Source organism: Pan troglodytes, chromosome 4, assembly GCF_028858775.2.
Source record: "Pan troglodytes isolate AG18354 chromosome 4, NHGRI_mPanTro3-v2.0_pri, whole genome shotgun sequence".
Taxonomy (NCBI): Eukaryota; Metazoa; Chordata; class Mammalia; order Primates; family Hominidae; genus Pan; species Pan troglodytes.
In genome coordinates, this window is record NC_072402.2 from 91,722,961 (window position 1) to 91,863,222 (window position 140,262).

The 140,262-nt window shown below is 35.1% G+C and overlaps 1 long non-coding RNA gene across 1 annotated transcript; it reads left to right on the top strand.

The window, feature by feature from the left end:
• Positions 1-23,985: 23,985 nt before the first annotated feature.
• On the top strand, positions 23,986-72,118 carry LOC134810087 (uncharacterized). Its single transcript, XR_010157271.1, has 4 exons — positions 23,986-24,064; positions 45,880-46,205; positions 49,800-49,914; positions 72,025-72,118. It is a non-coding gene; the product is annotated as an uncharacterized LOC134810087 (long non-coding RNA).
• The last annotated feature ends 68,144 nt before the right edge of the window (positions 72,119-140,262 follow it).

Here is a 140,262-nt window from a genome sequence, read left to right on the forward strand (position 1 = left end):
ACATGTGTTATTGAGAAGTGTGTTGTTTAATCTCCACATATTTAGGAATTTTCAAGTTATCTTTGTGTTACTGATGTCTTGCTTAATCCCATTGTATTATAGAAGCAGACATTGTATTGTTTTCATTTGTTCAAAAATTTTTAAGTTGTATTTTGTGGTTGATTTTGATAAATGTTCCATATGAGCTTAAGAAAATGTGTATTCCATTGTTGTTCGATGAAATACTTTATGGTATAAAGTATAGCCATTAGTCTGGTCTTTTGTGTGGGTGGGTATATATGTATTTTTTCTTTCTTTTTTTTTTTGGTAAGCAAATCTTGACCATATTCATCTAGTTAGAGGTTAATGATATGATATATGTATAATGTTCAGCTAAGGCAGGGGGGCTTCATAGATCTTTCTGTAGAATCAACTCAGATCCATGAAAGTCAAATGTGTAACAGAAATTTGGAGAAATTTATGCTTTCAGAATGTTTTCAGTTTCCGTTTTGTACCTGGTGCCATACTCGTAAAAACTCAGAATACAAATAATGACTTAGCCACTTGCCTGCAGTCAGTAGGATTTGGCAAATATTAAGCAAATTAAATTGGTTAAAAGAAAATATGCATTCATGCTGTGGAAAAGAATTTGTTTATTAAGTTTACACGTGATAGGCTCAATTTTCTCTGTGAGTTGGGAAAATAGAGTAATGTGCTAAAAGGAAAATAATCAATTTTAGGAAGAGTCAGAATGAGTAAAGTAATTTGAGAGCAATGTAGGAGACACAGTTGATGTATAAAACTGCACTTCTGTATTCTAGAGGAACAAATTCACTCAGGTCCCCACTTTTTCCCAGAAGAATTTGGAGATTAGAGAAATGAAAAAAGAATTTGGTTAGACTACTACTCTTTTCTTGGAAAAGGCACAAACAGAAGAGGACTTGATGCTGCTGCCCAGCATGACCCAGGTTACCCACATTGGGTTGAAAATGAAATTATGAAGGTGATGAGCAAAACAGTGACTTGCCATTCTTGAGTCAGTCAAAATACAAATTAATAGCTCTCCACTAAGTGTGGAAAGAAAGAGGAAGACAGATATACTTGTTAGATAACATATAAAAAATTTATTATGTAGAAGATGAAGAGGGTATATATTAAAACTGTAAGTATAGTGCATTCTTCAGTTGGTTGATTCATTCTAGCAAATTATCAAACATGTTGGGGTAGTGAGAACCACTGAATTTGCTGTTAATTTGTCAGATATGAGGATTTTGGGGGAATCTGTTTAAATCATAGCATCAATTAATTGAACACCTTTTATTAAATACAATTTATATGAAATTATGTAAATAAATATATATATATAATTATATAAATTCAAGCTTAATAAATAGCACTGCTCGTATGGCAAAGATTTGGATGAATCTTTTTGGAAGCTTTCTCTTCTATTCCCTTGAACTCCTGATATATTCTTGCACCAATATCACACTGCCTTTAATGCAGTAACCTAAAAATGTCTGGACGCCTATTAGGATATATTCTACTTTGATCTTTGAAACTTTCTTGGACATTCTTGCACTTTTGCTGTTAAAGTTTAGATTCAAGGTATCACGTTCCCTGAAAAAAAATATTTTGAGATTTTCTTTTAAATTACATGTATTTTGTAAAAATAAATTAGAGCTTTATAATATTGCATCAAAATTGTTGAGCTATGTCTCCATTTTTATATGTTAATAATATCTTTCAGTAAGGATTAATACTATGTTCCATAAAATCTTGCACATTTTAATATCAATTGACATATATCTTACATCTTATTTTAATTATAAATGGTACTACTAAATACATATATAATATTTCTGTTGGTGGTACATAAAGTTAATATTTGCTTTTGCTCCTTTATAACCTGTCCTTCCCTATGATGCTTGAAGGAACAATAAATATTTAATTACTACCTGGAAGGCATATCTTACTGCAGACCTCAATGGTAAGCTCTGCAAAAATTTTATCCAAGACCTTGTCATTTTCTTGAAAGTTCAAGACTCTCCAATTTTAAGCTCCTTGCTAAACACAAAATGAAAACTATATCCAAAATGTTATTACATAACTTTTTGTATAAGAGAACAATAAAGAAGTAAGCAACAATATCAATTTGCCCTAAGGACATAAGATTTTCTATCTAGTTGCTTGAAAAGTGTAAAATAGAAAAGAAAGACAAAATAAAGCCTTTGATCTTTTAACACAGAAAACTCCAGCCTTAATAAGTAAGATCCAATAAAGGAAAGGGAACTGGTCATATAGGTGGGCATTGAAAATAAGAATGGAGATATTTTGGGTGCTGCTGTACACTGAACCATAAAATACCACTCAACCTCCTTTGTCCAAAGAAGCAGCCTCTTCTTTGCATCTTATTAGGTTGTCTTCAAAATATGGTGATGACAAATCTTGAGGAAATATTTTTGTGAAAGTTTGTGGTTCTATTTATGCTCCACAATGCCACTTCTTCTCTCCTGACCCGTACACAGACTCATAAGTCAGCATACCACACCAGTGAAGTATAAAATCATATCTTGTAAATAAAGCTTAAGTATCATAATTTGCAAGGTTGTAAGGCTTTGACCAATTAATATCAGCTGAAACCCAGGGAATTTGAATAGGAATAGATTCTCAGGATCCTCGTAAGAAAGGAAGCCACCACCTAATTTTACATTAGGTCAACAATATTAATTTTCATATATTTATCAATTTTAATCAATTGATTATAATTGATAAATGTATAACATTTGATACATTTAATAATTAGCTCAAATAGATAAATTTAATTATAACTGTCCTTTATGTTGACTTACACTAATAGAAGTTGAATTTCTAGAACAGCCTTGATACAATGTAAATATAATACATAAATTAGAGTAGATTGATCCTGTGTTAAGTCAAAGATAAAACTATTTGCCCTTAGTGGGCCCAGAGGATTCTCCCAAAAGAAAATGGAGAACATAAGATGTTCATGGATCAAATATCTCAATACTGTTTTGTAGTTTTTGTGTCAATTCTGCCCAATCAATCTACACATTTATTTTGGAGTAATGTAAATGTTGATTGAAAAATTTACATCAAATGCAAAAGGGTCAAAAATAAAAACGGTAATCTCAGGGGATAAACAGTTATGGCATATTTATCACATTAAATATCAAGCATTTTATAAAGTTATAGTAATAAAAACAGTCTGAAATTGGTGCAATGATGGACAATAAACCAATGGAACAGAATAGACAATACAGAAAAAGAATCTCACACATATGGTCATTTTTATAACAGATTTGCAAATAAGTGCAGTTAGGGAGAAGCTGGCTTTTAAAAATAATTAGTGAGCATTCATATACAAAAAATATATATATTCTTACCTCACGCTATAAACCAAAATGGACGAACAATACATGTAAGTCTGGACCCGGCACAGTGGCTCACGCATGTAATCCCAGCACTTTGGGAGGCTGAGGTGGGTGGATCACCTGAGGTCAAGAGTTCGAGACTAGTCCGGCCAACATGGCGAAACCCGGTATCTACTAAAAATACAAAAATTAGCCGGGCGTAGTAGTGCCTGCCTGTAATCCCAGCTACATGGGAGGCTGATGAGCGAGAATCGCTTGAACTCGGGAGGTGGAGATTGCACTGAGCAGAGATTGCATCACTGCACTCCAACCTAGCAACAAAGCAAGACTGTCAAAACAAACAAACAAAAAAACCCATGTAAGTCTGAATGCAAAATCTAAAACCATTAAATTTAAAAAAAAATCTTTTTTTCCCTTTTCTTTTATTTTTTTGAGACAGTCTTGCTCTGTTGCCCAGGCTGGAGTGCAGTGGTGCAATCTCTGCTCACTGCAAACTCCATCTCCTGGGTTCAAACGATTCTTGCTCCTCAGCTTCCCAAGTAGCTGGGATTACAGGCAGGTGCCACTATGCCTGGCTAATTTTTGTATTTTTAGTACAGACCAGGTTTCGCCATGTTGGCCAGGCTAGTCTTGAACTCCTGACCTAATGTGATCCGCCCGCCTCAGCCTCCCAAAGTGTTGGGATTACAGACGTGAGCCACAGGGCCCTTCTGAAAAAAAGATTTCTTAAATAGGACACTGAAATCACAGTATAAATTATTAACCCTCTAAGGCAAAAGTTTCCATTGAGTCATTAGGTAAGTTGCCACAGGCTACTTACTATCACTGAGAAAAGCAAAACTAATGAAGTGAGCCCCATGACAGCCATGGCTTTTGATCTGTGACAACTTTTTGACTAATGAACTGGGACCTGGAGATCAAGTAGACCAAAGCAGCCCAACAGAAATGACACCTCTTTATTCTATTTTGTTCTAATCATTGGTTTTATATTAAATAATTGTTTTACCTGTTGGAGAATTGTTTATTTGTTCTTTTATAACACTACTCACAATTATTAATCCCTCTGTGACACCGGATTTTACTTCTGGTCTATAAATTCCTTAAGATCAAGAACCATACTAGGGAGATGGGCATGCCAAGGGCTCCTTTTGAAATACCATGACTACTGAATAGTGCCTGCAGCAACTGATTTCATGCCATGGGAATGATCATATAGTCTTTCCCTGCAACATTAGTTTGTTCCAACCCCATAATCCCTCCATATTACAAAATAACTTGTCTAGGTCATCTAAATGATCTCTTTTGATGAGAGAGGGAAAAGGAAATTAAAATACGTAGGGCATGTTTTAATCGTTTTCATTGAGAAACGTTAATGCATCTACTCTGGCTCAAAAAATGTTGCTTAAACAAAAAGTGTGAGACAATTCAAATTTTTTAATCAATCTTGGAATGACAACCAAAAATCCCTACAAAACCCTATTAAGAGTCTTTCTCTAAGTAGACAAACATTCATGGTTTTTCAGTTGTTTTAAAAGACACATACACTAATACTTTAAAGAGATAAACCTAGTTTTTACACTTCTCAATGTTTAACATTTTTAAAATATATACAGTAAAATATTTAATTTATTTAAAGAATCAATTTTTATGAATCCCAAAGTGCTGAGATTGCAGGTGTAAGACATCTGTAATTGTTGCCTGATTCACAAAGAGTAGCACATGTTTTGAGTTTATTTATTCATGCTATAAATACTTATTTGAAACCATATCACATCAGCTTTCATCATAATTTTATATTCCAAAAATGTTCTAACAGTCTTCAACTTCTGGGAGATGTTAAGTATTCTCAAAAATCTGATTTAATTTATCCTGTATGTGTAGCTACAACTTAAATATTTTGAAGTTGTGTAAAGAGTACTAATAGGTAAAACCTACACCTGTAGGACACATTTTATCTGTTTTCCATACAGTTGAAATAGCTGGCATAAATATATATTCTGGTTTTGAAGAAATAATAAAATGAGCAATTCGTTCTAGAAAGAATCCCAACTTAGTATTGCTGAGCAAACACCACGAATTACCTAAGACTTGATTAATTTTTAAAAGTTCACCTTAAAAAATAAAGTTGGTTTGAGTACTTTCTCTGTGGCAATTCTGGTGATTTTCACCTGTCCTCATTATTTCACCGCAAAGTCCAAGTCAGAAAATTAAGGACTGCACCACTGAAAATACCCAAGTCAGATACTTTTGAATAAGAAGATGAATGGAAAACTGTCAAGACTCAAAGGGCCATCACAGAGAGGTTGCTGGTTTCTCTTTTAAGTTTTGTGGGCATTTTACATAATAAGTGTACTAAGAACTTCTATATGGTGCTCAAACATCAATTGGTTAATGATAAATTAGCTCATTTTTTTGTCCTTGAACTTAATTTAGTTTAATACAACTAAATTTAAACTTTTTTTTTCATTCTCAACTAAATGCCAGGCTATTAGCTACAGACAGATGGAAAGGGAAATGGGAATTATCCATGTCCAAAATAACTCACTCTCAAGGAAGGTTTTTAAGAAAAAAACATGCCACTGTGTGAGGCACTATCTGTATTTGGTTTCATTTTCCAGACGTTATGGACAGAATGTGCATCCCCTTCAGATTGATATGCTGAAGCCCTAACACTCAGTATCCCAGAACGCAATTCTGTTTGCACACATGGCCTTCAAAGGGGGAATTAATTAAAATGAGGCTGGTAGAGAAAACCATAAACAAATCTGACTTCTGTCTAAAAGAAAAATAAAAAAAGAAGAAGAAGGAATTTGGCCCAGATGCAGTGACTTACAGTGGTAAACCCAGTTCTTTGTGAGGCTGAGGTGGGAGGATTGCTGGTGGCCAGGAGTTGAAGACTGGGCAACACAGTGAGACTACAGCTCTACAAAAAATTTTAAAAATTAGCGGGTATGGTGGCCTGTGCCTGTAGTCATAGCTACTCTGGAGGTTGAGGCAGGTGAATCATTCAAGCCCAGGAGTTTAAGGTTGCAGAGAGCTGTGATAATGCCACTCAACTACAGCCTGGGTGACACAGTGAGACCCTTTTTTTCTTTTTTTTTTTCTGAGACAGAGTCCCGCTCTGTCGCCCAGGTTGCACTGCAGTGGCTCGATCTCAGCTCACTGCAAGCTCTTCCTCTCGGGTTCACACCATTCTCCTGCCTCAGCCTCCCGAGTAGCTGGGACTACAGGTGCCCTCCACCATGCCCGGCTAATTTTTTTGTATTTTTATTAGAGACGGGGTTTCACCGTGTTAGCCAGGATGGCCTCGATCTCCTGACCTCGTGATCCGCCCACCTCAGCCTCCCAAAGTGCTGGGATTACAGGCGTGAGCCACCGCGCCCGGCCATGAGACCCTTTCTTGAAGAGGAAGAAGAAGAAAGAAGACGAAGGAAGAAGAGGAAGAAGAAGGAGAAGGAGAAAGGTATACACAAAACAAACACCTGTAGACATCACATGTAGACATATGATTTTACTCAATCATATGTCTACACTGAAGGAAAACCCATGTGAGAAGCAGGCCAAGGGTGCTTATTTGCAAGCTCAGTAGAATGCTTTAAAAGAAACAAACCTGCTGGCATCTTGATCTTGAACTTCTAGCCCTCAGAACTCAGAAAATAAATTTCTCTTGTTTAAGTCCCCCAGTCTGTGGTATCTTACTATGGCAGACCTACCAAATAGGATACCAATTGCAACTTATTTATCTAATAAAGAAATTTACTTAACATACATTTGAGAACTTACTTTTCACTGGGGTCTGTACTGCATAAGACCATGAACAAAAAAGACATTGTCTCTGAATGATAAATGCTAACATCTAACCAGAGTGGGAAAAATATTGAATAAATACAGCCATTAGAAGGAGTGTGAAAACTTTTTGGTACAATGTATTTTGAGAACAGATTATCAGAAGCCTAAATCAATTTGATCATGGGAGTTTTCCCTTACAGAGTTATTTCAAGTTTATTCAATACCTAAAGGTTGCATATCAGCTAGTTAAGCAAAGTGGCAGAGAAGGAGCAACATGTTCTTGGTGGAAGAAAACTAAGAGACGAGAAACCACTGAATCTTTATTAAGGTGGGAGAAGCTGATGCAGCAGACTGAGCAGGAAACTAACTCATGGGCGACACACTCAGAGGAGAGCAGGGGTCAAAACACGAAGGGCCGTGCCAGCCAAGTCACTCCAAAAGACATTCAAAAGTCAGAAAAATGCTTTTCAGCAGAGCAGAGTCCATTTTAGTTTAGTTTTGTTTTGTTTGCCAGTTTTGTAGAGGTAGAATTTACATACCAAGAAATCTCTCTTTAAGGTATTCAGATTGATAAGTTTTCGTGATTTTATTCAATCATGAAACTATCACCAGAATAGAGATATTGAACATAAAAGATGCTCCAAGAAATTTCCTCCAGTCCCTTTGTGTTTGAATTTATCTCCTGTTCCTGCCCGACGCAACCACTGATTTTTTTTTTAATTGCTATAGGTTTTTTCCCCTAGAATTTAATGTACAGTAATCCCCTCTTATCTGCAGTTTCCCTTTCTGAGGATTCACTTATCATCAGCCAACTTTGGCCTTAAAATATTAAATGGGAAATGCTAGAAATAAATAATTTATGTATTTTAATTGTGCATTGTTCTGAGTAGCCTCATGAAATCTCTCGCCATCCTGCCCTGTTTCTCTCAGGACATGAATTATCCCTTTGTCCAGCATATGCGGTTTATAGATGCTACCAGCCAGTTAGTCACAAAGGAGACTTCTTGGTTATCAGATTGACCATTGCAGTATTTTAGTGTCTGCTTTGAAGGTTCTTTTCAACTATATTTAATAAAGGCCCTAAAGCCCAAGAGGAGTGATGCTGACAATTTGAACCAATATTCTAAAGAGATGCAGTAAAATGTGTCCTTTAAGTGAAACAGTGGAAGTTCTGCATTTAAGGAAAGGAGAAACATCTTGTGCTGAGGTTGCTAAGATCAAAACTACAATGAGATATTTTGGGTGAGAGAGATCACATTCCCCTAACCTCTATTACTATATAATGTTTCAACTGTTCTATTATATTGTTAGTTATTATGGTTAATCTCTTACTGTGCCACATGTATAAATTAAACTTTATCATAGGTATGTATTGTCAACTGAAGAATTGTTCACAAATTTGGAAAGAAGAGTTTTATTTCTCTTAAACATTGCACCCTGCAGGGTAGCCATTCTGACAGACTGGGAAGCATAGCCTCCAGGCAGAAGCTGGAAAAAAGACCCTATGAGGGAGGAGCAAAGGGGAAAGGAATTTATGCTGAGCAGGGTGGCTGAATATACATATTTAATAGGCTATAGGAGGAGTCATGAATATTTATGAAAGAGGAAACTGCAGGAGCAATGAAGCTTCATGCCTCTTCATAAGCCCCAGGTTCAAAAAATGATTTGAGGATGGAGTTTTTGGCCCTGTAACATTAAAAGGTGAAGCATTAAAAACCCTCACTGTAGCCGGACGCAGTGGCTCATGCCTGTAATTCTAGCACTTTGGGAGGCCCAGGTGGGTGGATCACGAGGTCAAGAGATCGAGACCATCCTGACCAACATGGTGAAACCCCGTCTCTACCAAAAATACAAAAATGGTCTGGGTGTGGTGGTGCATACCTGTAGTCCCAGCTACTAGAGAGGCTGAGGCAGGAGAAATGCTTGAACCCGGAAGGCAGAGATTGCAGTGAGCCGAGATTGCACCACTGCACTCCAGCCTGGCAACAGAGTGAGACTCCGTCTCAAAAAAGCAAAACAAAACAAAACCCTCACTGTGCATCCTCTGCAGACTGGCCAGAACCACTCGAAAGTCAGTGGTCTCTTATCAGAAAGGAATGCTTGTTGATTGTTGTGCAAAACTACAAAAGGGAGAGACTGTGTCAGGCAGGCAGTTGATATCAATAGTGGATATAGCCTTTCCAAAGGGCTAGTTGGTTTAACTCTTGGGAAAGAAAGCAAAGGAGGAGGTAGAGTTAGAGTGAGGCTCGTCTAACCTCTCCTCCTGTCATGGCAGGGAACTCAGTTTTCAAGGTTTCTTGAGGTGGTCCTCTTTGACAAGAGGGGATCTGTTCACTTGGGGGGCTTAGGATTTCATTTTTAGGTCTCAGTATGTATTTAAAAACCCACAGAGTATATAGAGTTTAGTACTATCTGTGGTTTCAGGCATCCACTGAGAGTCTAGGAATGTATCCCCCTCAGATAAGGAGATACTACTGTAAATATAATCATATAATTTAAGTATAGTTTATTCTGTTCAATTTCTTTCATATACCATAATGTTTTAGATTATTTAGTTGTTTTTTTGTTAGCCTTATATAGTATATGTATGCTACAATTTGTTCATTTACTAGTTGATAGTAGAAATGTTCTGTATTTTAGTATCAAGAATGATGCTGCTATGAACATTTATGTACAACTCTTTGGATGAATATATGCTATCTTTTCTCTTTGCAACAGTAGCTCAGAAAACTGTTTACTCACATTAACCCTGTACTACAAAAGTTACAGATGAAGAGCCAGATGAAAGAGATCCATGAGGCAAGGCATGGGAAAAAGGAAGAAGAGCTTCTATGCCCTCTCTGGGTAGCTGTGCCACTCTCAAGGAACCTCCAACTATTTAGCTATGTAGAAGCTCTCAACTCAGTCCTTCTGGGTTCCTATGGAGGTATTATTATATGAGTTTGATTAATTACATTAGGAACCATTGGTGATTAATTCAACCTTCAGCCCCTCTCCCCTCCAAGGAGGCGGGCAGTGGGACTGAAAGTTCCAAACCTCTAATCACAGGGATGGTACTCCCGACAACAAGCTCCTATCCCGAGGCCATGTAGGGACCCTCAGCTACCAGCCATCTCATTAGCATATAAAAGACATTAATCTCCACCAAAATGGTTTACTTCAGTCCTATCAGCTCTGTGAAAAACCTAAATGGCTCATAGACACTAACTGTTAACTATTGTGGCTATAATAATTTCAGGCATTTTACCCTCCACATTGTTGGACATGATGAAAGTTGTAGAAAGTTCCAAAGCCTGAAGCGATTACTATTCCCCTGTAGACTTAGTTAATTCTTTCTATATTATTGACCTTGAAAGTAAAGAAAAAGAAAATAATCTCTTTTACATAGACAGTGCTGTGATAAATCATAACAACCCTCTTATTCAGGGTATCTACATTCTCAAATGTATTGAATTAATATTCTGTAACTAGATTTAAATTTGATTACTGTCAAAATAAAATGGATTAATTATAGTGATGACATGATGTATTTTTTCTTAGAGAAATAAGCCAAAGAGGAGTTTAAAATGGGGCTGGGTGCAGTGGTGGCTCACGCCTGTAATCCCAGCACTTTGGGAGGCCAAGGTGGGCAGATCATTTGAGGCCAGAAGTTCAAGACCAGCCTGGCCAACATGGTGAAACCCTGTCTCTACTAAAATTATAAAAATTAGTTGGGTGTGGTGGCAAGTGCCTGTAATCCCAGATGGAAGCTGAGGCAGAATGCTTGAACCTGGGAGGTGGAAGCTGCAGTGAGCCAAGATGGCACCACTGCACTCCAGCCGGGGCAACAGAGCTAGACTCCATCTCAATAATCATAATCATAATCATAATCATATAATAGATAAATAAATAAAATGGGAAAGGCACATATTACTGGCTGAGCATGGTTAACTAATGTGGCTGAAAAAGAGGGCCCTGCCCAACAGTTAAATTTACCAACTGCCTGCTTCTATGTCAGATTCTGCTTTGTTCTCTTGATTAGATCAGATAGAAGTATACATGAAAAATTATAGAAATTGCTATTCAATACATTAGAATAATGTCTAAAAGAACTAATATTAGTGTGATATAGTAGCTAAAGATCAGTGATTATTTGACCCTAGAACTCCAGAAAGCACAATTATGGGAAACAATTTTTGCATGTTGAACAAAATGCATCTTGAAACCTCTGAACTTGATCCTTTAACAATTGCCTTTGTGCCACATTACTTGAAGTTGCTTATAATTTACTTGAATTTCACCATTACAACAAGTACTCAGCACTTTTGATGACTCAACCAATGCTGGCCTCAATGCAGTAAGGTGGTCTTGTGACCATGGAAAGCAGATTTGATGTAAACTAGAAATGGAAAGGACTTTTCTGGCAACTCACTTTGGGTATAAGAGGGACACTAGAAGTAACTATTTCCAAGGAAACTGGACATACACAGTTGAAAGAGAAAGAAAATCTGATCAAATTAAAGGACAGTAATCAGGTGACCTGGAGGCTCACACTACAAGCACATACAGGCAGGGACATTCTAACTGTAACTGAGTACCCTATTTTAAAGTGTTTTCTTTTTTCCCCTACCTCCTTTCATGCTTTGTGCTAAATGAGGCAGTAACCTTTACTTTCATTTCCACCAGATACTCCCTTACATTGCTACTTTATGTAATCATATGCTTGCTTAGAGTTCCAGAGCCCTAGTCTTGAGATAATACAGGTGCCTATGGAATTCCCCCCTGCCCCAAGAGATTATTTCAAGGCTATGATGAATTTACAACCTGCTCAGGTCCAAGATGGCATCAGCCCATTCATCAGATGGGGCAATAATTCAAGACAAGTAATTGGAATAAGTCACATAGACCTAAACTGCCTTGTCTCTCCTACATGCCCTTCATTTCAAACTCTTTTTTTTTGTTCTTGAGACAAGGTCTTGCTCTGTTCCCCAGGCTGCAGTGCAGTGGCAAAATCATAGCTGATTACAGCCTCAAACTCCTGGTGTCCAGTGATTCTCCCGCTCTATCTCCCAAAGCACTAAGATTAGAGGCATGAGCCACCATGCCCGGCCCAAACTTGCCTTTTTAAACCCTTGCATTCTGCCCCAAAACTTGAAATTGTTTCTTTAGACAGTAGCCTGGAACACTTCCCCACTGCTAAATTTGGTAAATAAAGTCACTTTTATTCCACCATACTTCATCCTTGTTAGTTATTTTTGCAAATGTTGAGTGGCCAAATCTGAGTTGACTTACATAGCCAGTCTAAAATATCTCCAATATGTGTGGACAAATACTCACCTTATTTATCATGACCGCATGTCAAATTATCAAGTTAGGACATTGGGATTTGCACTACAGAATCTCAAAGATCCTGCTATACTATGGCTTTGAATGCTGCATCATTGCCTGTCTTAAATTATTTCTTAAAACTAAGTCAACTTAAAAAACCCTATGTTATGAGTTTAATTGATCTGAACCCAAACCACTGTTGCAGGTTGAGCAGAGTAGACAGTGGAACTCCAAAGACAGAAATATATTCATCTTCAGTGGATCTAGTGGTACCATATGAAAGAAGATCACTTAGACCACAACTTATGTTTAAGACTTTTTTTTTAGTTTAAGCAGAAGCTTTAGAAAAGAGTAATATGTAGACTGACATGTAAAGATCATAAAGATCCATGTGAATGGATTTTAATAAATTAAATTTTCCTGTGTAATCAGCATCCAAATCAATAAATGTAATATTTTCAGCAGATCAGCGGTTGCTTTTGTGCTTCCCAGTCATTACCACCCTTCAATACAACCCTTCTTCTGACAATGAACAAATTGTTTTGCCGTAACTCAAACTTCAAAACACTAAATAATGTAAAGCACAACCTTTTGTGGTGGTATTCTTTTTTTTAAGATTATTTTCCCCATATTCGGCTATGCTGTCATGTGGAGCAACAATTTTTTAAAGCTCATGGCTATATAATAGTCCATCATATGATGATACCATTATTTACATTTTTGAAGTATTGTTTTAATGTCTCATCTTAGATTTTCTCAGGAAAAACAATTATTGTGTTTTCATCTCAGTTTTCTAAAGTCCAGAGAATAGAGGTTTTATTCTTGAAGATATTTTCCGAAAGGTTGATGTTTTTGCAACTCTCCTGTGTTAGTTTATTTGCGCATTGCTATAAAGAAATACATGAGACTGCATAATTATAAAGAAAATTTGTTTAATTGGCACACAATTCTGCATAGTGTATGGAAAGCACAGCAGCATCTGCTTCTGGGAAGGCCTCAGGAAGCTTCCAATCATGGCAAAAGACAAAATGGGAACAAAATGTCACATTGTAAAAGCAGGAGGAAGAGGGAGAAGCAAGAAGTGTCACACACTTCTAAATGACCAGACCTTCTGAGGACTCATCACCATTGTGAAGACAGTATCAAGAGGATGGTGCTAAATCATTCCTGAGAAATCTACCCCATGATCAGTCACTTCCCACCAGGCCCTACCTCCAATATTGAGCATTACAATACAGCATGAGATTTGCACAGGAACACATATGCAAACTATATCATCTCACTTTTATTAGGTTGTTCCTCATACAATGACCCAACTTTTATCTAGGTTATCTTGGTTTTAATTGTTCACCTCACAGTGATTTAAAGCCTAACTCCTCATTCTTCACATAACTATAAACATGTATCATGTCCCCAGTACTGGCATTTGGTCTTCTGGTTCCACCCATCTGTTTCTAACTCATAGTTGTTTCTGTTGTTGTTTGTAAGCCTTTGGGGAATTCTCTTGCTTTCTGTGAGTTTGCCAAATATTTTAAAATAAAGATGTTAATATTTTATATAATATCTACTAATTTTGCAACATGAAGATTTTTCAGTCTATCTTGACAACAAATTAGAAGCAGAAATCACTTCAGTTAGAGTTGACCATTTCACTTTTATTAACATAAAACTTTTATGGAAAGATGCATGGCTATCCTATTTCAGGCATAGGGAATCATAAATAAGTTCTTTAAAAAAATACATCATACACACACACACACACACACACACTCACAAATATATACTTATACAGACTCCAGTAATTTATCTTTTTAAGATTTATTTTTATAATAACATAATTACTTTCATAATAATTATTTTAATAATACTCTCATTTTTATTAAAAAATCTGAGATCCAATCCACTGCCATAATCACTCTACATATTTTTCATGTGGATATCAATGTATATTTTCTTGTTCCGGAAATATTATGAGAATCCTATGAGTTCTTGCTACATATGGCACATAATATGCAATCATATTACTTTATTCCCATTTCAAAATGAAAGCATAGATAAAACAAATACAGTTTTCCAATACAATGAAAATGTTTAATATTCCTTAAGTAAAACCTATTTGCATTTCTTATATATAAAAAGATACCCCCTTGTTGGGCAGGACAGTCTAACTAGGACCTCCAGACACACCTGCTGGTGTTCTCCTGCCAACAGAGATTTGAAACCCCCTTGAGATGGAGCTCCCAGAGAGATGGGCAGGCTACCATCTTTGCCGCTTGGGCAACTTAGCTGTTTCAGCTTTCAGGCTTTGGAGGGTTTAAGCCAACCAGAGGTGGAAATGGTACCCCAGCACAGCACAGCTGCCCTACAAAAATGTGACCAAACTGCTTTTTAAAGTGGGCCTCCAATCTCATTTCTCATCATTGGGTGGGGCCTCACAACTAGGGTCTCCAGCTACCCCCACCAGTGTTCTCCAGCTGACAGAGGTTTCAAATCTCCCTGAGATAGAGCTTCCAGAAGAAAGGGTGGGCCACTATCTTTGCTGTTTCGGTGACTTCACCTTTCTAGCCTTTGGGGATTGGAGTGTCCAAGATGACTAAGGGCTGAACTGGACCCCCAGCACAGCATAGCTACACTGTGAAACCATGGCCAGTATATTAGTCTGTTTTTACACTGCTATAAAGATACCATCTGAGACTGGGCAATTTATAAACAAACGACGTTTGATCAACTCACAGTTCCACCTGGCTGGGGAGGCCTCAGGAAACTTATAATAGTGACAGAAAGGGGAGCAGGTACCTTCTTCACAAGGTGGCAGGAGAGAAGTCAGGAGGGCAGGGGCAACTGCCATCTATAAAATCATCAGATCTCATGAGAACTCACTCACTATCATGAGAACAGCATGGGGGGAACTGACCCCATGATCCAATTATTTCCCTCCCTTGACATATGGGGATTACCATTTAAGATGAGATTTGGGTGGGGACACAGAACCAAGCCATTTTATATCCCCTCGCCCCTCCCAAATTTCGTATACTTTATACATTTCAAAATCAATCATTCCTTCCCAACAGTACCCCAAAGTCTTAACTTATTCCAGCATTAACTCAAAAGTCCAAGTCCAAAGTCTCATCTGAGACAAGGCAAGTCCCTTCCACCTATGATCCTGTAAAATCAAAGCAAGCTAGTTACTTCCTAGATACAATGGGGGTAAAGGCATTGGGTAAATACACCCATTTCAAGTTGGAGAAGTTGGCCAAAATGAAGAGGCTACAGACCCCATGCAATCCGAAATCCAATAGGGCAGTCATTAAACCTTAAAGTTTCAAAATGATCTTCTTTGACTCAATATCTCACATACAGGTCATGATGATGTAAGAGGTGGGCTCCCATGGCCTTGGGCAGCTCTATCCCTGTGGATGCGCAAGGTATATTTCCTCTCTGATCTACTTACACAGGCTGGTGTTGAGTGTCTGTGGCTTTTCCAGGTACATGGTGCAAAGAGTCAGTGGATCTACCATTCTGGTGTCTAGAGGATGATGAAAATCTTCTCATGGCTCCACTAGGCCATGCCCCGGTAGGAATTATGTAGGGGCTCTGACCCCACATTTCTCTTCTGCATCACCCTAGCAGAGGTTCTCCACGAGGGCTCTGCCCCTGTTGCAGATTTCTGCCTGGACATCCAGGCATTTCCATACATTCTCTGAAATCCAGGCAGAGTTCCCCAAACCTCAGTTTTTGACTCCTGCACAACTGGAGTCCCCACACCAGGTGGAAGCCATCAAAGCTTGAGGCTTGTACCCTCTGAAGCAATGGCCTGAGCTGTACCTTGGTCCCTTTTAGCCATAGCTGGAGCTGGGGCAGCTGGGATGCAGAGCACCAAGTCCAGACACTGTACACAGCAGTGGGGCCCTGAGCCCAGCCCATTAAACCAGTTTTTCCTCCTAGGCCTCCTGGCCTGTGATAGGAGTGGCTGCAACCAAGGTCTCTGACATGCCATGGAGACATTTTCCTCATTGTCTTGGTGATTAACATTGTTTTGGTTACTTATGCAAATTTCTGTAGCTGGCTTAAATTTCTCCCCAGAAAATTGGTTTTTCTTCTCTACCACATGGTCAGGCTGCAAATTTTCCACTATTTTATGCTTGTCACCTCTTGAACACTTTACTGCTTAGAAATTTCTTCCACTAGATACCCTAAATTATCTCTCTCAAGTTCAAAGTTCCACAGATCTCTAGGGCAGGGGCAAAATGCTGCCAGTCTCTATGCCAAAGCATAGCAAGAGTGACCTTTGCTCCAGTTCCTAATAAGTTCCTTATCTTCATCTGAAACCACCTCAACTTAGACATCGTTGTCCATGTCACTATCAGCATTTTGGTAGAAACCATTCAGCAAGTCTCTAGGAAGTTTCAAACTTTCCCACATCTTCCTGTCTCCTTCTGAGCCCTCCAAACTTCTCCAACCTCTGCCTTTACCCAGTTCTAAAGTTGCTTCCACATTTTCAGGTCATCTTTATAGCAGTACCCTACTCTACCTGTTCCAATTTACTGTATTAGTCCATTTTCACACTGCTATAAAGATACCATCTGAGACTGGGTAACTTATAAACAAAGGAGGTTTGATTGACTCACAGTTCTGCCTGGCTGGGGAGGACTCAGGAAACTTATAATCATGGCAAAAGGGGAAGCAGGCACCTTCTTCACAAGGTGGCAGGAGAGAATTGAGGAGGGCAGGGAAAACTGCCATTTATAAAACCATCAAATCTCGTGAGAAGTCACTATGAAAATAGCAGCAAAGGGGAAAGTGCCCCTATGCTCCAATCACTTTCCTTACTTAACATGTAGGGATTATGGGTCCCTCCCTCAATATGTGGGCATTACAATTTAAAATGAGATTTGGGTGGGGACACAGAGTCAAACTATATCACTGCTTTTGTCAGTGGGTCTGATCCTGTTCCTTCTCACTGGGCAGGACCTCCCAGCTGGGTTCTCCAGCCACCTCCTACAGGTGGGGTTGGGCCAGCAACAATTCTCTATATCCCTTGGATGGAGCTCCCAGAGGGAGTGACAAGCTGCCATATTTGCTGTTTCTTAACCTTCACTGGTGATACCTCCAGGTACTAGAAAATCTGAGGTGACTAGGGACCGCAGTGGGCTGCCAGCATACTACAGCAGCCCTATGGAAAAGTGGTTAGGCTGTTACATTGGTGCCCATTTCCCTATCTCCTCACTTGACAGTCCTCTAGGCCTGGGCCTTCTGCCACCCTTCACCAGAGATATCAAACTAGTAGCAACTTGTCAACTCCTCGGACAGAGCCTCCAAGGGCAACTGAAAGCCTCTTTGCTACTGTCTCTGCAGTGGAACTGCCCTGGTTACACTTGGACTAATAAGAGATCAGAGATCCTAAATGCCTTATCCACACTTCCAACAACCTGCAGTCAACCTAGGGAGAGGAGGCCAGTCCATCTCACATGTTTCTAACACCCCCAACTGCTCATCACCAGACATGAAACTTCTGGCTTTGGTCCACAGTACAAATCCTCCATGCTTTGCTGATTGCATTGAACAATTGCTGACCTGCACCTCTCTGGGGTGGAGTTCTCAGAAGAAAAGCAAAAGACTCTGGGCCACAGTCACTACTAAGTTCCTTTCCTCTGCTGCCTCCAAATTGGGGAAGAAACATAAACACTGAGATTACCCCAGAGCTGCAGTGGGCAGCCCAGAAATACCAAGCTGTGATCTACAGCCAGCACTCAAGGGGTAGAGGAACCCACACATTCAGAGCATTGAGAGGGAACATGGCTGCAACTGTGAGGAAAAATAGGGGAGCCACATAACTGAGTATGTGTCCACCAATTGACCACTAAACCTAAATGACACCTACTGGATCACACACCAGAGCTTCAACATCAAAATACTTTACCAATATGTCCCCCTTTGAAACCATAGATAAGAAGTCAGTTTTAAATAAAGACCCTGCACAAAGCTTCAGCCCAGCGAAAATACGCAGAGGAAAAGTCCATAGACTGTACTCAATCTACAATGCAGTTAATGGAAAACACACACACACATACAAGAAAAAATCAATGCACAAACTCTGGTAACACAAATGGCCAGAATATCATATGTCCTTCAAATGACTGCACCAGTTCTCCAACAAGAGTTCTTCACCAGGTTGAGCTGGCTGAAATGACAGAAATAGATTTCAGAATATTAGTAGGAAAAAGATCATTGAGATTCAGGAGAAGAGCAAAATCCAACCCAAGGAAATGAGGATCACAATAAAGCAGTACAGGAGCTGAAGGAGGAAATAGCTGGTATAAAACAAAAACCAAAACCTAACAGGTCTGACGGAGCTGAATAACACATTACAAGAATTTCACAATGCAATCACAAATATTAACAACAGAATAAACCAAGCTGAGGAAAGAATCTCAGAACTTGAAATTGGCTTTCTGAAATAAGACAGTAAGAAAAAAATAAAGAATAAGGAATAAAAAGGAATGAACACAACCTCTGAGAAATATGGGATTATGTAAACAGGCCAAATCTGTGTATCATTGGCATCTGTGAAAGAGAGGGGGAGAAAGCAAACAAGTTGAAAAACATCTCAGGAGATCATCCATGAAAACTTCCCCAATCTTGCTAGAGAAGCTAAGGTCAAATTCTAGAAATATAGAGAGCTCTTGCAAGATTCTACACAGCAAGAACATCCCCAAGACACATAATCAACTGAATTTCCAAGTTCAAAATGAAAAAAGAAATGTTAAAGGCAGCTAGAGAGAAAGGGCAGGTCACCTACAAAGGGAACAGCAGAACTTTCAGCTGAAATCCTAGAAGCCAGAAGGGATTTAGGGCCTATATTGAACATTCTTAAAGAAAAAAAATCCTTAATCACCAATTTCATAACCAGCTAATCTAAGTGAGAAGAAATATTTTGTTTTCAAATAAGCAAATGTTGAGGGAATTTGTTAACCACCAGACCGGCCTTATGAGAGATCTTGAAAAGGGCACTAAATGTAGAAAGATTGCTACCAGCTAATACAAAAACACAGTTAAAAATACAGACCAATGTCGCCACAAAGCAACCACACAAACAAGCCAACAAAATAACTAGCTAACAATACAATACAGGAACAAATCCACTCATATAAACACTAACTTAATGTAATTGGGCTAAATGCCCCACTTAAAAGGCACAGAGTGGCAAGCCGAATAAAAAAGCAATACCCAATGATACGCTGTCTTTAAGAGACCCATCCCACATAGAGTGACACCTATGCACTCAAGATAAAGGGATGGAAGCAAATGGAAAACAGAAAAAAAGCAGGGACTGCAATCCTAATTTCAGATAAGACAGGCTTCAAACCAACAAAGATAAAAAAAAAAAAAGACAAATAAGGGGATTACATAATGGTAAAGGGTTCAAATAATCAGGAAGATCCAACTATCCTAAATATATATGCACCCAACACAGAACACCCAGCTTCATAAAGCAAGTTCTTAGAGACTTACAAAGAGAATTAGACTCCCACACAATAATAGTGGGAGACTGCAACAGTCCACTAACAGTAGCAGACAGATAATCAAGGCAGAAAATTAGTAAAGATATTCAGGACCTGAATTCAACATTGAACCAAGTGGATCTGGTGGACCTCTATAAAACTTACCACCCCAAAACAAGAGAATATACTTTTTTCTCATTGCCACATGGCATATACTCTAAAATTAACCATGTAATTTGACATAAAACAATTCTCAGCTAATGCAAAATAATCAAAATCATACCAAACACACTTTTGGAACATGGCACAATAAAAATGGAAGTCAAGACTATGAAAATTGCTCAAAATCATGCAATTACATGGACATTAAAAACCTGCTCCTGAGTGACATTTGGGTAAATAATGAAATTAAGGCAGAAATAAAGAAGTTCTTTGAAACTAATGAGAACAAATATACAACATACCAGAATTTCTGGGACACAGTTAAGCAGTGCTAAGAGGGAAATTCATAGCACTAAATGCACACAACAAAAAGTTAGAAAGATCTCAAATTAACAACCTAATATCACAACTGAAAGAATTAATGAAGCAAGAACAAATCAACCCCAAAGCTAGCAGAAGTCAAGAAATAACCAAAATCAGAGCTGAACTTCAGGAAATTAAGACATGAAAAGCCATTCAAATGATCAACAAATCCAGGAGTTGGTTTTTTGAAAAAATTAATAAGATATATAGGCCCCTTGGTACATTAAAAAAAAGAAAAGAGAGAAGAACCAAATAAATAAAACCAGAAATGATGAAGGGAATGTTACCACTGATCACACAGAAATAAATTTAACCATCAGAGACTACTATGAACATGTCTATGCACTTAAACTAGAAAACCTAGAAAAGATGGATAAATCCCTGGACACATACGACCTCCCAAAACTGAAGCAGGAAGAAACTGATTTCCTGAACAGACCAATAATGAACTCCAAAGCTGAATCAGTAATAAGTAGCCTACCAACCAAAAAAAGCCCGGGACTTGATGGATTCACAGCCAAATTCTACCAGATATACAAATAGCTGGTTCCATTCCTACAGAAACTATTCCAAAGAATCGGCATCATCCTGATACCAAAATCTGGCAGAGACACAACAAATAGAACTTCAGGACAATATCCTTGCTGAACATAGATGCATATCTCCTCAACAGAATACTTGCAAACTGAACCCTGTAGCATATCAAAAAGCTAGTCCACCACGATTAAGTAGGCTCCATCCTCAGGATGCAAGGTTGATTGAACACATGCAAATCAATACGTGTGATTCATCGCATAAGCAGAACTAAAGACAAAAACCACATAGATTGTCTCAATAGATGCAGAAAAAGTTTTGGATAAAATGCAACACCCTTTCATGTTAAAAACTCTCAATAAACTAGGTATTGAAGGAATATTCTTCAAAATAATAAGAGCATTATACGGAATGGGCAAAAGCTGGAAGCATTCCCCTTGAAAACCATCACAAATAAGAACGTCCTCTCTCACCCCTCCTATTCAACATAGTATCAGAAGTCTTGGCCAGAGCAATCAGGCAAGGGAAATAAATAAAAGACATCCAGATAGGAAAAGAGGAAGTCAAACTATCTTTGTTGGCAGACAATAACTATTGGGTACTTGGCTTAATTCCTGAGTAATAAAATAATATGGAAAACAAACCCTTGTGACATGAATTTACCTATATAACAAACCTTCACACATACCCTCAAACCTAAAATAAAAGTTAAAAAAAAAATAAGCTGTAATTATGTTTTTTATTTCTAATTTAAGAGTTTCAGTACTCTAAATATAAAAATGTAAATAAAAATGACCCAAATTATGTACATTAAACTATTTACTGCTTCCAAATCTTATGCTTCTATTTCTCCAATATCTCTGATTATTCTATTATGATGTGAACACTGTTATTGGATCATTAACTGCATTTCAGAATTACTCTCATAGAGTAATCAATACTGTGTGAATGTGTCACAGGTACTATATTTATAATTATATGAGTAGAATTGCTAGTGACAGGAATAATTGGCTAACTACCACTTTTTGACCTCTGGCTGTAATCAATCAAAATCTTGATAAAGATAATAGTGCTATTTCTCAGGAAAGGCCATGTAAAATTTCCATCTGTTTTCCAGCTTCATAAAACACCAAATTCTAAAAGAATTTTTAAAAATTATTCACAAATGTGTACATTCTTTGCACTTTCTAGTTTTGTCTTTATTTGAAGGAGACTACAGAATATAGAAAGGTATAAAATAAGAAACTCTGAATATATGATGACAAATTTCTCAGATACGTTTGAATAGATTATTTATAACACATCTTTGGTATTATAAGCAGCAAATGAAAATACCTTGCTAAGGCAATACATGATTCTTGAAAGAAATATTTTATCAAATTATTTGCTTGGTATTGGTACACTCAATGCAAATGTTGAATGAAAAACCACATAATATTTTTATGGATCTAGAGTTTTTTAACTTTAAGACCAATACACATTAAAGAAACATTTTTTTCTGTTTTGAAAAGTTAAAACTTCAACTTTTAATTCTAGTTAATGCAAATGGCAAACAGTTACTATACTATTATTTTGAATATAAGACAGATGGTGACTTGAATTTGTAACATCTCTGAACTTTTTTGGGTGAAAGGATTTGGAGAAATGATATAATTAAAGCAAATATTAATTACTTGAAGGAGACAAATAATTAAAATAGATATGCATGTGTGTTAGTGTATGGTCACAAATATTTAGGTAACATTAAGGCAATGAATGAAGCTATCTTTGATAAAATTTGAGGCAGATAGTTTTAGATAATAAATTTGTTTTAAGCTATCAGATACACACACTATGGAGGTACTGACAAATGAAAACATATTCACACAATCATCTAAATATACAAGCTACAAAACCTGGTTTAAGTGAACTTTTGTGTACTAATGAAATATCAGCTTCCTTGTTAGAGTAATATAAAGTGAAATATAAGTAACTAATTAAAATTATATTTATTGATATTTTATATATAATTTTTATATAAGTAAATAATTTATACATAATATACTAATGCAAATATACATTTGAATCTTGCATAATTACCCAAACTGATTTTATCATATATATAACATATATAAATGTCATGTATATATAAAATTTCTGAATTTATGTTTCTTAATTTGTATTTTACAAATTCTTACTGCCTTCACAAAGACATTAAACAAAGAAATATGTAAATATATATAAACTTTTACCTAAACTATAGGGTCCAGTTTTTTGTTTTCATAGCACTACCCTTTTAATAGGGAAATATAATGAAGTTAGTCCTGAAGATTCATTTAAACATGGCAGGAAAAAAAGAGTTAAATCTTATAGTTTTCTATTGTAAGAGAAGTGGGGATTGAACAAATATTAGAGCTGATGTAATTGATTTTTAATTTATGATATAAACAGAAAAGTAATTCCTTTGAGGATGTATGAATGTATATATGTATGTAAAGTGTAGCTCTCAGTAAGTGCATACCCGTGATTTTTTTTCAGGTATAATGTTACATGGTTCACACATGTAGGATTAAAACATAAAAGAATATTAAATATAAAATCACTGAGCTGTTAATAATGCAAAGTGGGTGTCTTTTAAGACTGAATTCCCAATGCTTTCAATTTAAAATGAAAATAGCATCTCAGAAGCCTTTATTTCTGAACTGGAATAGAGATTAATGCAATTAAAATAAATTGGCTGACATGGGTTAATTAATTTTTTTCTTACATTTCTGGATGAACCTTTTCTCAAGCACAGGTTATAATTTAAGCCAATATAACTCCTGATAAAAACATCCATATGCGAACCAAATTTTGACTGCATAGTATTTACTCCTGTCATTTGCAGACCATTGGATCACTTTTCATATATCATTAATATAGTTCTCCATTACACTTTTCAAAATCCTTATTTAAATAATCCTATTTCTGTTTGGTAGACATCGAGTCATGAATATGGAATGACTTCACCTGACTTCACTTGAAATTCACTTAATTTTCAACTCTGTTGGCTATGAGGTGAGTAGGAAATAATTTTATACAAAATTGCTGTTCAGAGTATACTTCTGTACTGAGAGAAGCTCCCTAAATTATATCTTAAAAGATTTGTGATTTATTTTATAGTTTTATACAGAAGAGTGATTACTCCTTAAATTTCTCTTTTTTTGTATCTGTGTTGTTGTGTATTAATTTTTTTTTTTTTTTTGAGATGGAGTCTCACTCTTTCATCCAGGCTGGGGTGCAGTGGCATGATCTCGGCTCACTGCAACCTCCACCTGCCAGGTTTAAACAATTCTCCTGCCTCAGCCTCCTGAGTAGCTGGGACTACAGGCACGTGCCACTACGCTTGATTAATTTTTGTATTTTTGTAGAGACAGGGTTTCACCTTGTTGGCCAGGCTGGTCTCGAGCTCCTGACCTTGTGATCCACCAGCCTCAGTCTCCCAAAGGTTGTGTATTAATTTTACAATTATCTGTGTGATCACCAATTGGTCAAGTTCCTTTATAAAAATATACATATGTATGTATCTATTTTATATATATATAATATGCCAATTAATATAGCTATCAACATAACTGTAGTATATCCAAATTCATATAAACTCTCAAATCATGTACCAATTAATACAGCTACCAACATAGCAGTAGTATATCCAGATGCATATAAACCCTCCAAAATATTGTTAAAATAAAAAACCTAATGAGTTTATATGCATCTGAATATCCTACTGCTATGTTGATAGTTATATTAATTGGTACATGATTTTCTTACATACAATTTAATTATGCAATACTACTATCAGAAATTTACCGTGTAGCAATGTCTATATATATGTGCCAAAATATACATATATATTATATATAACATATACATATAAATAATAAATTTAATTTTATTTATAATAGTAAAATTTGTATATCTCAGCAATAGGAAAATGTTTGATCACATTATTTAATATCCCTATTGTGGCTGATTTAAATAAGCTATAAATACAGATAGAAATATGGATATTAATTAATATATCTATAATCTCTTCTTTATTGAGTAAAGGCAATTTTCCAAAACTCTTTTGTAGTCAGATTTCAATAATATAAATACAACAAGAAAAAGGAAAAGTATGAGTTTTTGTATGAATATGATGTATGAATGTCTTTTGTTTAAATTATACAGAATCTGAAATTGCCTTTTTAAATCACAAAAGAAATAACTCTTCCTCTCTGCTTATGTTCTATATTACATTCTTATGCTATCTATATTCTTAATCTAGATATGCAATATCACGATAGGTGATTTTTCAAAGAGTGTTTTATGAAGCATATAGTATTTTTCCAAGATTGGTATCAAAATAATAGCTACCTCTCCCACTGACACACTTGCGTTATCTAAAACAAGATATTTCTTCTGCTCTCCAAGGGTTTAACTTTTAATACAAATTCATCCAAATATAAAATTGTCCTCGTTTCTCTTACTAATTTTCCCATTAGTATTTAAATATGCTAAGTACCTCCCAGTTCAAAAATAAAAATAAAATTAATTTTTTCCTTGATTTTCACAATCCTATATATCTCTCTTTTTCATTCTGCCTTTCAACACTCTTGTTACTGCCCTTCTTGGGTATAGCCTGTCCCCAGATATGAGGGTTCAGGGCCTTAGAATATCTTTCTCCTCTTCTCTGACTTCCTTTGGCATGCATTCCCATCCACTTCTTGACCTTCAGTCACTATCTCTTTGCTGATAGCTCCTCCATATTTGCCACCCAAATGTGTTCTTTATATTCTAAATACTGCATATAATTTCTTACTAGATATTATATCAACACCTCAACACTGATCATTACAAACCTAATTTAATATCATGAAACATTTGGCCTCAAATATCAGAATGAATGAACCTTCATAAAACAACACAGAATCCAAGCCAAAAATGTGAAAATAACTTAATCACACCTAATCTACACGAAGCCCTCTGAACATGTCAAACCTACCTTCTTAATATCTGTCTTACATGTTCAAGTCTCTGTCTCTGAAGAAACACCTACTTAATTCAGGTAACCATTTTTTTTAATCAGAGTTACCCAAAAAATTGTCTCCAAAATTCCCTCCCCCCAACTCATAGTTTACCTCAGTTCCCATCTCTGATTTATCCATTCTCCAAGCAGAAGCCTGAGGGATATTTGCATACCTTTGATAAAGCCGCTTCTTTGCATGTGTCTGCTTCTAGGAGTCCTTGTTGACTCAGAGCTATGTCAAATTCTTTAATATGACAAGTTGTGCCTTCATGGTGTGCCACCATTTACTTTTCCAATCTCAGACAGATATTTATGTTCAACCAGGTTTCACTCTACTTTTGTCTTAACCAATGCTGAATCAAGTATGTATTATATTATTGCCTGCACTTATATTCTAATCCTTCCAGTCCTTTTAAATTAGAAAATTTAATTGAGCCAATCTCCACTGAAAAGGCTTTTCCAAACAAGCTAGGTTTGGTATCACTCCTGTGTACTTAAAATTCTGTTTCTCCCTATTATAATATCTGTCATACAGTATTGCAAGCACGTCTTCAGTTTTTAGTTTTCCTATCACAGGCCAGCAGACACCAAGTACAAAGTCTTGTTCATTTTAGAATAGATTTTATTGCCCAGCACAATTTCTGTTACAAAGTATGTGTTTATGAAATACTATTTCATTAAATGAATAAGTAAACGGAATAATGCACAAAAATAATGTTTGCCCTTTTCTGGATGTAAATCTAAAAGTTATAATGTCATAAAAACATTTTTCTGTAGGAAATATCACATCTTAATCTAATATGAGCATGTAAAGTAAACACTTAGCAGGATTTAGTTTAGCGAAAGTCATCCATATGATGTTATTTAAACATTTAATTTCATCTCATTTTAATTATGCATGTGGTGAGTGAAAAAAGCCCCTCACTGACACTTCTTTCATTCATTTATATAGTCCGTCTTCCCTTACCTTGAATCTGGGCTGGCCAGTGACTATCCTGACCAATAGAATATAAAAGAAGTGACATACTACCCATTCTAGTTGTAACATCCCCTGAATTAAGAAGAAAGCTTTAGGGCTGGTGCAATGGCTCACACTTGTGATCCCAGCACTTTGGGAGGCCTAGGCAGGTGGATGACTTGAGGTCAGGAGTTCGAGACCCGCCTAGCCAAAATACAAAAATTAGCCGGGTATGGTGGCGGGCAACTGTAATCCCAGCTACTAGGGAGGCTGAGGAAAGAGAATCGCTTGAACCTGGGAGGTGGAGGTTGCAGTGAGCCAAGATTGTGCCACTGCACTCTAGTCTGGGTGACAGAGCAAGACCCTTCTCAAAAAGAAAAGAAGAAGAAGAAAGCTTTAAAGCAGTTGGTATGTGATCCATATTTTCCCAGTGCTGGGGGCACAACTCAAAAGTTGAAATGAAAAGAAAGTATTTGATAAGATGGAGGCATACTACATTTAGGAAACTCTTATGTGGATAATGCTGGCTAAGGGTTATTTATAGCAAATAATGATCTTTGGGTTTATGAGACAGATCCCTAGAGAATGTCAAGGAAGACAAATAATCTCACCAAGTATGAACTGGAGATGTGTCATTACTCGAATGCTTGTTCTGTTGGTAGATATCCACAATGAAGCAGTTGGAAACCAAATCTATTATTCTGACACAAGAGCACATGTCCGTTTGGGGAATATCAACCTGGGAAATAGTTCTTGATGTCCCAGACTTGTCTCTGCTTTGTCTGAGTGTCTTCGTTGCCTGAATTATTAGTAACCATAATAATCTCAAGTTAAATTAACACCTAGAATTGTACAATTTGACAATCGGATTTTTTGTTTGTTTGTTTGTTAGACATCATTGTATTAATCTGGTTTCTCCAGAGAAACAAAACCAGTTTACACACAGGCACGCACGCACACACACACACACTCAGAGACAGAGAGAGAGAGACAGCAAAAGGGATTAACCATAAAAATTGGTTGATATGGCTGGAATACATGCCTGTAATTCCAGCACTTTGGGAGGCTGAGGCAGGAGGATCACTTGAGGTCAGGAGTTCGGAGACCAGCCTGGCCAACATGGTGAAACAATGTCTCTACTAAAAATACAAAAATTAGCTGAGCCGGGTGGCCATGCTTGTAGTCACACCCACCTAGGAGGCTGAGGCAGGAGAATTGCTTGAGTCCAGGAGGTCGAGGTTGTGGTGAATAGAGATCACACCCCTGCACTCCAGCCTGGGCAACAGAGTGAGACTCTGTCTCAAAAAAAAAAAAAAAAAAAAAAGAAAAAGAAAAAGATAAAAGAAATTTGCTGATACAATTATGGAGGCTGAGAAATCCAAGATCTACAGTTAGCAAGCTGTAGACCAAAACGAGCCTACGGAATAATTTCCATCTAAGTTTGAAGGCCTGAGAGCCAGGAGAGCCAATGGTGTAAGTTGTGATCTTGGTCTACGTTCAAAGGCAGGAGAAGACTAATGTCCTACTGTGAAGACCATCAGGCAGAAGGAAATAATTCTTTCTTAGGCAGCCTTTTATTTTATTCAGTCCTTCCATGGACCTTCCATGATTGAGGCACGTTCACATTAGGGAAGGCAATGACTTGACTCAGTCTACCATTCAAATGTTAATCTCATTCAGAAATACCCTCATACCCAGAAAAATGCTTAACCAAATATCTCATCATGCTGCAGCTCAGTCAAGTTGATACATAAAATTAACTGTCACAGTTACTGTTCCACAAAACTGTAGAATATTTTTTTAAATGGTTGTGATTTTAAGTGTTTTGCATTGCATTTTTTTAACATACTAATAGTTAACCAGAAAAACAAAGAGAATAGTTTTCATTTTAATTGGGAAATACAGGAAGTAAAAGCAGCAGCCACTAGGTTAAGTATGAAAGTGGGGGGATTCGGTGTTATGTAAGCAACGAAATCCCTTAACAAATGAAAATGATTTCATATTAAAACATCAAATGTTTGAGTAATTTTTGAAAAACTGAGAACTGAGGCATGTATTCTGCTAAGTATATTTCCTGAAATAATGCAGTCAGCATTTATTAGGACATGCAGTTATTGATGGTAGCATTAAAAACAGGGCAAATTAAGGTGTATGGCCGGTTTTGTGCCACTGGTGTTTTCAAATAGAGGACAAATACAACATTTTAACAGAGTTCTACCAGCTGTGCTCACAAGATGAGTGCTCTGGCAATGTTCTCAGCACAGCACACACTCCAACGTGCTTATCTCCTCTCCTGCTGAAAGTAATGCTGCCTTTGCATACATACTTGAAATGTTACATAAGTGATATCTTATTTTTGAAAAAACAAATAGCAAACGATAGACTTCCTGCTATTTCCTGTGCAAATTAATATCTAGCTTAAAAAATCCACATCAAAAAGTCTATTTTTTTTTTTTTGAGATGGAATCTTGCTCTGTCACCCAGGCTGGAGTGCAGTGGCACGATATCGGCTCACTGCAACCTCCGCCTCCTGGGTTCAAGTGATTCTCCTGCCTCAGCCTCTCAATTAGCTGGGATTACAGTCATGCACCACCACACCTGGGTGATTTTCGTATTTTTAGTAGAGACGAGGTTTCCCCATGTTGGCCAGGCTGGTCTCGAACTCCTGACCTCAGGTGATCTTCTCGCCTTGGACTCCTAAAGTGCTAGAATTACAGACGTGAGCCACCGTGCCTGGCCAAAAAAATCTTATTTTAATAGGAAACTCTAATCTTTGGTCACAATCCAATATCTCATAAAAATTACCAATATATACTGATAAAGGAAAAGTTATTTTAGGAATACCTTCTACTATCTTATCAAAAACTCATGCAGGGTTGGATGCAGGGGACCATGAAGATTTTTCTTCAGGACTGAGCTCTTCATTGCCCCAGCTGCTGGGAGTATTGCCTGCTGACAGCTCACGATAGTGTCACTTTCCAGGAATTGGTTTTAGCTAAGGGAAATGTGAAGAAAAAAGCATGCTCCTTACCTCAGAGGTAGCCTATGTCCAATGGCTGGTCATGGTTGAAATAAAAGGCATGGTCCCTCTGCCTCGATTTGTAACATCTCCAAGAGGTAATTGGCCTTGGAATTCTCAGTAGGATTGGCTCAGGTCTTTGTGGCGACTTCATTGAAGCCTAACTTCTTTCTTTACCCAATCCTAACTCACTTTCCCCAAAAGCCACATGCAATCTTACTACCTGGTTTCCAGCTCCTCGGGAAACTTGAGCTACAGCAGCATTTATTTTAATTTCACAGGGAAAAACATCTGCATAGGGAAATCCTGGCGGAAGGCCACATATTTGTTCATTAACAGGCAGCATTTAACATGGTGAATTTTCTGTTTAGTACCATGTGATCCTTAACACTGAGGACTTAGAAATCTGATTTCTGTGTACACAGAGGAGATTCTTCTCTTTTTCTCTCAGAAGGAGATTCTTCTCAGATCATGGGGACCAAGGTCTTTGCGTTAATTTTTTCAGCAGAAGGTTTAATGATTATTCATTTGTTTGTCAATGGCCTTAGTCATATAACCTGTGGGAAGGGTTTATTTAAGAAAGGAATTAAATGATCTTAAGAGGATTATAAAATGCAGAAATATATCAAAAAACGTATTCCAAAAACAATATATGTGAGGAAAGCACAAGTAATTTTGGTAGAGAAATGAAATAGAATCTGAAATAATACTGAAAATGTATATATCTTGGAAAAAACCTGTTCACTTATGTGCTTACAATGTATACGCATGCATTTAAATCAAAGTTTCCTTCCACTAATGAGAAATGGTAAGCAGTCTTTTACACTGTTTACACATGCGATAGTCTTCCTTTCTTCGATAACAAACAAATAGGACTAGGTGAAACATAGGTTAATAATATCTATCTCAATGAAGTATAGTGATAATGAAATAAGGAAACACATGCAAGGCACATAAAATGCAATAAAAATACTAGCTCTTGATACTTTTGCTGTTGTTATAGACATCATTATTACATTACTGTAGCATATTATATATATAGCATAGTAAAGCATTATTATTATAAAGCTGATGCATTTTGTATTTTTAAGAAACAGATTTCAAGAAGACTGGATATTGGAGAGAATCATAATAAATGCAAGTATTGGACATTCAACTGTCTAGTTCCAACGTGCCACTATGGAATATGAAATAGCACCAAGATTCTCTTTAGAAAATTATTTTTAATTATTTATCAATCTTGAAAATAAACAATTTGGGCTTCAGAGTTCAATTTTTTTTATTTATTTATTTTTTTGCCTAGAACTTTCCCAAGTAGATGTAGCTAGGTATTATTTTTTGGTTTCTAACATTTTAAATAAAACAACTACACAATATCTAATGATGACCTCCTGAACCTTCCAAATACATATGAGACTTACTTATGTATTTCAACTTTTTTCTATGTCTTCTGACTTAGGAATACACACCCTAGGATCTTCAGTGTGTTCAGTTAGGTCACAGTCACGTCTTATTGATTTGGAAGTCAAACTGTTCATTTAATTTGACTTTAAGTTTTAGGGTACATGTGCACAACGTGCAGGTTTGTTACATATGTATACATGTGCCATGTTGGTGTGCTGCACCCATTAACTCCTCATTTACATTAGGCATATCTCCTAATGCTATCCCTCCCCGCTTCCCCCACCCCACAACAGGCCCCGGTGTGTGATGTTCCCCTTCCTGTGTCCATGTTCAATTCCTGTGTCATTGTTCAATTCCCACCTATGAGTGAGAACATGCGGTGTTTGGCTTTTTGTCCTTGCAATAGTTTGCTGAGAATGATGGTTTCCAGCTTCATCCATGTCCCTACAAAGGACATGAACTCATCATTTTTTATGGCTGCATAGTATTCCATGGTGTATATGTGCCACATTTTCTTAATCCAGTCTATCATTGTTGGACATTTGGGTTGGTTCCAAGTCCTTGCTATTGTGAATAGTGCCACAATAAACATACTTGTGCATGTGTCTTTATAGCACCATGATTTATAATCCTTTGGGTATATACCCAGTAATGGGATGGCTGGGTTAAATGGTATTTCTAGTTCTAGATCCCTGAGGAATCACCATACTGACTTCCACAATGGTTGAACTAGTTTACAGTCCCACCAACAGTGTAAAAGTGTTGCTATTTCTCCACATCCTCTCCAGCACCTGTTGTTTCCTGACTTTTTAATGATCTCCATTCTAACTGGTGTGAGATGGTATCTCATTGTGGTTTTGATTTGCATTTCTCTGATGGCCAGTGATGATGAGCATTTTTTCATGTGTCTTTTGGCTGCATAAATGTCTTCTTTTGAGAAGTGTCTGTTCATATCCTTCGCCCACTTGTTGATGGGGTTGTTTGCTTTTTTCTTGTAAATTTGTTTGAGTTCATTGTAGATTCTGGATATTAGCCCTTTGTCAGATGAGTAGATTGCAAAAATTTTCTCCCATTCTGTAGGTTGCCTGTTCACTCTGATGGTAGTTTCCTTTGCCATGCAGAAGCTCTTTAGTTTAATTAGATCCCATTTGTCAATTTTGGCTTTTGTTGCCATTGCTTTTGGTGTTTTAGACATGAAGTCCTTGCCCAAAATGTTTTTCAAAATGGAAGTCAAGATAAAGGCTTCTTAACACAAAACAAATCTGAGATAATTTATTATAGCACAAGTTATCTATAAAAAAGTTACAGGAAATTTGATACACAACAGCAGACAGACACTTGGATCTACACACAAAAATATGGAGAGTTCCAGAAACGATAAATGAGGTAAAAATTAAATATGTATAATTTAAATTTTTAATTGCTCTGTAAATAATAACCATCCAGTTTAAAAAAATATAGCTATCCATGGTCGTTTAAGAGAATGTGTAAAAGTAAAATGTATGCTGACTATAACAAAGATATTAAAACAGAATTTAGAAGTATATTGAAGAAATATTTTTACAAAGTATGCAAAGCAGTATAATATTATTTAAAATTTGATTGTAATGAATTAAAGTGGTACAATTTACACCCTAAGGCAATTATTAAAAAACGGCCAGGCTCAGAGTCTCACGCCTGTAATTCCAGCAGTTTGGGAGGCCACGGCAGGTGAATCACGAGGTCGGGAGTTCGAAACCAGCCTGGCCAAGATGGCGAAGCCCCATATCTACTAAAAATACAAAAAAATTAATTGAGCATTGTGGTGGGCACCTGTATTCCCAGCTACTAGGGAGACTGAGGCAGGAGAATTGCTTGAATCTGGGAGGCAAAGCTTTCAGTGAGCCAAGATCACCCCACTGCACCCCAGCCTGGGTGACAAAGTGAGACTCCGTCTCCAAAAATAAATAAATAAATAAAAAGGAATATGAGTAGTGTTATTTTTAAAAAAATTTAGACACTAGCATAAAAAGAGGAACAAAAAAAGGGGAGGTTCACCAAGTAGGAAAATAGCAAGTAGGAAAATAGGTTCACCAATTAGCAAAATAATAGATTTAAATTCAATGATACTGATATGGAAGGGAAGTGCTGAGAAGCAAAGGGCGTGGTCCCTTTAAATGATAAGGAAGGGGAAAAAGGCATGGTCCCTGGCTAGGGCTCCACCACCAGGCCTGTGCCCATAAGAGGCGAAGCCAGCTGGACTTCCTGGGTCAAGTGGGGACTTGGAGAACTTTTGTGTCCAGCTAAAGGTTTGTAAACACACCAATCAGCACTCTGTAAAAACGGACCAATCAGCACTCTATAAAATGGACCAATCAGCACTCTATAAAATGGACCAATCAGCAGTATGTGGGCGGGGCCAAATAAGGGAATAAAAGCAGTCCACCTGAGCCAGCAGCAGCAACCTGCTCAGCTCCCGTTCTACGATGTGGAAGCTTTGTTTTTTCGCTCTTCACAATAAATCTTGCCGCTGCTCACTCTTTGGGTCCACGCTACTTTTAAGAGCTGTAACACTCACTGCGAGGGTCTGTGGCTTCACTCCTGAAGTCAGCAAGACCATGAACCCAGCAGAAGGAAGAAACTCTGGACACATCTGAGGGAACAAACTACAGACACACCATCTTTAAGAGCTGTAACACTCACTGCAAAGGTCCACGGCTTCATTCTTGAAGTCAGCAAGACCAAGAATCCACCAAAAGGAACCAGTTCCGGACACATCCATGGATCTAGGTGAGAAGAGGCATTTTTGTTTTTCTGCCCAAATGTTGCATTTCCCAAGACCACCCTAGCCTGCCACGCCCCCATCCTGTGCCTGTAAAATCCCTGAGACCCTAGCAGGCAGACACATAGGCAGCTGGATATCTGAGAGAAGAACATCAGTGGAAGACTCTGGACACAAGTGGCTTGACATCTGGAGGAATGCACTGACAAGCACCAGCATGCAGGCCACTGCGTGGCAGAACCACGTGGAGTTTGGCTGGGGCAGTCAGAGGAGAACCCGACCTGCTCAGCGCCCGACTCCAGGGAAAAACCTTCCCACTCCATCACTTTCTGGCTTCCCCTATCTGCTGAGAGCTACGCACACTCAATAAAACCTTGCAACTCATTCTCCAAGCCCACGTGTGATCAAATTCTTCTGGTACACCAAAGCAAGAACCCGGGATCCAGAAAGCCCTCTGTCTTTGAGACAAAGCAGAGGGTCTAATTGAGCTGGTTAACACAAGCCGCCTACGGACAGCAAAACTAAAAGAGCACAGGGTAGCACACGCCCACTGGGGCTTCAGAAGCTGTAAACATTCAGCCTTAGACACTGCCATGGGGTAGGAGCCCCACAACCTGTCCATCTGTATGCTCCCCTAGAGATTTGAGCAGGGAGGCACTGAAGAACCACTCTCTGTGTTGCAGGCTCTGCAAGGGGTACAAGGAAACTTTTCTCATTTCAGTACCAATAATTAGATTAACTATAAGTGATATAGACACCCCCACTTTGAAAAGTTTGTCGGATTAGATAACAAAGCAACACTTAACTAGTTTTCTTCTGTGAATATTAAATTCACTTACATATAAAGATGGAGATAAATTAATATCAAGCAGACAGAAATATATACCAAACAAATAATTAACAAACATATAGAAAACTGGGGTGACTATATTATTATCTAAAGTAGTTTTTAGATTATAATATATTAATAAGAATAAAAGTCATTACATAATAATAAAAGGATCAAGTCAAGAAGAAAACACAATATTTCTATTATTAGCTCTGAATCTCACAGAGCTTCAAAATGCATGAAATTTGACAGACTAACACTATTATGGTTGAAGCCTTCAATATACCTCTGTCAGTAATCAATCAAATAAGTAAACAGAATCTCATTGAGGATATATAAGATCTAAACTCTACAAAGAGAACTAAGTTACATTTATAGCGTGTTCTGCCCAACAAAAAGCAGAACACACATTTTTTTTTAATACACACTGGAACACCCATCATGATAGATCATTATTATTGTTATATATTTATGATAAGCCTAATTTCACATAAAATCACTGAAATTATGTAAAAATATTCTCTGCCTATAATGAAAAGTAAACTAAAAATAAAAAACAAAATGCTACTTGGGAAATATCCACATATCTAAATTTAATGAAAAAACCCACACATCACAAATAACATAAGGGGTCAAAGAAGTCATAATGGAAATTATATTATATTTATAAGTGAATAAAAACAAAAGCATGAGATATTTTTTAAAATGTAGTTAGCATTTTACTTAATGATTTTAGACTTAATGGTTTTCCCATAGTATGAAAAACATTAGTGATGTCGATTCAATATCACACTGAATTAATATTATATTGTAGATCCTAGCCAATAAAATGAAGAATGTTAAATCAAAGACATACTCATTGGACACACTAGGAAGAAAGGACAAAATTCAATTTGAAAATTGCGTGATTTTTTATGTAGACTCTAAAAGAATCTACAAAAACAACTGCCAGAACTAAGTAAATTTCACAAGGTTGTCAGACACATGATGAATATACAAAAGGTACGTTGGCCTATTACCTCTTTTTGTATGGCCTGAAAGCTGAGTGGTTTTCATTTCAAAAAATAGTTAAAAACAAAACCAAAAGAAGAATTATATTTTGACACCTGAAAATTGCATGAAAACCAATTTTTTTTTTTCATAAATAAAGTTTCAGAGGAACGCATCTATTCTCATATATTCATATATTGTTTATGGGTGCTTTCTTGCTACAATGGCACAATTGACTAATTGCAACAGAGACAACATGGCCTGCAACGTCCAAAATATTTATTATATGTTACTTTCCAGGAAAAATTGTCCAACCCCCTATTGTATACTATATATGAAAAATTGGAAATGGAAAGATTTGAAAACTGTATTTTTTGCAATAGATACAAAGATATAAGACCCAATCTTGCTGAGATGTCAAATCTCTCCAAATCGCCCTATAGATTCCATAACATTTCAATGAAATCCTTGGCAGAATATTTTTTAGAAACAGGCAGGCAGATCCAAAAATGTATAAAGGAGAACAAATAATTTAAACAATAAAATAAGTTGAAAAAGAGTGTAACTGGAGAGTTCACATTGCATGGATTAATGCCTCAACTTAGAGCTGTAATAAGATTATGTAGATTCATCCAAATGATAGAATCACAGATCAATAGAACAGAATAGAATCCTTTTCTATTATAAATAAATGAATAATTAAACTGGTACAAAGGTAAACAGAAAGTTTAATAGGGAAGGTACAGTAGTTTCAACAAATTGTTCTAGAACAATTTAAATTATAGATATAAAGAAAATCTAACCCAATACCTAAAAATTATATTACTCAAAATGAACAACAGATCTAAATCAGCTATAAAGTTTTAGAAGAAAACATAAGAGAAATAACCGTGAACTTGGATTAGATACAAATTTTTTAGAATTGACACAAAAATCACTGTTCATTAAAGAAAAAGCCATTATATAAGTTTCATCAATATGACAATATTCTACTCTTTTAAAGCAACCTGTTTGTTTGTATCATCTCTGATTTCTTAGAGCAATGTTTTTTAATTCTCATTGTAGAGATCTTTCACCTCCCTGGTTAGCTGTATTCCTAGGTATTTTATTCATTTGGTGGTAACTGCGAATGGGATTGCTTTCCTGATTTGGCTCTCCCCTTGGCTGTTGTTGGTGTATAAAATGCTAGTGATTTTTGTATGTTGATTTTATATACTGAAACCTTGCTGAAAATGTTTATCAGCTGAAGGAGCTTTTGGGCCAACATTATGGGGTTTTCTAGATATTGAATCATGTCATCTGCAAACGGGGATAGTTCTGCTTCCTTTTTTCCTATTTAGATAACTTTTATTTCTTTCTCTTGATTGATTTTCTGTCCAGGACAACCAATATTATGTTGAGTAGGAGTGGTGAAAGAGGACATCCTTGATTTGCGCCAGTTTTCAAAGGGGATGCTTCCAGCTTTTGCCCATTCAGTGAACAGAAAAATAAACCACAGACTGGGAGAAAATATTTGAGAAACCCATATCCAATTATCTGATGAAATATATTTTTAGATATAGTTCAAAAAATTTAAACATTTAAAACTCAATAAAGATTATATAAACATCCCATAAAAAATGAGCAAAACTTTTAACCAATGCTTCACAAAAGAATATATATGGATGCAAATAAACACATATAAATATGCTCAACATTATTTGTCATTTGGAAAATATAAATTCAATTTACAATGAGATACTACTCTCTTTTTATTAAAACAACAATAAATTGATAAAAAATAAACAAATAATGATATCAAGTGTTGGCAAGAAAAGAGAGTGACTGAACTCTCATACCTTGCTGGGTGAAATGTAAAATGGTATAGCCCTTTTGGAGAACATTTTGACTAGTTCTTAAAAAGGTACACACTTACCAGATGATGCTCCTACAATTACATTCCAAAGTGTTTACCCAGGAGAACTGAATGCTTATCTTCACAAAAAATCTATAAGTAAATGGTTTTGGTGGCTTTACTTATAATCACAAAAAAACTTGAAATAACAGAAATATCTCAGAAAAATATTACATTATAAATTAGAAGTATGATAAATCAATTTCATTTAGGGTGACTTTATATTTTTGTCTGTGATCTAATATTGATTTGTAATTTCTGTGATTTATTGTACTTCAACACACCTCTCACTGGTTACATTAAAAGCTACTTTTCTAACCCAAATTTTTGCTTACCAAAGATCAGCAATGCCACCAATCTCCTCTAATTATTTTTATTTTCATTTTTAAATGTTTTGCTGTTTAAATATTTATAAAATTTCAAATGCATGTAATACTAGATGGCATATATAATAACTCAGTATTACCTATCACCCAGTCGCAACAATTATCAGGGGATGTCCAGTATGTGTCACCTGTACTCCACCTACCTATCCCCAGACTATTTTGAAACAAATCTCAGATATCACATTAATTCATTATAAATATTTCAGTGAGTCTCTGTAAAAGATCACGACTTTTATTTAAAAATCACTATAATACCATAATCACACCTAAAATATTAACAATAATACCTTAATATCATCATATATCAGTGTTGACATTTCCTTAATCGGCATATAATTTATTTTCCAATTTGTTTGAATTGGGATTCAAATAAGATTCTTAAGTTGCGATTGGCTCTCACTTATCTATAGATTTCTATAGCCTTTCACCCATCTCTCTTTTTGTTTTCTCTGTCATCTTTTGCTGAAGAAAATAAGTCATTCTTTCTCTAGTTCCCCAAAGACTGTATTTTGATTATGATATTCTTGAAGTGTCATTTAGTATATTTCTCTGTGCCTTGTATTTCCTGTATATTGGTTGTTTGATGTGGAGCCTTCTTTTTAATTGTAGTAAAATATAAATAACATAATATATACTATTCTATTTATTTTTAAATTTAAAATGCAGTGGCATTAAAAATATTTGCAACTTTGTGTAACCATCATGCTGTGTATTTCCAGAACTTTCCCATCATTCCAAACAGAAACTTATCAATCAATAGCCCCTCTTTTTCTAACTCTCTCCCTCCCCACAGGCATTGGTAGCCTCTGTTTTGCTTTTTGTCTCTATTATGTTGTCTATTTTAGGTGCTTATAAATAAAATCATACCATGTTCATTCTCTTGTGTCTTTTTATTTCACTTAGCATAATGTTCTGATTACCTTTGATTGTCAAACTGGAGTCATCACCTGTCCCAGGTACTGTAGGAAGCCGTGGATCATTTCTCATGTGTCTGAGGTTTCCTGTGGGCTGGGTCATCTCATGCTTTGAATTTCCACTTTCTCTGTTTGATGTGTGCCCCTTATTTTGTATCCTGAAGTTCCTGTGTTTTCCCCATTTAGTTCAGACAAGAATATGACCCTTGCTGCTTTCCCTTAAGTCTACAAATCATCCCTAAGCTAAGGCTTACACAATTGACATACTTCAGTAAAGACTTAAAGATAATTGGAATGGTTCAAAGAACAGGAAGCAAAAATCTTTCAATACTAAGCCATGCTGTACTAAGTTTCCTTGGTTATTTCTGATTTTTCTTTGTCATATCTAGCTGTCTGCATTTTCTCTTATGCTAACTTTCAGGAGCTCCAAGAAAAGCGATATCTCTCTTATCATTGAGGAAAAGGCTAATTTTTCTGGGTTAAAATCAGTATAAAACTAACATAATTATCACTATTTATTTACAAAATCATTCCTAACATAGCAAAAATTGATGATAGTTATGAACAGTTCATTTAATTATAAGTTACATGTTCTTTTCTAGGTATTTACAAATTTAAGAAGTACTATTTTATGTGAAGTCACTCTTCAGTGAAAAAATACATAAAAATAAGTCAACTTCTGTCAAGGCACAGCAAATATTTGACGACTTTCTTAAGTTAGAGATTAAAGGACCCAATTATATTTGATGTCAGTCTTCAGTTGAATCCTAAAGCAATTTCATTTTCTGAGATGCTGCAATTGTAGCTCATTCTGAGTCTTGTGAAAGGATAACTTTCAAGTCCCACAACTATTTGAATAAATAGACGACTGGAAGACCATTCTTTATTTAAATGCATTTTAAATGATATAAAACTCCAACATATGACAAGCAATGTGACTCGTAATGTTTATATTCTTTGTTTCTCTTCCTCTTCTCTAAATTTCTTATTCATTTTCTTGTTACCCCTAATAAAATTCTGATATTTTAGTTTTTTAAATCATTTAATCATTAAAAAACTTAAATATCAGAATGCTGTTATATCATGTACCATGTATCAATACTGTATCATTATCAGAATACTATACAATAGTATAAACAATTGTATGTTAATATACTGTTGTGTTAATTTTCAGCCTAACAAATCAATATGTATCTTCTTTACATTGACTGTTTCAACTGTGATATAATTATGCATTTACACAAATGTGGGCAATATGTTTTCCTTAAAACACTTTATTGCAGTATGTATTAAACTATGCTAGTATAAGTAATTTTTTGAAATAAAAGTAAGCTGTTTTTATGAATAATCAATGGCAATTTGAATTAATGATATGTTTTAATATTTTCTTTCAAAAGTTTGAATAATACACATATGTATTATTCATTAAATTTAGAAAAATAAATGAAAATTTATTTTTTACTATTAATAATTGAATTATTAATTGAATTTAGAAAAATAAATGAAAAACTAATAAGGATGTGCTAAATTTTCAACAATTATTATTTGAATTTTCCGTTGTTCATGAGGTTTATTTGTTATGCCTCAATACCAAAGATAACTTGTGAGGGAAATGTTATCTTCTGGGTGTTTTGTGTAACATCTGATCCCAGATGAGTTCCTCTTTATACTTTGCAAATCTAAGCAAACTTTCTTCCCTCCATCTCTTTTACCAATTTTCTGCATTTAAAAATTTAAAAAACTAATAAAACCTTATAAAGGCAAACATCATTAACTTTAATAAACTACTACAAATTTGTGGAGCCACATAACATACTGTGTAATGTCTGCCACGCTCTTGGGTTCTTTCTCTTCTCTTCTGTATTCCACCCCACATTCACTTAAGAATTCAATTTCTTGTTTGACTTTTGTTCTGTTTACTTATAACTGGAAAAATCTCCTGCCCAAATAAATCTAGGTTCTAAGAAGAATGAAATTCCTTAAATTTATGTGGTAGATACACTCATTTTAAGCTAGTTCTGGTTAGGTACTTTTTTTCCCATCATACCTTTGCCAGAGATTAAATATTGGACACTGCTGGAAAGCTCCTCCATTAGGTAAGGACAATAAAATGTATTTAATTATTCAACTGGAGACTCTTCTTGGGCATCTTTTGATTTATTGGGTAACTCTCTTCTCTAATTGTTTTCAGTTCCATTACCTTCAGGCCTAAATTGAGTCATTGATCCTTAATTCTCTCCTCTTGATTAGATATTGTATGAAGTTTTTTGCACCAAATCTTGATTTCTTTTACATAGGGGGTCTATTTCATGCAAGGCTAGCCATATCAGGACTAGCATCTAGTTTTTCAGAAGTGGCTGGATGAGGTCACTTTTTAAAGAATTTTATAATTCTTTAAAAAGGAGCAGCATCAGGGTTCCTTCACGGCTTGGAAAGAAGAATAAATACCTACTGTATGTCTCTCCATGCATTTCCCGAATTCAGAATGAGGGTCTATCCTTATTGCTCTGATGCCCACATTCAGGGAACAAATAACTAAAGGCTTCATTCAATTAATCCATATTTCCAGGCTCTGCCTTCTCCCAGTGGAAATTTTTTTAAAATCAAGTTTATTTATTTATAAAGTCAGATGTTTTACACCTCTGGCACTATTACCATTTTCAACCTCTTGACTAGAGTTGAGTTTTTGTATTAGTTCATTCTCACAGTTAATAAACACATATCCGAGACTGTTTAATTTATAAAGGAAAGAGGGTCAATTGACTCACAGTTCAACATGGCTGGGGAAACCTCAGGAAACTTGAGGAATCATGACAGAAGAGGGCAGCAAGGAGAAGTGCCAAGCAAAAGGGAGAAAAGCCCCTTATAAAACCATCAGATCTCGTGAGAACTCATTCACTATCACAAGAACAGCACAGAAGTAACAGCCCCATGATTCAATTACCTCCCACTGGGTCCCTCCCACAACACATGGGGATTATGGGAACTACAATTTAAGATGCGATTTGGGTGAGGACACAGCCAAACCATACCAGTTTTCTTCTATAGTTTGTCAAATACTTGGCATATCTTCCATTATAGAAATACAAATGTGAGTATAGTGCAATAGTCCTAATTCTCTTCTAATCTCGTGAGTACTGCTCTCAGCTGGATGATAATCATTGAGTTATTGGTTGGTCACATAAGACCTATGTGTCAAAATTGTCTCCAAACTAGTAGCAAATTAGTAGTTTTTTCTAATAAAGGCTATTAATCTCTTTTGAGAGAACTATACTATGAAATGGTGATCAAACCATGCCTTCACTATTCTGACCCTTTTTGGAAAAAGTTAATGTAGAAAATAAAATATTTGTTTTCTTTAATATTTGGTAGATTATGCAAGTGAATCTACCTGTGGCTGCAGTTTTACTTGTGGGAATTTTTGTAAGTACAAAATCATTTTTTAAAAAAGCATGTATAGGGCTATTCAGGTTATGTATTTCTTTCTTTCTTTTTTTTTTTTTTTGAGACAGAGTCTTGCTCTGTTGCCCAGGCTGGAGTGCAGTGGCACTATCTCAGCTCACTGCAACCTCTGCCTTCCGGGTTCAAGCAATTCTCCTTCCTCAGCCTCCTGAGTAGCTGGGATTACAGGCACCCATCACCATGCCCAGCTAATTTTGTATTTTTAGTAGAGACTGGGTTTCACCATATTGGTCAGGCTGGTCTCGAAACCCTGACCTCGTGATCTACCTGCCTTGGCCTGCCTCCCAAAGTGCTGGGATTACAGGCGTGAGCCACCGCGCCCGGCCAGGTTATGTATTTCTTATGGAAGGAGTTTTCCAGTTTGTGTCTTATAAGAAATTTGTTCCTTTTATCTAAGTTATTGAATTTAGTGACATAAATCATTCATAATATTTTATTATTCTTTTAATATTTGTAGAATTAGTCATATTGTAACTTCTCTGTTAAATTATCACTTTCTTTTTTCTAATTAATCTTCACAGAGGTTTATCCATTTTATTAATCTACTTTAAAGGTGAGCTTTTTGTTTTATTATTTTCTTTTTAATTTTTATTACTTTCTGATTCCTTATTTCTTTTTTTTTTCTTTTTCTTATTTTTAGGTCAGTATCTTCCCCACTTCCTTGTCTCTAAGGGTTGAAGCTGAATTTATGACTTTAATTTTTTCTCTGTATTATTATGGACATGTAGTGCTACAAGTTTTCTTCTAAGTATTGTTTAGTTGCATCTAACGTAGTTGATAAACTGTATTTTCATTTTAATTAAGCAGAAAATACATTCTATTTGCTGCAACTTTAGGTCATTTTGAAATCTGAGCCATACCTGCTGGCTTGATCTTTTTCAAGAGTGTCTCTAATAGTCTCAACAATTTAAATTTCTCTATATATTTTAGGTAGAAGTTTTCAAGTTCCACTTAAAAAATTATCTTAGTAACTTGATTGACATTGCATTATATCTTAACACCAAATTGGGAGATAAGTGAAACCTTTAAATATTTATGACTTCAATATGTATCCTTCATTGACTTGTTTCCTACATTTACAACCAAGTTTGTTATTTTCTGCATACCATACTGAAATATCTTGACCTTTATAAGTGATATTTTTAATACATTCTTTCACTCTTTGTTCTGTAAAGTTCAGTGGATTTTTTAAAACACAGCATTATTTTCAGACAATTACAGAATCCTATAAGTAGTTTCACTGCCATAAAAACCCCTATGCTTTACCTACTGAATTATACCTACCCTTCTCCAAAGTCTTGGCAACCACTCAACATTTTGCCTTTTTCAGAATATGATGTAATTGGAATCATACAGTATGTAACCCTTTTGGGATGGCTTTATTAACCTAGTAATGTGCATTTAAGGCTCATCCATGTCTCTTAGGCTTAATATTGCATTGTTTGTTTCGTGTACTATAGTGTGAGTATCCATTCACGTATTGAACATTTTGGTTACTTCAAGTTTGGGGCAATTATGAATAAAACTATTAAATATATGTGCAATTTTTTGTTTGGATATACGTTTTCATATTAGTTGGATAAATAAAAGAAAAGAAATTGACGGATTGTATGCTAAGACTATATTTAATTTGTAAGAATGGTCTTTCAAACTGGTGGTACTATTTTGCATCTCCACAAGCTATGAATGAAGAGTTCCTATTTCTTGGCATCTTCAGTTTCTGGTATTGTCCTTTTCCTGTTTTATATTTGTTTGTTTTCTATTTTAAATATTCTAATATGTGTATTGTATTTTGCATTGTTGTTTAAACTTTCAATTATATGATGATAAATGATAGCATCTTTCCTATGGTTCTGTCCTATTTGTGTATCTACTTTGGTAAGGGGTTGGTTTAGATATATTTCCATTTTTAGTTATTTGCTATTTTCTTCTTATTTCATTTTAAGAATTCTTTTTATATTTTGTATACAAGTCCTTTAACAGGTACATGTTTTGTAAATATTTTCTCCCTGACTGTGGTGTATCTTTTAATTTTTTACCAGTGTGTTTTCAAGAGTTATAGTTTTTAATTTTATTAAAGCCATATTTAACATTTTACTTTCTTTTATGAACACATTTTTGGTGTTGTAGCTAAAAACTCATTGCCAAACCTGAGGTCATCTAGATTTTTGTCTTATACATTCTTCTAGATGTTTTGCAATTTTTTAAGTCTATGACTTCTTTTTCTTTTCTTCCTTTTTATTTTTTTTGTGACAGGGTCTCACTCTATTTCTCAGGCCTGAGTGCAGTGGTACGATCATAGCTCGCTAGAGAGTCAAACTGCTGTACTCAAATCATCCTCCATTCTCAGCATCCTGAGTGGCTAGGACCACAGACATAGATTATCATGCCCCATTGTTTATTTTTTTTATTTTTTGTAGATACAGAGTCTCACTATGTTGCCCAGGCTGATCTCAAACTCCTAGCCTCAAGCAATCCTCTTACATCACTCTCCAAAGCACTGAGATTACAGGCATGAGCCACTTGTGCTTAGCTGATTTTTTTTTTTAGTTAATTTTTGTGAAAGGTGTTAGGATATCTTATTAGACTCATTGTCAAGCATATGGATTTAAATTGATCCAGTAACACTTGCTGAAAGAGCTTTCTTTCTCAATTGATTTGCCTTTACTCATTTGTTAAAGATTAGTATGTATATATCTTGGACTCTTTAATCTGCGTATTGATCTATGTGTCTGTTCTTTCTCCAATACCATGCTGACTTGAATGCTGTAGCATTAGTGTAAGCCTTCAAAATGGGTACTGTAAGGCCTAAAACTTTGTTCTTCTTTAGTATCGTTTTGGCTTTTTAAACACATATTTTGCTTTTTCATATAAACTCTACACTCAGTTTTTTGATGTCTACAAAATAGCTTGTTTGAGTTGATTTTACCAGGTCAAGTTGGAAAGAACTGACATCTCAACAGAATTGGATCTTTCATCCCATGAACACACAATATCTCTCCATTTATTACAATCTTTGATTTCTCTCATCATAGCTTTTCTGCTTTCTGAATAGAAACTATATATATTTATAAATCCTTTATTCAGCTTTATACCTAAATATTTCAACTTTAGTCCCACAGATAGTTTTCTGGTGAATATAGAAATGGACACTTCTAGTCTTAAAGCTGGAAACTTAGCATCTGTTTTATCTGATTCCCTTCCTCAGGAAAGGACCTCCAGGCCTCACACAAAAATGGATCAACGAATTGAAACTCACCAAATCACCACCACCAGACAATGGGATGCTGAGTCTCATTCATCATGATTGCTTCCTGAAGCCTTCTGAGTTCCTGTTTCCCTACACATTGTTACATTTCTTCCCTGCTACATAAACCCCCAATTTTAGTCCATCAAGGATATAGATTTGAGACTGATCTTCCATTTCCTTGGCTGCAACACCCAATTATAGCCTTCTTGGCAATAATTGTTGTCTCAGTGATTAGCTTTCTTTGTGGCCAGCAGCAGGACCTAGACTGAACACCTGATTTTCTGGTAACAGTATGATTTTTCTTCTTTTGCCTATTGTAGTAGGTTACATTGTTTGATTTTTATTTTTTTATTTTTATTTATTTTTATTTATTTTATTTTATTTTTTTTTGAAGTTTTACATATTTTATTGAAAAATCTAGGAAATCATGTGAATCATGTACAATATTTTCTCACAAGAAAAATTTTAAGCTGGCTTTTGAATGTTTCACATAATTGTAAAACTTTTTAATTTTTAAAAGGAAGAAAAACACAATGAAACGACCACCGTATTATATGCTTTCTGTTTTTCCTTGTTCCTAGGGAAAAGGCTGAGAAATACTAGTAAATTTTCTAATTATGATTCGTGAGGCTAAGTACTATACTCTTTAATAAATCTGCTGAAACAATACAGGGAAATGGGTGGATCAATGTTTTCTTTGTTAAAAATATTTTTAAAAAGCTAAAATCTAGTGATAACATGTTAAAATAATACACATTTTTTGTAAGATGTCACCATTTCTAACGATTTCTCTACACTATATCAACAGTGCAATTGTGATTCAGTGTAAATCATTACAGTGTTTCATTGTTACAATACTTGTGTTCAAGTACATGTTCATGAACATGATCAAAGTCTCTATTTTGACTTTTCTTTTCCATATCAAAATAAGGTTATAATTACAGCAGAATTTTTCCTATGGATGTCTATAAATCTGAACCAAATTCATAATACATTCTCTAAAAACCTGTTCAACAGCATGAGGTTCATTATGTTTACACATCTCCTGCAGGTGACAGAAAATGGGCTAATTCTGCAGCAGGACACCAAAAAAACAAAAATAGTTTCTCTTCATATACACCTAAACTATTATGCTAAGTCAGTATACATTCTGGATAATTCAATGTTATTGGTGGGGAGAGAGTAGCACCTTAGAGATAGCCCTAACAAACAATGAAACATTGTTTTAAGTATAATGATCTATTTTTTTCCTTTTTCTTTTTATTATATTACTGGATCCAACTAATTCATTCATATAAAATTATTTATGAAGCCATATAGTATAAATCAAAATGTTTGTGTAACCAAAACAAGCACCACATTGGATGTTTGGCAGGCAAAAAAATAAATTAATTTGATTAAATTATATGTAATCTGATAATATTTGGTCTGAAAAACATGCTAGTGTGTGTGTTTATAAATAATGTAATTGCAAAGAGCTGTGATCCAGCCAGCCTGCTGGAGGTCAACTCTTCTGCTGCAGCTTTTGGGCATAGAAGTCCCTGCATGTTTCACAGCAGCGCTGATACCACCGCATGTCCTGACATAGGTTCTTTTCACGTATCACTCGGCAGTACACTGGCCACTGATCTCCCAGGCACTTGACTGCCGAGTGATACGTGAAAAGAACCAGTGTACTGTTTGATTTTTAAATTAAACTGGCACTGCATAGCTAGAGTAAATGTGACTTTGTTGTGTTAATTTTTATATGTTGTTGAATTTGATTTTCTTGTGTTATGTTGAGAATTTTACATATATCTTTATAAGAGATATTTGCTCGTAATTATCTTTTTGTAAAATATCTCTGTTTTTGCTATGAAGGTTATAAAAGTAATTTTGGGAGTGCTCTCTATTTTCTATTAGAGAATGAGGGAACTGGTACCAATACTACCTTAAATGTTCAATAGAATTCACATTCGAAATTATCTAGGACTGGTTATCTTTTGAGAAAAGTTGTTAAACATTATTCAGTGTCTTTAATAGATATAGGCCTGTTCAGTTTATCTATTTCTCCCCATGTGATCAATGGAAATTTGTGTCTTTCACGTGATTTTTCTATTTCTTCTAAGTCATCAACTTGTTGATATAAAGTTATTCACAATATTCTTATCCCTTCAGTGTTCAAAGATTGTTATTAATATTCATGAAACTGGTAGTAATGATCTTGCTTTCTTTTTTGATATCGTATTGCACATCTTTTCTCTTTTCATGTTCATTAATTTGTGTGGAGGTTTATCAATTGTATTCATTTTATTAAAGGACAAGTTTCTGGTTTTATTAATTTTCTCTATTGTTTTTCTATTTTCAATTTCATTGGTTCTGCTCTAATCGTGTTGCTTTTTGGTTCTGCTCTAATTGTGTTGCTTTTCTCTTTCTTGCTTTTGGTTTTAATTGATCTTCTTTCTCTCATTTCCTAATGTGGAAGCCTAGATTATTAAATTTTAGATATTTTTTCTAACAGACACATGGGATACTATATATTTCCCTCCAGGTACTGTTTTCATCCCATTCCACACTTTTAGATAAATAGTGTTTTCAATTCTATTTAGTTCAATTTTATTTTTTTAGTTTCTCTTCATGTTTTTTCTTTGACACAGATGTTATTTGGAAGTATATTTATTGTTTAGTCTCCAAATATTTGAGTATTTTCAACTATCTTCCTGTTATTGATTTCCGTGAATTCTATTACAGTATGAGAATATATTTTGAATGATTTTACTTCTTATATTTCTCCTCCCCATGCTGGAATAAAGAACACATCTTTATCAGCTCTTTACTTGCAGAATCTGGTGGAGTGCCTGAGATAAGACCCATAAAAATATGAGGCACTCCCTAAGATTCAGACCCCTGGAAGTTACTCACTCTCAGCTAGTCTACCCTCAGCTTCCAGCAACTGCTCAAAGTAACCATTTAAGTGTTTCTATAAGTTTATAGCTCTTGTTCTTTTGCTCCAAGTAAGCTTTCCTTGGCAGAGATGCCCGGATTTACTTGTTTTTAGATATCATGGTGACTGCTTTCCTGGTGACCTCAATTTTCTGACGGATCCTAGAAAAGTTGCTGATTTTCATTGTTCAGCTTTCTTTTAAGTTTGTTCAGCCCGATTTTCATCAGAGTGATGGCTTCAAAGCTCTTAAAATATCAGAGCTGGAGGCCAGAAGTCTGTTAGATTTTTAAAATTCTGTCTGATACTCATTTTTAAAAACCTGTATATTTCAATATATTTCTGTAAACACATTTAATGATATTTTGTAATTTTCAAACTACTGACTTTTTTTGCTTTGCCTTGCCTGATATTTTTATTTTTTCTGCTTTCTTTTAAATTAACTATTTTTTTAATTTTTGGAATTTCCTCTTCTTCAGTTTTCTACTTACCACACATATTATTTCCGTTTTCCTAGGGCATGCATCATTAAGCCACCAAATTGAAAACTAATTGGTATCTTTACTTTCCTGCATAAGCTGGGGTTTTACAACTACAGACTCTGCTGTATGAGTCAAACTTTTATATTTATTTATATAAATACGATGCCATGGATTTAAGTTCTATCGTTTTAAAACCCAACAGATACTTTATTACTGTTTTTCATAGTCACTGTAATTTAGAATTTCCAAATATTTGGTCCTTTCTATCTTCTTCATTTTTGTTTGTGTCAGAGAAAATACCCCTCAATTCTTTTTTCTATTGCCTATATAAATCCTTTTAATTTTTCTTTTGTGTAATGTGCTATTATACTTCCAAGACTTCTGGTGGTTAGTTTCTTTGGGAAGAGGTTTTCAATTAAAAACATACAACTTATTTAGACACCCAGTTTTCATTTTTGTCTCTTTTTATCCCACAGGTCTCTCAAAACAGAATTTTGGCTTTTCCAGATTGGCAAATACCTCTTAGTTAAATGTGGCTTTCAAGTATGTGTTTACTCCTTTATGTTTCAATTTTCCTTCAATTTTGGCCTGGTAAGTCTTTACCTTCTTTCAAATACCATATATTTCAAAAAGTAGTATTTATTCTATTAAGCATGGTGATTGTACGAATAACTTAACCTGCTCTTAGTGTGTTTGGGCCACTACAACACAACATTATAAACTGGGCAGCTTACAGAAAACAGAAATTTATTCCTCACAGTTATGGAGGCTGGAAGGTTGAGATCAAGGTGCTGACAGATTCAATGTCTGCTGAGAGCCCGTGTTTCGGTTAAGATATTGCGCTTTTTAGTCGTGTCCTCACATAGTGCAAAGGACAAGGTAGCTCTCTGGGGCCTCTTTCATAAGAACACTAATCCCATCTTTAAAGCCTCCGCTCTTATGATCTAATTTCCCCAAGGATCCCACCCCCATGCTATCACATTGGTGATTAAGTTTCCAGATGTGAATTCTGAGAGGATACATTCAGATCATAGCACCCACCATTACTGAAAATACAAATTAACTTTTCTTATTTGTGTATAAGAAATCAAGAAACTATCAATACAGATGTGTTTATGTGTGTGTATGTATGCCAGTATGTATATGTATTTGTAGATTCAACATTACATAGGACACTTCCCTTAAATCATTAAAAATAAAGGAAATGGTAATGATGCTATCAGTTGTAGTATGAGTAGCAGTAGCGAAAAAGCAAAGCAGAGAAATAGTTTGGTGCATCACTCTTAGCACTTAGTAACTCCAAAAGCTTTAAACACGTATAGAAGGAGTAAGTTTATAAAGACAATTTGATAGAAATAAAATAGCAAGTACTTTTACATTTTGATAAATACTTCATTGATGATAAACACAATTCATTTTATCCTCAGAAGAATACTGTTATGTAGGTACTAAAGTTATCTCCATTACATACATGAGAGAAATAAATTTCAAAAATTAATGTGATTTCTTCAATATTACACAGCTAATTAATGGTGGAGCTGTTTTAAGAATCCAGAAAATAAATTACTATTGTATGTGGCTAATGTATCTTATAAAGGCAGAGCACATAATTTTAATGAATCTATAAAATATTCAAAATGAATATTTTGCAACTCAATACTTAAACGCTTTTCCAAAAACAAAACCAGTTTGTCCATGCTGTATCTTCTGGCCAAAGTTCAATAAAACTTAAGTTCATTATGACCATATTCCTAAAAACAAAATATATTATATAAAACGTGAAACAATTTGGGCCAATGGGAATATTAAAATTAGAATGAGAAAAGCACTTAAAATATTAGAATAATTAAAACACCTATGAGAAATAGTCAAAGCTAGTAGTAATAGAATGCATTTGCATAAATGTTGTTTTATTAAATCAATAAACAGAAAAAATCTGGTTATTTCATTGGAGATAATGTTATATATTCTTTAATAATATTAGACAAATTTCAAAAACATTTTACAATGTCTAAAGCATTATCCATTTTCTTTTGTGGCTTCCAAATCAAAATATAAACCTATCCTAATTTATTTCTATATTTTGAATAAAATTATCTATGTAGGCTTCAAATTTGAGGCATAATGACAGTTTCTTCCAGGACTAATAATGGCGACACCACTTCTCTCATTCAGCATTGGTGACAAAGCTTGACATTGTATTACTGCACACCATTATATGCCAAAAGACTTTAGGTGCACACAGCCAATTCATTTGTCATAAGCTTTTGGTCATCCAAGGGTTACTCTGAATTTTATAACCCTAGTAATTATAATTTAATAGTATTGCAAAACAACTATTTGTAATTGTATAATTGTAGTGCTACAAAAGAATGAGTATATGTTTTAACACAGTTGTAAGCATTTTAAACTACAGAATATTAATAAAGAAATTTTTACTCTGAGCATCATTATTTTTAAGTTTTAAATGTTAACTAGAAAATAATCAATCAGAATAATGTCAATCATTAAAATATTATGACTTTCATGTCACATGCATGAAAATATTTTGACCATGAATTTTTCCGTAGATGGAAGCATTAGCTCTGTCCTGGAAAATAGTGAATGAAGCTGATCAGTGTGAGGGTAGGAGCATATTTTAAAATACAACAGAACTACTTTACTGAGTAATACAGAGTTTGAAATGGAAGTAATCATTGTTTCTGAGAACTAAAATTCAGATGATTTACAGCATCCCATAAATGTATGATACTGCTGGTTCTATTTATAAAATACACTATTTGCCTCACTTTATGGTATTTATATCTCCTGTGGTCACACTATTATAAAGCAATTTTTATGAAAGCTATGAAAAAATCTTTAACTTTTTTTCTAACATAAACTTTTTAAAGCACACACAGCATTGAGACTTATAAAAGATTCCACAAAGAAAATTGCATTTTTCCCATTTGATATGTTATCATTAATTCCAAGGAAAATAAGTACTCATTTATATTTTTGAAAACTGATTCCTTCTTACATTTAAGAACATTTAATGTTGCATATATACATTGAGTTTAGAAATGAAATAGTGACCAAAATGGTTTTTCATAGCAAGTGAATGTTATATTTTATATACCTATGTGTGTGTGTGTATATATAAATTGTGTATTTTCTTGATGCTCTTGAAATTCTGCACTGAATCTAAATGAGATTAAAGTCAAAAAATTATAATCAGTATTGTACAATTTTTCTACTCATATGTTTATAGACTGTGTAATTCTTTGTTTTCTTTGGATACAGAGGAGGAAATCCTTCCTTCAAGTCTTTTTACCAACATTTCACTTATAATTAAAACTTCAGAAATAGAAATTATCTTTATAACAACTCCTTTGCCTTATATAAAACAACAATAACAACAGGTGACAAGTTTGGCTAAGTGCCTAAGAGAATTTAAGTAGCCCTGCTTGTGTAGGACCCTTTTTTGTAATGAATGCCTACAATTGAAAGTCAATTTCCCTGAAGAAAGAAAGCCTGATCCCCCCAAAAAAAATTAACAGAAAAACAAAACAAAAACTGAAACAATCTGAAAAAAAAATACATTGAAAGTTTTCTTCTAATGCATTCTCAGTGGATAGCATGTAGCACACCTCTTTGGGGAAAAGGAAGATCGAAGTTGAACTACGCAATTTTCTAATTATCCTCACTCTACAAGGAAAAACAAAGGAAGCAGCATCCTATGAACAAATTAGGATTACACAAAGATTTTCAGAATAATAAAAACTATTTATCTTTAAATAGCAAAGAGCTTCATTGAAAATATTTTGTCATTTTCAAACTATTAACTGCAATTATTTTCACTCAAATAAGTATGGGCCATATGTAGCTATTGTCCTTAGACACCTTAAAGCTATAATGTCTATTTAAAGGATTTTTAAGTTATGAAGAGAAGGAAATTAAAATTATTGGAGAATATGATAATAGATTTTGGAAGAATGCAGCTATCAAAACATTTTCCTAAGTTAAAATATCTGATACAGCAGTTACGAAGATAGTTATTAATCTGAGAGGGTTTTTTTTACTTTTTAAATTAAGATGTTATTAGCTATTCAAAACTGCTTGTTATTTATTAATAAATAGCAACTATAGGACTTATATATAAAAGATCAAGAAAAAAGCCACGTTATTTTCTGAGAAGAACAACAAAATCCAAAGATTTATTCTATGGTCCACTTTACAATAACTACATATGATGCATAGCTTCTGCTGAGAATGGATATTTTCTTTCTAATTTTTACAGATACTAAGTGCTAAATAATTTGAGGTTTCTATTTTGGGTTCAAACAATGTAATCAGGATTTCAAAAAATATATACTCACAAGAAAACTGGCACATAAAAATTGATAAATTTTTTTTTTTTTTTTTTTTTTTTTGAGATGGAGTCTTGCTCTGTCGCCTGGGCTGGAGTGCAGTGGCGCAATCTCGGCTCACTGCAAGCTCCGCCTCCTGGGTTCAGGCCATTCTCCCGCCTCAGCCTCCCAAGTAGCTGGGACTACAGGCGCCTGCCACCACACCTGGCTATTTTTTTTTTTTTGTATTTTTAGTAAAGACGGGGTTTCACCATGTTAGCCAGGATGGTCTCCATCTCCTGACCTCGTGATCTGCCCGTCTCAGCCTCCAAAAGTGCTGGGATTACAGGCGTGAGCCACCTTGCCTGGCCTAAAATTGATAATATTTTTAAAACAATAAATCTGCAATATCAGACAAGACATGGTACCATATTGCCCAAGTTAGTTTTAATGTCTCATTTTTATAAGTTAAATGTATATGTCCTTATATGATGTTCTTAAATATGTGTTTCAGAAGATTTTTCAAATTGACTAGAGAAATAACTTAATAATCTCAGTGGGAAATGTAATTATTTGCATATAAGTTTCCAATTATTTCTTTATTGTTTGCTACATGTTACATTTCTAATTAAAATCACTTGGAGCTTTAGTTAATGCTGCTCCTGTTTCAAACAAAACAAAAGAAACAAAAATTTTGGATAATTATAGAAAAGAGCAAGTTTCATTCAAACATGTTGCCAAAAAGAGGATTCTATAGGTCAATTATAAGAGTTCTTCTTCATCAGAATTATACAAAAGAGAAACTTTAGATAACTATTAGGTTAGAAACATGGGAATATGTGTTTGAATAAAATAATAAGATATGTGATTGACATAATATGGGTTTGTGGATCACCACTTCTCCAGAAGTGTTCTTTATCCTATTAAATTTATCAGAAAGTTTCTTATGCACTTTATCAGGAATGCAAACTTTTCCCAAAAAGGAGGCTGTGAATATTATTATGCAGCATGTTTCAGATCAGAATCAGAACAATTTTTGTTTGTTTTTTTGTTTGCAACTCTGTGAAATGAGATCTACAAAACAACAGAAATCATTTAAAAACCATAGACATCTAAACTCTGATTAAAATTGACTGTGAATAGTCCATCATCCCCTACTTTCTAATTAACGGCCCTGATACACTATAAATCTTGGCATTCTGGTTAGTAGCTACAAATACAAAATGTTCTACAGTAGAAGAACTGTATGTTTCCATTGCACAACAGTCTTCAAATATTTCTGATAAACTATAAGCAAGACATTTTCTTTGCAATTTTTTAGGAACTAGGCCTCTAGGAATGTTGAAATCAAATAATACAAACAAGTTTATTGTGGTTTGGGAATATGATTTATTGTGCCCTTTAAAAATAGTCCAATTGGAAGTTATAAGGAATAAGGGTTATTCTTGAAATGAGTACAGAAAAGGCTTCTATTTAATTATTTGCTTACATGTTAAAATATTTATTTAATTTAATAATTTAGACGTATTTGGTTGGTCTTCCAATCCAGAGGATTAATCAGAGTTACAGCATTCTACCTGATCACATTTAGAGGTCAATTTCCTCTTTTAGAATTGCACAAGAAAATTCCAGAAATGAGAACTATATTTTTTCTTCCACTGTAATGATGACTGAGATTTCCATGCTGACATTTGAGGGATATGCTGGAAGATGAGTGGCTGAGTGCATTCAATGCTATGTATTTTTTTTTTCTTGGCCATAGCAAATAGTGCAGTCTAGCAGTATAACCAGTCTCTTCTTTCTTTCTGTGCTTTGTGTGTTTACCATAATTTATTTGCATGAGGCTTGCATTGAACCCCTTAGAGTTATAACAATCTATTTTAAGCAGTTGATAACTTCAATTGCACATGAAAGCTCTATGTTTTTTACTCTCCCCCTTGTTACTCTTTGTGTTATTGATGTCAGAGTTTACTGCGTTTTATATTGTGTATCCATTAGCTAATTCTTGTGGTTATAGTAATTTATAATAATTTCATCTTTCAAATTTCATGCTAATGTTAAAAGTAATTTTTGTGGCATCATAACAGTATTGGAATACTCTGTTGGTTAATATAGTTACTGATGAGATTTGTATGTTTTTGTTTTTTGAGACGGAGTCTCGCTCTGTCACCCAGGCTGGAGTGCAGTGGCATGATCTCGGCTCACTGCAAGCTCCGCCTCCCGGGTTTACGCCATTCTCCTGCCTCAGCCTCCCGAATAGCTGGGACTACAGGCACTTGCCACCACACCCAGCTAATTTTTTGTATTTTTAATAGAGACGGGGTTTCACTGTGTTAGGCAGGATGGTCTCGATCTCCTGACCTCGTGATCCACCTACCTCAGCCTCCCAAAGTGCTGGGATTACAGGCGTGAGCCGCCGTGCCCGGCTGAGATTTGTATTTTTGTATGCTTTTATTTTGCTGTTTAACATCTATTCATTTTAACTTGAAGAATTCACTGTAGCACTTCTTATAGGGTAAGTCTAGTGGTAGGAAACTTCCTGTTTTTGTTTATCTGGCAGTCTTTATCTCTCTTTCAATGATAAAGGATTGTTGTGATATATATAGTATTCTTGGGACCATTTTTTAATTTTAATATTTGAATATGTCATCTAAGTTTCTCCTGGATTACAAACATTCTGCAAAGAAATTCACTGATAGTTTTATACAGTTCCTCTGTGAGTTAATGAGTCACTTTCCTTTTGCTGCTTTCAAAACTTTTCATAACTGAATTACGATGTGTCTGTGCAGACGTAACCTCTGGGCTCCTTGAATCTAGATGCCCATTTTCCTCCTCAGATTTGGAAAGTTTTCAATTATTGTTCAGTTAAGTATGCTTTCTTCCCATTTCTCATTCTCTTATCCTTCTGAGAATTTCATAAATGCATATATCATTTCACTTAATGGTGTCCCATAAATATTTACTTTTTTCATTAGTTTTTAAATTTTTGTTCCTCTAACTGGAAAATTTCAAATGACTTCTCTTCAGGTTCACTAATTATTTATTTTGTCTGATTAACTCTGTTCTTAAAGCTCTCTATTAAATTTTTTAATTCAGTCATTGTATTCTTTAGCTGTAATTTTTTATGGTTTTCAATATCTTTGTTGAAATTCTCATTTTCTTCATGTATTGCTTTCCTGATTTTGGTTTGGTTGTCTATCTGTGTTCTCTTCTAGTTCACTGAACTTCTTTAAGATGGTTTAAAAACTGCTTTTCAGACAATATGTAGATTTCCATTTCTTTAGGGTTGGTATTGGAGCTTTATTACTTTCCTTAGGTAGTGTCATATATTCTTGACGTTATAGTCCTTGTACTTTTTCATATGTGTCGGCATATTTGAGAAACTGTCCACTTTTTCCAGTTTTTACAGGCTGGCTCCAGCAGGGAAAAACCGTCATCACTTAGCCCTGTCTGGGATTCTGAGAGGGCCAGTTGGCAGAGTCCCTGAGTGGGCGAGGCTTGCTGCTGAAGTCAGCAGGATTGGTCAGGCAGGGTCCAATGCCAGTGCTTTGTAGGTTCCTGAGGCTTCTGGCTAAGGCTAAAGTTGGGAGAGACCGCTGTTGTGAGAGGTTTATGGTCTGGCAGGGTCACTTGGCTTGGTTCTGTGTAGGACATGACTTGCTGGTAGGGACATAGTCAGACAAGGCAGCTGGTGAGAGCTGTGGCTGGGCAAGGTTCCTGGTGGGGTCTGGAGTTACTATCAAGGTCCATGCATATTGACTGCTAAAAAACCCCACCCCTTTTTATGGTCCTAGCTGTCCCACCTCCGCCCCCCACCAACTCTGCCCCAGTATAAGGAATGAGGCAAGACCAAAGCAGTCCTCTAGGACAAAGACCCAAATCACTGGGGAAGGTGGAGGTTTATGTCAGTCTTTCCCCCTGTGTTAGTCTGTTTTCACAACACTGATAAAGACATACCCGAGACTGGGAAGAAAAAGAGGTTTAATGGACTTGTAGTTCCACATGGCTTGGGAGGCCTCACAATCATGGTGGAAGACAAGGGGGAGCAAGTTATGTCTTAAATGGATGGTGGCAGGCAAAAAGAGAGCTTGTGCAGGGAAACTCCCATTTTTTAAATCATCAGATCACATGAGACTCATTCACTATCACAAGAACAGTGCAGGAAAGACCTGCCCCCATAATTCAATCACCTCTTACTGGGTTCCTCCCACAACACATGGAAATTGTGGGAGTTGCAATTCAGGATGAGATTTGGGTGGGGACACAGCCAAACCATATTCCCCCACTGGAGAAACTGCAGACTGAGGGTATTCTTCTCAACATTGCACTGTGCAGGCTTAGGAGAGAGGTGATGTGGACAAAGTGGAATTTTATTTTTACTCTTTTTAATATTTGTGTGTGTTTATACTCTGTTAGGGTGCTGTAACTCCCCCTTAGAGTTCAGAATTATCACAAAGTCATTATTGTCTGTGAATAATTATTAAATTTGTATTTCTGTGGCACACCTAGGGCTGGGGACCCCTTATTCCACAATCTTGCTGATGACTCTCTCCTTAAACTCTCAAAACAGATTGCAATCTCTTACTATTGTCCTTCCACCAAACCCTTCCTATTTTTAATTTACTCAACTTCAATGGTTCTTTCTTGGATTGTGCAACCGTATCTCCTCCAAACCCTTGAAAAATCTTTGCCTTGATTCAACATTAGGCATCAGTGCTTCTTCTTCAGGTTGTCACTAAAACCTAGTTACCTCTTAATCCTCATTGCAATACCTTCCCTTTACAGTAATCCTTATCTCAGAACTCAAAAGCTTGACCGCATTTTTGAGAGGGGAAGTTAATACATCTCACACTCTTTGTTCATAGTAAATAAACAGAGAACAAAAAAGGTTAATATTTTATGAAATTATCTCAACAAATTTTTTTGGCGTTATGGCATTAACTCTCTTTTCTAGGAACTGGAGAAAGTCATTACATACTTATGCCACACAAAATCTAATTTTCTAGTAAATCATAGCGCATGGATTTATTTTTGTACATATGCAAATATAAGTTTATCATACAAAAAGATTATCAACACAAATAAATCATCACATTACTTCAAAAACTCTATTCCTCTCTGTCTCTCTGTGGTCATATATATATATATATATATATACATATATATATATATAATATATGTATGCCACAAATAAAAGCAGAATAGCTATAGTCATATTTCATATTTTTATTATTTTCACCTCAATTTTGACTTAATGTGCTGTTTGAAATATATTCCTCTTAAGTACACAGACTTCTAATATAAATATGACCTTTAAAATGGTGGAATTTGAATCATGGTGTAAAACAATCATATTATTATAGTTAACAGTGCCTTATGACTTTTATTAACTGATATTTTCCTAGCTTCCTCAATAAAATAAAAATCAGCAGTGGTATTGATGCCACTGATTACCTAATGTAAATCATTTCACATGTTATTTAATGATGACATTTCTTAAAAAGGAAAAAAAGAAACCACTTAATTAAATACCAATTTGTATCACTTAAAGTTATGCTTTAAGCTATTAGAATAAATCATAGTTAAAACACACATAAATCTTTTATCATAGTTATCTGTCTTCCAAATAATCTTTTCAACATTGTTCTTTTTCATTTAAACTAAGTAGAAAGTTAAAGATAGATCAGTACTTCAACATTTATAAAATGTTAAATATTAAAATATACCTGTTTTTTTCTGATTCTTTAGAAATAAAATGAGCAGGAGAGACAAAATAAATTTGGCAAAATTAATTGTAGTGTTACAGAGGTTTCCTGTTCTAGTTGAATGAAATATGAAAAGATCTCTCAGGCTTGGTCTGTTTTCTTCATACTAAAAATGAGACAAAACAAAATGTATTTTTCCAAGTTTATTTGAATCTTATCCTTTGTTCACAATTTTAAGCAAATATCATTACATAAATATGCCATACAATATTTAAGTTTCAAATTAAAATTTTAAACAAATTCTAAATTAAACTGTATATTAATGGCAATATCTATATACTGTTTCTTAAAAATTAATTTCTGGTACATCTAGAATGAAAGAGTATTCACCACTAAGAAGTGGAGAATGGAGAAAATTTAAATGAATATTACTAAGTAAAAAATAGCCAATCAAAAAAGCTGCATACTGCATTCCAACTATGGGACATTGTGGAAAAGGCAGAACTATGGAGAGAGTGAAAAGATCAGTAATTGCCAGGGCTTGGAGTAAGGGAGGTATGAATTGTCAGAGCACAGAGGATTTTATACAGTAAAATCTCTCTATATGATACTATAACTGTGGATACATGTAGTTACATATTTCTCAAAACTCACAGAATATATACTGAGTGAACCCTAATGTAAATAAAGATCTAAAAATTGCTTTTGCCCAGCTTAGTTTCTAAGTTGGCCTAAGAAATATGGAATATAAATAAAATCAGAATATACAAATAAAAAACATATTAGTAGTTCTGTTATTGACACACCTTATTATTGTTAAAATATAATTTATTATATGCACATCAATAATCATTTGTTGTATTACTAGACTGGATTAAGTATTGTATTTAAAGTCAATTGTTGAATTTCCCATAATAAATTTTTAGAAACTTATTAAACCACACAGAAGCTATACATTTATTTTATTAAAAATGGTTAAGCTCCTTCAGTGAACACTGCATTCTAGAAGTTCTGTGTAAGAGAAACATATCAGATGAGTTCTCAGTGACTGCTTTAATAATAGGGGAAGTAGACAGATGTGCAAATGTTTAATAAGGCAAAGTCATACAAATAAGGGGATAAAATGATGAGTGGAAGGAGAAGAAGAAGGAAAATTAAATAGAGTTGAAGTGATTGGGCAAAAACTCTTCTAAGAGAAATTGGCATTAATCTATGCTTTGAAGTGTTGCAGTATGTTTAGTCCCTTGTTCAGCTAAGTCCAAGTTCTTATCTCATGACCAAGAAGAATAAGGCATGCAGCCACGAGAAAGTGAGTAGAGTAGGATTTATTAAGCAAAAGGAAAGCTCTCAACAAAGAGAGGGGACCTGGAAGCAGGTTGCCAGAAATGGTGCTGAGTTCTGGGTCTTTTATGTGGCAAGAGCAAGGAAGTCTTCTGTGGGTTCTGCACAATACGGGAGGGGTAAATTTCCCAACTAAGAGTGTTGCATCTGCGCATGTCTGGGGTTGGCCAGTGACTCCATCTTGGTTATCACCCATGAGTGCCTAACTGAAACCTGCAGGGGGCTAAAGCCACAATGCCGATGTCATGTTAATGACATTATAATGAATTGCATCAAGTTAAGAACATTAAGGTTGATTTATTGTGTCTGCACCTAAGTTCAGACAGTCTTTTCTGAGCAACATCCTGGCATAAGGGGAAGTTCTGGACCACACTTCTTCCCATTAGCTACAGGGGTGGTGCAGGTGTGGTCTCACACATATTTGTCACCTCCAGAGATGCTCCCTCTCTATCTGCCTAACAATCCTCTAACTGCTTCCTCTCTCAAGAGGAGTGTTTCTTGAATTGTTACAGCTATTCAATGCTTCTTAGATGTTCCCAGTAACTTTTCTTAATAGGTATGTGGCTTTATATTGGTCATTTGCTACTCTTCTAATCTACAAATGCAAACAGTCATATATATAAAACATATCTTTACATTATCTCTCAAATGTAGTTGAAGATTAATTCAATAATTACAGGAATGTGGAATTAAAAGTAATGATTTGGCAATATAAAGTTCACGGGAATTAGTGGATAGTGTTCAATCAAGGGCCATCCTATAAACAGAAAATTCCAGAAGAATACCTTAAAAAGCATGTGCACTGATTTGTCTAATATAACCTTAGGACAAATAAGTAAAAATGTTTGTAAATAAAATTCTTTAATTATATGGGTTAAAAGATATTTTTTAATCCTCTGATTGCCATTCTGCATTTTATTTTGTTACAAAGTCAATGAGAAAGCACTGAAGGGTTTGGACAAGAAAGTAGTATGTTAATCGTTGGCTTCAAGAATGTGGATCTTGGATGGGCATGTGGCTAATGCCTGTAATCCCAGCACTTTGGGAGGCTGAGGCAGTGGACTACTTGAGTCTAGGAGTTCAAGACTAGCCTGGGCAACATGCCAAAACCTTGTCTCTCCAAAAAAAAAAAATACAAAAATAAAATCAGCTGAGAGTGGTGATAGGTACCTGTAGTCTCTGCTACTTGGGAGGCTGAGGTGGGAGGATCACTTGAGCCCAGGATGTGAAGGTTGCAGTGATACACAATTACGTCTCTGCACTATAGCCTGGATAACAGAGGGAGATCTTGTCTCAAAAAAAAAAAAGTATATGATCTTACAACAGTATTTTATCTGAAATGCATCAAATATTAGAATTTCATGATAGTACATTAACAAGGAGAAGCTTCAGATTCATTTGAATAAGAGAATAGCCTTAAGCAATCTAGTGGTGTTAATGAACACTCAATTTTCTCTTTGTGCCCCTCCTTTGTCATTTATTTTCTAGATTTGCATGTCAGCACGAAGCTGAGTAGTATATTTTTATTTGGTCAGGAATCTTAAATAATTTTTCTTCCTTTTGTTTCTCAACCCACAATAATTTGACATTCAACCTTACTTCCCCATTGAAATCACCCTCTTAAGTCATCAATAATCTCTATTGTGATGACTTCAGAAAACCCTTAGATGGTACATTGACTAGTAAGCAGCATTTGAAATTATAGGCTACATTATCCTTCCTGAAGAATTTATTTTATTTTACTTTATTCTGATTTTCCTTTTACTTAGTGGATGCTCATACTCAGAATTTTTTTGTCATCTCTTTTTCATTTATGTCAACCACAAATACCGATATTCTTTCTTTTCTGAAATTGCTGTCTATTCACTTTTCATGTTATCATTGTGCTGTGTGGTCTTATTTGCTTTCAGGATTTCAATTATAGTTAACATTTCATAATATGCAAATGTTCAATATAGACACTGTAGACACTACATTTGTATTTCCATGGCATTTTTGGATTACTCAGATTTCCCACAGACCTTACAATCTTAATGTTTTTCCCTTACAAACTAGCTTATCTTCCACCATTCCTTTTTTAAGTGAATTATAGCTGCACCACTTATTTACATAAGCTTTAAAGCTGTGTTGCCTACATTAGCAAACTAACTTCCTTAGAGGGTATCCTACTTAATTGGTCTCCACTCTGCATCCAGAAAGACCTTGTAAGAGAGGAGTCTAATATTGTTACCACTCTCATAATCATTTTTATAATTTTGCCAATTCTAGCCCAAGGCTTATAAGAACTACTTTTAATTTTTTTTATATTCTATAATACTACATTAAATAGATTCAGAAACAAACAACAAAGACCAATTGGCAAACAAGGAAATGCTGGTTAAAGTAAGACAGGAATATAGTTCATCTGGCTCTGTTTCAGTCCCTTTCAAAGGGAACTTGCTTCCTTTCATCACTTTTCCTGAATATTTTTCAAAGGATTTTCTGTATCTGCAGCATTTAAGCAAGTTTCAGAGATATGTTCCTATTCTAGACTGTAAAATGTGAAGAAAAGGAATGCTAGGTTCAACAACTTTGTGTTTAGGGAAATAATCGGGAAATTTCTCATCACATCCTCTCACATCCTGTTGTCTGACACTTGGTCTTGAATCTATAGTTAAATACTATAAAAACAAGGAAATAAAGTGTGTAACTGAACAGGCTAGCTAAAAATTGGGAAACTATATATTTGGGAAAAACAGGCAATGGATATTGCTGGACAGTTAGACATCACTCTGAGGTAGGAGGCCTGACCCAACTCAGGAAGGGAGACTCAACTCCAGAGGTCGGGGCATGAACACCCGACCAAATTCAGGACTAGTTAAAACAGGTCTGGGACAGAAGCAGCTTTCTGTCAGACATGCCCAACAGTGTGACATGTCAGTTTACTATTGCCATGGCAACATCCAGAAGTTATAGCCCCTTTCCATGGCAGCAGCCCTATGACCTGGAGGTTCCCATCCTCATACTAGAAATTTCTGTGTGCATTGCCCCTTAATTCGCATATAGTTAAAAGTGAGTGTAGGCTGGGCACGGTGGATCACACCTGTAATCCCAGCGGTTTGGGAGGCCGAGGCGGGTGCATCATCTGAGGTCAGGAGTTCAAGACCAGCCTGGCCACATGGCGAAACCCTGTTTCTATTAAAAATAAAAAATTAGCCGAGCGTAGTGGCAGGCGTCTGTAATCCCAGCTACTCGGGAGGCTGAGGCAGGAGAATCACTTGAACCTGGGAGGCGAAGGTTGCAATGAGCCCAGATGTGCCACTGCACTCCAGCCTGGTCGACAGAGATAGACTCTGTCTCAAAAAAAAAAAAGTGAGTGTAAATATGAGTGCAGAACTGCCTCTGGGCTGCTATTCTGGGCACACTGCCTATGGAGTAGCCCTGCTCTGCAAGGGGCAGTACCTCCATGGTTGCTGTAACCCTGCTGCTTCAATAAAAATTACTGTTTAACACCTGCTATGTATAGCCACCCTTTCTACCAATCTTATGTTATCCCCTACAATCTAGTTACATCACAGAAAGAAGAAATGGACTGCCTAAAACATCAAAACCTATGATCTTCACTTCTAGACAATTTCCTTCTATCTCTCTGCATTTTAATTCAATTCCTTTTTTGTGAGGAATAAACTTTCCTATGTACAATGTGCCACTGCTGATATCTACTCTCCTCTGTTCTCTAATCTACTCCTCCTAACACATGTGCACACACACAACCCAACACACACAGACATAATTCACCTGCACACAATCTCATATACATGCACATGCACTTACACATACATCACCTTTCACTGTGTGTCAGATACTCTCCTTGGATGTTTGAGAAAACATTCATACATTGCAATAAGTATTATTGTCTACTGTGTGCTAGGCACTCTTCAATATAATTTAAATACAGCAGTGAAGACAACAGTCCAAAAGCTTGTACCTACACCCGGTAGATGTCTCATGCAAATATACAAAGAAAATTATATAGTACAGTAAGTCTTCAGTAAATATCATGAATAGGTTCTTGGAGACCACAACTTTAACAGAAACAATGTATGATGAAAGCAATTGTACCCTAGTCTAATTTATGTAAATAAGATTGGATTTCCTATGGCATATTTTTGGTCACAAATACTTCACAAAGCATTGTAAATAAACACCAAAAAGCTTCTAAAATTAAACATTGAAATAAATGTGAGCTATACATACACTTAAGAAAGATTAATAAAACAAATAGAATAATTATTTACCCACTTATTCTAGTTCAGAGTCGTGGGTGGCTGGAGTCTGTCTCAGCAGCTGAGGTTGCAAGGCAGGAACCAGCATTGGACAGGACACCGTCCCATTGCAGCAAGCAGTCTCCACATCCACACTCACAATGGGGATCACCCAGACAGCCAATCAACCTAAGATGGACAACATAGGTGGGAGGAAACTGGAGTACCCAGAGAAAACCCGTGCAAATGTGAAGAGAACAACAAACTCCTCACAGTGGCTCTGACTGGGAATCAATTTTTTTTGTCATCAATCTTATAATAAAAGGATGTTTAACAAAACGACCTTCCTTATTTGAGGAACTGGCAGGTAATACATACTACAGAAACTGTAGAATGGGGAAAAGTGTATAAGAATTCTGAGTTTTAGTAATTATAGAGAGGCTTGTCTAGTGTATCTTGAGAAAGCCTAAATACAAACTGGAAGAAATTGACAGAGATACACATTCAGATATGGGGTGGGAAACTTTCCAGATAGAGGGGAAAGCTCGTGTAATGATATGGTGTTCATGGAAACAGAAAGGAGGTCAGTGAAGCTTTAGAGAACAGAAGCAAAGAATACAAAAGGTGAGGTCAGAAAGGGAAAGAAAGGTCTAGAGCCTTGCAGTTTACTTGGATTTTAGGTTTAAGCTTTGTGCAGGGAAGGGACATAATCTGACCTGTCGGTACCCAGGACTCCTCTAGCTACCTTACTGAGCATAGACAAGAAGGAGCGAGATCAGAGCAGTGGAATTATTTAGAAGTCTTCTGCAGTCACCTATGCCAGAGATGATAGATGCTCAAAGTTCACGCAAGGATGGAGAAAAATAAATGAGAAGTAGTTTGATTATTAATATATTCTGAAGGTAGAGAGAACATCATCTCTTCAAATGTTGGATGAGATGTCATGAGAGAAGGAGGAGCAGTTAAGCATGTCTCTAAGATTTTCAAGTCAAATGACAGCAAGATTGAAGGACTGCTCTCAACTGAAATGGAAAATGTGTGGGCAGATACTGATTTGGGCAAAATATCAGGAACTCAAATTTGAATATCCTGAGCTTAAAATACTTAGAAGATGACCATTGTAAGTACATAGCTGCATATGGGAGTGAAGAGTTTGTGAGTAAGGAAGGGGGATCAGATTTTAATTTTTGCTAGCTAATCCTCCAACATACCCTCGTCAAATGAACCACAACTTCCTATATGGACTTGGGTAATCTTTTCCTGTTGAATCTATGCTGGTTTTGTGACTTACATGTAATAAATAAAATGTGACCAAACTGATGTTGCATGACTTTAAAGCTTAAATGACAAGAAGCCTTGATTGGTTGTTCCACTTACCTTGGAGGAAGCCAGTTGTTATGTAAGAAGCATACATACTTTCAGTTTGCACATGTGAGTTTGGCTAACTTTAGTTTGTTATGTTGTGAAGAAACCCAAGGTAGCCACATGGAAAGGACACTTGGAGAGAAGAACATGTCTGCAAAGCCTCTGGTTGTAATAAAACTAGTCATACCAGTCCAGATTCCAAATAGATAAGTGTAAAAGACATTTTGGATGACCAGTCTAATTAAGTCTTCAGATGGCAGTAGCCAGTTCCGCTGACAGCTAGCTGCAACTGTATGATAGGCTCCAAGTGACAACTGTTTAGCTGAGTTTATTCAGCCAGTCTGAACCCTACGAAATAATAATAAATTATTTTCTACTGCAATGTTTTGAAGTGATTTGTGGTATCCCAGAGTCATCAGCATATAGATGATACATAAATCCATGTGTTGAGATGCTATCTTCAAGACAGTGAATACAGGAAGAGACAAAAAGTAAATCAGGTACAGAGCCTCAAGCAATCCATCTTTAAGTTATCAGGAGAAGACAGCAAATGGCAATAAATTAGAAAGCCAGGTTAAAAAAAATGTTGAATCGAAACAGAGAATCATCAACTGCATTTTATTCTGCTAAAATAGACTTCGAATGAACTGTTGAAGTATTATTTGGGGATTGAAGAATTGATGTATTTAAAGAGAATGGCAAAAACCTAATTGGATAGGTTTAAGAGAACATGTTTTGGAGGCAAAAACTAAAGAAAAATTTTAAGAGTTTTATGGTAAGGGGACAAAAAGTCAAGAGACATTAATGAGGGTTCTACTAATGTTTTGATCATAGAGTAAGCAAACAAGGAAAGCTGAACTATTCAGATATTAGCAATCATGAGAAGTTATTAGTACCTTTATGGCTGATGGATTTTGAGGAAACTAGAATTAGGTGGAATCGTTGAGGAGGGATCAGAAAAACAGCTCCGACATGGAGAAAGGCAGAAGAGAAAGGCACTAGCTTTCTCTCCTTTATCCTGTAATATTTCCTTTTGCTATTGGATCCCACTAGCCTTACCAAATGAAAAATCAGAAAGACAAGTAGCCTGGGAGATGTAGGTACTAGGGGCCAGCCTCAGGATACAGAGCATGCAAGGAAGGCTGGAGCATGGAGTGGTAAAAGATCCAGACAGCAAAAGCCAAGCACAATAATACACAAAGAAAAAACAGTTTATTTAAGGAGAATAAGGCCTGAGAATGACAACAAACAAGGTCAAGATTTGTATACTTTTCAAGAAGAGTAAATGATGTTTACTCTAAGTTACGTCCGACATATTGCCAAAACTCTGACTGTTTAATGTCTATTTAACAGGTGTAGTGAGATACTATTTTAAATACTACTTTTTGAAAGTCTTTTCTCTAATTTCTTACAATGAGCTTACATCATATAGCAACATTTCTAAGAAGAGCAGAAAATTGTTCATTTGCTATCATATGTTAGATTCAGAATAGAAGGTAAAACAAAACAAAAAAATCTAACCAGGAAATTGAGAATTTGGGTCGAGGGCCAAGCAGAGGGCAAGGTGGAGAAGAAATATAAACTGCTAAGTATTATCCAATTTCTTATGCATGTGATGAGGACATTCCCAACTGTTGCCTTTCTTATGGACAGAGCATTTAACTATATAGAAGATGCATGGTTACGAAGGATCTTTTCATTAAGAAATTCAAATCATATTTTGGACTACCAAAAGAGCAATGCAAGATGCTCAAGAATTTAAAGAATTTAATTGATTAGCCCTACTGAACACCAACTTCTTCAATGAGCCTGTCCATTTGTAAACACTCTTAGTGAAACAAAGAATTCGATTCTTAATAATTATAATGAATTCCATCACTGCTAGTTATCCTTGTGTTTAACTCATGTTTAAAGTGTTTTTCGTTTGTCTATTTGTTAACAAAGAAGCAGATTAACAATTTAAAATGATGTATATGTATTTACTTCACAGGAATATTTCCTTAATTGGAATTAGCTCATATGTGCATATTGATTGCTCCACCTCCACCAAAGAAAATAAAACGTTACGGAACTTTAACAAAGAAGGAAGTTCTGTGGGTGTATATGTATGTGTACATATGTATGTGTGTGTGTGTATATATATATATGTACACACACATACTTTTGTATAGTTTTAAAAATTTTAAGGAATTGGGTAAGTCTGAATAAAGAAAGATGAGATTAAAAAGAAATGGAATTTTTGCATGGTATATTTATATATTATTTTAATTTTAGATTGATTTCCTCTCTTTCACAGTTCACATGAGGCAAAGATTTAAAGAAAATAGGAAAATGGGCTTATCTTAAAAAGATTATCATAAAAAGCTTTTCTGAAACTTTTGAATTCTACAGTGTAAGATGTGATGGTACACAACACCTCTTTCCCATGTGTCCCCCCATAATGGTTTCCTAAACTTCAAAGAGATAAGCTATTATAAACCTTAAGTCACCTTGCTTGAGCTCAGGCCTTTGAGAGTGAGGTATTTAAACATATTAAGTATGAGAATAGCTGTTTTTATTTATACTTGAGAGTGAATATCTTATATTTTGTGAAAGCAAAATATTTCATATAAAAATGAAAGTACTGCAAACAGCAGAAAAACAATATGCAGCTCCTTCAGCTCCTTAATGTCACATTTGCTAACAAATCAAAATGCTTTTATTTCTCTTATATTAAAATGCAAAATAGGTTTCCAGAGGTCATTTATGCAAACTTTTAAAATTTGAAATATTCTTAGATATAGTTATATTTAGAATTGTTATATACTAATAACTAACTTCAAAAATTGTTTCCAAAAGGCTTAGTAGTGAAAGCATGTATCTATTATATACAACAGTGAGAAAAATAGTAATAAAGTAAAAAAATTTTTCTTATCTAAAAATAACATTTTTATTGATAAAGAGTATATTACATTTAAAGGAAGCAGTTCTTAAACAAACTCCCAGTAAAGGTGAGGAAGATATTAAAATTATAATTTTGCCTTTTTATAAGTGAAAAAGGAAAATACCAGGGTATTGAGAAATGTTATTGTGCCAGACAGAATGATAAAGGTCGAGTTCATGACTAGGGGTTTGGGTGTACCAGTAATGACCCAGAAATGAATTATTCCAGCTGAAAAATATTTTAGCCAAAATCAAATATTATTTAATAGAAGTAAAATTTTCAACTACACATTTTTAGTTCAAAATTGATTTAATACCTAAACTAAACTTGGCAGTATTAACAAACAGAAAGGAAGAGAGAAAAAAAAATTGAGGCATAAGAAAAGTCACAGTTAATCATTGTTTTCAAAAAAGGAAAGTTTCGTTAACATACTCAGACACTATTTATTTTTTCCTTTTCCCAAAGCTAGTTATTTCTGGTGTGTTAGCAATCTTCCAAAAGCCACTTAAACAAGTAAAATTGGTCAAAAACAATGCAATACATTTTATTTGACAGACCCAAATTTATTTGTAGGCCTTAAAAGAAACTCAATTATTTACCTTTATATTCCACACACAAGTGAGTTTGAACACAATATGGCCTAAAAGTATAATATTCCAAAAGCTTAAGTGATTATATTGTTTGAGTGTCTAGAGATTTGGTACCAACTGTGATGAAAATATGCAAATATCTTAACCTAATTAAAATTTCCTAAGGGGTACACCTTATTTATGCCTGTTTGTTCTTACTATATTCTTGGAGGAAGTACCTGTTTTGTTTCATATTGCACCTACTTTGAACACAGATTGTAGTTCTTTAACATAAGTGCATAAATTACAGTGGGTGAAATTATTTAGATCATTACCTTCTCCAATGTAAGGTTGATCATTTCTTGAAAATTGCTACATATCATATTTGACTTGATTTCATGTAATTGCTTAATCAGTAATACATTCTTTTAATTGTTCTCTCAATGTTGTTAATTCATGGTTTTTGCATTTCCCACTTCCTCATTTTTAAAATTTTCTAACATAAATATCAGCATAGTAATTCTCAGTTACAAGTATAACAAAAAGAATATCTTGATATAACTAGACCAAAAATATATATTCACTAGCTGAATTATTAATCTATTGAAAGTGATTTTAAACAAATATTTGGAATAGAAGGGGGAAAATTTAGAAAAGGAGAAAGTATCTATCTCAAAATTCATATAAACTAAAGTATATCAATGATATGTAATGTATAATAATGATGAAAATATCCAATAACTCATTGATGATGATGATGGTGATTATGATAATTCAAAAAGAGTATGCATTGCTTTAATTATGCTGTTGATTCTCTCTGAACACAAACTGGCAAATCTCATTCCTGTCCGTTGACACTGAGGGCTTCCTCCCTGGGCCAATCATTAAAATGTGTTTCTATGAACTGCAAAGATACAATACCATGCACTAGATTGAGCCTCAAGACATACTGTTCTGTTTTCCAAAATATTTAATGGAGAAGTTCCTGAAGTATAACTTCTGGGTTACCTACCATGAAATGTGCTGTAAATGATGCTGCTTTAGGCAATGCATGTCATAGCCCAGTATAGAAATATTTGCATGAAAGTGGAAATATGAAAAGTGGGCTCAATGCTCATGAGATTTCTATTTCAGCCTGAAATTTGTATGTGAACATAGAAATAATAGGATAATATAAATCAGTAAATAAATGCTGAATGCAAAGCATCTGCCTAATACAGATTTCTTTTTATTTATTTATTTATTTATTTAATTTTATTATTATTATACAGGATTTCTTGCTATAAATATAGTCTTACATTAATTGTATTGCTATTCATTTTAAAATAATAAAATTTTTTTTCTATAAATTTGGGGACATATTTTATAAGAAAATCCATTATGACATTCTTTAATATATCATTAATAAAAAAAGGAAATTATTAAAATAACTCGGTCCCCCCAGAGTATTTGGGGGAAAGGACCTTGAGTCTACTCATCACAATTTTCAGTGCTGGGAAGAAAAGGAATATATGTTACCAGTGTGATAGAAAGAGTCAACATCCACTGGGCCATGTGAGCCAGAGGGTAGGACCACTGAATTATCATGGGAAACTAGGCAGATCTATTATTTTTCTTGGATGCTTTTCTTTCTGTTGACACTCAGGTTTATGAATCAATCCCCAATTGCTTTGTGATAGTTGTTTCAATGACTTTTTCCTCAGTTGTCTCCCAATGTCTAGACTTAAGGCTGGAAAGCAAAGAAAATAGTTAATAATTTTTGTTTGACATTACGTAAATGAAAATAATTCTCCCCAAAATATTAAGAAATTGTTAAGTTAAAGACACTAAAAATGCAGGGTAACACTCTTCCTCAGCCTCTGTTTGCCTGGTGGTAAGCAATACATATTTTCTTACTGGAGACAACACTTTCTCATTGGCCCGGGGAAGGCACCCTCAGACACACCAGAGACATCTGGGAAGCGGTTTTACTATTCTCCCATATTTTCCCATCTTTTAAAAGATGAAAACTTCTCTCTCCTTTGTCTTGTCACTATATAGGATTTATGGTTCTTTATTAAAATACGATTTAAGTAAAGCCCCTAAGCCTCTGCTTTGTGAGAAATAATTTTGAACTAAAGCCTCTCCGATGTGATAAGAATGGGTTAATGAACTTTTGCTTGTGATGGGAATGGGTTAATGAACTTCTGCTTGTTTTAATTTTGTTCACCTGGCTGTTATTTTCAGGAGAGTGTCTCAACTAAGAAGCTAAAAAGGGAAAGAAAAGAAAAGCAATTATGTTTTTTTCCCCTGCGGCCTATACAAACACATACACACCAAGGTGAGAAATGCCTTTCTTCGTCAGTACCATCTGGGTCAATATGTAATGTTTTGTGTGGCTGAGACCTAGGGCAAACATGAGTAAGTTAGGAAAAATGCTATAGAAAGAAGAAGAAAATAAGAGAATGAAGTAAAAGAGAACAGGAGAGAAATAGCCAATTTAGTAAAAAGGGAACAGTAGAGCATTGTCAATTACAGTAGGATTTGTAATCCAGTATCAAATACCTAGTTTGCTTATCTCATGAAAAATACAATTCAGATTAAGTAGAATGTAGTTCACTTGATATATGATTATTTAAATAAATGTAATTTCAAGGAGCTATGACAAATAGTCATCCTTTTGAGAGATTCAGTTCTTTCTAACGTGTCTCATGAGACTATTTAAACATAAAGATATTTATGCCTGTTAAAAGAGATTCACTGGACCTATCTTCTAAAGCCACAAGGCTAAAGTATATAGCTGTATTTTGGATTTCCTTCCTTCCAGGAGTAGCCAGAGTAAAAAAAAAAAAATCTTTTTAAACTTTGTTAAAAAGCGTGAACCATACAACAATGAGTTTATTTTAGTATAATCCCTTTACTTCTTTTTCACTGAATCTACAGTGTGTTTAATTTGCAACAATATTGAATATGTGAGGGAAAAGTCGAGAAAAGACCACTAGCATTATGTGTGAAATGCTCACCCTTAGTCGCCAGAGGAAAGAAGAAGTTAACATGGTCACAGAGGAACACATGGTATGGATGAATTTCTAAAAACTCAGTTTCTGGAAAAGAGCTATTATGGGGAGGCGGAGCAAGAGATTTTCTTCATTTCGAAGAAAAGCTGACACTTGTCCCAGTAATTCAGTGTTGTGTCAATTTCCCTAAGATGATACAATTGTGTTATGAGTCTCTTCTGCCTTAGGATTGTGGGGCTAAATGAAAACAGAAGAAAAGGGAATTCTTTGTTGTTCCTTTGTTTGCTTTGTTTTGTTTACAGAATGGTCTTAGGCCAATTTTTACCTTAGGGGTCTTTCCATATTCAGGAAAATAGCCAAATTATAATAATTCTGCTGATTATTTTGACAAAGTTGGACTTGATTCAGTATTTTTAACAATAATTTAAGATATTCATCGGTGTCCTATCTGCAGCCAACTTTTTGTCAGTAATTGCTCAAATCATGACCATTAGCCAATTCACTAAATAAATCACCATTTACAATTCTATGAATAAATGGAATGTGTACATAAAAATGACCATTCGAGAGCTAAGGATTATTATCTGTCAATTAGGATTACTGACTTGATACACAAATAAATAAAACAACCTCAGCTATAAAAGAAACATAATAAATAAAAGGGAATAAAATAAACATGTAATAAATGTAAAAGGTAATAAATATATAACAAAATATTTACATAAAAGGAATAAATAGAAAAGGGCATCATATACATATATAATATGAATAATACATATAAAAACAAAATAAATATGTAGTACATTCTTAATTATAAAAGGGAATAACATAGTCTCAGATAGCTACAAAAGGGAAAATCTCTTTTCCAAAGACTTTTATATCCAATTAGAAAATTAGAGAGGAACAATCATATGTAGGGTTTTAAAAATCATATCAATATAATTATATGATTCTGATTTAATCACACAATAAATATTTTTTTCTAGGAAAACAATTACAAAAATGTTTATTTCTGAAATGCAATAGACAACTTTTCAATATGTAGGTATCCATTATCAAACACCCTTCACAACACACAGAAACTAGAATAATTAGCTGCCTTTCATATTAACATAGGAGATGATTGGCCAGATTTTCACTATCATCCCATCTCTGATGATACCATTAATCAAACATTGTCATCATCAGCTCCAAGTGGTGTTGCTTAAGGCTCACATGCCAAGTGCCTGTAACACTGACTTGTGATAATTCAACTTTTGTAAATTGCTAATATAGCAATTTACAATTAGTTCAGAATAATTTTTAAAGTTCTGAATTAAATGAATCAAGTTTTACATTTCTATATAAGTTCACCTAGTATAGGTGCCTTTCATTAACACACTATGTTAGATTGTATTATTACTAAAAACTATTCAGTGTTCCTCTCTGGGGAAGATTTATGCTTCCCCACTACAGTGATTTTAGGATTGCATATAACTTACTTTGGCTGATTACAAGTGAGCAGAAATGTGGCACTCCAGAGCAGAAACTTTTAAGAGTCAGGGAACAGTTTGCATGAATGCTTCTTCTTTCTATTTGATCTTGGCAAATGATCTAAATAGATGCTATCCCATCAGCATGGGTTTATGAGTGAAGACGACATGCAATTGAGTTGTAATAAACATGTAGTGTAGGTGAAAAATACATCTTACTTCTTGTAAACCCCTAAGATTTGGAAGTTGTTTGTTATGCAGTTATAACCTAGCCAAATCTGATTAGTACACCACATAAATTAATGGATTAGGATAACATGTATATCTTTGCCTGGGCACAGGCAGTACCACCAGCAGAAAATGAACATTTATATTACAGGCGAGCTCTGAGAGTGTTACAAGAAAATGAAATTGTTACTAGATGCGTTAGTTAAATCAATAAAACAAAAGATGCATACATTAAATATTTCTTCCTATTTCTCAATTTATCTTACTGTATTGCATTTTTGTTCTTGTTTAAATTTATTCAACATATGTTTAAATACCTTCTACTTATCCTATTTACAACAAATTCTACCATGTTCATTGTACTACCATATCGTATTCCAAACTTCAATTTATTTTATTGTTCACATATTGATGCTTATCTATTTGTTTCTAATTATTCACTATTATAATCAAAATTATAATAAGCTTTCTTGTACTTTCTCCCTATTCTTTATGCATGTGTAGAGAATATGAGCAGGTAATGAAATTGCCTATTAAAAGGAAATTTAAATTAAATATTACAAAATGCTTCCGCTATTTTCCTCTAAAATGAATATAGAAATTTACGCTTCTGAGAACAGAGAGGATCCTTTATTTACCATACACTTTTCCAAACATGTAGTACTTTCCAATCTTTATTTTACAAATAATATGGGTAAGAATTAATACCTTATTGCTTTTATTTGCATTGCTGCAATTAGTAGTGATTTTGATAAATTCTTGAAGTATTTATTGGCACTTGTTTTCCTTTATGTATCAACTGAGTATTTTGTAGTGGGTATTTGCCATTTCCTTTTGCTGTTTACAGTTTATTTTGTGGGAAATACATAGTGATGATCATTGATCATTCATCTGATTCATGGCATATAATTACCACAAATCATTACCAAATTTCTTTCCTGTTCTTTTTTCTTTTTGCTTGTGCCCTTAGGCTTTCACACTACTATGTTTGACATATGCTTGCATATGTATGTGTCCTCATAAAATAATGTTGTCCATTTCATGTTGAGTGTTTATGTGTTCTAATAAACATAAAATACGTGGTTCTATAGATTTTGTAGCTTTCACAGTTCATCAAACACTGTCTTTTTGCTACTGTACATCTTTCTGATTTATTGTTTCTAGCTACTGTGTCATTCCAGGATATAAATCCACATCTTATGTTTGCAAGTCAGTTTTATCTGCCATTCCTGTGCATGATACATATGGCCAGGGGTGTGTGTTTCTCTACAGCAAATACTCAACATCTAACTGCTGCATTGTAAGGTTGACACAGACTTAATATTATTAAATACTGTCACACTGTTTTCTAGATAGGCTATTACCATTTATGTGTCAACCAGCAGTACGTACTTGGATCTGTTTTCCCATATTCTTAATGATAATTTATATTATTTGACTGCTTTTTTGGCCAAAATTTCATATTTTATGAAATATACTTGTGTTATTATCAATGGTATTATGCTATTAACTTGTCTCTTTATCATTTAGTTTGCATTTACGTGGTAGTTTTTTGCCTGTCTTTTATTTATATTCCTGATTTCCCTGAAAAAGAGATTTCTTCCTCATATATATTCAAGGTCTCCATCCTCCTCATTTGTTAACCTAAGAAAGTAGAGTAATAAATTTAGTTACTAAGTTTGGGAAAAATAGCAGGGAACAGGGGCTACTCTACTTTTTTAAGACACTTGAACCCATGAGGGCCAAGCAGAAGGGGAGAAGAATGGTGAAGGAGAATTCTTGCCCTAATCCCACATTGGACTCTCAGTCTTCAATCTATATTTGTAATCTTATCTATCTCTCCACTGTTTGAGATCACAGATTGGGTAGGGAAGATGAGCATTAATAGCTCTAAGTCTTTAGATACTTTAATGATGGGGTCAAAAATATTGAGAAACAAAATTAAAAAGAGTGGAATTCAGGAGTGCACAGTATTTACACAGAGAAACTTTCATGGAGACTGGAGCATGATGCTGGGGCTTGGACTTTATTTTTTGATAGATGATTTAATTTCTTACATGGTTTGAGAAGCTTACATTGGGCTAAAGGGAGGAGGTTCTTATGTTTGTAAGACTTTTCAGTGCTAGAGTGAGATTTTAACCTAGCCATAGGGTATTTTGATCTTGGTGGCTTAATACAGATCAAAGAAGCTTCATCCATAAATGATTCTCTTTATAGTGAGGTAGAAATACAAGTTAAGGCATAATGACCATAGAAACCTAAACAAAATGAGGGTTCATAAAGGCAGGATTTCAGGAAGCCCAGATACCACAGCTTATTTTTCAGGCACAGATTTTCCTAAACATGCTTGGCTAAGGCAAAGCATTAGTGTACAAAGAAGAAAAGTGTTTACATGCCCTGTAAGCATCAGGGGTCACAATGATATTTGATTCCGTTAAATTTTGAAACACCTGAATTTCTTCTGTTGCAGAGCAAAACTGAGTTTTATTTTTAATATGTACATGACAGGCCAAGAAAATGAAAGGAGGAAAATGGGCCATGCAAACTGCTGTTAAAGAGAACATCAGATAAAGGGCAGATGATTTCATTATTATATGGAAAACACCCTTAAAGACAGCGAAAAGCTGTACCCTGTGGTTATAGAATATATGTATACATATGCAATTTTAAGATGGAAGATAGTATACAATAATTAAAATAATATTAAGTGTGGTCAAGGTGTTAGAGTTACTGAAGATGTAGATACATATACTTTGTTTGGGCTCTGTGAGATGCTGGAAAAATTATAGAATTAAGCCTCTTAAAAAGCAGATACAGATGAAAATTATGAATGGGATCTCAGGCAAGATAATTATCTATTAAGTGTATGCCTGGTTGGACAAATGGAAAAAAGTATTTCATTGGTGGTATTACCAACTCAGTGAGAAAAAGGTAGACAGAATTGATTTGAATAATAGATGATTCTAGGAGAAATATAAGGAATTGATTTCATATTACTTATAATGAGAGGCACCAACATATCAAACCTGGAAGAGAATGTTAGAAACACAAATGTCTGAATCAGATAGAAAAGAAAAGTAAAAGAAAAAAGTTATTCAATTCCAGCAACCAGTTGGAATTCCTGGGACTCAAACTTCAGAAACATTTGACTAAACTTCAGCTCAATAATCTATTAAGGACAATCCTACAGTAGAAATAAATGTGAGGATAAGGAAGACACCGTCCTTGGTTTAACAGATACAGCAATTCTGTAGCAAAAAGGCAGAGAAAACATCATTGTGGACGCAGGACTCAAATGTGTTATCTCAAGAGATGATGGAGAAACATCACCAGATGGGGCCACAGTGAGGCAGATCGAGTCCCAGAAACAAAGAACATAAGAGGAAATGGATATGATGAGATTCTGATACGAAACGACAGAAAATAAATTCTCCTCAACAAGGAACTGGTGATACTAATTTTTAAATTTTCCTTGATGTCAGCATGTCTCTAAACACAACTCTTTGGGAAAGAACATAATTTGTTTAGACAGATTTTTTTTCCCATACAGGTAGTAAACGCATAGTGGAAAAAAAAAGGTCAGAGGTCCGGGCGCAGTGGCTCACGCCTGTAATCCCAGCACTTTGGGAGGCCGAAGCGGGCAGATCACGAAGTGAGGAGATCGAGACCATCCCAGCTAACACGGTGAAACCCCCGTCTCCACTAAAAACACAAAAAATTAGCTGGGCGAGATGGCGGGCGCCTGTAGTCCCAGCTACTGGGGAGGCTGAGGCAGGAGAATGGAGTAAACCCGGGAGGCGGAGCTTGCAGTGAGCCGGGATCCGGCCACTGCACTCCAGCCTGGGCGACAGAGCGAGACTCCGTCTCAAAAAAAAAAAAAGAAAGAAAAAGAAAAAAATGGTTAGAGATATCTTGTCAGAGGTTTTTTTTTCCTTTTCTATTTGGGCTTAATTTCACAGGTCATGAATAATGGACTATTGATCTACTATGATGCTCCCTTAACTCTAACCCACTGGGTTCTTTCTGCTGTCTTTGGCAACAACACTTTTGCCTAGGAGATCTATTATGGAGTTGGGGATTGGTTCTGTCTTTCTCATGACCGCCTTCATGCATTTAATCTTAATGGTGTCCTTCCTGGTATTCAGAACTTTTGATTTTTTTATTTGGCAATAGATGGCAAATGACATGGAATGAAAAGCAGAGACAGAACTTTCAGTCTTGAATTCAGTATAGTTTCTATATGATTTCACTAATATGCTGTCAATTTCAGGCACTTCTGGTAGTAAAATAGAAATTGTCTTCCATGGTCACTGGGGTATTGTGGAAGACATAGCTGTTGGTATTTGAAGAGCAGTCGCAGGAAGGTGGAGTCCAAGTCAGGTTCTAACAGCCTGTCCTGGGGAAAATAGCCTAGTCTTTTAAAATTTAATGGTTAAGAGCAAGACTAAAAAAAAAAGTAAGTGTAGATAAATAGCTTTTGCTCACTGCTACTACTAATTCAAATGGCTTTTTCCAGGAATCCATTCAACTCCCAGATCTGTTGTTTTTCACAATATATTAAGTTTGTTATTTCTACAGCCCCAAATAAAATAAATAACAATTACTCTTCCGTGTCAGGTTTTTCTGAGTCAGAATCCAGGGTTTGAAATCCATTTATATTTTTTTCTGGTATTAGTAGATTTTCTTTTGAATTATGAGATCGCATCCCATAGTATGGATATACCTCCATTTATTTGTTCCTGCGGATATGTGTTTCCTGTTTCAGGCAGTAAAACACATGAATAAACAAACAAAATGAAATAAACTGCTTATAAACACTTCTGTGTAAGATATTTTGTGGACATTTGTTTTTATAACCTTTGGGTAAATTTCTAGGAGTAAAATTCCTGAGTCAAGCAGAGATGGATGTTTAACTTCATAAATGCTATAAATAATTGCAGTTGCTCTATAAATAATTGATACAGTGGTTGTAGGCTCTTGTAATATTTCTGGAAATATATGAGAGTTTCAATTGCTCCACATCCTTTGCAACATTTGGTATTTTAATTTCTTTTATTTTTAGCTATTCTAGTGCATATGAAATAGTATCCCATTGTGATTTTAACTTGCATATTTCTGCTGACTAATAATGTAGATCATCTTTTATGTACTTAATAGTCACACATATATACACATACCTGCACACCCATACATACATATTAATGAAAGATCTGATAAAATATTTTCTCAATTTCTACATGGGTTGCATAAGTTTTTACATGTATAAAATACTTTGTAAATAGTATGTTAAAAATATATTTCCCTAGCCTTTGGCTAGAATACACACACACACACACACAACCCACATATATATGTAGACAAGTGGTAGTTTTTAATTTTGCAAAAGACTGACTTAGCCATAATTTTCTCTATATTTTATTTTTACCTACCCAAATTTGCAAAGGTTTTTCTTTGTTTTTTTGTTTATTTCTTTAAGTTTATAGCTCTAGATTTTGTGTATGCTTCTATAATCTATTTTTAGGTAATTTTTGTGGATGATATGTATAAATCAAGATGTATTGTTTTAAGGTGAGTATTCAATTCGTAAAGCCCTATTTTTAGAAATACTTGCTTTTCTTCAATTCATTTACTCTGGCATTGTTTTCCATAAAGTTATTGTGGTACTTTTGTCATAAAATATATTGTGGGATCTATTTCTGAATTCTCTATTACTTCATCATTATATATCATTGTATATATAGTGTATATTATATTGTATATATAGTGTATATTATATATGTAGTGTATATATAATGTACAAAGTTTTTACACTATATAGTATATATTCTATATACAATATAATTATGTAATGAAGTTATATAATTATTATATAGTATAAAAATAGATACATTATGTGTATAATATATACTGTATATACAATATAATTACATAATGCAATTATACACTTATATCTTATATATTACACAATATAATTATATAATATAACATATAACATAATATATAACATATAAATATATTTACAATAAAACCATACAATCTCCTTTATGGCACGGTGGCTCATGCCTGTAATCCCAGCACTTTGGGAGGCTGAGGTGGGCGGATCACGAAGTCAGGAGATTGAGACCATTCTAGCTAACACAGTGAAACCCCGTCTCTACTAAAAAATAGAAAAAATTAGCCGGGCGTGGTGGCAGGCGCCTGTAGTCCCAGCTACTTGGGAGGCTGAGGCAGGAAAATGGCGTGACCCCGGGAGGTGGAGCTTTCAGTGAGCCGACATCGTGCCACTGCACTCCAGCCTGGGTGACAGAGCGAGACTCCATCTCAAAAAAGAAAAAGAAAAAAAGAATTAAAATCAGGCTGAGTAATTTTAATTTGTTAATATCTATCAAAAGTTTTTAGTTCTTTGAATTTCCAAATATATTTTAGATTTAGCTTGTCAATTTCTACCAAATTTATTGCTAATGTATAGATTAGGATGACATTTAATCTACATGTCAATGTGGAGAGAATTTGCCTTTGAAAAAATATGAGACTTCTTACACACGAGCATAAGTTTTTTCTACTTAGTTATTAAGCTGCTCTTTCTTTATGTTAAGATGTCCTTTTGTACCAGTTTAAAATGCATATAAATCAGTGATAATATGATTGTTTTTAATGCTTTAGAGAGTGAGCAATATCTTTTAATGAGAGAGGAGGACTACCTTTTTCAGTCTGTTACCTGGGTATGTTGCATGATGCTGAAGTTTGGTATATGAATGATCCCATCACCCAGGTACTGAGCACAAATCTTTATATGTTGAAAAGCATTTAACAACTTTAAACACATATGAATCATAAAATATGCCCATGGAGACAGCCTCAGCTGTGGCACCTAGGTCGTTTTCTAGTGACAACAAAGCAAGTAGCCATATCTATGACAGCAGGTGCAGTGGCTGTGGCCCTGAGAGGACTCCATGGCTGTCCTGGGTATCTCTCCTGGCCCTGCCCTTCCTTTCTCAGGTCCTGAGCCCAGCAGTATCACTGAGACACAGCAGAAGTGGCCTGGAGCCATGCAGCTGCTCATCACATGTATCCTGAAGAGCAAGGAGGAACCTAGGACATTGTGGTGGCATCAGCCTGCCCTTCATGCATGTCAGTGAAGATCTGAGAATAAAACCCAGAAGTGGAATGAAATGAGTACTGTGGCAACATAGAGCCCACAATGGCTATTGTTTAGTGAAAAGGGGTGAGTACAGTGTGATAGGTAATGAGGAAAATGCCTTGAGTGGCTCAGAAGCCACTGAAGCCATGACATGAAATATATTAGCTTACAAATTAGGTGCTGGTGAAGGATGGAGCCCAAGTATAGAAGAGTTCAGCAACAAGAAAGAATCACAGAGGAGGATAGTCACGTTGTACTTGAGGAACTGAAGTAGAAAAATTAAAAAATTGATTATCCTTTTAAAATAAAAAATAGTAATAATAAAAGGTTTAACTGTAATAGGCATTAGTAACCCACTTAAAGTAAAAGTTAAGAAGAAATACTAAGTACCTTTCTGTAAAAACTGTAAAACATTAACCTTATCTCGTTCCCACATATTTTATAAAATCTGTAAATTTCTTTTTCTTCTTGCTATAAGACTGCAAAGTCATAAAATAAATAAGTATAATTTAAAAGACATGTTTTTCCCAAAATGTAAACTAAATCTCAAAAATGTCACATAATAATTAACTGCTTTTGTTCTCACTTCTATAAACCTGCTTCCTGCATCACATAATATCTGCCATCAACTGCTTAAAAGGCAACTGCTTTCTTTGTCTTGTGCTCAGACTTTTAGGATGCATGTCCACCGAGCTGGTGTATACCATAAAATAAACTCTCCTGCACCCCATTCTGTCTCTCCAGCCTCTTGATTTCCCGCAACAGTACAAGAACAAAAGCAACAGTTTGATATGAAAAAGAAGCATCACAACAGTAAAGAAAATAATATTAAATTAGCTAGATAATAAATTTCAAAAGACTTACCTGATAATGAGAAAGGTGAATATGAAGAAATGTTAGAGGCTTCAGAGGAAGAAAGCATGAATAAGGAAGCACTAAGTCAATGAACTGCTCTAAGAAGTGCCCAAGTGCAATACAGATGATGCAGTTCACAGAGGAGATGTGTTCAACACTCCAGTTATTAGCATAAACACTCTTACTACAATATCATTTTTCTTATTCTTTACAATCAATGACTTAAATGCTGAAATATAAACAAATTATAATTCACTGCCAAGAATTAAATGTAACCTTAGCGATTGATTAGACTGAGAATGTCTAAATGATACATAAGGTCTTGTGCCTTGTATTTCACGAAAAGTACAACACAGTGTCATCAGTCCAAAATTGCATTACTTTTATAAGGACACCAGCTAATTTGTAGAATATATTATGTAACTTCTTAGGCTTTAGAGAGTGAACGATAGCTTTTCAAGATAGAGAAGGACTATTTTTTTTTCAGTTTTTTTCTTTTCAACTTTTATTTTAGATTCAAGGGTACATGTGCAAGTTTGTTACCTGGGTATATTGCATGATGTTGAAATTTGGGGTGTGAATGATCCCATCACCCAAGTATTGAGCACAGTACCCACTAGTTAGTTTTTCAACCCTGGCCCCATTCCCCCCAAGTAGTCCCAGGGTCTATTGTTACCTTACCATCTTCATGCCCATGAGTACTCAATGTTTAGCTCCCAATTATAAGTGAGAACATGTGATATTTGGTTTTCTGTTCCTGTATTAATTTTCTTAGGTTAATGGCATGCAGCTGTATTCATATTGCTGCAAAGGACAAGATTTCATTCTTTTTGACGCCTTTGTAGCATTCCATAATATGTATGTATCACATTTTCTTTATCCAAACCACTGTTGATGGGCACATAAGTTGATTTTATGTCTTTGTTATTGTAAATAGTGCTGCAGTGAACATCAGAGAACATGTGTCTTTTTGATAGCACCGTATGTTTTCTCTTGAATATATACCTAGTAATGGAATTTCTGGGTCAAAAAGTGGTTGTGTTTTAAGTTTTCTGACATTTTCTACATTGTCATCTACAGTTGATGAGCTAATTTACATTCCCACCAACAGTGTACATGTGTTCCCTTTTCTCCACAGCCTACCCAACATCTGTGTTTTTTTTTTAATTTTTTAATAATAGCCATTCTGACTAGTATGAGATGATGTCTTATTTGGTTTTGATTTGCATTTCTTGGATGATTAGTGATGCCGAGCATTTTTTCACCTTTGTTGGACATTTCTTTGCCTTCTTTTGAGAAATTTCTGTTATGCCTTTTGTTCATTTCTTAGTGAAGTTGTTTTTTCGCTTGTTTAATTAATGAAGTTCCTTATAGATTCTGAATATTAGACAATTGTCCAAGGCATACTTATTGAATGTTTTTATGTTTCTCTAGGTAATCTGTTTACTCTGTTGATAGTTTCTTTTGGTATGCAGAAGATCTTTAGTTTAATTAGGTACCACTTGTCAATTTTTGTTTTTGTTGCAATTGCTTTTGAGGACTTAATCATTAATTACTTCCCAAGGTCCATGTCCAGAATGGTGTTTCCAAGGTTTTCTTCTAGGTTTTCTTCTAGGTTTCCTATAGTTTGAAGTCTTACATTTAAATCTTAATTCACCTTGAGTTAATTTTTGTATATGGTGAAATGTAGGGGTCCAGTGTCATTCTTCTGCATATAGCTAGTCAGCTATTTCGGAACCATTTATTAATAGGCACTCCTTTCCTTGTTGCTCATTTTTGTCAACTATGTTGAAGATTAGATGACTGTAGTAGATATGTGACTCTATTTCTGGGTTTTCTATTCCGTTGCGTTGGTCTAGGTGTCTGTTTTGTACCAACAAGTATCATGCTGTTTTTGTTATTGTAGCCTTAAAATATAGTCTGAAGTTGAGTAATTTGATGCCTCCAGCTTTGTTCTCTCTGCTAAGGATTGCTTTGGCTATTCAGGCTCTTTATGGTTCCATATACATTTTAGAAGTTTGAGTTCTAATTCTGTGAATAATGGCATTGATAGTTTGATAGGAATAGTATTGAATCTGTAAATTGCTTTGGGCTTTGGGCAATATGGTCATTTTAACAATATTGATTCTTCCAATCCATGAGCATGAAATCTTTTTTTTCATTTTTTTGTGTCATCTCTCTGCTTCCTTTAGCAATACTTTTTAGTTTTCCTTGTAGATATCCTTCACCTCCTTGGTTAGATGTATTCTTAGGTATTTGTGTGATTGTGTGTGTGTGTGTGTGGCAATTGTAAATGGGATTGAATTATTGATTTGTCTCTCAGCTTGAAAATTGTTTGTGTATAGAAGTGCTACTGAATTTTGTACATATATTTTGTATCCAGAAACTTAGCTAAAGTCATTTATCAGTTCCAGGAATCTTTTGGCAATCTTTAGGGTTTCTAGGTATAGAATCCTATCATTAGTGAAGATAATTTGACTTTCTCTTTTTATATTTGGATCCCTTTTCTCTTTATTTCTTTCTCTTGCCTGATTGCTTTGGCTAGGACTTTCAGGTTTATGTTGAATAGGAGTGTGAGAGTAGGTATCCTTGTCTTTTTCCAGTTCTCAAGGGGAATGCTTCCAATTTTTGCTTCTTCAGTGTGATCTTGGCTATGAGTTTTTCATATATGGCTCTTATTTCTTTGAGTTATGTTTCTATGATGCTGTATTAGTCCATTTTCATGATGCTAGTAAAGACACAGCCAAGACTGGGCAATTTACCAAAGAAAGAGGTTTAATGGGCTTACAGTTCCACATGGCTGGAGAAGCCTCACAATCACGGTAGAAGTGAAAGGCACATCTCACATAGCAGCAGACAAGAGAAGAGGGCTTGTGCAGGAAACTCCCATTTTTAAAACCATCAGATCTTGTGAGAGCCACTCACTATCATGAGAACAACATGGGAAAGACCCACCCCCATGATTAAATCACTTATACAAGGGAACTCCCACAACACATGGGAATTGTGGGAGTTATAATGCAAGATAAGATTTAGGTTGGGACACAGCCAAACCACATCAGATGCCTAATTTTTGAGGGATTTCCATGTTGAAGGGATGTTGGATTTTATCTAAAGCTTTTTTCCATATCTATTGGGATGATCACATTGCTTTTGTTTTAAATTCTGTTTTAGTGGTGAATTATGGTTATTGATTTACATATGTTGAAACAATCTTACATCCTAGGAATGAAGTCTGCTTTATTAAGGTAAATTAACTTTTGAATGTTCTGTTAAATTCTGTTTGCTAGTATTTTGTTGAGGATTTTTGTTGGCCTGAGTTTTCTTTCCTTTTTTTATTTTGTCTTTACCTGGTTTTGGTATCAGGGTGATTCTGGCTTTGTAGAATGAATTAGGGTAGAGTTCCTTCTTGAGTTTTTAAAATAGTTTTGGTAGAGTTGATGCCAGCTCTTCTTTGTACATCTTGTAGTACTAGGCTGTGAATACATCTGGTCCAGGGCTTTTTGTCACTGGCAAGGATTTTTCAGTGATTTGATTTTGGAACTCGATATTTGTCTATTCAGTATTTTAATTTTTTTCTTATTCAATCTTGAGATATTGTTTCCAAGAATATATCTATTTCCTCTAGGTTTATTTTTTTTTTAATGTGCATGGAGGTGTTTACAATAGTCTTTGATAATCTTTGTATTTCTGGAGGATCCATTGTAAAGTCACCTTTGTCATTTCTGATTGTGCTTCTTTGCATTATCTTTCTTTTATTTTTTGTTAATCTAGTTAGTAGTTTATCTTTTCTTATTATTCTTTCGAATAACCAACTTTTGGTTTTGTTGATTCTTTTATGTATTTTTGGGACTTGATTTCATTCAGTTCCACTCTTATTTTAGTTTATTTCTTCCCTTCTGCCAGCTTTGGGGTTACCTGTACTTGGTTTTCTAGTTCTTCTAGGTGTGATTTAGATTACTAATTTGAAATCTTTAATTTTGAGGTAGGCATTTAGTGAAATAAACTTTCTCTTAACACTGCTTTTGGTGCATCTCAGAGATGTTGGGTTGTAGTGTCTCTGATTTTATTTATTGTAAAGAATTTATTTCTGCCTTGAGTTTATTGTTTGCCCAAAACTCTTTGAGGAGTAAGTTGTTTAATTTCCATGTAATTGTGTGATTTTGAGAGATCTTCCTCGCATTTTTTTCTATTTTTATTTCACAGTGGTCTAAGAGTATGGTTGGTATAATTTACATATATTGGAATGTATTGAGACTTGCTTTATGGCCAAGAATGTGGTCAATCTTGGTGTATGTTTCATGTACTGATGAGAAAAACGTGTATTCTGTAGTTAATAGGTCAAATAGTCTGTTGATGTCTATTAGGTCTAATTAGTCAAGTGTTAAATTTAAGTCCAAAAATTCTTTATTAATTTTCTGCATTGATGATCTGTATCTAATGCTGTCAGTGTGGTGTTGAAGTCTACCATTATTATAGGACTGTCTAAGTCTTTTCATAGCTCTAGAAGTACTTGTTTTATGAATCTAGATACTCTAATGTTGGGTGCATATATATTTCAAAAAGTTATGTCTTCTTGTTAAATTTAACACTTTATCATTATAAAATGCCCTTCTTTGTTAGTTTTTACTGTTGGTGGTTTAGTTTCTGTTATATGATATAAGAATAGTGACTCTTGCTCTTTTTTGATTTCTATTTGTGTGGTAGATCATTATCCGACCCTTTGCTGTGAACTTACGGGTGTCGTTATGTATGAGAAGTCTCCTAAAGACAGCAAACAGATGAATCTTATTTTCTTTTTATCTAACTTGTCATCAGGGCTTTGTAATAGTGGTGCTTAGAACATTTACATTCAAGGTTAATGTTGACATGTGAGGTTTTGATCCTAATGTGAAGTTGTTATCTGGATGCTTTGCAGTTTCTATTGGGATTTTGCTTCACAGGGTCTGTGGGCTATGTACTTAACTGTGTTTTTGTAGTAGCAGGTATAATTCTTTTGTTTCCATATTTAGAACTCCCTTAAGTATTCTGTGTAAGGCTGGTAACAAATTCCCTTAGCACTTGCTCATCTGGAAAATGTTTTATTTTTCCTTCACTTATAAAGCTTAGTTTGGAGTGATATAAAGTTCTTGGTTGGAATTTCTTCCTTTTTTTTTTTTTTCTTTTAAGAATGATTAAAATAGGCCCCTAATCTCTTCTGATTTGTCAGGTTCCTGCTGAGAAGACCATTGTTAGCCTAATGGAATTCCTTTCGTATGCAATCTGCCCTTTTTTGCTATCTGCCTTTAAGATTTTTCCTTTAATGTTGACCTTGGACAGTCTGGTGACTATATGCCCTGGTGATGTTCAGCTTATATGTTATTTTTCAGTTGTTCTCTGTATTTCTTATATCTGGATTTCTACCTCTCTGTGAGAATAGGAAAGTTTACTTGAATTATTTTCTTAAATATACTTTCCAGGTTTTTTTCTTTCTCCTGCTCTCTCAGGAATGCCAATAATTCATAGGATTAGTTGCTTAACATAATCCATCTTTCTTGAACACTTTGCTCATTTAAAAAAATATATTTTCTCTTTACTTTTGTCAGACTGAGTTAGTTTGAAAGACCAGTCTTCAAGTCCTGAAACTTTTTCTTCTGCTTGTTACAGCCTATTTATAATGTTTTTAATTGTACTTTGAAATTCCTTAAGTGTGTTTTGCAATTTCAGAAGCTCTGATTGATTTTTTTTAAGATATTTATCTCTTTTTTCATTTCCTAGGTTGCTTTAGAAGTTTCTTCATGTAGCTTTTCAACTTTATCTTGGATTTCATTGAGCTTCTTTGCAATCCATGCTTTTAATTATCTGATCTTTCTGAGTTTCCATTTTAGTTAGAGATGATAAGAAAATACAATCCTTTTGGTGGTGTCACTACAGTCAGATTTTTCATGGTGCCAAAATTCTTGCACTGGGTTTTTCTCATCTGGAGATGTTAGTACTTTTAAATTTTGATATTATTTTTATGAGGGTAGAATTTTTGTTCTTTTTGTTTCATTACCGATAATGTTACCTCTTAAAATAATTTTTCTTTCCCTTTCCCTTTTTTTTTTCATCTTTCAAGAGTGTTACGGCAGAGAATGCACGGTAGGGTCTTTTGGCTTTGCTTCTACAGCCCTATACACTTCTTTTGGCAGTATGTGTGTGTATATATATATATACACACATACTGTGGGATGTGTATTGGGATGGACTGGGATGGACTGGGTGTGTCCACCTGCATGTCCCCTGAAGGCAGGCACAAGCACCAATGCCAATGGAGAATCCAGTGCATGGCCACCAGGCACCCAGAGATGTTCCTAGGTGTAAATCTGGGAGAACTCCTTAGCTCCAAGTTCTCCTCATGGGGATAAGGGGGACCTAAGCTCCTAATCCATTAGTCTGGATGCTCCTGATTCCTGGAGATCTGCTGCCTGGGTGTGGAGCAGAGAGGGCCACCCTTCACGAAGATCTCTGTGCAGTAGGGGAAAGGCAACTCAGGGTGCTGGACCAAGCAAGCAGATTACCTGAATGCCTGGAGATATGCCTGGGCATGGAGCAGAGGGGGTCTTGCTGAACCACAGTCTATGTCCAGGAAAGGTGAGGCATGTCAGACTGCTGATCCAGGTGAGTGGATACTCCAAATGGCTGGGGATCTTCCAGGGAATGGAGTGGAGAGAGCTCTGCTGCAACATTATCCATACCCAAGAAGGGTGGGGAGGCTCAGGCTGCCAAACCAGGCAATTGAGTGCTCTGAACCAGGTGAATGGGTGCTCCAAAGGCCTGGAGAAGTGCCTGGGTATGGAATACAGAGAGCCTCACGGCACCACAATCTATATCTAGGAAAAGTGGAGTGTCTCAGGTGGCCAAACCAGGCAATTGAGTGCTCTGAATGACTGGAGATCTCCCTGGGCAAGAAGCAAAGAGGCACACTGTGCCATGATCTATGTCCAGGAAGGGTGTGGTGGCTCGGCTTAGGCTGCTGAATCAGGTGAATTGGTGCTCTGAATGACTGGAGGTCTTTCTGGGTATAGAGCAGAGAGGGCCTTTCCACATCACGATCTATGTCAAGGTAGGGTGAGGTTGTTTGGGCTGTTGAACCAGCTGAATGGGTGCTCCAAATGCCTGGAGATCTGCCTGGTCGTGGAGCAAAGAGATCCCTGCTGTACCAAGATCTATATCCAGGAAGGGTGGAACAGCTCAGGCTGCTAATCCAGGCAAGCATATGTTCTAAATGCCTGGATTTCTGCCTGGAGGTAGAGTAGGGAGGGCTCTGCTGTACTGCCATCTCAGGGGAGCAGAATGGGGCAACTAGCAATGGCACACATAAATCAGTTCCAGGTTTTCAAGCCGACCCTGGCTGCAAGTCTCACCACCCAGGAGAAACTACAACTGTAGCAGCTCTCCTCCTGTCCCAGAAGTGTGATGGGGGAGAGCCCAATTCCAGTGCCTACTGCTGCAGTACTTTCCACAGTTCTGGCTGTGGAGAACTCTACCTCATTCCAGAGCAGGTGCTCCAATCTCTGGCCTGAGACTAAAATGCTTGTGCAGCTATGCTACTGAGTCATTGAGGGATGGCTGACTTTGTATGCAACCAGATTAAAAATGACCTGCTCTCAGTCCAGTGTCTGGAAAAATGTCTTCAGATTTTCCTGGTGTCTTTCCTTCAAAGCATCTCTAAGTCTTTCCTCCAGTTAACTTTAGGACTTGGATGAAACAAAGTGCCTCCCTCAGACTGGGTTTCTCAGAACCCCAGTGAAAAGGTGAATCACAGAGGGAGGTTTTCTGCCTTTCTCGTGTATTGATATTAAGCCTTCAATCAGTTTTATCAGCTGGATGCCATCAAGAGGCCTATTTGCTAACATTCTCCTCTCTGAAATCTGGGGTGCCTTTCATAATTCTGTTGAATTATCATTTCCTTTCTTGCATTAAACTCACAGAGTTGGTCTTTATTTACTCTCTTGCTATTTCCAAATGGCTGAGGCATGCTAAAAGTCTCTAATTTACTATATTTTGGAAATAAAAATATACTATTTTCCTCACTTCAAGATGAAGTAAAGAAATTTCTTATGAAAAGTTTTATCAGCTTAAGGAGTTTTTGGACTGAGACTATGGGGTTTTGTAAATATGCAATCATGTTATCTGCAAGCAGAGACAATTTGACTTCTTTTGTTCCTGTTTGAATGCCTTTATTTCTTTCTCTTGCCTAATTGCCCTGGCCAGAACTTCCAATGCTATGCTGAATAGGAGTAGTGAGAGAGGGCATCCTTGTCTTATGCTGGTTTTCAATGGGAATGGATTCAGTTTTGCCCATTCAATATGATATTGGCTATGGGTTTGTCATAAATAGCTTTTATTATTTTAAGATATGCTCCATTAATACCTAGTTTATTGTTTTTCACATGAAGGGGTGTTGAATTTTATGGAAGGCCTTTTCTGCATCTACTGAGATAATTATGTGGTTTTGTCATTGGTTCTGTTTCTGTGATGGATTACGTTTATTGATTTGCACATGTTGAACCAGCCTTGCATTCCATGGATGAAGCCAACTTGATGGTGGTGGATAAGCTTTTTGATGTGCTGCTGGATGCGGTTTGCTAGTATTTTATTGAGGATTTTTGCATCAATGTCCATCAGGGACATTGACTTGAAATTTTCTTTTTTGTTGGATCTCTGCCAGGTTGTGGTATCAGGATGCTGCTGGCCTCATAAAATGAGTTAGGGAGGAGTCCCTTTATTTCTATTGTTTGGCATAGTTTCAGAAGGAATGGCACCAGCTCCTCTTTTTACTTCTGGTAGAATTCGGCTGCAAATCCATGTGGTCCTGGGCTTTTTTTGGTTGGTAGGCCATTAATTATCGCCTCAATTTCAGAACTTGTTATTAGTCTATTCAGAGACTCGACTTCTTCCCCATTTAGTCTTGGGAGGGTGTATATGTCCAGGAATTTATCCATTTCTTCTAGATTTTCTAGTTTATTTGCCTATAGGTGTTTATAGTATTCTCTAATGGTAGTTTGTATTTCTGTGGGATCAGTGGTTATATCCCCTTTATCATTTTTTATTGTGTCTATTTGATCCTTCTCTCTTTTCTTCTTAGTCTGGCTAGCAGTCTATTTTGTTAATCTTTTCAAAAAACCACCTCCTGGATTCATTGATTTGAAGGGTCTTTTTTGTCTCTATCTACTTCAGTTCTGCTCTGAACTTAGTTATTTCTTGTCTTCTGCTAGGTTTTGAATTTGTTTGCTCTTGTTTCTCTAGTTCTTTTAATTTTGATGTTAGGGTGTCAATTTTAGAGCTTTCCTGCTTTCTGATGTGGACATTTAGTGCAATACATTTCCTTCTAAACACTGCTTTAGCTATGACTCAGAGATTCTGGTACGTTGTGTCTTTGTTCTAATTGGTGTCAAAGAACTTATTTATTTCTGCCTTAATTTCATTATTTACCCAATAGTAATTCAGGAGGAGTTTGTTCAGTTTTCATGTAGTTGTGCAGTTTTGAGTGAGTTTCTTAATCCTGAGTTCTAATTTGATTGCCCTGTGGTCTGACAGACGGTTTGTTATGATTTTCATTCTTTTGCATTTGATGAGGAGTGTTTTACTTCCAATTATGTGGTCCATTTTAGAATGGATACAAAATCGATGTGCAAAAATCACAAGCATTCCTATACACCAATAATAGACAAACAGCCAAATAATGAGTGAACTCCCATTCACAATTGCTACAAAGAAAATAAAATACCTAGGAATACAACTTACAAGGGATGTGAAGGACCTCTTCAAGGAGAACTACAAACCATTGCTCAAGGAAATAAGAGAGGATACAAACAAATGGAAAAACATTCCAAGCTCACGGATAGAAAGAATCAATATTGTGAATGCTGCCCAAAGTAATTTATAGATTTCATTGCTATCCCCATCAAGCTACCATTGACATTCTTCACAGAATTAGAAAAAAAAAACTATTTTAGGTTTCATATGGAACCAAAACAGAGCCCATATAGCCAAGACAATCCTAAGCAAAAAGAACAAAGCTGAAGGCAGCAGGCTACCTGACTTCAAACTATACTACAAGGCTACAGTAACCAAAGCAGCATGGTACTGGTACCAAAACAGATATATAGACCAATGGAACACAACAGAGGCCTCAGAAAAGACACCACACATCTACAACCATCTGATCATTGACAAACCTGACAAAAAAAAGCAAAGGAGAAAGGATTCCCTATTTAATATATGGTGATGGGAAAACTGGCTAGCCATATGCAGAAAACTGAAACTGCACCACTTCCTTACACCTTATAAAATAATTAACTCAAGATGGATTAAAAGACCTAAAACCATAAAAACCCTAGAAGAAAACCTAGGCAATACCATTCAGGACATAGGCGTGGGCAAAGACTTCATGACTAAAACACCAAAAGCAATTGCAACAAAAGCAAAAATTGACAAATGGGATGTTATTAAACTAAAGAGCTTCTGCACAGCAAAAGAAACTATCATCAGAGTGAACAGGCAACCTACAGAATGGGAGAAAATTTTTTGCAATCTATTCCTCTGACAAAGGGCTAATGTCCAGAATCTACAAGGAACTTAAACAAATTTACAAGAAAGAAAAAAAAATCAAAAAGTGGGCAAAGGATATGAATAGACACCTCTTAAAAGAAGACATTTATGTGGCCAAAATCATATGAAAAAAAGCTCATCATCACTGGTCATTAGAGAAATGCAAGTCAAAACCACAATGGGATACCATCTCACTCCAGTTAGAATGGTGACCATTAAAAAGTCAGGAAACAATAGATGCTGGAGAGGATGTGGAGAAATAGGAACACTTTTACACTGTTAGTGGAAGTGTAAATTAGTTCAACCATTGTGGAAGACAGTGTGATGATTCCTCAAGGATGTAGAACCAGAAATACCATTTGACGTAAGAATCCCCTTACTGGGTATATACCCAAAGTATTATAAATCATTCTGTTATAAAGACACATGCACACGTATGTTTATTGCAGCACTATTCACAATAGCAAAGACTTGGAACCCACCCAAATGCCCATTAAGGATAGACTGGATAAAGAAAATGTGGCACATATACACCATGGAATACTATGTGGCCATAAAAACAATGAGCTCATGTCCTTTGAAGGGACATGGATGAAGCTGGAAACCATCATTCTCAGCAAACTAATTCAGAAACAGAAAACCAAAAACTGCATGTTCTCACTCATAAGTGGGAGTTGAACAATGGGAACACATGGACACAGGGAGGGGAACATCACACACTGGGGTCTGTCAGGAGCTGGGGGACAAAAGGAGAGATGGCATTAGGAGAAACACGTAATGCATGAGGACTTTAAATCTAGATAATGGGTTGATGGGTGCAGCAAACCTCCATGGCACATGTTTACCCATGAAACAAACCTGCAAGTTCTGCACATATATCCCGGAACTTAAAGTATAATTATAATAATAAAATAATAATAAGCAGATAGTAAATATTTTAGGCTTTGCAAGCCATGTAGCCTCTGTTGCAACTACTCAACTCTGCCTTTGTAGCATGAAGCAACCAAAGAACATCTATAAAAAGTTTATTGTCCTCCAATAAAAGTTTATTAACAAAAACAGACAAAAGGCCAAATTTGGTCCTCAGACTGTGGCTTGCCAACCCCAGCTCTAGGACAAGCCCAAGAGGATGAAGCCTTTTCCAAGTGCCGCATTTTACAGGACAGGCACCTCCTCCAACCCAGCTTTCTATTGCCAATGAGGATGAGAAAGGGAAATGTACTTAGCCTGTGGCAGAAGACAGTTGGGGCATTATCTTTAAAACTGATAATGAAATATGCAAAATATTGGTATGTGCTCCTGCTATGAACAGCAGGATTGTGCTCTCTGTTTGTATTTAAGAGTTAGGTTACCATCTTTCAGGTGGTTTTGAGAATGAAAAGTTGATGAGTACCTTAACCAATCTCTCAGTGTCCTTTCTAACATTCACCTTTTCTGAGATTTATCAGGGAAGAAAGGGTTACTCAGGCTCAAAAACTCATTCACCCAACAAGTATTTATTGAGCTCTTACTGTATGCAGGCACTATGCTAAATCTTGCATATTTAAAATGATGCATTCCAAGAGGTTTTCTTGGGCAAGTTGGCTTGGATACCTCTAGTATTGAGGAGCTCACTGTCTACACAGGGCATCCTACCTTATGGCTGGACAGTGCCTTGCTCCTCAGAAGTACCTCAACCTCACAAGTATAATTACACACCTCCCTCCAATCAGTGAGATATCAACAGGCACCCCTGCCAAACACAGGTACACAGATAACAGGTGAGAAAATGAGGAAATAGTGAGCAAACAAAGAAACACTGACTGCAGCTCTTTCTCACTCCTGGTATTTCTAAAAAGCAAATCAAAATCAATTTCACATCCAAGACATCTTGACATTCCCAAACTTGGGCAAAGTTGACAACAGAATTGTAAGGAGCTGCTTCCCATTAAGAAGAGGATATTAGGAAAGAAAATGATCAGAATTCTTGGGTTAAACCTTGGTCTCAGCCAGCATGGTGACTCAGGCCCATAATCGTAGTACTTTGGGGTGATGAAGTGGGCAGATCACTTGAGCCCAGGAGTTAAAGACCAGCCTGAACAATGTAGCAATATCCCATCTCTACAAAAACTTAAAGACTTAGCTGGAGGCCAGGCGCAGTGGCTCATGCCTGTAATCCCAGCACTTTGGGAGGCCAAGGCGGGCGGATCACCTGAGGTCGAGAGTTCGAGACCAGCCTGACCAACATGGAGAAACCCCGTCTCTACTAAAAATACAAAATTAGCCAGGTGTAGTGGCACATGCCTGTAATTCCAGATACTTGGGAGGCTGAGGCAGGAGAATTAAAACAAACAAAAAAAAGAGGCTTGGCTGAGCATGATGGCGTGAACCTGTGGTTCCAGCAACTTGGGAGGCTAAGGAGGGAGGATCCCTTGAGCCCAAGAGGTCAAACCTGCAGTGAGTCATGACTGCACTACTGCACTCCTGCCTTGATGACACAGGAAAGTGAGACCCTGTCTCAAAAAACAAAAAACAAAAGACAATCAAATAACTTCGTCTCTAGAAAAGGGAAAAGAGAGTCTGGACAGCACAGAGATGAAAAACGCAGGCCTTGGGGCCTGGCAGGTCTGGATTTGAAGGCTGCTCTTTCCCCCATTAGCCGGGGAACCTGGAGCACATAATTTCTTAGAGGAGGCAGTTTCCTCACTGTAAAACCAGGTTACAATAGTACCAATTTCATAGGATGGCTGTAGGATGGAATGAGACACACCATCTGTAGTGGCCACGTGGAGCCACGAGCTAGTAGTAAGTCAGTGGGCCTTCCCACCTGTCTACTCTCTTACAGCTAAAGGGAAGAAGGTACAGAAACCCCACAGAAATGGCTCCTAAGTGCCATGTGGGGCTACGGGTTTGAATAAAAGAAAAAAAAAAGTCTGGAGGAATTGGAGGCAGGCAGAGGTCAGGGCCAGGAGGAAAGGGGAAGAAACACAACTGAGGCACCCAAATGCAGAAGCCACTAGAAGTGGCACCTCCACCCCACCCCTGCAAGAGCCTCCAATAAATACTTGGCTGCATCACAGGCTTCACCTCTTCCTGCCCACACGACTGCAAGATCCCGTTTTCAAGCTGCAGTATGCAGGGAGTTGCAACCCATGAATAAGTTACAAAAGCCATTCCAATGGCCACAGCCAACAATGGATAAAAATGAAACTAGAATAGAACAGGTCAGAGTGCATAGCACAACTAGGGGAAGTACTGTATTGTGTCAAATTTTGTCAGTAATACGCACATGTGTATACCTGCTTATGCCATCTACATTTGGATACAGGCACACTCACATAGACTAGAATCCACAATGTCAGCGTGCAGTGTGCAGAGTGTAAGGTAAGTGTAAGTACCGGTCGGGCGCAGTGGCTCATGACTGTAATCCAAGCACTTTGGGAGGCCAAGGTGGGAGGATTTCATGAGAACAGGAGTTCAAGACCAGCCTGGGAAATATAAGGAGACTCTGTCTCAAAAAAAAAAAAAAAAAAGAAAAAAGGTTAAAAAAAGAGTAAGCAATATTCAGATATACCTTTCCTATTATTATATATGCATACACAATGCATATATCCATACATTCGCAAATACACACATATGTACGTATGTACATATATACATATTTTGTTAAATTGGTTTTTGGTTTTACATGTATGTATATGCCCACAGGCAGTGGAACATGGGCTTCTTGCTGTTACAGTCAGGAAGATTGAAGCCACTGTCTAACGCACCCTTCAGAAGGGACTCTCAGGGCTCCTGGAGTCCCTGACGGGAAAGCTGGCAGTTCTACTGTGGCCCCACCATGCTGCCAGGGAGAGTGGACGGGGCAGGAGAAGCCAGTCAGCAAGGGCTTTCCCTATGGAGAGCAATGGGATATTCATTTATTTCCTGAAGAGGCAAGGGCATAAAATTAATTCTAAATGTAACAATTAAATCCCAATTAAAAAATCAATTTTAAAATGTGAAAAAAAGTTTTAGATTTTTATCAAAATTCAATTGGAACAACAGTTTATACAGGCTGATAAATATTCAGCCTAAAATATATTTTACCACTTTTCCTTAACTGAATTTGTCTGTCTAATTGAAGATGATTATATTATAGGCATATTTCACTTCAGTTCATTGTGCTTCACAGATATTGTGCTTTTTACAAATTGAAGGGTTGTGGCAACTCTGAGTTGAGCAAGTCTATCAGTGCCATTTTTCCAACAGCATATGCTATCTTCATGTCTCTGGGTCACATTTTGGTAATTCTTGAAATATTTCAAATTTTTTCATTATTATGATATCTGTTATGGAGATCTGTGATCAGTGATATTTGATTAATCCTGTAATTGTTTTGGGGCATCACAACCTGTACCCATATAAGATGGCAATTTTAATTGATAAATATTGTGTGTTTTCTGACTGGTCATTCCCCAACCTCTCTCCCTCTCCTTGGGCCTCCATACTCCCTGAGATACAACAATAATAAAATTAGGCAAATTAATAACCATGCAATGGCCCCTAAGTGTTGAAATGAAGAGTTGCATATCTCTTACTTTAAATCAAAAACTAGAAATGATTAAGCTTAGTGAGGAAGGCATGTTGAGAATTGAGATAGGCTAAAAGTTAGGCCTCTTCACCATATCTAAACAGCTAGCCAAATCGTGAATGCAAAGAAAAAGTTTTTGAAGAAAATTTAAAGTGCCACTCTAGTGAACACATGAATGATAAGAAAACAAAATGCATTATTGCTGATATGGAGACAGCTTTAGTGTTCTGAATAAAAAAATAAAACCATCACAACATTCCTTTAAACCAAAGCCTAATTCCAAGCAAGGCTCTAACTCTCTTCAGTTCTATGATGGCTCCAAGAGGCGAAGAGGCTGCAGAAAAAAAAGTGTGAAGGTAGCAAAGGTTGATTCATGAGTTCTATGGAAAGACACCATCTCCATAATATAAAAGTGCAAGGTATAGCAGCAAATACTATATAGAAAGTTATCCAGAAGATATAGCTAAGATAATTAATGAAGGTGGCTACACTAAGTAAGATATATTTAGTGTAGATTAAACAACTTTCTGTTGGAAGAAGGTGTCATCTAGGACTTTCATAGCTAGAGAGGAGAAGCCAATGGCTGGCTCAAAGCTCCAAAGATTAAGCTGACTTGCTTCTTAGGGGATAATGTAGCTGGTGAACTGAAATTGATGCCAAGGCTCATATAGTATTCTGAAAATCCTGAGGTCCTAAAAAATTTACTAAGTTTTTAGTAAATTTAATAGAGGTTAAATCTACTCTGCTTATGGTCTATAAATAAAACAATAAAGCCTGGTGATAGCAAATCTGTTTATAGCATGATTCACTGAATATTTTAAGCTCACCATTGACCCTTCCTGCTCAAAAATAAAGATTTCTTTAAAAAATATTACTGCTCATTGACAATGCACCTGGTCACCCAAGAGCTTTGAAGATGTACAAGCACTTAAATGTTGTATGCTTACTAACAAAACATCTGTCCTGAAGCTCATAGATCTAGGAGTATTTTTGACATTGAAGTCTTTTTGTTTAATACATATGTTTGGTAAGGCTATATCTGCCATAGATAACTATTCCTCTGATAGATCTGGGTAAAGTTAATTGAAAACCTTCTGTGATATGGTTTGGCTGTGTCCCCACCCAAATCTCTATTGAATTGTAGTTTCCATAATCCTCACATGTCATGGGAGGGACCTGGTGGGAGGTAATTTAATCATGGGCGTGGTTACCTTCATCTTATTAATGTGATAGTTAGCGAGTTCTCCTGAGATCTGATCGTTTTATAAGGGGCTTTTCTCCCTTTTGCTTGGCACTTCTCCATCCTGCCACCCAGTGAAGAAGGACGTTTTTGCATCCCCTTCCACCATGATTGTAAGTTACCTGAGGCTTCCTCAGTCCTGCAGAACTGTCAATTAAACCTCTTTCCTTTATAAATTACACAGTCTTGGGTATGTCTTTATTAGCAGTGTGATAATAGACTAATACATTCTGTAAGTAACTCACCATTGTATGTGTCATTAAGAATATTCATAATTCATGGAAGGAGATCAAAATATAACATTAATAAGAGTATGGAAAAGTTAATTCAAATCCTTGTGGATGAGTTTGAGGGCTTCAAGATGAGTGTAGGAAGTCACTGCAGAAGGGGTGTGTGATGGTTAATACTGAGTGTCAACTTGATTGCATTGAAGAGTAAAAAAGCATTAACCCTGGGTGTTTCTGTGTGTGTGTGTTGCCAGAAGAGATTAACATTTGTGTCAGTGGACTGGGGAAGGCAGATCCACCCTTAATCTGGTGGGCACAATCTCGTCAGCTTCCAGCAAATATAAAGCAGGCAGAAAAACATGAAAAAACACGCCTATTCTCCCAGCCTACATCTTTCTCCCGAGCTGGATGCTTCCTGCCCTCGAACATCGGACTCCAAGTTCTTCAAGTTTTGGGACTCAGTCTGGCTCTCTTTGCTCCTCAGCTTGCAGACAGCCTATTGTGGGACCTTGTGATTGTGTAAGTGAATATTAATAAACTCCCATATATATATATGTATATATATGTGTGTATATATATATATATATATATAAAGGGGACAGAACTAATAGGATACTAGTTAGTATAGATAGATAGAGATATCTATATATCTATCTAAATAGATAAGATATATCTAACTAATATAGATATTAGTTTATATATAGATAATATATAATTAGATTATATATGTAAAATATATATTATTATTTTTATATATGTGTGTGATAACCCTGACAAGTACAGGGTGGAAATAGAAAGAGAACTAGAATTAGAAGTGGATTCCCAAGATGTGACTGAATTACTGTAATCTCATAATAAAATTTTGATGGTTGAAGAAATACCTTTATGGATGAGCAAAGAAAAGTGGTTTCTTATGATAGAATATACTCCTGGCAAAGATGCTGTGAACATTATTGACATGAGAAGAAAGGATTTAGAATATTATATAAAACTTAGTTGATAAAGCAGCAGTATGTTTTGAGAGAATTAACACCAATTTTGAAAGAATTTCTACTGTGAGTAAAGTATTAACTGATGCAGCAAACTTTATTGTTGTCTTATTTTAAGCACTTGCCACAGCCGCTTCAACCTTCTGCAACTAGCAAGTCAATAGTCATCAACATGGTGGCCAGACCATCTACCAACAAAAAGATCACAATTTGCTGAAGGCTCTGGTGAGTGTTAGAATTGCTTGGCAATAACGTGTTTTTAAATTCAGTTTTGATCATTGCTTTTTAAGACACAATGCTATTGCGCACAATAGATTACATTATTGTGTAAACACTACTTTTATATGCACTTGGACACCAACAAATTCATTTTATTGCAGTGGTCTGAAATCAAGCTCACAATGTATCCCAGGTATGCTTATACAAGATTTACTATTGCATTTTCTGGCCTATCACCCATACAATTCCTGTTGAGTTTCTTTGTGTTTATGAAGTATTGGACTTGTTCACGTAAAAACTAGTTTTCTTTTTTACAAGTACATTATCTGTCCAAACTTGCAACAGAAATACTTATAGGGATACCAACCTTAAATTGAAAACAAAGACTTTTTTTATATTAATAAAACAACATAGCAACATTCTTATTAGAGAGAAATGAAGGAAACGCTTTTAATACTCATCACTAATTTTTAACAGTCATAACCATCTCAACACAAAATGAAACATATGTATGAGTTATAAAACTATAAAGGAGGCACATCATTTTTCTTTCTATACAATAAAATCATCTTTGATAATCCAGTATAGTTAATTGGGAAAATATATAGAAGAAATCATTTAGTAAAATAGTCAAATCCAATCTTTGTTACTGAGCATATATTGCTAGATTTGCCATATCAAAATAGCACAAGTTGGGTGGCCTTATCATCTCGCAGTTCTGTACCTTTTGATCAGCATCTCCCCAGCCCTCCTTCCAAACCTAGCCACCACTGGACTCTCCTCTGGTAGCAACCATTGGACTCACTACTTCTAAGGGATCAATATTTTTAGAGTCAACAAATGAGTGAGATCCTGCAATTGACTTTCTCTGCCTGATTTATTTCACCAGACGTTATTAATTTTGGTGAATGTGTGTTTTCACTTTCATCTTTAATGATTTTTATGTCCACACTTTGTCTTCTCACTTTCAAACCCCAAAGACTGTATGTTGTTTGCTACATGATTTTAGAAGCTTTATTGCTTTAATTTTCACTTTTAGTCTATGATTATTCTTTATTTTTTTGTGACATGAAATAGGAGAGGTTCATATTTTTCTATATCTACTTGTTTCAAAACTGTTTGATTAGGAGGGTTTCCTGTCACCATTGAATGGCCTGGTTGCCTTTGCAAAAAATTCATTGACCGTATAGGCATGTGGTTATTTCTGAAATTCCTGTTTTGCCAATTATCTTTTCTACACCAATAGATAACTATCTAAATTAGTGTATATTTATAATGGACTTATAAATTAAGTAATATTGATTTTCCAATCATGTTTTTCAAAATTATTTTGGCTTCTCTACATATTTTGTTTCCCTATAAAACTTCTAGAATAAACTTACAAATTCCTGCAAAAGAGACTTTTGTAATGTTGACCAATATTGTAGTGACCATTTTATTTCAAATTTTTCAGAATTTTATTATTAACATTATTGAGTATTACAATCTATATACATAGCATATTTCTATAATAATTTAGGTCTTTCTTAATTTCTGTTAGCAATCTTTGTGAACTTAAATATTTCTCTTACACTCATTCTTATTTTATAGTAATTAAAATATTTTAACAGAACCATTTTATTGTATTTTTTTTCTAATGGTTTGCTACTTGCATATCAAAACACAGTTGGCTGTTTTCTATGTTATCTGGTACCCTGCAAGCTTGGTCCACGTATATATATATATTTTTCATACTAGTAGCTATTTTATATATTCTTTAGTATTATTTACGTAAACAGACATATTCTGAGTGTAAGCAGTTTTGCTTCTTTTCTGATCTTTTTAAATTTATCTCTCTTTCTTATTTTATTATGCTCTATGCTTTATACTTTTATTTCTTCTAATTAACTTAATGGTTAATATATCCTGGACAATATTGGAAAGAAGTAATGAGAATTGGGGAGTAGATATTATTGTTTTATTAGTTTTTTTGGTGGGGGAAATCTTTCAATATTTCACCATTGAACACAAGGTTATTTTTAGGATTTTTATATTGTTGAACATTATTTATTTAAGGATATTCCCTTTAATTCCCAGTTTCCTGAGAGTTCCTGTAATTTTGCACTTTAAAAAAATTTTAAATATCTCATTTTAGGATCACCTCTTTATCATGTTAATATGAAAATTCATTTGATGGATATTCCAAAGATCAACTTAAACTTCTATTCCTGCAGTGAACTTGTCTTGATCATGATGAATTAAAATATTCGTGTATTCCATATATTCAGTTGTGAAAGCTATTTATATTTATAAGGAATATGGATCAGTAATATATATATAGTAGAAACATGCACATATATGGTTGATATAGCATATCTGTATGTATATGATATACGTCATGTATACACATATACATACACTTTTTGTGAGTAAATGTTTCGAATATTAAATTTGGTAAATACTGAGTTATTAAAATTTTATATTTTTTCTTCAGTCGGTTTTGATAAGTGGTGTTTTAAAAAAAATTCATGTATTTTATCTAAGTCGTTTAAATAATTAGGAAATTATTGTACATGACATTCCTTTAGAATGTGTTTAATCTCTGAAGGATCCAGAGTAATATATTCTTTTATTCCTGATAACAGTGATTTACATATTTTTAATTTTTCTTTAATTATTTCTGCTAGGATTTACAAATTTTGTTATCTATTTCTGTTTAATATCAGGGTAATCTACAGTCTTAGAATGTAGTTATTATTCGAAAGACATATTTCTTCTGGGGTTTTAATAGAAATCCTGGGTATTTACCAAGCCTTTATAACTTGGCATAATTCAACCTCCAAACTTTTGTTTCCATGGTGACAATCAGTAGCTGTGATGTCTGTTCACCTTTTTGCAGCCATTGTTTTCTACCTGGAGCGGTGAAGTCATCCCTGAGAACGTTGATTTCTACCTGATTCCTTTCAATGCTACAACACACCTACTGGTTGTTCTTGAGAGCCAAAAACCTGTACAGATTTCACCCAATGATGTTTCCTTAGTTTGAGGATCAAATTTTTTCCAGTTTTTGCCTACTTTTGGAGCATTTAGTTCTGATTTACATTTTGGTGATATTGTTTCTAACATATTGATATTTTTAAAACTACAGGCAAATGTGCTATTACCAGAACCAGAATTCGTTGGATATAAACTTTCACACTGCCAGTTATCTGACCTGGGTGGAAACAAGAATATTAAATTTTTGAAGTTTCAGTAGCTTCTAATTTAATTTCTAGGGAGGATGTATTTTACTGGCAAAAATCAGCAGCAATAACCCTGGAAAATTGAAAAGTGACATTTTAATATTTAAGATGTAATATTTAAGATTTATTAGCTATAAGATTATAAGAGACATTCCTTCTAAAATGTTTGGAATTTGTTCAAATATTGAGATAACAAAAAAAATAGTAAAAAACAATAACAACAACAAAAGCCCAGATATCTGGTCAGATATTAAATTGAATTAAAGCTGTAATGTGACAACTCACATATTTAAACTTTCCATTTAGTTTTTCATCTGTTCCAGTCCAGTTGTAACAAAGAATAAATGTTTCTTTTCTACAGTCATAAAATGCCCCTCAGCTTCAGTCAATGCCTTGAGGAAGATACTTAGAAACTGCACCTTTCATTTTTTGCAAGCAATTGAACACTACTAGAATTCCCTTACTCCATAGTCTTTAAATATTTTAATGTACAGTACAGTGATCAATAAGTGTGGTAATTCAATCTCTTTGCTTTCAGCGTACTTTTGTTTATTAAGGTGATCACAAATTTCAATTTAATTATTATGTTTTTCATTTCAGCTAAGATGCCTAAGTACCACCCACTAAGAATAGAAGAATTTAAAACAATTTCAGGTTTAACATGGACGGACAATCAATAATGAATTGCTTCCATTTCCCTGAAAAATTACCTGCAACCTCTTCTGTGGACAATTACTGAAACAGTTGGCATTGGAAAGAAACAGAAATGACTTGGTGATTTGAACACAAATGTTGTTTGGTAATACAGGAGTTATTCAGAAATAATTTTTTGTCAGATAGAGAGGGTAAAAGGAGTTCTTGTTTAGGCTTTTTTCTTTTAATAAAAACAACCCCCAAAACCATCTCTTTTCTAACAGAAAAGGCAGCTTGAAGGGCTGGGCTGGCAAGCTTTGATATGCAAATACAGGCCAATAGAAGCTAGGTTCACTCAATGTGGCGATTCCCACCATCTTCTCCTTGTCACCACTTGTGCCAAGTGTAATGGCCACCTCCAGGTAATACCATGTGTTCAAAACATCATGGCGATCTGCATTTGCTTATTAAAGGGCTAAGGTGGGAGGGCCAGGTTTTTTGTGGGCTACTTAAATAACACACCTGGTCAAAACAATCCCCTGGGCCCTATGCAAACCGGACATGTCCTCCTCCGGCATCCCAACAGAAGCAACCACTTTTCTGCCACACACAGGGATCCTCTCTGTTTCAAGCCCCCCTCCCACTCTCTCTGTACAGGGGGAAGCCATTTTCTTCTTTCTTGCCTATTAAACTTTTTGCCCCTTAAAACCACTCCAAGTGTGTCTGTGTCATTAATCCTGTCGGTGCAAGACCAAGGACCCTGGTGCTCTTCCAGTCATCAGAGCCATATCTTTATTTCACAGAAATGTCTGGGATGCTAGAACTAAAACTGGAGCTGCAGCCAAAACCATACCACAGAAACTGCAGAAACCCTGCATCTAGTTATTTATTTACAGGACAGCTTGCGCTATTGCTTCGTTGCCAGCATCAAACAACAGATACTTTTTCTCCTGGAGAATGCACATGACTAACCCAGCTGCCACTGATAACAGAACGTATTCTCTGCTTTGTATCTTTATCACTAGCTTCTAGCTCATAATATGGAATCAGTGCATCTGATGGGTTGAAGTCATGAAACATGTCCGTGCCTTAGGTGGGACAGTAAGTGTATTAGATAGCTTCTTTCAGATTATGCTGCAGCAACTATAGCTCCTTCACTTTGAAAAATAATATATTCTTACATACTTTATATGTCAATTTTGTGTTAACTGAGGTTTCCTTTCTTATCTGTTCACAATTCAAGGCCTAGGGTGAAAGAATAGAATGATGTGTTATCTGTGAAATCTTTGGCTCTGGCCTTGCATGCAGTCACTTCTGCTCACATTTCATTGATGATATCAAGTTACAAAGCCAAGCATGATGTTAATGGGGCAGGAAATTAAACTCATTCAACAGAGAGACACTTAAAACAGCTTGACAATAGAAAGAGATGCAAATCTTTTCATAGTGAAGGCAGTGGATAATTGAAAACATTAATAAAATCTACTAAATTATCATATTTTCTTCTGTGGTCTGAGATGAGCCACATCAATCCTTTTATGGTAGAAATTCAGCAATATAAAGGAGTGTTTCAGATGCTGGGCAGCTATGTTATGATAATTGTTCACAATACATTTTGAGACTCATTTCTTGAAAGATGTACAGTGTTTTAACTTGTTTGGCCTCCTTTGAGTACAAGAATTGTTAGTTGCAAAGTTTGCATCCATAGAGGACAACAGACTCAAACAGTCTCTAATTGCTCAAATAATGCATTAGTACCCATAAAAACGGTTACCTTCTAAGGAACGTATTCTATTCCCTTTCGAAATATTTCAGTTTTATGAAACTACCTTCATGGGTTTAGGAAGTAGATCTATAATACTAACAAATGTGTCCAGCTGGAAGTAAATGAGAAATGATCTGATTAAGAAATATAATCTAAATAAAGCCTTAAATTAGGCTAATACACCATTTGAAAAAATGCCACAATTTCTTAAAAAGACTTTCAAAATAACTGTGATCAGACTACTATTGTTCATTATTTTGAGAATAACTAAATATTTTGTTGAAATTTACCAATGCACTCCAAGAGGAAATGCCCAATAAACTAAAGACGTGCCTTTTAGAGGAAACTCAATAAGATTCCATTGTTCTGAGCTCTACTGAGGAGAGGGTGTTATGCCTGTGTGGATGATGCAGACTAACTTTCACAATCCCCCCTTGAGGTGATAGAGAAAGAATAACTACAGACAAATCAGTAGCCAGAATATCTCTTTTCTGGAATGGGAAACTGGGAAATGAATAATATAGGCAATTTTTAAGAATAAAATGAAGATCTTCTAAAAAGTTTTGTTGATGCAGTACTGTTTTCCCAGTTTGTCTTTGCAATTCAATAATGAACTTGAAAACATAAAATACTTAGTATACTGGAAAAATAGAGATTGAAAACATTTGTTTAACAAGAAGTTAAAAAGAATGGAATTACTTTATAAAAATTAAAAGACAGTGAAATAATTTCCCTGGAAAACTCAAGGTCAACTTTCTTCTAATGGAGGAAAAGGTATTACGCATTAATTTGCTTCAAAATGCATTGACATGTAAAGTTAAAAGAAGGTAATTGAAGCAGCATTGAAGTGAAACCAATTTAGCAGAATAAAAATCAAGTACTGAGATATTTAACTGAAAACAGTGTCCTTTCAAATCAATGAGAAAAGATTTGGCCACTCAATAATCACTGCTGGATAAATGTTTTTCACTACTTTGAGGAAAAACATCTTCAAACCAGGGAAAAATATGAAGAAATAAGGAAAACAACACAATACAAAATGAAACTTAAACTAAAACAAAAACTAAATTTATCACCCAAGGTAATGCCAGGAAACCAAAACCATGAGTAAACAGAAAATCTTTATTTTCAAGAAATTGCATCTAGAGAAATGTTAACAAAGAGCTTAAAGGAGAAGAAAGATCTCTTTCAGAAGATAGCTGCTACTTCTAAGGCTGAGGGAGCAGGAACAAGGATAGAATCAGAAATTCGAAGGAAGGGCACAAACTCTAAACAAAACTTCAAACCTCGGAGAAGAATGGTGGCCAAAGACACAAGCAGCCTGCTTGGGATGATGAAACATGCTGGCAAGTGCAAGCCACAGCTGATCTGTAGGAATTGTCTCTACTGAGACAAGCCACAGCTGGTCTGTAGGAAATGTCTCTACTGAGACAAGCCACAGCTGGTCTGTAGGAAACGTCCCCACTGAGACAAGCCACGCAGGTTTGCAGGAGCTGCCCACTGTTGACTGATGGAGAACCCTGTTAGTGCCATTCACAGTGCATCTGCCAGGGCAACTGCAGAGAATGCCATCAGTGCTCTCACCACTCCCAGCTGAGCCGCTGGCCACTGGGCAGACAAATAGCCTACCAGAAGAAGGAAGGAAAAAAAGAAAATGCTTTTCTCTTGCTCTGGTTTGCAATGTCTTTCCAGCACCCTCTATTGGCAAAGGCTAACCTCAATTCATACAGCTAAGAAAAAAGTGTCTACAGAGTTCGTTTTTAATGTTTCTGAACTATCCTTACAGGTTAGTGTATGTTTGAAATTGTTTCGCATGTAAAAATTTGGAATTCTTTTTCAAAAGTTGGTGATGAGCAACAGTTAATAAAGCAATATGTAAATATAGAAGCAATCAAAGAAAAGTCATAGATTTTTATTCTTATACAACTAAAGTCCAGGGGCAGTGGCTCATGCCTGTAATCCAAGCACTTTGAGAAGCTGAGGCGGATAGATCACCTAAGGTCAGGAGTTCGAGACCAGCCCGGCCAACATGGCAAAACCCTGTCTCTACTGAAAATACAAAAATTAGCCAAGTGTGGTGGCGCACACCCGTAATCTCACCTATTCAGGAGACTCACTTGAACCTGGGAGGCAGAGGTTGCAGTGGGCCAAGATCGTGCCACTGCACTCCAGCCTGGGTGACAGAGTGAGACTCCATTTCAAAAAAAAAAAGAAAAAAGAACTCTGTTTTCTAAAAGTCTTCATAAAAATAAATACAAAGGGAAAGACTGGGTCATAATAGTGTGCTGCGTGTGTGCGCGCATGTGTGTACATATTTCTGTGATAGGTGAATAGTTGTAACTTTAGGCAAAGAATCCTGAGTCCTTGGCCATAAGAAAAGAGAAAGCCTAGCTGGTTGATGAAGATATACAGATGTTCAATTACTTTGATAATAAGAGAAAAAAATCAACAACATTTTAAGATATCATTTTTGATGCTCAGTTTTTTATATATAATATAGAGTTTGCTGACAGCTTATGGAGAAATGAGATTGAACATATACCTATTTAGAATTAGAATAGTACAGAAATTTGAGAGCAAAATTTGAAGAATGACTATTATTTGATTCAGCCATTCTACTTTTAAAAATATTTTCCAAATAATCATTCACAAATGTGAACAAGAATATAGGCACAACATTCATGCTTTGAAATATCTAAAAATAAAAGAGAATCTAAAGATGTATCAAGTAGGTATTTGTTAAATCAAATTACATAACATGCTCTGAAATACTATGAATATAGTCATTTAGGCCAATGTATTAACAAACAAGGAAATAAGTCAATGAAGAAGAGAATGAAAATGGCACATTGGGTGTGTTGGTGTAATAAAAAGTATGCATATGTAAGTTTATTGAATAAGGTTTGAAATAATTCATATTGACCTGTTAAAATGGTTGTCTATTTAAAGAGCAACTGAAATCATAACTTTTTACTATATAACTGCTTATTTTATTTTTAATTATAATTTATAATTTTTGAAACAGTATAAAACTATTACAGCAATAAAAAAAATAAATACTAACATATGTACATAGATCTCCAAGATTCACATAGATTCAGTCTATATATCAAAAATCATAGTCACTGGTTTAATATTAAGCAAAACGTTTGACATTCAGTGTGACAGATTGTGTGTATAGATCTGATTATCACAAAATGTGTGGAAAAACACTAAGAAAATTAAATAAGTTGTTGAGATTATATATGTTTTCTTTCTTTGATTAGTTCATGCTATTTCACACTTTTCAAATATTTCCATGAGGAACATGTGTTTCTTTTATATTAAAACCCCAAACAAACCAAAGCCAAAGGCTCGTTGGCTATTAGATAAAGTATAAGAAGCAAAGTATTATAAAATTTACACTCAGAATTTTCGGTGATAATAAATCTGTATGTAGTGACATAAACTTGCCTTCCATTGATTGCAAAGTCCTGTCTCTAAGGCCTTGATCAATCCCTTTTGACCCTTTTATAATTAAGAAATTGTCCTGGTATGTACCTTACTGAGTCATAGTGTTGGTTAAATGAGGAAATGGATGCACCAAACATTCTACCAAAATAACAATTTACAGATATTAGCTAACAGCTACATTGCAGTCTGTTTTATGTGACTTCATAATCAAATGGTTATTACTTATAAGTTTAGCTTTCCTATAATATTTTGTTTATCATTGGTACCCAACACATATTAATAGTAGATATAAATGTTTTAAAAGCACGATTGACCTGAGAAAAGTTCAGTTGATTTATAGTCATAATTTCAAAATGGGCATAAGGTCAAGTCACAAATTTCAGCTGGCATTTGACATTATTGGATCAATTGTATCTCTAAAGTTACTTTTACATTAATTATAACCATTTAAATCAGTTTCCCATTATAAATCATTTATTTGACTTATTGAATTTTAGATTTAATAAACATAATAGAAAAACAATGTTGCCAAAGCAAATTCCTGCATTTAGGATCTAGAAATCCTTTCTACCTAAGGAGACCATGAAGGGATATACGTTGGGTGATACATATCAGAGTTCAGTGGAAACATCATGATTGTGAGAATGAGCAAATATAACAATGTTCTTTTTAGTTGTCCCATAGTAACATTCCATGTCCAGTAATTTGTTAATGTGTAGGACAAACTGGAATCAAGTACTTAATTTGATCACATCTAAAACTAAATTGTACAGCAATAGATGAAATGACACCTGGAGCTATCAACTGTACCTAAATAAGAGGCTCTCGTAATTCAGGGGACAAGTGAAACCACTTCAGTTTTAAATAGATGAGAGGCTATGAAGAGATAGGATTGGAATTTAGTGGTAGAAAAGGGCTAGGAAAATGTCATTATTGTGACTTTCTAGAACAATTTTTAAAATCTTTTTGTTTTCCTGCATGCTATGTGAGTAATGCAGTTTAAGCCCCCGTAAAAATAGCTTTAACTGTTCAAAAACCATTATTGAAAACTATTTTTATTATATGTTAAATGGAAATGTTTTTGTATATTTTGGGGAGTACGAAGAATGAACGCAGCCCTTGAAATACTGTATTTACCACTTTTCTTGTTTTTTATTGTTTGAAGAGAGAATAGCAGGTATAGGAGACAGCATCAGAGTTGAAAGAAGTAAACAGATTTGGAAGATTATATGATTTTCTTAAATGAATAAATTTCAGGAGAGTTTAGCAACCCACACCTTCAAAAGCCAGTCTCTATTGTTGATACCCATTGAAATTTTGGAAAATATGCCTATCTCTCCTGGTTCCAGCATAGTGTACTGCAATCTATAAAACAGGCTTTTATTTATTTATTTATTTATTTATTTTAACGGAGCTGGAATGCAGTTAATTCCATGCCAATGGAATGGCACCATCTTGGCTCACTGCAAACCTCTGCCTCCTGGGTTCAAGCGATTCTTGTGCCTAAGCCTCCCGAGTAGCTGGGATTGGAGACGCACTGCAACGCCCAGCTAATTTTTGTATTGTTTGTAGAGACGGGGTTTCACTATATTGGCCAGGATGGTCTCGATCTCTTAACCTCGTGATGCACCCGCCTCAGCCTCCCAAAGTGCTGAGATTACAGGTGTGAACCACCGCGCCCAGCCTAAACCAGATCTTTAAAAACAACTTTAAAATCTAAAGTGTGATCATCTCTTACATTATCACTCTTTGGTTTTTCAAAATAATAACTAATAATAATAACGTACATTATTTGAACACTTCTAATACCTGGCATGTTACTAACTGCTTTCCCTGGATTTTACTCAAAATAATTATATAAAGTAACTACTATTATTATGGAGCTTTTGCTAGGTCATATGCAAATTTAACACTACCCCTAATACCACAGAGGCTTACCAAAGAGTAAGTTTTATATTTTGTTCATGCCGTGTGCTGCCTGTGAATTGGCTGTGGCTGTATTTATCACAGAGTCTTAATTCTGGGATCCAGGCTTAAGGGTGAGCATTTCTCTGAGATAGGCTGTTCCTGGATAAGTGTGAGGTGTGTGAAGGTGGGACCTCATGATATTTCATACGGCTTCTGCTGTAATAGAGTGGTGCGTAACACTTCCATTCACAGTTCATTGGCCAAAAGCAAGTCGCTTTGCCGGTTGTGGTGTCAATGGGGGGCAGTGCTGTGTATTCCTTCCACACAAAGGGGCAATGCAGGTACTATGGTGCAGGAAGTATTGCATAGGCCTCTTGTGAAAAGGAGAAAACAACTGGAAACAAGAAAATTGACAGCAGGAATTTTTACCATTTTACTAAAAACAGGATAAATAACATGATTGATGTCACAGCTAATCAGGGACAGAGCTGAAGTTTACCCCAAGCAGTGCAGGTCCAAACCTACTTTATTCTGCCCTATATCATATTGTATTATGACACTGTTTATTCGAATATATATTATCTTATATCCCAGAGACAAGACCCTAATTATTCTCTACATTTGCATATAACTAATGAGCAAGGAGAAAGGATCTTGCTTTCTGCTGGTATAAATTTACTAAGTGATTAATACTAAATGCTTCATTAGGATAATCAGCAGTTGGCCAGGCAGGTCTATGAGAGAGTAAGTATTTGCATTTCAAAATATAAGTATTTTATACTTTTGGAAGTATAATTCCAAAAATCAAATTGCAACAGTTTCACTCCCCAGGAACCAGTGATGGGGACAGATTGTTTCTTTGAAGAAACTTGTAGTATAATGAGGTGAAATACAAGGGACTAGCAATTCCTACAGAATAGTACATCTATAATTGCTACTTTTTTTTGTGTTGGTCTTTTGCTTCAAATCAGCAGGTTGTCTTGCAAGAAACTGCTACTTAATAGGGAATATTAAATATATGCATTAATGTTCTAACGGTAGATTTTGCCAGAAGGCAATGAAGTGCCATGTGTGTTAAAATATAAATAGAATGTTGTTCCATTTTGTAAGATAATAATCTAAGTTTTTAATGATAATAACATGATAAGCCATTTACTGAATGTCTGAAAATAAAATGTTGTTCAATAGTTAGCCCAGCGAGAAAGCATCATTATTCTAAAGAAAGCCTACATGTTATGCACCAATACAAAAACCAGACTTAACAAAATAGTATGTGCTCTAATATCTTTAATTGATATTTAACTTGAGCATTCTGAAAAACTGATTATGCTTTAGTGAATTCAATGTTTTTAAAAAACCCTTACTTTAATAGAAAGGGTAGACTTTTAAAATCTGCAGGGTAATAGCAAAATGTTCATAAAATTAAGTACAATGAAACTAATTTTAAAAAAGCTAAGGTATGTAAATATGTGGAGTAGACTGAATAATGTTCATCAAATATTTCAGGTAATAATACCTGAAATTTATAAATGTCAGCTTATTCAGATAAATGTCTTTTTTGCACATATAAGGAACTTGAGTGGATGAGTCCTAAATACAATCATATTTATCATTATAAGAAGAAGGCAAGGGAAGATTTTAAACACACAGAGAAGAAGGCAATGTGAAGTTGGAGGCAGAGAATGGAGTGGTGCAACACAAGCCAAAGATGGCTGGCAGCCACTAAAACCTGAAAGAGACAAGCAAATCTTCCCCTAGATCATCTGGAGGGAGTGTGGCCTCCCCACCACTTTGATTTTGGCCTAGTAATACCTATTCTGGACTTCTAGTATCTAAAACTGTGACACAATAAATTTATGTTGAAGCTGCCATGTTCGTAGTGGTTGATTACACAAGCCATAGGAAATGAACACAAATGGTCCACGGACATTGGATGTTGCTATTATAAATACCTGAAAATGTGAAGGGGCTTTGGAGTTGGATAACGGGTGGAAGCTAAAAACATTTTGAGGCAAATGATAGAAAATACCTAAATCTGCATAAACAGACTGTTAGTAGAAATGCGGACGCTCAAAAGCACTTCTGGCAAGGACTCAGAAGAAATAAAGGAACCTATTATTGGAAACTGGTGGGAAGGCAATCTTTATTATATAGTGACAAGTATATCACAATTTAGTTATCTAGATTGTGTTCTACGGTTATTTCAGAAGCAGGAATTATAAGCAATGGATTTAGATGTTTACCTGAGGAGATTTCCAACCAAACTACTAAAGGTGTAGCCTGCTTATATCAAAATGTAAGAGGACAGTAGTTTATTAAGGAAAAAAATAGTTACGCAAAAAGAAATTAACATGATGATTTGGGAAATTCTCAGCTTATCCACATTACAAAAAAAAAATGATAACATTAAAAGAGTTAACTGTGAGGAAACCACATTGAGGTGAAGGACCATGGTGCAGCTGGGCACCTGTTACTAGCACCGAGGAGACTACATGCATGGCTCATTGATTCACTCGACCATCTTCTAGAAGGCAGGAATAGAGATTGGATTATTCAAGAAAGATCTGTGGAGGATGCTCTTGTCTAAAGGTGTGAATTCCTGTAAAATACATGGGAGACCCATAAGTTTTTTAGAATGTTTTATCAGCATAAACACTGCCGGCTTGAACTAAAATAGTCAGAGATTAAATAAGTAAAGGTAGTTTAACGACCAAAACTCTACAGGCAATAAACAGGCTGATAAAAGTACTGTGAAGTATGTATGTGTCATCCTTCAAGAAAAAGAAAGGACGACTCTCAGGGCAGACACTTGGGCCCAGGATCTATAGTATGAACAAAGAAGAGGCCCAATCCACAGGCAAAGAGGCAGAATCCCGAGCCACGCTGCAGGACACAGAGTCCTGAGCTACAGTGAATTACTTTCAGGCCACGAAACCTAGATAAATTTTCCCTGCTTGATTTCAAAATTGTTTGGAAATTCTGACTCCTTTCTTTGTTTTGTTTTCTCCCTTTTGGAATGACAGTGTTTTAAAAAGTTAGACTATGCCTCACCCACCATTGCATTTTGGCAACAGATAAATTTTCTAGTTTTACAGGTATATAGATCGAGAAAAAATTTTCCTCAGGATGGATCATACCCAGAGTATCATATATATGTGATTTACATTATTCAGATGATCAACTTTGAATTTTTGGGACTGATGATAGTTAGATGACATTTAGAACTTGGGCTGATGCCTTAATATGTTGAGATTTGGAAAATGTTGGGATAGAGTGAATATATTTTAAATCTGGGATGGACATGAATCTATAAATGTCAGAGGAAAGACTATAATAGGCTGAAAAGTGTTTCCCCTAAATATAAGTCCTAATTCCTTGAACTTGTACATATTACAATGGGGAAAAAATGTGCCTCTGCAATTCAGATTAGGTAAGAATGTAAAGATGAGAGCATTATCCAGGATATTCTTAGTGGTCTTTAAATGCAATCGCAAGTATCCATATATGAGAAGGCAGAGAGAGATTTGACATACATACAGAGAAGAAAGCAATGTTATCACATAGGTAGAGATCTGAGATATGTGGCACAAGGCAAGGAATGATGGCAGCCATCAGAGGCTGTAAGAGACAAGGAAGATTTATTTTTATTTTTATTTTTGAGAGGAAGTTTCGCTCTTGTTGCCCAGGCTGGAGTGCAATGGTGCAATCTCCGCTCACTGCAACCTCCGCCTCCCCGGTTCAGGTTCAAGCAATTCTCTTGCCTCAGCCTCCCGAGTAGCTGGGATTACAGGTGCCTGCCACTACACCCAGCTAATTTTTGTATTTTTAGTAGAGACAGGGTTTCACCATGTTGAAGGCTGGTCTTGAACTCCTGACCTCAGATGATCTGCCCGTCTCGGCCTCCCAAAGTGCTGGGATTACAGGCATGCGCCACTGCGCCTGGCCAGAGTTTCTCTTTTCAGAGTCCCCCGATGGAGCTGGTCCTGTCAACACACCTTGATTTCAGCCCAGTGATACTGATATTTCACTTTGGTCCTTCTAAACTGTGAGAGAATGATTATCTGTTGTTTAAGTCACCAACTCTGTGTAGCTTGTTATACACTCATAAGGAAACTCATACAGTAGGTAAGACACTGTCTGCTCTCTGAATCATATCAATATTTTCTTAATAATTTTAAGACTTTCTATAAAATGTTCAAATTTAATACTAATAGTGTTAATATCTGTTTATTTTTATGACAGCTTGTACCTATTTTAATAGTAAAATCCAGTGTCACCTGAACACAATGCTTCATTTTACTGGGTAGACTTTAATATTAATTTTAAAGAAGCAATGAAAGAAGATAAAATAGAGTAGGTAAAGGATAGAAATGTCAGTTATTTTATAATTTATACATACCACATCTACTTACATGATCTCTGCATAATTTCAAGTCTATTTTTTTCCTGTCTACCTCAAGACAGTTGTGAGGATCAAATAACCTTTGAATTATTATTGAAGTGATTTCAGTTGTAAGGAGACATGTTAATACAGTGGGAGCATTATTTCTTTCTGCACTAGTGTTATCTCTTTAGGAGACTAATATGGGCTACGCTAGAGCCTAGGTAACTACATTTCTCACCATGTTTTCCTTAATTTTCTAGTCCTAGAGACTGCACTGAGAAGTGTCCACTCTCTGTTTTCACCAGTGTATCAAGGGGACAAATATTTACAGTATGAAAGTAATTTTTTTTTATTATGGGGTAGATCAAGAGCCTTGCTGCCAGAACTTACCTTTAATTTCATCTCTGATAATTATATTTGATGATAATTAAGTGGCTGATAATGATCATGGTATACGTATGTGTGTGTGTATGTGTGGAGTGTAGCCTAGTGTAACTTATAGCCCTAGGATAGGATGATTTGAGACAAAGACTTGGAAATATCATACTCACATGTTAGCTGTAAGCTAATATCCAAACCAAGATATATCCATTCAATTTAGGCATTACACTGGTGTAACTTAAATAATGTAAAACATTTTGTTTGCCTTGCCCCCCATTTATTTAAAGCCCAGTCCATATGCAGTGATTTTACTCTTTGTATAAATAAGTAAATACCTCCCACTGTAAACCTCTTTAGCACGGCATCCAAATCTCGCAGCATCATGTTGTCTTTCTTGCTCCATTTGCCTCTCAAGTGACATAGAATATTGTGCCATTTCCTAAAGAAAGAGGTATTTCATAGCTCTGTGCTTTAGACCATTTGCTGCCTCTTCCTGAAATGAGCTTACTCCCTTATCTTTGTATGACCTTCACATACTTCAAGTTGGAAAATTAATATTCTGTATATCATAATTTCCTATTCCCACCAAGAAAATTCAGGTGAACTGAATGCTGTTTGTACACTGAAGTTTATATAGCTTCATTATTGGGTTATTCCCAATAACATGGTAGTGATAGATATTTCAGGGCCTGTTTCAGTAGACGGAAGTCGCTCGAGCAAAAGTATCTTTGATAAAATAATTGTGTTGCTAAAGTTTTATAATCAAAAAATTTTTAGAACGATAAAACATATAATGTAATGTATATATGCCAGAAAGACAATACAAGGTGAAAGATAGTATTTTGCACAGAAAAGAAAATTAGTTGAAACAAAGACACTAATAAACATAGACCTATAAACTATAAATTAAAATATGATTTTTAATTTTTTTGCCACTAGTTTTTTTAACTTAAAAACATCCAATAAGCACCAATCTATCATTTATCTATACAAATACTTTTGAGTTGAATAACACCAACTAAAGTTTACAAATTCAATGGCAACACCAAATTTTGAAATACAATTAAACTATATTCTCTAGATAAGACACATTTTACCTACATTTACACAAAAAAATTAGAAAATGAAGTACCTTATTTTTATAGACAGAAAAGCTGAGATATAGTGAAATTGTTGACAAATACATGACAGATCACTGCAGATAAAAAATAAGTATACCCTCTATAATCTACCTCAAGTGTGTTTTACCATTTAGTTTAATTTGTGTTGTTATTGAACTTTCTTTCCAAGCTGCTTGACAGGCTTTGCACACATTTGTAAAAATTTGGCTTAAACCATTTCTACTAGATTTTGGCTGAGAAGTGTTACATTATACAATATTGGCATGTGATATTCCTCTATCAATATAACTTTATAATGATGACATCCTAAAGATTATCAAAACAGTGGTGAGAAAGAATTATTAGGGTTAAATAATAAGTACATGTAAAGTCAATTTGGGTTTGTTGTGTGAAATATAAAAGTTATTGTCCACTTTTTTGACAGATGGCAAGATTTTAAATATTATTTTCAATACAAAATGAAGGACATATTTTGATACCAACATGACATCAGAAATATCACAAGAACCACAGAGTTAAGTGAGAAGAAAATGATTCTAGTTACTTGCAGTAATATATAGCATTCTGCAACGTGTTGGAAATCCTGCATGTTTCTTAATAGGTAAAGCAACTCTAGGCTTGGAAGTTCTAGTAAACTTTTTTTAACTACATCTCAAGGGAAATATCAGTGAGGTCACAGCAGAAGAAAACATTCCTCAATAGCCATTCCATTCGACACCCTGCTTGATCTAGAAATTGGAGAAGATATAGAGATAAGGGTCTCAGGACATGTACAGTATCATCCTCTAAATGCTAAACAAAAAGAAAAATATCAGGAAACTGAGAAGTCAAAAAGTTTGTTGGAGTATCAAAATAGGATAGATTCACTTTGCTGTCATCTCTCAGAGTACTGACTCACATTTTAAATGAACGCAAGCACAAAGATTGCACAACATACAGAATTCTACTTTGCAGGCGAATATAGCCTAAAAGCATTCACAGGAACAGATTACCTTTTCTTTGTCCAATTCACAATAGAATGTATAGTAAGTAAAGTCATAGAAATGGTGTTAACAATCTGAACTGTGAATTCTTTCAAAGCATGGTGAGGTGGACCATGTTTCAAGTCCAATTCAAATATTTACTACATATGTGAGTTTTCTACCAGATGAAGGTTATTAAATTCTTACTTAACTACATTTTGTTTATTTGAACTAAAACCCTGAACATAATTGGCAACAGAGAAACCTCATCTCAATCAGCTTTCTAGAGGAATATTAGGTAAGAAATGTTTCACCTGATCTAATTTCAGGTATAGGTGTAAATATCTTATATCTTAAGTTTACTATCTACACAACATCCAGCAAATTTTTATATGTAGACTCATTTTGACAGAATATTTACAATCGAATTATTTTTTGTTTATAATATGTACTTATAAGCTAGCAATAAATAGGACAGTATAAAGTTTACTATAAATGAAATATCAAAGCTAGAAAAGTTGTAATCCTAATAATATGATGGTTTTAAAGACTCAGAGCAAAGTACATTCTAAGTTTTAAAAAATATGCTTAGCAACAATAAGAATGCTTCACAATTCATTGATTATTGAAAATAAGCAGGCTTTAAAATTGTATGTACGCGATGTTCCCAAATTTGTTTTAGAAGACACAGTATTTGTCTATATACTTTGTTGAATGAGCGTACAGATAAAATAATCGTTAACTAAGTCAATATATTTTGGATATCTTCTTAAGAGCTGGCGTAATGTTTTCACTACTTGCACCTTAATACTACCCACCATGTTTGTTTTCATTCTCATCCTTCTTTTTTTTAAATTTTTTAATCGCAGCAAATTTTCACATTGCTTTTGAGAAGCTTGACTCCTCTCATTAGATTGCTAGGGCCAGGTGTGGATTTTCTATTGTAGACACACTTCTGACCCTAAAAATCATTGTTCCATTAAAATTATTTCCTACACATTTTTCCAAGTTTTGCCTGCCGCTCTCCTCATTATAATGACAAACAGCTCTCAGCTTTCGACAACATTAATCCACAGATGTTTCTGCTGCCCTTAGTCCTGGCCCAGCTGCAAGGAAAATGTTGACAAATTTAACTATAGAAAAAGTTAACATTGCTTTACAACGAGAGACAGCAATAAATAAGGTAAATGACAAAGAAAAGAGGTGAGAAAATATATATAACCAATATTAATACCACTAAAGAGTTATGATAAGAAACACTAGCAGATATAAACAGGAAATCTACAGGTAAAGAAATACCCAAAGTCAAGGAAAATAAAAATTAGTTTAACTTCAACCCCATTAATATGTAGGGAATTATACATTGAGAGAAAATCCCATGAAATACATTTTCTCATGGTCATGTGTATAGGAAATAATAATTTCATTAAGTTTGATGTTTTAGAGAATGAGGAAAGTGGTTTCTCCTTTCATGTGAGTAATAGGGGCAATTTAATTTGTTCTAAAATAAAAATGTTTATGTCTTGCCTGTATCAATCCTATATCAATATTGTATTAAGAAATTTGTAACAAGAGATTTTCTTACAAGGGTACAAAGACATACATAAATGTCTAATGTAGCATTAGTATTTATATAAGGAAAAGACTAGAAACAGCTTTGATTAGTGCAGGCATCATTACATACATTATAATGTTTGTAATGTGTAGCAGTATACTGACATTTCTGAGAAGGAGGCATATTTCCATATACTGAGAGATTTTAATAATTTTTGAGGTAGGTACCTGTGTTGTCTTTTCTCTGACATGATCACTATCTGAGAAAAAGAAGTATGTTTAATACTATGGTAATGCTAATATTTGGATAATTATGAGATCATAAAGACAAAGGAGTTGTACAAAGGAGATATATCAGAAAATATTTTGATGTACATCAAATTTGTGGATGTAGTCAGCCCTAGATCAAAAATTTGTTAAAACTATTGATACATTTTTCTTGAGAGCTAGTGCGATGTACTGGCAACAAAAAACAATTATCAAATACTAAAAAGAGTTTTCAGTATTTTATTTGTTTATGTAATATTTATATTTATCTTGGAATATATTCCTTTCAAAGCATGTAATCTCTAACATTTTAAATAATGATAAGCTATTTACTTTTTTCTCTAGAATATAATTTATTCTTTGCACCATATTATTTAGTATACGGTTTTAAAATGTGTCCCATGCCAATTTACTACTTTATCCTTTCGTTTGTAAAAGTTGATAGGAAAAATTGGGTCATTCTTGTCATACTCACCTAAAACAGAGTTGAGAAGCCAGGGTGAAAAAGCACTCAAGGCAAACAACCTTTCCCCAGCAATGTGATTCTTTACAAGTTTGGCTGCTGAAACTGCCTGTTCTAACCTGAAACCAGTTCTAACTATTAGCTGCTGAAACAACCTGCTGGACTCCAGGGGTGGTTTTATCTACCTCTGCTGTTAGGTAGTTAGACAGACATTAGCAGCTGGGAGGGGTCAAAAGAGGAGAGCAAAAAGGCTGTCACTAAAGTCACCTCTGGCCTGCCTGAGTTCATCTTCAAGACCACCCTAACTCCACCCTAAGGGATGGAGTTTGTGGTAAAGTTTGTGGCCAGAACACCCTGAAGAAAGAGAAACTGGGGCACAGGTGGAAATTCCCTAAAGTGGAGCATGCCCAGTAATATAAAACCGTGTCCTCAAGGTCATCCCAAGTTCATCATACCATCATTATAATAAAGTTTACCACCTGGCGCGGTGGCTCATGCCTGTAATCCCAAAACTTTGGGAGGCTGAGGCGGGTGGATCACGAGGTCAGGAGATCGAGACCATCCTGGCCAACATGGGGAAAGCCTGTCTCTACTAAACATACAAAAATTATCTGGGTGTGGTGGCGCACACCTGTAATCTCAGCTACTCTGGAGGCTGAGGCACGAGAATCGCTTGAACCCAGGGGCAGAGGTTACAGTGAGCCAAGATCGTGCCACTGCACTCCAGCCTGGCAACAGAACAAGACTCTGTCTCAAATAAATAAATAAATAAATAAATAAATAAATAAAATTTACATGTGGTTTTACCCTCCACCCCACCAAGTGGGCTCTTCTGTGTGAATTATGGGTAAGAAGAACATGCACAATTTAACTAACTTCAGTTACAGGGCCAATCAAATGACATCATCCTGTCACTCAAACGCAGCCCAACCCCCAACTCCTTCCCACAAACACAATAAAAGCACCTTAAGCTTTGTAAAGAAGTTCTGATTTCACTTTGCAGAAATCAGCCCACTCTCACTCTGAGCGTCTTATGGTGCTTCAGTAAACTTTGCTTTGAGCTTGCATTTTGGTGCTAGTTCGCAATTCTTTGCTTACTATCACAAGAACTGTGATTGCCGGTCCAGAGCTCTGGCTCTTTTGATCTCCTCAGTTAAAGGATTCATCCCAACACAGAATTTCTGGTAACACTGTCACTTACCAATCAGAACTTGCCAGTTCAAAACTTTACTAGTATCAATCAACTTGCTTAAAGGGCCATATATAACACTTCTCTTCTCAGAACATTTCTTTTTTATAATACTGCTAATTTTCACTTCATTCTTCACACATGCTGAAGTCCACCCAGTCTGTGAGTGTATGCTTTGAATTACAATTCTTGCTTCCCAAATAAAACATTTGAAATGTAGAGATTCATCTCTGCATTTCTATTTTGACTTTGATACATTAATGGTATTTTTTTTTCATTTTTAATGGCATTGGTGTGTCTCCTTTGTCATGAAAAATTTGCCTTATTAATTAGCTTTCAAATGCTGTTTTCAATAAATATTTTACACTATATCTTAAGCTAGACAAGTTTTTCTTGTTTAAAATCTAATGAAATTTTTATCCATCATGAATACTAATAATAATTGTGATAGTATTGTTTGTATTATTATACCCTATAAAAATAAACCTTAACTTTTATTGCAAATATGAAAAAATAAACGAATCTATTAAAAAGCTTAAAGGTAAAAGTGGTCAATTAGTTAAAATCAGCATATACTTTCAATAATTATTGATAATTGACATAAGAAATTGCTTTTCCGAATATTATGTAGACATTTTAGGTAATATAAGTAACATTGTCTTTATAAAATCAGTACATTTATATTTAAATATACTGTCATAGAGCATAGCTATAATCAAAATTTTGTCATAAAGCATAGCTATAATTAAAATTTTGAACTTTTGGCATTCTTTTTTTTGAGACAGGGTTTTGCTCTTGTTGCTCAGGCTGGAGTGCAATGGTGTGATCTCCACTCACTGCAACCTCTGCCTCCCAGGTTCAAGCGATTCTCCTGCCTCAGCCTCCTGAGTAGCAGGGATTCCAGGTGCCTGCCACCATGCCCAGCTAATTTTTATATTTTCAGTAGAGACGGGGTTTCACCATGTTGGCCAGGCTGGTCTCAAACTCCTGACCTAGTGATCCACCCGCCTCGGCCTCCCAAAGTGCTGGGTTTACAGGCCTGAGCCACTGTGCCTGGCCAAACTTCTGGCTTTCACTGATGACCGTCTGACTTGGAAAGACTATAACTTCCACATATTACCCTTATAAAATCTGGACTAATTAAAAACAAGGAAACATATACACAACAAAATAATATGAAGGTACTGCAGAGTAATTAAGCATACAGAGAACAGAGGGGATCCTACCCTGGAAAGACAAATGACAATTGCCATTTGCCACGTATTGCCTGAGCTCACTACCCTATAATGCGTAAAACTGCAACCTTCAATAAATTGAGATGTCAGATCACAGAGTTTGAGACTGGCAAATCTGTAGGAATGTTGGGAAGGTTCTAGAAAGAAAGAAGACACAGAAGACTTTTGCACTGAATAGGCATTCAAATACTTATCTGATTATAATTTACCTGTTTGAAAGAGGAACCAGAGTTGTCATGAAACAGCAGCTGAAAACTTAAGAAACTGAGGGAAGATTTCAAGTGTTTCCTAACACAGAGGAGGAAGAGTTGTATTCATCTAAGCTATTGGCCTGTTTAACAAAAATCCTTCTTGAAAAGAACACAAAAACTCCATATCTTTATAAAGTGTTATTTATAATGTCCAAACCTGATTACAAATCTTCAAATATGAGAAAAAAATGATAAAATGTATCAATAGCCAACAAAAATATTTATAAGTAGAAGCCAATTGACGCAGATTAACCCAGATGTTGCAACTGACTGAAAAGAACTTTAGTGTAACTTACATAAATATGCTCATGACACTAAAAATATACACAATGAAAAAACATTTCAAATATCTAGGAAGAGATGTAGAAACTACAAAAACATTCAAATGAAAATCTGCAAGCTGAAAGTAACATAAATGGAATAAAATGAAAAATAATGAAATTAAAGCAGAGTGCCAAAAACAAATAAATCACCCATAAAGTTAAGGATAGATTAGTAGATACACAATCCAAAAAACAAAAATACAATATTGAGTCTCAGGGGTCTTTGGAAAAAACATCAAATTGTCTATCATACATGCAGGGAGATCATCAGAAAGGAAGGAAAGAGACAATGTGGCCAAAACAAAATTTGAAGAAATAAAGGTCAAAACCTTCCAAAATTTGATGAATATTATTACACACAATTCTAAGAAATACAAAAAACTCTATGCAGAATAAATGCAAGTAAAACCACGCTGAGTGTATCATAATGAAACTGCTAAAATCAGAAGCAAAAGAGAAAATGATTAATGCATCAGATTAAAAACCTCTTTTTGTACAGAAAAAGAAGAAAAAGAATAGCTGCTAGTTTTCATCAGAATTGGAGGGGGAAGTTGATGGAACAACTCTTTAGAGGTTGGAATAAATCTAAGTTAGAGCATATATCTATAACATAATTTAAAAGAAAGACAAAATCTCTCTGAGGTAAGCAAAAACAGATAACTCATCACTGGCAAATTATCACTACAAGAAATACTAAAAGAAGGTCTTTAGGTTAAATATGTGTGGCACTTGCAGATAAATTAGATCCATAGGAAGAAATAAAGCAGACCAAATGAGATATTAGACTATTTAAATGACCAACTATAATACTATAGATGTATTAAAGATTTATGATCCCTTCATGTGTAATGCATACGACAGCAATAGCATCAAGCAGGTGGTAAATGTAACTAAAACATTGTTAGGTATATTTATTTTATTGGAGGTAGTAAAATATAGCCTCTAGTCAACTTGTGATAGGTTAAAATGTATAGAAATAATGCCTAGAGTACCCAATAAAATAATAATTACATAAATAAATACATAAACACATACATTCAAAGCATCATAACAGGAAATATAGTAAAACAGTAAAAATGGAGTTCTAAGTATGTATTTTTTCGAGACAGAGTCTCACTCTAGCACCCAGGCTGAAGTAAAACTGCATGATCTTGGCTCACTGCAACCTCTACCTTCTGGGATCAAACGATCTTCCTTCCTCAGCCTCTTGAGAAGCTGGGACTACAGGCATGTGTCACTATGCTTGCCTAATTTTTGTATATTCTGTAGAGCTGGAATCTCACTATGTTGCCCAGGCTGGTCTCAAACTCCTGAGCTCAAGCGATCTGCCTACCTCAGCCTCCCAAAGTGCTGGGATTACAGGATGAGTCATCCTGCGTCATCCTGCCTGGCCTTGAATTTTATAATTTTTAAATTAACAAGGCAGAAAATTAGAAGCAGAAAGATACAAGAAGAATGCAGACTTATGGAAAAAAATAGAAAAATTACAGACAGTAACCAAATACTTAAATAATCATGTGAAAATTAGTGATTGTCCAAATTTGCAAGATCAATTACCTGATGCTAACAGAAGGAAACAGTTTCAATCAATGCAACAAATAAGTTAAAAAGATAAAAAGGAAATATTGTAGAACAAAAACCAAAAAATCTTGTATGATTATGTCCTAGTTTATATGATTATGTCCTAGTTTAATAAAATTGGCTTCAAGAAAAGGATATAGCAATGCTTTAATGAAAGGGTAAATGTATTAGGAAAACATAACTCGTATATATGTATGCACTCAAATGGAGATTTTCAAAAATTTTAAAGGAAACTGAGAGAAAGAAAGGAAAAAAACATAAGTCTCAGATGGAGATTTAAATATTTCTCAAAATTTGATAAATCAACTAGACTGTAATAATGCAGATATGATTGACAAAGACAAATATTGTTACCAGAACCCTAAGAGTTTGGCCTAGGTCCCGCTGCTCAGCACACAGAAAGCCAATCACTGAAACAATAGGTATTGCCAGGGAAGATGCTTTAATTAGGTGCTGCAGTTGAGGTCAATCTGTCATCCATCTACCCGAATGACTAAAATTAGGGGTTTATAGAGCAGGGAATAAATGTTACCATGTATGGGAAAACAGGAATTGGGAAAGGATAAGGAAAATAAGTTGTTCAACAGGAAGCAGATGGTCAGTTAGGGAATCATGATGGGTGAAGGGTCTAGCATCTGATTATCCAGATGTGGGTGGTGATCTGGTAAGTTTCAGCTCCTTGATGCTATCTGGGAGGCCCGATGGTTGGTTTCATGTGAAAGGAACTCAGTTAAGGCAAATGTAACTTTCTCAAGTTTTAATACTGGAAGGATCAATTTCTATGTTTATTTGAAGAAACCATAAACATCAGTACTATGGGACAATTGGGCCAGTTTCACCACAATAGGCTAATGACATTTAAAGAACATATAATATCAAACTGCTGAATGTACATTTATTTCACACATGCAATACTGTAGTTGAGTAAATTTCAAATGGTTGAAATTTATATGGTATGTTCTTTGACTAAAATTAAGTATTAGGTTTTTTTTTTTTGACAGAGTCTCACTCTGTTGCCCAGGCTGCAGTGCAGTGGCGTGATCTCGGCTCACCACCTTACCACAACCTCCACCTCCCAGGTTCAAGTGATTCTCCTGCCTCAGCCTCCCGAGTAGCTGGGATTATAGGTGCACACCACCACGTCCAGCTAATTTTTGTATTTTTTAGTAGAGGCGGAGTTTCACTATGTTGGCCAGTCTGGTCTCAAACTCCTGACCTCATGATTTGCCCACCGCGGCCTCCCAAAGTGCTCGGATTACAGGCGTGAGTCACCGCACCCAGCCAAGTATTAGTTTTCTGAATAGATGAATAAAATTTATAGCCCTCTGGAAAGACTGGATACTTCATTTCATGAAATCATGCAAAAATTAGATAAGGTCACACTGAAGTAACCTTGGGTTTTCTCAAAACTAAGCATTGATTAAAAGTTCAGGATTAAATGTAGAACTGGAGTTAAAAATGTAGAATAATCAATTTCTATTATTTTTCTATTCGAATACAGTAGTCATCAATGCAATGAAAATGTAGATAATACATTATGGAATGATTATTTGATTAATGGCCATGAAATGACTTTAATACAAATGGTTCATCTTATTTTCTATGTATCTTTAGCTCCAATTCAACAACAAAAAGGCCAAAAAATTATTGGAAGCTAACTACTATAGCATAAGGACAAATAATTGAAATTCAATGAAGCCAAATATCTCTGCATATAAAGATATGCTTTACATGTAAATTAAACTAATTAGCCTGAAAGAGTTAATGCACCTTCCCAAAGGCACTGTTCTTAATAGTGAAGAACAGTTTACGGACTGGGTGAATCTGGTTCATAAAGCCTGAGAGACTTAAGACTGTCTAGTTCACACTTTTTTTTTTCAATGTAGGATACTGAGGCATGGAACATTTGTAAGAGTTTTCAAAGTTTACACTAGTAGTAGAATAATCTACTTAATTAAGTGTTCATTCTACTACAGTCAAACATATTAAAGGCAATTTAATAAAATTTACTTAATATATATCCAACATAAACTTTCCAAATATATAATTTAATGTGTGTGATTTTTAAGGTTAAAAATTGATTGTCCCACTTATCCAGGTTTGCTCATTACACAGTGTATCTTGTATCAAAATATCACATGTACCCTATTTATATATAGAAGTATTATGTATTCATAAAGTTAAAAATAAATTTTTGAAAATTTATTGCCTTTTGCATAGTTACGTGTGTTCTACTTTTTTCTACCATGTTGATTTTTCATCTTGGATATCTGGGAGAAAATACATGTTTTCATTGGCATCTGTAATATTTACCTTTTTATGCAGAAATAGAAATAATATGGAAATCTGATTTTTTCCTAAACTCGTTGTGAAAATTATAATTAAATAATATGATATTTTTTCTATCCTATGGGTATAATTTATTAGTATGTTTTTAAAGAGAAGTTAATGGAATAGAATTATAATATAAACTCTGCTATTATGGAAGTATGACTAAATTTGAACCTTAAGTATAAATTAGATGACCGCCATAATATAGACCATCTCTACTTATATTCACCATGTATTTCTGAAAGTTGTTTTCTGAATGTGAATTTGTATAAAGCAAAATTATGATTGTATAACTGCTACTGCTGTATGTACTTGCTAGCCTTTCTTAATGCAGAAAACAAGGCCCACTGTCTCACTATTATTTCACTAATTTTATTATGTATTTATCATATGCCTATGTATGCTTGATAATATGGTAAGACCTAAGGGTATAACGAGGGCAAGTATAGCCTCATTCCTCAAATAACTTACATCTTATAGATTTTCAAAAATTTTTTGCATTTCTATGTAAACCATGTATTTGAATATCACTGAATATATCCTATTGCATTTGTTATACATTTACCAATATCTTGCGAGCTTTCTCAACAGAGTATTGCTATTGCCAAATTCTCATCACTTGGGAAAAAACCTAGAGCATTACTGTGAATAATATAGTTGGGATAGAGATAGTCAATACATATGTTTGGACAAGATCCTTGTTCTTAATTAATCCAATAAGAATATTTAAAGCTTTGGCATAAATAGTTCAAACATTTTATGCAAAAGGATGAGCTATATAAATATTTTAAAGCACACATACAAACTTTTATTGATTAAATGTACTACCAACGTTCTTCCTTAAGTTATAAGGACTTTACATTCTGCTATAATTCTATTAAAAACCTAACTTAACAAATCTTTTAGTGTATCCAAAGGATTTGTCTTATTGTATTTTTATTTTTAATGAAAATATTACACACCAGAAAATGAAAGTTTAAATTAAAAAACTATAATAATGCTTTGTTAAAGCAATAAATATCATACACACACATATACACAGTAATGTTTTGCTTAATGATGAGAATGCATTCTGAGAAATGCATCTTATAGGGTACTTATATAAACCTAGATGGTATAACCTACTACATACCTAGGTTATGTGGTACACCCTATTGCTCCTAGGCTATGCATCTGTACAGCATGTTACTGTACCATACCATAGACAATTGTAACACAATAATAGCTACTTATGTATCTAGACATGTCTAAACACAGGAAGTATGTAGTAAAACCATGGTATTATAATCTTATGGGACTATTGTCATATATACAATCTGTTGTTGACTAAAACATCATCATGTGGTAGATGACTGTATATATAATATCTGTATCTTTGTAAAAGTTTGAACATTCACTGTAATTTGCCTTTTTTGACAACTATATAAAAGAAGCTCATATATCTATGGCAAAAAAATATTGATTTTCTTTCTCTGTTGCAGAAAAAAATTAGGAATACCTGTTTCTAAAAGAGCAATTTGCTAAAAATACATTATATTTTATGGCTTAGACTTGATTATTAAAATCAGGCTGAAACCAAGATACACTGACTTTACTATATTATTACAAATTGATAATTTTTATTCATACATTACCATCATATATTATGAAAAATATATTTTGTAATATATCATGGAAAGTCTTGATATATTTCCCTGGAAATTTTTTTTTTATTAAAAGCCTAAAATTTCCTGGCGTGTTTGCTCATGCCTGAAATCCCAGCACTATGGAAGGCCGAGGTGAGAGGGTTGCTTGAGCCCAGGCATTTTGAGACCAGCGTGAGCAACATAGTGGAGCCCCTTCTCTACAAAATACAATTAAAAAATTAGGTGGGTGTGGTGGCATGTGCCTGTAGTTACAGCTCATTGGGAGGATGTTGTGGGAAAATGGCTTGAGCCTGAGAGGTATGGATTACATGAGACATGATTGCACCGCTATGCTCCAGCCTAGGTGACAAAGTGAGACCCCGTCTCAATTTTTTAAAATTAAAAAAAAAAAATTTTAAGGTCAAAATGCTATTTTTCAAAAAAGTGTATAATACTTCCTATGTATGTACAATTTCAACTTATGTATGAATATTTTTGATATAAATAATAATGGATTATCTCAAAAGCAAATGAAATGTGTTAAAATGGTTGGAAATCTAAATGAATTATTCCCATATTATTTTTCACAAAAAATGGGATTTTTGGTACTGACGAAAGATGTACAGATCACCGCCAACCCAAAGTAAATTGCCTCCCCTCACAAATGATTTCTCTGGCATAGTTTCCATGATTTTCATAGGCAGCTTTCAGACCAGATGGCTTAATTCAGAATTACATAGTGTGTTCAAACTTATCATTCCACCTTCACTATTTTCAGTAGGTGACTTTGATTACTACTTCATAAAGAAAGGGAAGTTCTCAATTTATTGAAAACTCATTTTTAAACACATACATGTATAAGAAACTATTTTACGTGTGTGTTTGTATACATACATATTACATATGAAATATTCAATAAATGAGCTGTTGTTTTATATTACATATTTACTCATGGAATATAAAATAGTGAGCACATTTTATGTATATATATGTAATATATATACACCTACATAAAATGGAATGCATTATATTTCTATCTAGAAAAACATTGGTTTATAAATACTTTTTGAGGACTTCTGATTTCCTGTACAGCATATAAGAAGCTTGAAAGTTGTTATTCTATCCTAACAAATAAAAACATGAACAAACTGAAAAATCAATAACTCTTCTTAGATCCCTCAGAGAAATAAGGTCACAAGGCAAACCACTGCCTCCCAAATTAGGAAGATAAGCAGAAGAATATGAAGAATCACAGCTTACTAGAACAGAAACAGAAAGACAAAACTCAACGGGAACCAGGTGCCTGGGTAGGAAAACCTGAAGTGTAATTGACAAACTGTTGGAGGCTAAGCATGAACAAGTCTGAGAGATTAAAAACTCCAGACTCAGACATGGCAGGGAAGCACATTGCTGTGAGTTTTGTCTTCTGGAATTTGATCAGGCACTTGCAGTGAATTTCAAAGGAAAAATCCCCTTGTGCATTCTTCAGGGGGAGAGGAAATAAAAAATTTTGAAGTACACCAAAGCATTCCATTTTCTTAAGAAGGTCTGTAGTCAGAAAAAAACTATTTAACAACAGGTTAACCTGCTGGGATTTTATCAGAGCTAACTGACTTAAGAGCAGAGAAATTCCCAACTCCAGCCCCCTCTAGCTATGCTGTCTCAACTAAAAAGAAAAATGGGAATGCATATAAAGTTCACAATTGAGACGTACAAGCTAACTAAAAGATGGGGACCTAATGATAGGATTATTGAATGCTTCACATTCCCCAACTCCTTAACCACCACATTACTGCAGGCTTATCTACAGCAGTTCCTTTCATACAGTACATCCTGTCAAGCTATGCAGAGAAAATTGCAAGACATACCAATAAGAAAAACAACAACAACAACAACAAAAACAGTTTGAAAAGACAGCAAACATCAGAACCAAATTTACATATAGCAGGGGTATTTAAATTAACATACCAGGATTTGTTTTTAAACTTTTAAGTTCAGGAGTACATGTAAAGGTTTGTTATAAAGGTAAATTTGTGTCTCGGGGGTTTGTTGTACTCAGATCAGGAATTTAAAACAATTATGATTAATATGCTTAGGGTTGTAATGGATAAAGTAGACAATATGAAAAAATACATGGGCAATGTAAGCATAGAGATGGGGAATGTAAGACAGAACCAAAGAGAAATGGCAGTGATCAAAAACAGTCACAGAAAAGAAGAGTGACTTTGATGGGCATAATGGCAGACTGGATATAGTCAAGAAAAACCTTCTGAACTTTAGAATATCTCAATAGAAACTTCCTAAATTGAAAAGCAAAGTGAAAAATATACTAAAATAAAAAAGAATGGAATATCTAAGAACTACAGGATAACTAAAAATGGTGTGACATCATGTAATGGAAATACCGGAAGAAGAAGAAAGAGAAAAGGTAACAGAAAAATATTTGAGACAGTAATAAAGGAGGGTTTTCTTAAGTTAATATCATACACTATACCACAGGTTTAGAAAGTTTAGAAAGCACCAAGCAGGATAAAATTCAAAAACAAACAAACTACACCTAGTCATATCATTTTCAAACTACACAAAATCAATAAGAAAGAAAAAGTCCTAAAAGAAAAAAAACCGTTTACCTGTAGAGGAGCAAAGACCAAAATTACATCTGACTTACTTTTTTTCAGAAACCATGTAAGTAAAAAGGGAGTGGAGTGAAATACTTAAAGTATTGAAAGAAAATAATCATCAGACTAGAATTCTGTACCCTGCAAAACTATCTTTCAAAACTGAAGGAAAACTGAAGACCTTCTCAGATATAAACTGATGGAGTTTGTTGCTAGTAGGCAGGTCTTGCAACAAATGTTAAAGTTCTTTAGAGACAAGGAAAATAACACAGGTCAGAAACTTGGATCTACATAAAGAAAGGAAGATCAACAAAGAAAGAATAAGTGATTAATTTTTTGTTCTATTTTTAATTGATGCAGCAGATAACAAATTGTACAAATAATAAAAGCAATGATGCATTCAACTAGGTATATATGTATGTATATAGGTGTACATAAATATACACGTGTATGCTTATGTATAAGTGAAATAAATGACACAAATGATGCAAATGACAGGAGGAGGGAGGAATAAGGATGATTTTGTAATTATTAAGTATTCACATTTCCTGTGAAGCAGGAGAGTGATACTCAAAGTGGACTTGAATTAATGTAAATGTTTATTGCAAACTATAGTGCAATCACTAAAAATCGTGAAAAAATACAACTGACATGCTAAAAAAGGGGAGAAATTAAAATTATATAAAATGCTCAAATCAAATCCAAAATATAGAAAAAAAGAGGTAGAAGGTAAATGTGGGAGTTAAGAACATGGGCAACAAACATAAAATAGTAACAAATACAGTAGATACTAATCAAAATGTATAAATAATCACTTTAATTTTCAGTAGTCGAAATACATCAATTAATTATTAGACATTGCCAGAATGGATCAAAAACAATATACAATTCTATGTTGTTTAGAAGAAGCTTACTTTATATATAAAGATACATATAGAATAAAAAGTATATGGGGAAGTAAAGATGTATGATGCTAAAACCAATAAAAATAAATTGAGCGTAGTTATATTAATTTCAGATAGAAGAAGAAAAGTTTTCAGGGATAAAAATGGTATTGCATATGACAAAATATTCAATTATCCAAAAAATAACAGTTTAACACGTATAAGCCTAGCAATAAAGCATCAAAATATGAGGCAAAATCCTATAGAACTATCTTCCACTGGGTCCCTCCACAACACGTGGGAAATAGATGAATCTATTAGTTTACTTGGAGATTTCAATACTCTCTGTCAATGACATTCTATATTTATGAATGTAAAGAATCACTAGTGTCAAGGTATCCAGATGTCAGGTCTTTCCATCTTAATCTATAGCTATAATAGAATGCAATACCCATTGCAACACCAGAAAGTTTTTTTTTGTGGATATTGGCAAATTGATTCTGAAGTTTCTATGGAGAGACATAAGACCCAAGATATGCAACATAATAATAAAAGAGAAGAACAAAGTTGAAGACTGATGCTACCTGACTTCAAGACTTACTATAGAGATACAGTAGCAAGACAATGCGGTACTGGCAAAAACAGAGACAAATGGATCAATAGAACAGACTAGAAATCCTAGAATTACACCTACATGAATACAGTCAACTAATCTTTGACAAGTGTTGCAATCTCTGCATTGCTCTAAAGGAATTCCTGAGACTAACTTATCTTAAAAAAGAGATTTATTTGTGTATTAGTCTATTTTCATGCTGCTGATAAAAACATACCCAAGAATTGGCAATTTACTAAAGAAAGAGGTTTAATTGGACTTTCAGTTCCACGTGGCTCAGGAGGCCTCACAATCACAGTGGAAGGTGAAAGGCACGTCTTACATGGCAGCGGGCAAGAGAGGGGATGAGAGCCAAGTGAAACGGGTTTCCCCTTATCAAACCATCAGATCTTGTGAGACTTATCCACTACCAGGAGAACAGTGTGAGAGAAACTGCCCCCGTGATTTAGTTATCTTCCACTGGGTCCCTCCACAACACGTGGGAATTATGGGAGTATAATTCAAGATAAGATTTGGGTGGGGATACAGGGCCAAACCATGTCAATGGAATTCACAGTTCTGCAGGCTGTACAAGAAGCATGGAACTAGCATCTGCTTCTGATGAGAGCTTCAGGAAGCTTCTGCTTGTGGTGGAAGCCGAAGGAGAGCAGGCATCATATGGCAAGGGGGTAATGGAGAGAGAGGGGAGGGAGATGCTAGGCTCTTTTTAACAATCTGCTCTTGTGGGAACTAATAGTACAACAAGAAATTCATTATCACAATGATGGAACCAAGCCGTGTATGAGGGATCTGCTTCCATCGCCCAAACACTTCCCTTCAGTCACCACCTCTGAAATTGGTGATCAAATTTCAATGTGAGATTTGAAAGGAATAAAAATCTCAACCGTATCAACAATCAAACCAATGCATTTCAATGGAGAAAAGATAGTCTTTTCAACAAGTGGTGCTGAAACAACAGTAGATTCACATGCAAAAAATTAATAAATAAATAAATCTAGATGCAGTCCTTTTGCTGTTTAGAAAAGTAAACTTATGAATCACAGATACATGTAGAATATAAAGCTATAGAAATGTCCAGAAAATCACATAGAATAAAATCTAAATGACCTTCGGTTTGCTGATGACATTTTAGATATAATACCAAGGATATTACTCATAAAAAAACAAGAACTGGTAAGCTAGACTTGAATAAAATTAAAATCCTGCATTGCAAAAGATACTTTCAATATAATGAAAAGAAAAGTCACCGACTGGGAGAAAATATTTGCAAAAGACACATCTGATAAAGCACTGTTATCCAAGTAAGATGAATAACACTTCAAAACTCAACCATAAAAAAAGCAAACAATTTGATGCAAAAGTGGGCCAAAGACCTTAACAGACACTTCACCAAAGAAGATATGCAGATGGAAAATAACATATGAAAAGATGTTTTATATCTTATGTCATCAGGGAAATGCAAATTAAAACAATGTGAGACTACTACACACATATTAGAACTGTCCAATTTCAGAACACTGACGATACCAAAAGCTGTTAAGGATGTGGAAATACCAAATGCTGTCAAGTATGTGGAAATACAGGAAACTATGTTCATTACTGGTGGGAATGAAAAATGATACAGCAATTTAGGAAGACATTTTGTTTGGCAATTTCTTACAAAACTAAACATCCTTTGTCTTAGTCTGTTTTGTGTTGCTATAAAGAAATACCGAAGGCTAGGTAATTTACCAAGATCAAGTTTATTTGCATTATGTTTCTGATGTCTGAAAAAGTTCAAGATTAGGTATCTTGTAAGAGCCTCCAGCTGCTTCCACTCATGGTAGAAGGCAAAGAGGAACTGGAATGTGCAGAGATTACACGGTGAGAAAGGAAGCAAGAGAGAGAAAGAGGATAAGGTGCCAGTTTCTTGTTTAACAATCAGCTCTCCTGGAAACTAAGAGTAAGAATTCACGCCTGAAGGAGGCCATTAATCTATTCATGAGGAATCTGCCACTGTCACTCAAATGCCGCCCATTTAGCCGACCTCTAACATAGGAATCAAATTTTAGCATGAGATTTGGTGGGTACAAACAGTATATTCAAACTATAGCACTTACCATATGGTTCTGCAATCGTGCTACTTGGTATTTACCCAAAGGAGCTAAAAACTTATGTCCACATAAAAAGCTGCAAAAGGATGTTTATAGCAGTTTTATTCATAATGACCAAAACTTGGAAGCAACCAAGATGTTCTTCAGTAGGTGAATGGATACATAAACTAAGGAACATCCAAACAATGGAATATTATATAGAGCTAAAAAGAAATGAGCTATAAAGACATGGCAGAAACTTAAATGCTTGTTACTAAGTGAACAGAAAATCCACCGTATGATTCCAACCATATGACATTCTCAAAAAGGCCATATGATGGGGCAGTGAAAAGATGAATGGTTGCCAAATGTTAGAGAGAGGGAGGGATAAATAGGCAGAGCACAGAGGATTTTTAGCGCAGTGAATCTACTCCGTATGAAACTAAAATGAGGGCTACATTTGTTTAAATGCAGTTTGGAAACGTGAAATTTGTCTGATAATGATGAGTAAATGCAAGTTCAAAAATTGTAACAAAATGTACCACTCTAGTGGGAGATGGAAAAGGCTATGTATTTGTCTAGGCAGGGTAATTTATGGGTATTTTACACAGCTTTGGGTAAATTTTGTTGTGAACTAAAACCAGTCTAAAAAAATCTATTAATAAAAAAAGCCAAGCCTGCACTATGTCATGAGGCAAAACACTGGATATTATGATGGTAAATAAAAATTATTACATATACATACAACGAATTAGTATTGCAGATATTTTTATTGTCTCTATAACAAAATTATAACGTCTTGAATCATTTCTTATATTTAAGCCAGGGATATCAGAATTTAAATTACAATGAGTTTAAGAATGAATATCAACATATGGTTCTATCCAAAAAATTAGAGTGAGGAAAAGTTAAATGTTAAAATACACTGCCTTCTATTTAATTACAGAGTAAGCTTCATCAGCTGTCTTCAAGAAAAAATTAGTGATAGATTCCATTTCTCTAAAGTAGGTACATTTCTATGGTCAAGTCTCTTTATTCACAATAACACTGATAAAAGAGAATGTCTATTGAGCCTTTTCTCATCATTAAAGACATAAGCAAATTTGGAGACTATTTCTCAGCCAATATCATGTGATTGATAGTAAGTTGTACGGCTGAAGTTTGAACATGGGTCTATCTAAATTTAATTAACACTCTGAAGCACTATATCACCCTAAACAAAGTGGAGTATTTTACATATGTCCTGACTGCATGATGAAATAATGCCCGGAAAACAAGAAATATGCATACACACACACCCATATTCAGCAGATAGCATTAATAAAATGTTAACTAGATTTTTTTTCTCATTCCTTTGTTCATGCATTCAACTACTTATTCATTCATTTATTCTATTATGCATCTACTTTACAATAGTAGCTGCTATATAAATTCTGGGGATAGAAAGGCAAACAAAACAAGTTTCCTGCCTTTGTGGATTATTATTCTAATGATTAATAAAAAACAAATAATAAAATAGCGTATAATGTCTGATCTTAAAAGTCTCATCAAGAAAAATAAACTCAGGTAAGTAGATAGAGAATAACAAGAGAATATTTTAAATAGGTGCAGTAAAGGCAGTAATTGAGGCCTACAATGAAGGGAAAGATGAGGCATGTGACTATGGCTGGGCTATTCCAGGAAAAGACTTATAAAGCCTTGAGTCAGGAGTAGTGCATTTGGCATGTGGCAGAACAGAAAAAACCAAGGTAAGGAAGGACAGGACACAGCTTCTCCTGACCATGCAGAGGAATTTGAATTATGTGATCCATAAATTCCCAATGGTTTAATTATTAAACAAAAATATAGAATTATATAAGTTGTGACTTGCATTTATTTACATGAAAACATCTCTATATTTTCTGTAAAATAATGCTTTATTTGGGGCAATGTATTTAAGATATATATTGATGATCTCAGTGAAAACACATCTATCACCATTATCTAAATGTTTGAAAAACACATGTAAATATAACTTCATTCTTTAAAATTAATATTGTAACAGCAAATATGTGGAGGGGCTTCACTAAATGAATACAGGTGGACCTTGTCCCAGAACTGAATGATTGTTTTAATACGTGAGTTTGTGGAGATGAACTGAGAATGTAGGAATCCTATTCTCTTTTGCTAAACCTGCTCGATTGCTGGAGACACACTTTCTGTGTCTCAAAAGCTATTACAGTTTCTGCCTCAGGGAAGGTGGCCTGCTGTGGGGTTGGTAAGTGATGCCAATGGCTGTGGTTGGATTTATATTCAATATTGACGCGCTGTCATGGGAATCTCATTATTGCCGTATTACACACTATCTCCTTTATCAACATTAGAATGTTAATTTAATCTTCCTTTTGCTTAACTCCTGTTTTTTTCTTGTGATGTTCTGAATCAGGCAGTGAAAGGCATGCTATTGATTGGATTCCAGCCTAGAAATAAAATATAATCAGTAGTAAAAACATCAGTAACTACATAACAAATTCTAGCATATTCATTCTTTCAAAAATGAACATCCATTTGAATTATTTTGCACAATAATCAGTCAGGCATCTACACAGATTAATGAATTCACACTGTATTTATTTATATTAATTTATTTGATCTTGTGCTTGAACACAAATGTTGGAATATGGAGCTTACTAACCACACATATATCAAACTTTCATGTGAACCAAGCAAAACATTTTTGGTTACTTGCAAAAATGTTAAAAATAATAAAATCTCACATTAGAAGCTCAGTCACTCAGTAGTGGTGTATTCAGTTTACTCCTCTGGTCTACAAACGTATTTAAGAAGTCTGCACTATTAGCCCTCCTTTCCCCATTAGTAGACATTTCTTCTATTCTCTTCATCCAAGTCTCATATTATACATATGTATGATAACACTAGGGGATCTTGTTTTAAACGTGTTCATCTTTTTATAATTTCATTGCACTCATTTTTTTTCTCCTTATTTACCTCCTTATTCATGACAATCTGCTGTTTTACTTAGACTTTTTCTTTCTGTAGTAGTTTTATGGATATCTTCTATTTCTTCCTTGATGTTGCCATTTCACATTTTTAATGCCATTTTCACATCATTTTTTATTCTATGTTTAAAAAGCCAAAATGTTCCTTTATTTCTTTGATAGCTTGCAGAAATGTATGTTAATATTTATATAGTTTGTGGTATAATTAACCTCTTTTGAACATTTTCATCTTTGTTATCCAAATTTTTCTTCATATCATTTTCAAGCTATGAATTCACCTAGGTTCTCTGCAGATAATTTTCTAGTGATCACACTGAGAATTAATTATGGACCAAAGCTTCTCCACCAACACCCTACCTCAGCCTATATAATCTGGTTTTGCTCTGGATAAGAAGTCTTTTTTCTTCCAGCAAATACATATTTCAGCATTACTTTTGTGAATTAACAGTAAATTTAGTTCAGTTGACTAAGTTTAGTTGGTGCAGCACTGTTGACCATAATCTCTTTATCATAGCTGTATCTATAAAGAATGTTTGTTTGCCCGTTGCTCTCGTTCAGTGCTGCTTATGTTAGCAAAAGTCTTTAATAGACATCTACCTGGCATAGGAAGGAAGAGACTTTTTAAATTTGACTCCTCATAATGCATAGCCTACCTTTGGAGAGCACTTGCACTGCTGTAGGTCTGTACAAGTATGAGACCATGCTTTACTTCAACACTTAATTTTCACTGCACTAGTGAGTCTTTCTTCATAGTTTGTGGCTAGTGGTCATGGTTGACTTCTCATTTTATTGATGATTGAGATGTATTTGCTTGTTTGATTGTTTTTCTTCTTACTCAAAAAAGGAGGCTGATGCAAAATCTTTATTCTGGTATGTTTAGCTATGAGCATTGATAGAAGTACTCTAATTTGTGTTAGTGTTTTGAAGATTTTATGTTTATATATGAAGTTAAAATACTGACATTTGCAAAAATATTTGTAGTCATCATGCATATGAGAATCAAACCTAAGATATATTTTGTCATACCTGGCTGACAAGCCTGAGACACGCCAGTTTCACCCATAGAAACCCTTCCACTGCTGTCTCAAGCTTAGAGTTGGCCTGTGTCAGAATCAGTAAAAGCAGGGGAAACCCTGCCTCTACTAAAAATACAAAATTAGCTGGGCCTGGTGACGCATGCCTGTAATCCCAGGTATCTGGGAGGCTGAGGCAGGAGAATCATTTGGACCCAGGAGGCAGAGGTTTCAGGGAGCTGAGATAGTGCCATTGCACTCCAGCATGGACGAAAAGAGCGAAACTCCATCTCAGAAAAAAAAAAAAAAAAAAAAGAAGAATGCATAATGACTAAATGAGGTTCATTGAGGGATACAAGAATAATTAAAAATTAAAAAGTGAAAAACATATAATCAGAGGAGAATTATAGTCATATACAAACTTCAAATAACAGTGGTTTCACTATAAAGGGAAATTATAAATTATTCAATAAAGTATTTTTAGAGAAATAAAAAATTAGTTATTTTATACATTAACTTCATAGGGGCTAATGAATTTAAATACATAAAATGAGGTGATGCAAAAAGTAACATATAGCAATGAAAGGAATACAGTACATGTATATATTTATCCTTATGGATTGATCTCAAGCATGCTGTGTATGGCCAGTGTGGTACTCTATTTTTATGTTCATACTTATTTATGTAAACTTAAATTGTTAAGGCAAATAAATCAACATTTATTTTTTTCTGAATATTTCTTCTCACAATTTTCAACTCTTCCTCTAGAAAATTGAAGGCTTTTTATCTGGCATACACATATTTGAGATAATTAGAGCATTATTTGAAATTACTATGAAAGTAACTCTTTGGAATTGTTCAATTATTTATTGTGTCCTTGATAACTCATGCAAAGACTTAATTTGATTGAAATTGTGTTCTAATTAAATTCACTTTTTCTCTTTACCATCTATACCCAGACTAAATTCATTTTGAATTGTTCCATGTAGAATTAATATGGTTCAATTTTATTTTGACTAATTATGAAACTCTTCATTATATTGAGTGACTAGGTACATAGTTATGTATAATGGAACAGTCAGTGTCTCTAATTTTTCCCTTTGGACTAATTGTCCCTGTCCATG